Source organism: Capricornis sumatraensis, chromosome 8 (assembly GCF_032405125.1).
Source record: "Capricornis sumatraensis isolate serow.1 chromosome 8, serow.2, whole genome shotgun sequence".
NCBI classification, from domain to species: domain Eukaryota; kingdom Metazoa; phylum Chordata; class Mammalia; order Artiodactyla; family Bovidae; genus Capricornis; species Capricornis sumatraensis.
The window spans coordinates 102,085,592-102,227,655 of NC_091076.1; the positions used below are offsets into that span (position 1 = coordinate 102,085,592).

At 51.4% G+C, this 142,064-nt stretch overlaps 2 protein-coding genes and 1 non-coding gene across 4 annotated transcripts in view; 2 read left to right on the forward strand and 1 right to left on the reverse strand.

Annotated features, from left to right (window-relative positions):
• Positions 1-261: 261 nt before the first annotated feature.
• On the forward strand, positions 262-63,618 carry TBC1D16 (TBC1 domain family member 16). 2 transcript variants are annotated; one of them, XM_068976387.1, is made up of 11 exons: positions 262-445; positions 3,219-3,816; positions 52,826-52,972; positions 54,041-54,188; positions 55,100-55,267; positions 55,803-55,951; positions 56,573-56,707; positions 57,472-57,658; positions 59,687-59,866; positions 62,383-62,529; positions 63,366-63,618. In XM_068976387.1, the coding sequence occupies exons 1-11, from the start codon at positions 262-264 to the stop codon at positions 63,612-63,614; spliced, it is 2,292 nt and encodes a 763-aa protein (XP_068832488.1). In that variant the 3' UTR covers positions 63,615-63,618. The 2 variants fall into 2 exon arrangements, with proteins under 2 accessions (XP_068832488.1, XP_068832489.1); XM_068976388.1 differs by having other exon boundaries at positions 55,103-55,267.
• Positions 63,619-106,095: 42,477 nt separating this feature from the next.
• Positions 106,096-106,167, reverse strand: TRNAC-GCA (transfer RNA cysteine (anticodon GCA)). Its single transcript has one exon. It is a non-coding gene; the product is annotated as a tRNA-Cys (tRNA).
• A 31,825-nt stretch (positions 106,168-137,992) lies between these two features.
• Positions 137,993-142,064, forward strand: part of CBX4 (chromobox 4) — a 6,078-nt gene continuing 2,006 nt past the window's right edge. Inside the window, exons 1-5 of the mRNA XM_068976516.1 lie at positions 137,993-138,104; positions 138,253-138,296; positions 139,443-139,508; positions 141,601-141,667; positions 141,913-142,064. The exon at positions 141,913-142,064 is cut by the window's right edge and continues 2,006 nt beyond it. Of these exons, the coding sequence (XP_068832617.1) occupies positions 138,036-138,104; positions 138,253-138,296; positions 139,443-139,508; positions 141,601-141,667; positions 141,913-142,064 (398 nt within the window). The 5' untranslated portion in view covers positions 137,993-138,035. The remainder of the gene's footprint in view (positions 138,105-138,252; positions 138,297-139,442; positions 139,509-141,600; positions 141,668-141,912) is intronic.

Genomic DNA, 142,064 nt, shown 5'->3' on the forward strand with positions numbered 1-142,064 from the left:
GAATGACCCAGCCCCGAGTGTCCGTCACACTACAGTTGAGAATTCATTTCCTCTGTATGGCCTTGTGCTAGCACGGCCCCTTCTGTGGTTGCACAACTTCCGTTTACGCTTACTGGTGTGGGACATGATGCTGCCCCAGGAATGCCCCGTCCATGTTGATGACCTTGGGCCATGCCTGTCCTCTCTCTTCCTCCCCCAGGCAGGTCTGGAAGAGCCCCATCTGGGCCCAAGTGTGCGGAGGATGGAAACACTGCCCCAGCAATGTCTCTGGGCCGCCTCCTTCGCCGGGCCTCCTCCAAAGCCTCGGACCTCCTGACCCTCACCCCGGGTGGTGGCGGCGGCAGCGGGCCCCCCTCCGTCCTGGATGGGGAGATCATCTACTCCAAGAACAATGTCTGTGTGCACCCCCCAGAGGGGCTGCAGGGGCTGGGGGAACACCACCCAGGTGAGCCTGGTGCGGGGAACCTGGGGTCACGGGCTGGGAGAAGAAGGCTTGGGGTCACATGACCGGGGAGAGCTGGCTGATCTCTCTGAAGTTAGCAAGCTCCTGCATCACTTCCCCATTTGCCCTAATTTCCCCATCTGGGAAGCACACCAGTGACCTTTGACTCACGGAGGGGAGGCAGGACGGTCGAAGGGGAATTAGCTGTGTTTGCAATGGAAGAGGGCATTCGTGTATACAGGGCTGCTGCGAGAGGGCTGCTGGGAGGCAGGAGTCCCCCAACTGCAGGGAGGGAAGTGGGGCATCATCTTCTTCAGGAAGCTGCCCCGGGGAGGTGGGGGGAGATTCCCCCAGGCCCCCTTGAGTGTGTGCAGGAGCACAGCCCTCAGGTCAGGCTTGGTGGTTTCATCCCTTCCTGCCTCCCAGAGTGTGGGATGAGGACCGAGCAGGTTGTGAAGCGGGCTTGGGATGCTGGGGACATGGAAATCATTGATCCTGCTCACGCTTTGTGCTTAAATCCACTGTTCTGAGATGGGGGAAGGAAGCTCTCAGCCTCTGCACAGATGGAGATGGAGAGTCCTTTCCTGGCCCTCCACACCAGAGCCTGGAGTGACCCTGGGCTGTTCGAGGGACACTCCAGCCTGTGGCTCTCCCGAGTCCCCAGGAGTGGGCAACTTTTCCTGTGGTGACAGTGACTTTGCAATCTTTTGCCAAGCCTCAGAGAAAGAGACTGCATTTTTTTTTCAGGGCTCCAGTTGTATTCTGAGCCCCCAAACAGCAAGCTCTCTTGTGCACTAAGGGAGTGGGCACAGATTCTCTTGGCAGGAGTGTCACTGATTGAGACTGTTCTTGGGTAGGGAACCTGGGAATGTTATACCTGGTTATGGCAGCGCACCACCCACACCTGAGTCCCTCAGCCCTGCTGCCTCCAGGAAGCATCCAAAAGATGGATTAGTGACACTAAAAGCCTGTGTGGTCCTTTGATATTTGTGCAAGTGTACAAGATAAATGTGTTGCTTCATTTAATTTGCACAACGATCTCCTGAGAATGCCAGAGTCTGGGTGGGCCTCTTAGAGAAGGAGGCTGGTGTTCAGAGGAGCTCCCCAATACCAGCCAGAGTAGAGGCAGAGAGAGGGCAGGCCCTGGGCTCTTCCTGAGGCCTCTCTAGGCTGCTGAAGGGTGCTGCTGGGTCCCCAGTCCCCGTGCAACCTGCAGCCTGGCTGCAGCCCACCCGCGTCCAGACAGAAAGTCTCACATCAGACGTCAGTACATTTAAAAATTAAGAATTATCAATCCGATCTGGGCACTTTACTGCATACAAATTAGGTGTTGACAAAGTATTGAATAAATAAATTTATTTTAAAAAAGACAAAAAGTTTAACTTATGCTAATGAACTCTTTGGAAAGTATTCTGTCCTTCTGTCTTGATAAGCATATCTTTACAGTGGACAGTTAGGTACAGATTTAGAGTCATCAGACCCTCCAGGTTCCAAAGCAGGAGAGCTGACTTCCAGCCCCAGCTCCTTCCTGGATTATAAGGACCCCGAGTCTTCTCCAGGGGACATCACAGGTCAGGTGGAAAGTCCCCAACAGGTCCTAGAAGCAGATTCTGAACTGAGAGGGTGGGGGATTCCAGGGTCCTGGTCCCTGAATTGTGCTCTAGAAGGCTGAGTGGCATGTTGCCTTGCCCCTGTGGATGCCTGACAAGGGCCCAAATTCTGAGGACTCGGGGGGCGGGGAGCAGAGGTCCTAGGCCTGAGTCTGAGGGTGTTGCATGTTCTGGGCATAAAGCAAAAAGAGCTGCAGCCTTTGAAGGGCTTCTGGTATCATCCTTGCCTGATGGGAGGCAAGGGAGAGGGTGCCAGAGGTCTCAGGGTCCCTTCCCAACCAAAACCATGTGGAGACACTTGACCTCACCTGAATATTACTCTTCTGAACAACTGGTTGACCACCCCCGAGTTCCCCGCTGTTTTGGAAGTGGAAGCTGGGCTAAGGATTCTAGGTTGAGTCAGAGCCCGGCAGCATGACAGGGGCCCCAGCTCCTGCCCCAGGAGCTTCTCAGAGACCCAGAGGCCTGGGAACCTGGGTGCCATAGGCCTAAGAGTCAGGACATCCCGAAGTGGCAGGTGTCTCGGGAGGAAAGACCACCTTCCTCCCGGACGGAGCATTCAGGGGCCCTAAGGGCCCACCCATGTGCTGCTGGCCTCGGAGAACTGCTCTTCCCTTCTTTGTCAGCAATCCAGGACGTGACATTGAAGATGGCCCTCCTTCTGAAAAGCAGTGTGAAAGAAGAGATGCTGAGAAGCCTCAGCCAACAGGGAAAGGCCCAAATGCTACTCATCTTGGATATTTATCTTTTGTGTGACATAGCAATAAAGTCTGCAGCCCGGGTCCCTCCTAAGATTGCGATGAAGCCGGTGGCACTTCTGGGTCCCTGGGCGCCTCCCCAGCCACCTGGGCTCATCCGGAGGCCATGAGGCAGGGGAGCCCAGGGCCGTGGACAGGGTGGGGCTCTGAACAAGAGGAGGAGGGAAGGCACAGGATAGACTGCTGCTTGAGGGCTCACCCCCTGGATCTGCTCAGTGTGTGTGCTTAGAAAACGCCCACAGCTCTCATTCATCCTGAGTTCAACTGTATCCCTCAGGTGTGTTTTCTTAGGGCCGGGCTGCACAGCCGCACAGTTTTACTCACCCGGGTGTGGTTCCGGGAAGGAACCAGCTAGAGGCACTTGGAGCACAGCCCTCCCTAACCGTCTCTGCTCCTGACCCCTCACAGGCTACCTGTGTTTGTACATGGAGAAGGATGAACTGCTGGGGGCCACTCTCATCCTCGCATGGGTCCCCAACTCCCGGATCCAGAAGCAGGACGAGGAGGCGCTGCGCTATATCACCCCCGAGAGTTCCCCCGTGCGCAAGGCACCCCACCCTCGGGGCCGGCGTGCCCAGAGCTCAGGGGCCCCCCACCAGCCGTCCCCCACGGAGCCCAGGTCCACCCTGATCCCCAGAGATGAGGACATCCTGGTGGTGGCCCAGAGCATTCGAGACACTGAGTACGTCAGCCCTTCGCCCGAGGATGGGGAGAAGCTGGCCCCGGGCTTGGGGACAGACGGCCCCCTCCCAGTCTTGCCACCGGCCCACAGCGACTCAGGAATTTTGTCGGCGGTCAGTTCACAAGACGGGACAGAAGAGGGCCGGGAGCCCCGGCCGGAGGTGGGCGAGGAGGAGGGTTCCTTGGAGCTGTCGGCTGAGGGTGTGAGCAGGGCCAGTTCCTTCGACTCGGACTCAGAGGCCTTCTCTTCGCCCTTCTGCCTCTCGCCCATCAGCGCCGCCCTCGCGGAGAGCACCAGCTCCGTGTTCCTGGAGAGCGAGAGCGGGTGAGTTCCCCACTGCCCCCTGTGTCTCTGGGGCCGAGAGCAAGGGCCTGTGTCCCCGCTCTGCTCACTGAGTGTGGAGGACACCTGCATGCCATCCCGCGGGCCCCAGAGTGCCTTCACTTCATGCCACCCCAGGGGGTTATGAAGGACACGCAGCCTGGGCTGGGGGGCTGGGAGTTCCCTCTTCCTTCTCTCCCCTTCCCTAGGACTAAACCTTCCCAGCCAAGTCTGACTAGCCCCATACCCCAGTCCAGACCCCCTGGGACCAGGCCTCAGCATCCTGGTGTCTTCTATGCTCATCACTGGAGGGACTGAGATGGTTCGTCAGGCAAACCCAGGGAGGCCAGGGTGGCGGCAGAAGGCTTGTGGGGGAGGCCTGGTCCCCAGCCAGGCATGGAGCCTGGCCCACCAGAAGGGCCCTTAGCCTTTCTACTTCTCACACCCTCAAGCTGTAAGAGGCTGGAACGCAGCCCCAGGGGGAAGTTGGCAGCATTTACTGTACAGCCGAGAGCCCAGGGGAACCAGATGCCTGGGCACATTAGCGGGCTCACTTTACTTGCCACACACACAGGGGCTGGGAGGAGCAGTGAGATGTTGCCTGAAGGGGGAGGGTTATCATAATGTCACATGGTGTCGTTGTTAGGGGGCCTCGGGGCCTCCCAGAGGTGGGCGCGCACAAGGCTCATGAACCACAGGCTTGGGTTAACTCAGAGCAGCCGGGGCAGGCGTGGGATGGGCAAGCATGGGACTTCTACAGTCCCGTCTCATGCTTGGCTGTGGTCCTTGTTCTCATTAATTTCCAGGCTAATGATGGTGATGACAGTGAGTGCTGACGTTAGTCAGTCAGCATGTAATTCTTGAGCTCATGATGTGAGCTGGGCATGTGATCAGTGTGGATGTCTGAGTTTTGCCTGGGTGCAGGGCATGTGGGCCATGGATTAATTCTTTTTAGGCTCACAAGAACCCCAAACCCTGTGACGTAGGTGCTCACATCACCCTCTGTGTATTGAAGGGAGAAGTAAGGCTCAGAGAGGTTAAGGAACTTGCTGGAGGTCACCCAGCCAGTTCAGGAGCTGAGCCAGATTTGAACCCTGCTGGGTTTACAACGGACCTAGAGCAATAAGGTCACAGGAACTGATGTGAGAAAAGGAACAGGGTGGAGGAATGGGGAGCGCTTTGCTGGTTTCAGAGGGAAGGAATTTGAGACGAATTCTTTCCTGTTTTCTTCCCCAGTAAAGCCCAAGCGTGAACTGATAACATTCTTCTCGCATACTGAAGCGTGCATGTAAGGGAGAGGTCGGTCAGCTGCAGCCAAGGACTCCAGTGCCCCATGAGGTTCCCTGAGCCATGTGCCCGTTTCCCACTTGGGAAACTTGAAGCCCTGCCTGAGTCCCGCTGCCAGCGGGGCTCTGTCAGAGCGCCCCCTGGTGGTGCCACGCTGCCAGTTACTCCCCATCAGCCCTTCTCAGCCACTTTCTGCCTCTATGGATTGCCTGTTCTGGACATTTCACGGCAATGGGATCATGCAACTTGTGTCCTTTCGTGTCTGCCTCCTTTCACTGAGCATAATGTTCTCAAGGTGCATCCAAGCATGTCAGGACTCCATTCATTTTTATGACTGGCTAATACTCCCAGCAATTTTCACCTCCTGTTGGATTTGGGAACATTACTCTGTACTGCGTGCAGACGCCTAACCTGAAGCTGGGTGCCATCTGTCAGGTGTGGGAGTTTGGCTGTCCTGTCATGAGTCCTTTCTGTGCTCATGCTTTGGAAACCCAAGTTACATCTTCCAGACCCCTGTTCCACCCAATTTAGCTTAAGGTTCATGTTTCCACTTAGAGCTGCAGGGCATGCTCGGAAGGAAGACTGCAGTGTCGTGAGGGAGATCCCTCCCTCACCGTGGAGCCTCAGCAATTCCATATTGCTTGCTTTTCTGGCTCAGTCTGTCCAGTTCCGCCAAGGCTTTGGGCTGGGGCAGGATGGCCATGAATGAGGTCCCCCTCCCTGCCTGCCAGGAGCGTGTGCTTCAGTCAGGGGCTGATGCAAAAACAGACTGTTTTTGAGATGCAATGTGAGAGGTATTACATGGAGGCACCCTAGTTCCTGACCCAGCCATGCTTGACAGGTTGCTGGAAGTTTAAAAAAAAAGAAAAAAGCAACTATGGATTTCAAGAGGGACTGGGTGGGCCCTGAACTCTGCATTTTCTGCCAGGCTGCTCCTGCTTCTTTGCTCCTGGAATTGAGTTGCGATTTTGTCTCCCCACCGCATTCGAGACCTGAAAGCAAAGCTGGCGTGTCTCCACTCCCTCCTGCCCCCTGCCCCCCTACAGCTCCCGCCCAGTGATGGGCCTGGAAATCTGGACTAAATGGTCAGTAGCACTGGGTGCTATAGAGCAAGGCTTCCCAGCCCAGCGAAAAATGAGAATGCCCCAGCAGCTTTGAAGGCCCCTGATTCCCAGGCCTACCCAGACTGATTGAACCAGAATGACTGGGGTGGTGCCTGGGCATGGGCAGGGATTGACCTCTCCAAGGGTCTCCAAAGTGCCACCGGGCTTGAGAACCACTGCTGTGATAAGGGGAGCTTCACTCATAGCTCAAGTGGTAAAGAATCTACCTGCAATGCAGGAGACCTCAGTTCAATTCCTGGGTTGGGAAGGTCCGCTGGAGAAGGGACAGGCTACCCACTCCAGTATCCTTGGGCTTCCCTTGGTAAAGAATGCGCCTGCATTACAGGAGACCTGGGTTCGATCCCTGGGTTGGGAAAACCCCTGGAGAAGGGAAAGGCTACCCACTCCAGCATTCTGGCCTGGAGAATTCCATGGACAAAGGAACCTGGCAGGCTACAGTTCAAGGAGCACAGAGAGGCATGGGCCTTGTAGAGAGGGCATCTGGAGTGAGGTCCTGGAGGACCAGCTTCTGCTGGACCAGACTCCCTACAGGGAGCTTGTCTTTGAGGATTTGAACGTGTGACTCCACAGGCAGAGGCTCTTCATTTAACTGGGAATTGGGTCCCCTCGGGGGAGCAGACAGGCTGGCTCATGGGATCCCTCTAGTGGCAGAACTAAAGAACTACATGTGGAGACTGAGCGTGTGGTTGGGCAAGGGTGGGAGGAGCAGCCCCCTATCTGAGAGTCCCTTAAACATTTTGTGACGTGGCAAGTAGTTTACGGAAGGGTCGAGTGGTTAGAATGACAGTGTCCACTTGTGTGCTACCTGTGGGGTTTAGCCAGGCACAGCCTCATCCTTAGATGAGGCCACCTGCCATAGCCACCCCAGCATGTGATGGCTGGAAATTCTTGACCCTGTGTGTCCAAAGACTGTTGGGAAGTGGGTGGACAAGGAAGGCTATGTGGCTGACATGCCATCATGGACCCTCCTCCCACTGAGGACTGAGTTCTAGAAGCAGGGGTTAGGGTCTGTCGCTGTCTCAGTCCCTTACCTTCCATAGTGTCAGAAATCAAGGCTTTGGGTTGGGATGAAGGTGAGAATAACCACCAGACAAGGTCAGTGGCCAGCCTGTCATTCGTTTATGTCCTGAGAGGTACCTGGTCCAGTCTCTAGGGCTAGTTGGATGAGGATGTTGTATAACAGGACCCCCATGTGGACCCCTATGTGGCATCTCAACTGCCCCCCCCCGGGGAAGTATGTGGTGACATTTATGAGCTGAAAACACAGCTCCCACTCCCTAAATCAAAAGGTATCTTCTGGAACTCATCCCAAGAACCAATCTAAACTACAGAAATAAAGCATATTTGCATGAAGATGTCCATCTTGCTCTTCTTTATAATGGAGGGGGAAAGGGATGAATCTACAGAAAGAGATGCATCCATTACTGTTCGTCTTCCAGGTTAAGAGGTTTTATTGGGGGCCTGTGAGCCCCCTGAGGTCCTTCACCACTTCCTGTACGTGTGCTCATGGGTGTCCATTTACCTGAGGAGGGGCCACTTCTGGCCCCAAAGGTGCAGAACTTTAGTACTGCCAGACAGAAGATTGTGCAGTATTAGTAAAGGTTATACATCAGTGTGGAAATTTATGGTGTATCAGTAACAAAGCAGGTAGCAAATAATGTACACATTTTGACTGAAATCCATGGGAAGGCCTGATGCATGAATGAAGCTATCCAAGCAGTGCTGCCTACTAGAACTTTCCTGATCTGTGCCATTGTGATAACACCACTGCCTTGCTTACCTGGGGAATACGTGAAAGATGGCTAGTGTGACTGACAAGCTGAATTTTTAAGTTTACGTGATATTGATTGAGATAAATTTAAGTGGCACATGTGAGCACCCTGTTGGACAGCACCAGCTGAGGGAAAGCTGTGCCAATGTTAGGATAATGTGGTTGTGAGTCATTTTTTTTCTCCTGTTTCAAAAATGTTACATTGTGACTATATTAATCATATGATGAAAACAAGTTTTAAAACTAGATAGCCAGGGACTTCCCTGGTGGTCCAGTGGTTAAGAATCCGCCTTCCAATGTAGGGGATGTGGGTTGGATCCCTGGTTGAGTGCTGCAGCTAGGAGTTTGCATGCCGCAACTAAAATATCCCGCATGCCTCAACTAAAGAACCTACGCACCGAAGATCAGAGATCCCATGTGCTGCAACTAAGACCTGCTGCAGTCAGATAAATCAGTATTTTAAAAAATAGATCACATAGCTCACAGCCACTGCATAGCTCAGACTAGCTTACCCCCATCTGCTGTCTTGCATGCTTGTTAATGAGAAGGCCCCCTAGGACCCCGTGAGGTCCTCCCCATGAAGCTGATGCTCGCCCCCACTCCCAGGGTAAATGTGTGCCGAGTGAAGGGTGGTGTTCAGGTTACAGAATGAGCTGGGTGGCCTTGCTACTTCAAGGCTCTCACCTTGGCATCATTGGGGTGGTGGTCCAGCCAGCACAGACACGGGTCCAGGGAGAGTCAGGTGCAGCCATGCGGGGATGAAAGCTGCCTGTCCCCGGGGTCCTACTTGGATGTTCACCTTCCTGCCGACCTCTCCTCTCCTCTTTTCCCATGCTTGCTGGGGTTCGGCCAGCCGTCCCCCACAGCCTCACCCTTCTGCAGCCTCCCTCCAGCTGGAATGTGCTCCCCTCCCCTGGAGAAACCCCAGCCAGACTGTGGTCTCCTGCATGACCCCAGCTCTTTCCCCAGAGTTCCTGGCTTTCCCCAGGCATGTTTCTGTGGCATTTAACATATGCTGCCTCTTGCTGCTGCTTTTCCTTGCGCTTTACCGTTTTTCTGGACCAGCGCCGTCCTATAGGACTTTCCATGGTGATGAACGCTGTCCAGTGCAGTAGCCACTGGCCATGTGTGGCTGTGGACTCCTGGAAATGTGGCTCTGGAAACCAAGCAACTGGATTTTTTCACCTTTAATAAATTTCAAGTCCAGTAGCCACAGGTGGTGAGGGCTTCCATGTTGGACAGTGCAGTCCCAGAAGAAACTGTGCTTCTGGGGGGTGGGAGGGGAGGCTGGTAGTCACCCTGCTTGCAAAGAGGAGCCCCTCAGAGTGCTCTGTCAAGAGAGAGAAAGGGGAAAAGGCCAGAAAAGTGAACAGGTGTCCCCGCCCCCCACGCAGAGGCTGGTTTCCTAGGGGGTGGATGGTAGGAGAGGTCACAAGCAGAAGCCAGTGAGGAGGGAGGGTAACGATGGAGCCAGCCCCGAGGGCAGTGACTGCGACAGCATGACGGCGCCCACCCCACAGAGGGAGCCAGGCTGAAATAAATGGCATCTTAAGTGCTTTTTGCCTTTAGGAGGAAAAGGCTCTGTGACACCAGAGTATCAGCCGTAAAGGCTGAATTATTCATACTGTCTCGATGTCACTGGTGTAACTGGCCCTGCTTCTTCTACCCTGCTCTGGGGAGAATCCAGCCTCAGAAGGACTGAAGCCTATGAGCTGGGTGGGGCAGGGCCAGGTGCTGTCACTATTGTGGGGCTGCCAGGAGGGACCCAGAGGGGGTCACGCTGGTCACCCAAAGCCTGGTGAGGGGGCAGGCTGTGCGATGCCATGTGATTCTTAGTTGCTTTGGGCGGTTTTCATAAATAGCCTTGTTGTTCCTTTTCTGTCCAACCATCTCGGGGCAGGGGGGCAAGCCTGCAGGAGTAGAAACTGCAGGGCGTGGGGGGTGATATAAACAAGGAAGACACTTTTTACCCCTTCCCACCCAGAGCAGCTAAAGCAAATAAGAACCCTCTCCCAGAGGTGGGAGATGAAGGAAGAAGAGGAGGGGCCAGAAGGATGGGACCCTAAAGAGATGAAGAGGGGGAGCAACAGAGAAGGGCCAATGGCTGGGCCAGTGGATGTTCTCAGAGGCCATTCCAGCAGCAGTGGCACTGGGGTGGGGTGAGGGAAGGTCCTGGGGCTGTGCCACCCAGGAGAGGAGGGTAATGGCTGGAGAGCATGAATGTGGGTCCTGGAGAGATTTAAGAGGTGGAATGGCCAAGAGTTGGTGAGAAGAGGGATGGCCAGGTGCTGGGGGGCACACCCCCCAAATTTCTGGAAAATATCTCTGGGCTAGCTCAGTACTGGGCCAGCCCAGGTGCCCCGGATGCCCTGAGGATGTTCCTGGAACACCCACCCTCACCCCCTGGGGGCCCCCAGCAGCAGCCTGGCAGCCGAGAAGCTGGCAGCTTCCAAAGATCTGTTGTTTGGGTTTGTTTGTGCTTCTGTAACCGGGAGCTGAGATTTATTTCTTTAAAACATCCCATCTCCCGACACCCTGCAATCTGTTCTGTGCGTCGTTAAGACTAATCTTGTCTTATGTTTCTGTAGCACTCGGCAGGCTCTGTGCAGCATTTCTCCCTCCACACCACCCCCCTGCACCCACATCCCTGCTCCATGTGCGGCCCCCCAGCCAAGGTGGCAGTCACTTACCACTGCCCTGCTTCATGCCTAGGGCTGGCCGATAGCAGGGGTCCACAGGAAACCCTATTCGAGAAGGGCAGCTGGTGGGACTGAGCCCTTGGACCAGCCTGGGAGCCTCACTGCCAGGCAGGGAAGGCAGGTGCTGCCTGGGGTGGAGGATGGCCCTTCAGCGTCTACCCTGCAGCTCTGGAAGCGCACTGGCAGCCGGCTGCCGCTGGCTCCAGGAGCTCGGAGGGGCTGCCAGGGAATTCAGGCTGGGTCTCCACAGTGCCCAGTCATTTGATGTGAGACCCACGGTGGCTGTTTGGCTCAGACATGCTGTCTGGGGAGGGAAGGGGCAGGCCATCTGGGCTGGGCCAGGTCTTTCGTCAAATGTAAACCAAGCCCTATGTGATCCCCAGGGCAGGAGCTTGTCAAGGTGTTTTAATCTCTCTGTCTCAGTTTCCTCATCTGTGCGGTGGGGCCACTGTGAACACAAAGGTGATGAGTAAAAGGAGTTCCAAAAGGCTCAGCACAGAGTAGGCAAATGGCAGTCATTTACCAGGACGCTAAAAATAAAAGTGGCATTTTTATGGCACCTATCAGAGTGCCAGCCCAATCCTGAGAGCTTTGTGTTAGTTTTTTGGGGCTGCTGTAAGGAAGGACCGTAAACTGGTTGATTTAGAAAATCAGAGAGAGATTCTCATGGTTTTGGAGGCTGGAAGTCTGAAATCAAGGTGTTTGAAGGTCCAAGGAGGTCCTTCCTGCCCCTGCCAGCTCCTGGGGCTCCAGCTGTCCCTCGTGGCCACGCCCCTCCAATCTCTGCCTCCTTCATCACGTGGTTTCTCTTCTTGGGAGGACATCAGTCCTTGGATTTAGGGCCCACTCTCAATCCAGGATGAGCTCATCTTGGGATCTTTAACTAATTACATCTGTAATTTGTTTCCAAATAGAGTCACATTGGGAGATGAATTTTGGGAGACTCTATTCAATCCATCTTAGGCTTTGTGGGCACTGAGTGTTTAACCCTTGAAACAATGCCCAAGGTTGGGGTGTTCTTCTCCCATGGTAGAGAAGGTTGAGGCACGGGGTCACAGAGCGAGGCTCCTAGCTGAGGTACCAGCTATGATGTTAAAAACAGAAAAGCAAAACAAAATCCAGCCGTGTTTCCGTCATCACTTGGCACATGAGTTGCCCCTTCCGGCCTAGTCCTGTTGGCCCCCTGGGTCTGTTTGGAACCCCGACCCCACCCAGAGGCTTGTGGGGCTGGAGCAAAGATGCTGTGGAAATCTACTTGTGACATAAGTAATATATGTCCATTTTAGAAATTTGGGAGGAAAGGCATAAAGAAAATATTTATGGTCATCAGTCCTTCCAGCATTGCTATTATCATTTTGGTTTACTTCTCTCTGGCCTTTTGAAGATGGGGATTGTAATTGTCCATCTGAAGAGTTGACAGATCTCTATAATGGGCCATGTAGTGACTATTTTTGATTTTTTGAATGGCACAGCCTCTGTGTAGCTTCTTAACTCTGTCCATAGAAAACAGCCACTAGCAATATGGAAGTGATTGGGTGTGGCTGGGTTCCAGTAAAATTTGATTTATGGATTCCTTGTATTTCATATAATTTTCATGTGTCATGAAATAGTTCCCTCCTTTTGTCTTTTTCAACACTGAAAAATGGTCAAACCCATTCTTCGCACAAAAACCTACACATGGATGTTTGTAGCAGTTTCCTTCATCAATGCCAAAACTTGGAAGCAACCGAGATGTTCATTCTTCCATAGGTTAAGGGAGAGAGAAACTGGTCTATCTAGACAACGGAATTCTATTCAGCACTAAAAAAAATGAGCTATCAAGACAGGAAAAGACGTGGAGGAAACTTACATGCATGTTGCTAAGTGAGAGAAGCCAATCTGAAAAGGCTACAGACGGTGTGATTCCAACTATATGACTTTCTGGAAGAGTCAAAGCTATGGATACACTGAAAAAAGATCAGCAGTTGCCAGGCATTAGGGTTGAATAGAGCACAGAGGATTTTTAGGGAAGTGAAACTATTCTGGATGATGCTGTGATGCTGATACATGTCCTTATGCATTTGTTAAACTCTAAAGAAAGTACAGGGCTTCCCTGGTGGCTCAGCAGTAACGAATCCACCTGCAATGCAGGAGACCCGGGTTTGATCCCTGGGATGGGAACATCCCCTGGAGAAGGAAATGGCAACCCACTCCAGAATTCTTGCCTGAGAAATCCCATGGGCAAAGAAGCCTGGAAAGCTACAATTCATGGGGTCACAAAAGAGTCGGACACAACTTAGCGACTAAACAACAATAACAGTGCAGAATGTACAGGATCAAGAATGAACCATAATGTAAACTATGGGCTTTAGTTAATAATAATGTAGTGATATTATTCATCAATCATAACAAATGTATCACACTAATGCAAGACGTTAGGGGAACATCTGTGTGAGCGGAAAGGCATCTAGGAACTCTTTGTTCCTTCTGTTCAGTTTTTCTGTAAACCTAAAACTGCTCTTAATAATAGGCTATTAAAATATTCTTAGGTCATGGATTGTACAGATAGCACGCCGTTACGTGCTGACTCCTGGTCTAAGCCAGCACTGCTCAGTAGAAATGTAGTAAGCCACATATGTGATTTAAAATTTTCTAGTAGTCTTGCTTTTAAAAAATTCCATCTGGAAATAACTATAGAGTCACAGGAAGTTGCAGAATATGTACAGGGAAGTCCCATGCATCCTTCACTTAATACACATTCCAGACCGGGAAATGAAGTTGGGTACAATGCACAGATCTTGCTGGTCTTTCAAACTCCATTTGTGTGTACCTGCATATGGAATCCTGTGCAATTGTGTCCCACGTGTAGCTTTGTGTAACCACCACCACAGTCAAGGTACAGAACAGTTCCATCACTGCACGGCTGCCGTATGCTCCCCCTCATAGTTGCAGCCACTGCTATATTCTCTGTCTCTAGAAGACTTCCATATAAGTGATATCACATGCTCTGTCACCTTGAGATGGGCCCTTTTCACTCAGCATAACTCCCTTGAGCCTCATCCAAGACACTGTATGTACCTGTAGTGCTTTCCTTTTTATTGCTAAGTAGTATTCCAAGGTGTGCATGAACCAGTTTGTTTAAGTGTCCATCTTTTGAAGGAAGGATATTAATGGGTTGTTTCCAGTTTGGGGCATTTACGAATAAACCTGTTGTGAACATTTCTATATGGGTTTTTGTCTGAATGTAGCGTTCATTTTTCTGGGAGAAATTCCCAAGAGTGTAATTGCTAGGTCATATGTATGATGGTTGCATGTTTTTTCTTAAAGAAATTGCCCCAATTTTTTTCCAGAGTAGCTGTGCCATCTTATATTTTCACCAGCAGTATAGGTGAGTGGTATAGTTTCTCTGCATCCTTGCCAGCATTTGGTGCGCTCAAAGCAAGGAGATCCAACCAGTTCATGCTAAAGGAAATCAGTCTTGAATATTCATTGGAAGGACTGATGCTGAAGCTGAAACTCCAATACTTTGGCCACCTGATGCAAAGAACTGACTCATTTGAAAAGACCCTGATGCTGGGAAAAATTGAAGGCGGGAGGGAGGAGGAGGGGACAACACGACAGAGGATGAGATGGTTGGATGGAATCACCGACTCAATGGACATGAGTTTGAGTAAACTCCGGGAGTTGGTGATGGACAGGGAGGCCTGGCGTGCTGCAGTCCGTGAGGTTGCAAAGAGTCGGGCACGACTGAGTGACTGCACTGACTGACTGACTGTTTTATATTTTGCCCATTTTGGTATGTGTGTGGTGTCCCACTGTGGTTTAATTTGCATTTCCCTAATGATTAGTGATGTTGAGCATTTTTACATGTGTTTCTCTGCCATCTTATTCTCTTTGGTGAAATGTCTCTTCATGTCTTTTGCCTATATTCTGATCTTCCTGGTGGGCTATCCTGGTGGCTCAGATGGTAAAGAATCTGCCTGCAGTGCAGGAGACCTGGGTTCAATTCCTGGGTTGGGAAGATCCCCTGGAGGGAGGGCATGGTAATCCACTTCAGTATTCTTGCCTGGAGAATCCCCATGGACAGAGGAGCCTGACAGGCTACAGTCCATGAGGTTGCAAAAAGTAGGATATGACTGAGTGACTAAGCACACAGGACACACAATCTTTCTTTTTAACTGTTATGTGTTCGAGAGCTCTTATTTTCTACATACTAGTCTTTCGTCAGAAAGGTCATGTACAAGTATATCTCTGAAGTTACCTTTTCATCCTCCTGGCAATGGCACCCCACTCCTGTACTCTGGCCTGGAGAATCCCATGGATGGAGGAGCCTGGTGGGCCGCAGTCCATGGGGTCGCTGGGAGTCGGACACGACTGACTGACTTCACTTTCACTTTTCGCTTTCATGCACTGGAGAAGGAAATGGCAACCCACCCCAGTGTTCTTGCCTGGAGAATCCCAGGGACGGGGAGACTGGTGGGCTGTCGTCTATGGGGTCCCACAGAGTCGGACACGACTGAAGTGACTTAGTAGTAGTAGTAGTAGTAGCAGAATCTTTCACAAGGTAAAATATTTTAATTCTGATGACACCCAATTTATCAATTGTTCCTCTTGTGACTCTTGCTTTTGTTGTCAAGTCTAAGAACTCTTGGCCTTGTCCTGAATCCTAAAAATAATCTCCTATTATTTTCTAAAACTTTTGTCATTTTCATTCTACATTTAAGTCCATGACCCATGTGGAGTTAATTTCAGTATAAGGAATGAAATTTAGGGCAAGGTTTATCTTTCAGCCTGGGAATGTTTTGTTGCCCCAGAATCATTGAAACGGGCTACCTTCCTCCATGGAATTGCTTTTGCACTTTTGCCAAAAATCAGTTGATCATAAATGTGTGTATCTAATAGCTGCATTTTAATGAGTAAAAAAAGAGATATGTAAAATCAATTTGAATAATTACCCAGTATACCCCAAATATTACCATTTCAACGTGTGATCAGTATTAAAAGTTAATGGAAGATGTTCAGTATTCTATCTTTGTACCTAGTCTTAGGGAATCTCTTGTGAACTCTAACCCTAGAGCACATCTCGGTTTTGTTTTGCTTTTTTAAAATTTACTTTTAGCTGTGCTGGGTCTGCGTTGCTACCCGGGCTTTTCTCTGGATGCAGAGAGCAGGGGCTACTCTAGCTGCAGCGTGCGGGCTTCTCTTGTGGAGTGTGGGATCTGGGTGCACGGACTTCCGTCACTGCGGCATGTGGGCTCAGTAGTTGCGGCTTCCAGGCTCTAGAGAACAGGCTCAGTAGCTGTGGCACGTGGGCTCAGCTGCTCCTCAGCATATGTGATCTTCCTGGATCAAGGATCAAACCTGTGTCTCCTGCATTGGCAGGCGGATTCTTTACCACTGAGCCACCACATCTCAGTTTTAATTCGCCACATTTCAAGTGCTTGATGCCACGTGTGGCACAGGACCATGGAGTTGGCCAGCTCTAACCTCTACTGGTTTGTGTCCAGATATGGTTTTATTGTTGTTGTTTTTTTTTTTCCTAGTGTTCTCTGGCTAGCCCTCTTCCTTTGTCCTTGATGGCTGGGCAGCTTCTAGGGGGAGGTCTGATGAATATTCTGTTGCCCCTGCTTGGGGAAAGTTCTGTAGCCCTGACTTGGAGCAGAGATTCTGGAAGTCACCAGTGTTACCCAAGGAAGCAAGATTCCAAAAAGACAGGTACCTGGTGGAGCCCTTGCGTGGGTCGATCTTGAAATCATATTGTTGACTGTCCTCTCAAGGACTGTCAGCTCTCTAGAAAGCCAGCCTCTTTCTATTAAAGCTGTCAGGACAGGGTGGAAATAAGTGCATCAACCCTCCCAAAGTGAAAAGAAAGAAGTTCAGCCTCCAGGGGAGGCCACACTCCCGAGGGAATTGACAGTCCCACTGCAGGATGACTGTCGAAGGACAAGGAAATGAAACAGTTGTCAGCCTTTGCCCCTCAGCTCACAAACCACCACAGCCCCTCTGGGGGTCCTTGATGCAACCCTCACTGATTTGTTGCAGGGGGTAGTGGGGATGCTCTCCAGGGGGCTGTTTTGCTCTGACTGCACAGAGCCCCGCATGGGAGCAGGAAGTCAGAGGCCCTGGGGCCCCCGGATCTTGCATCAGCAGCCCTGGCAGGGCCTCTGCAGGGCCCACACGAGCTTCTGAGAGCTTTGAGCATAAGGTCACAGAATAATGACATGGCAGTGTCTCCCGGGTGAGCCATCCTCTGTCTTTGGGGAACCCCCCCAACTTGGCTGTTGCAATGTAACCCAATACCTGATGAAATCCTCCCCCAAAGCAAGAGGGAGGTGACCAAAGACCTTTGTCATTTGATGGGAACGTTCCTGTATCCTCTGCTGTTTGCCTTAATGTTCATTCCCAGCAAAGTAAACAAAGCATTTTTACTTGGATTTTCTGTTCAATTCAACCAGTGTTCCCTAAATGCCTGTGGTGTGCTGGGGAGAAAGGGCTCCTGGTGGCCCCTCCACCATATCCAGAATGTGCTTCCTTGCTTCGGAAATCTGTTTTGGGAACCTGAGAGTGTAGTTTCCCTGACAATCTAACAGCCGAAGCCAAGCCACACTGGTCATCGCAGAAACGCTTGCCCTTTGAAAGTCATGGGCGAGTGGAAGCAGGCCTGAACTCTGGTGCCAGCAGGTGGCCTCGAGTAAATTCCTGCCCTTCCTGGGCGGCAGGCAGTGACACAGATGGTCCCTAAGTGTGGCCACCCTGGAGCTGAGCCCCGGGCTCCCTCCCAGCTCTGCCCAGCTCTGTGCCCTCACATGTCTCCATCCTCATTGCCCCACCTTTTACCCCAAACAGTGACCGTCCTTGCCCACCAGACCATCACAGGCGAGTGGCTCCTAAGTGCCCTAGAGGTCCCCAGGAGGAGATGTCGAGACGAGCCTTCAGGTTTAGATGGCCACATGCTTCTTCTGTTACATTTTATTTGATGGTTTCCAAGATGGGGCGCAAATCCTCTAAAGTTGGGAAGGGGCTTTCCTGAGAGGCTTTGGGGACAACAAAGGTGCTTGCCAGGGTCGGGGTAACAAGGGGCTAAGAAGCCAGAAGTGGAAATGTTCTGAAAGGAGGGAGGGTGGCTGTCTCATGGGTCACAGAAAGGGAGACCCGCACACGTCTGGAAAGGAGAGGGAGGGAAGGAGACCTGGGACCCAGCAAAGGGGCATAGATGTGGTCTCTCCCTGGAGCCCCAGGGCTGGCAGTTAGGGCCGGACCCTGTAGATGGTAAGACATCAGGATCTGTCTTGCTTCTGTAAATATTTAAACACTGGGAGGATTATTTTTGGTAGCTACAGTCTCTCTCCGAGCCTGGCGGGCTGCCGGGCTGCTGGGAAGGGTGTCGAGTGACAGCGGGCTCTCTGCACGCTCCCCTGCGCTCCGCGTGCTCATGGGCACAACGGCCAAAACTTAAACTGGGTCACGGTTCTCCTTTCTGGGAGAGCCTGACCAGGCACGGGCTCACAGGCTTTCATGTTCGGGGTAAGACCAATGTGACCAACACGGATGTCAAGTCTCCGAAGTTTCCCTGATGATAATTGAAAGTGACAGTGCCTTGAGCTTCCAAACCGCGAGCAGTGAAGTAGTAGGGCCAGCCGCCCTGCCAGGCACCCCCTGGGGAGGTGGCCACGCTCCACCAGACCCACCTGGGGTGAAAGGACTCATTGTGTGCCCCCACAGAGCACGAGGGGCTGTAGAGAGCCGTCTTTGTCGCGTCCACGGGGCTGACGTGCAGAGGAGCCTGCTCCTGTGGCGGGCGTGGACGTGGGGTGCCGAAGTCCACCGGGGCCCAGCTCTCTGGGAGCGGTGGCCAGTTTCCCCCGGCCCCAGCATCAAATCTGTCTGGGCATCATGGCCCTGCTTCTTCCCTATGGAACACGAGGCTGGCATACACCCTCCCTTGAAACTCCATTTTCCTGGAGGTGGCACTTCAGCTGAGGAGGGCTCTGTGTGTGCCCAGCAGATGGCAGGCTTCCCCCAGATCAGCCAGGGGTGTGCCCTGCCCGCTGAGCCCGCCCCGCCTCCCACCCAGAGAGGAAGTTCCATCTGCCCTTTGTTGCTCACCTGTTCCCCCTCCCATCTCACTCCCTGTTCCCGAGGGGCTGCCTGGATATGTGCTGCTGAGGAGGGGGACACAAGCTCAGGCCCAAGCCAGACTCCCTTGGCTGTGGGGCCGCCAGACACGCCTTTCCTGGGTCCCATCTCTATTTTCAGCCAGCCTCCATCTCCCCGCCGACTTTCCACCTCCTCTCTTGGGGGTCTGATAGGTGGAGAGTTGCCAGCATGGTGCCCCACACCATGTGCCATCAGGTGGCCTTGTGCCATCCACTGCCCTCCCAGAGACCAGATGGTTAGACAGACTTGGCCTCTGGCCCCAGATCAGAGACACACGGCCAACATTAGACCTGGGATGCCAGGCAGCGGTCATCCCAGGATGCAGACTGCTTACTGTCCTTCTCACTGCCCCTGTGGACATGCTGACCCCTGCCACAGCCCAGCTGAGTTTCAAGGGTGGCCTTGTTTGGGATTTACTTTGTTGAACACTCTCTCTTTAAAAAAAAAAGTTAATGGTTTTTATATAAACAATATATAGTTAATACAGATGTGTTAGATATAAAGGAGTGGTACCCCAAGGAATTGAAAGCAGGGACTCAAAGAGTTATTTACACACATCTTCCATGACTTTTAAGAACCGACTTTTTCAGATTAGCCATCAGGCTGTGTCGATTGTTCCTCACCCCAACATTGGTCTGGAACTCCAGTCACGCTGCTGTGGCCCGGGACTGCTGGCTGCAGGCACCTCTGCACCAGCTCTGGTGCAGCAACCGTGCACCTCTGTCTGGTTTGGAAGGAAAGGCCGGCAAAGCTAGCCGTGGCACCAAGGCCGGGGCCTGACCATGGCCTGGGCTGCCACCGCCTGGTCTCCTCCTGGTGAACAGGGCCTGAGACTGATCACCACACACACTTCCCTGTAACAGGGACCTACGCCTGCTCTCAACACGGCTTGTTCAACCCAGATCTAAGGCGGTTGAAAATCAAATCCAGTTTTAGGCCCTGAAAGCAGGTTCTTCAGAGACTCTGGTGGGCGGGGAAAATTGGAGGAAGCTCTGGGAGGCTTGTCAGATCAGGAGATACTGCTGCCCCAGCCTTTTCCAGAACTTAGAAAACTAGACTCTCCCTGTTGTCTTCTGGGAACTGGGAAAATGAACACACCCTTCTGAGTGCCTGGCACCGAAGGGAGGGTACCTAAACAGGACCCTGAGTCCCTGGCCCACACCCCCCACCCCAGAGGATGGGAATTGACACTGGGAATCCAGGAGGAGGCCTCAGGGAGGAACTAACTGGGCATGCCAGCCATGAGGGTCCCTCTGCCTGCCCCCAGGAATCTCTACCAGTAACCTGTGGTGAGATTGGCCAGGGCCAGTGTTTATTCCCCTCCTCTTGGGCTTCCCTGGTAGCTCAGACAGTAAAGAATCTGCCTGCAATTCAGGAGACTTGTGTTCAATCCCTGGATTGGGAAGATTCCCTGGAGAAGGGAATGGCTATCCACTCCAGTATTCTTGCCTGGAAAATTCCATGGACAGAGGAGCCTGGCAGGCTACCATCCATGTGGTCAAAAAGAATCGGACACGACTGAGCAACTAATATTACTTTCTTATAACAAAAGCATTGGTTTTTCTATTAATGAGTCCTCCCAGTCTGCAGCAAAGCAAAAGGCAGCTCAGGTCACAGGCAAAATGAGCGAGGGTCACTGGGGAGGTGGGCCTGGCTTGTGGGAACTGGGCTGGTAAAGCTGGCCTGCTTTCCTCTCCCTGCCTCCCTTTAGCCTGCTGGGCCCTGAGGGCCAGCTACTATAGAAGCCCATAGCCCACTCTTTCTTGCCCTGGGGCAAAGTAGCAGGAGGTGGCATACCTGTGGGGACAGGTCCCCAGGCCAGTGCCAACTGGACTGCTGCAGAAGGCATGCCTGCCTTCTCAGAGGAACCATACACAAAGTCCAGACCTCCAGAAACAGCTAATACATGGAGTGACCTTTGAGTTTGGCAAGTGCTCAGCCAAAGCACAGCATGAACTTGGCCCAAATGGCCAGCGTCCCTAATGGCACAGGTCAGGACCTCCAGGCTGCCCTGGGGCCCATGCCTGGGGTCATCACTCACAGGATGGCCTAGGCAGAGTCTGAGCCCTGATGACTCAGCACCCTTCACCTCTGCCGGGACAGGGCCACATGCAGACGGTGCCTGTGCAGACTTGCCGGTCTGCCCAGGATGAGAACGGCCCCGCCTACCTGGGGATAAGCCTTTAAAACAATCCTGAACTCTGCACAGGCCCTAAGGCCTGGCGAGGAGAGGAGAGAGGTGAAGAAGCTGAACTTATTCAGACTTACTCTGCAACAGGCAAAAAACCATGTCTTTTCATCCTTGAAAACACCCAGCACCAGATTTATTTTGGAAGCGCCTCTGTCATTCAAACAAAGCTCAAAGCCGAAGGGTCACCTGCGCTAGGCCACACCAATGGAGATGATGGGGCCCTGGTTAAAAGGCTTTGCACGTTTAACTGCATCCAGAGCAGTAGCCCCCCGCTCTGAGGACTGACTCTACTTCAATTGTTTAAAGGGCAAAATTCACTCCTTGCTCACAGCGCCTCTTCATCAGGGGAAAGCAGTGCTGCTTGTGAGGGGTCTTAATGGTCCCCCACATTTGGGGCGCCCTTGGGGCCACCTTAAGTCCCACTTGTGAGTGGGATTGCAGTTCACCACTCCCTGGCTGCTCACACTGCTTTCACCCAGAGCTGGCGTTCGTGTAATGGACTGAACACAGCTCCGCTTATCCCTATGCCTTTTCCCTCATTTTTAAAGAAATGTCCTTTGGGGAAACCTTTTTCTCTCTTATTGACTGAAAGACTTTTCCTTGGTGGAACTGAGGGTACCAGGTCCCCAGAAAGAGCCTGGCCTGGGGGCAGGTGTGGGCTAGGATGTGGTGACACCGCCAAGCCTGGCAGGAGGGGGAGGCACGGCTGTGACCGGGCTTTTCCACGGGGCTGGCCCGGGCACACTTCATGGTGCTCGGCTGAACTGAGCTTTGATACCGAGAGGTTTTAACTGACAAAACAAGCAGGGACCACTAAGTTTTGCTTCGTGGCTGATTAATGATTAAAGGACCAACAGTCCATGCATAAAACCTTCCAGAAAAGCTCTTTTCATCCATAAAGTCAGTGGTTTGGGGCCTGTCCTCTTTGCAGTGAAATGGATGTGTTGAGTCGCTGGCATGCGCTGACGGAACTCTTGGTTCGGAACACAGGGGAGCAGCCCCAGCTGGTGGAGCTGGGAGCAGGTGAGCTGTGCATGTCTGACTTTCCACCACCATCTAATGATTGAGCAGATCCGGGGAGCCCCATCGGGTGGTGCACACGGCACCTCTTGGTAGCTGACGGTATACGGTTTGGATTTAACACACAGCTCTCTGTAGTTGACAAAGAAAAGCTATTTCCAGTTTGCACAAACTGGCCACAGCCGTTGCTGAAGCTGGGAGAGGGGCCGGCCGACTGGTGTGACTTCTCGGGTGGTAGTGTTTTGTTTTGTGACTTCGGGAAGAACATGAAAGACTAGGCAGACATCCACTTGCCAAGGAGCCCAGGGCTGGTGGCCAGGCCAGCACCTCCCTGGTAGGTGTCAGGGAGAACGTTCAAAGTAAATAAAGACTGTGATTTCTGGGCCTGCATAGTACCTTTCCCCTCTCTTTCCTAATCCCAACACCTGGGGCTGGAACCCCACAGGAGAAGCTCTTGTCCTTTCATAACTGAAGGTTGAGCTCGGCCTGGATGGTAACAGGGATCCTGACTTAAAACACACATTCACACACACATAGTCACAGGTATACAAACATACCATGTATATACGAACACACATACGTACACCACACACGCCACACACATACTCACACAGTTTCAGGGAGAAGAACTTAAGAGTATTTTGCTGGAGTCAGAAGGAAATATTCAATGACTTCTCATTCTCCTCTGTATGTTTAGTTTTCTCTTTTTTGAAAAAACCACTTTCAGAATTGCCAGGCTGGTTTTTCCAAATTTGAGATAGAGTCAGCCCTTTATATCCACCAGTTCAGCATCTGCTGATCAACCAACCTCAGACTGAAAAAGCTTGAGAAAAAAATTTTCAGAAAGTCCCCAAAAGCAGACCTTGAATTTGCCACATGTGAGCAATTAGTTGGGCTTCCCAGGTGGCCCAGTGGTAAAGAATTAGTCTACCGATGCAGGAGACACAGATTGGATTCCTGGATCAGAAAAATCCCCTGGAGGAGGAAATGGCAACCCAATTCTTGCCTGAAAAACCCCATGGTCAGAGGAACCTGGCAGGCCACTGTCCACGGGGTTGCAAAGAGTTGGACCGGACGACTGATTGACTGAGCACACACAGCAATTATTTACATGGCATTGACATTGTAGCCTTGCCATTAAATTAGATATTATAAGTCATTTAGATATTATAAGTCATGATTTAAAGTTTATGGGAGGATACATACACCCTAGTGTTCATGGCAGCAATATTTACAATAGCCAAGAATGGGAACAACCCAAGTGTCCATAAAGAAGATGTGGTATATATACAAAGGAGTATTACTCAGCCATAAAAAGAATAAAATAAGGCCACTTGCAGCAACATGGATGGACCTAGAGATTATCATACTAAGTGAAGTAATTCATATAAAGAAAGGCAAATATCATGTGATATCACATATATGTGGAATCTTAAAAATGATACAAATGAATTTATTTACAAAACTGAAACAGACTCACAGATGTAGAAAAAAAACTTATAGTTACCAAAGGTGAAAAGAAGGGAGGAGTAAATTAAAAGATTGAGATTAACAGATATACACTACTGTATATAAAAGAAGCAACAAGGACATACTGTATAGCTCAGGGACCTGTGCTATATTCAGTCTCTTGCAATAACCTATAATGGGAAAAGGATCTATATATACGTATGCATGCATGCATATATATATATATATATATTTAAGTATATAGGGCTTCCCAGGTGGCCCTAGTGGTAAAGAACCCACGTGCTAATTCTGGAGGTGTAAGAGACAGGTTCGATCCCTGAATTGGGAAGACCCCCTGGAGAAGGGAATGGCAACCCCCTCCAGTATTCTTGCCTGGAGAATCCCATGGACAGAGGAACCTGATGGGCTGTGATCCATAGGGTCACAAATAGTTGGACACAACTGAAGCAACTTAGCACAGATACACACATATATATCTAACTGAACCATTTTCCTATACATATGAAAATAACACAACATTGTTAATCAACTATACTTCAATATAAAGAAAGAAATAAGGTATCTGGGAGGATGTGCGTAGGTTATATGCAAATACTTGCCATTTTATACAAGGGACTTGAGCATCCTTGTATTTTGGTATCCTCAGGGGCCCTGGAGCCCACTCCCACAGGTACTGAGGAAGGACTGGATACCTCCTAGATCTCATACAGACATAATATCCAAGACCCTCGGAGAGCTCCAGACAAGTGGACCTCCAAACACGTGTGTTTGCTCCATACTGAAAGCTCCCTAAAGGAAAATCCCTCACCCGCCTGTAAGCCAGCCGCTGTTGAAAGACCCCCAAACCCCTCTGAACCCAACTCTCCTATTCCTACTTTACATCCTTTCTCCTGTGAACTGGCTTGCAGCAGTGCCCAAAGCTCTCCCTGTGGAGTGAGGCCACAACCACAAAACTGGGGGAAAGAACTTCCCAGGGGCACTCCCGACCCCAGCCTCCACCTTCGGAGAGAGTGATGGCTCCTGGTTACCGGGCACATGCTTGCACCTGTTTGTTCTGTTTTTAAAATAACCATCCTTAAAGAAATGCTTGTTCGTCACCACACCCAGACCAAGATGTTCTGGACAATTCCCTCCTGGTTGGGTGGGGCCTGTGATCCTGCTCCTGGCTGGAGACCTCAAATCCAGCTCCTCCCAGTGGTCATGACAAAGGCAGCCCAGGTTCTGCCTGGACATCCCCCGACCCAATCCTGCCCAGCCTGGACACTGGGCTGGCTACAGGCTTCTCACTCAACCAAACCTTCCCATTGGTCTAACAGGGGTGATGTGTCCCACTGAGGATGCAGGACGCAGGGCTCAGTCACAGCCTCTTGCAGGGTCAGATTTGCTGAGCCATTCCTTGTGAATGGGAAACTCGCCTGGGATGATGAGGTTAAACCCACTGACCTGCTGGAGGGGACCCGCCCTTTTGTAAGATACAAATAATGGGGGATGGGGGACATCCTCATTCTTCGAAACAGGAGTTGCCACCCAGAGCCTTGCTTTCTCAAGTGGCAGGGACAGCCTTTGTCCTCCGACACAGACCTCGGAGTGAGGATGTCCTGCTGGCAGAGGCTCCGGAAAATGTCCTGGGGGCTGTGAAGCCACAGAGTGGTGTTGAGGACTTGGAGCCGAGGGGCCTGCTCTTTAGCTCTGATTCAAAACTCTGTGTATTTGTGACGATCAAAAACATCTGCTTGGGCTGGATGTCCATCTGGGAGGATGATCCGAGATCTCACATTCAAGACACGAACGTACCCTTGCAATGTGGAGTGCATGCGCGACCTGTCCTCGAAGTACAAGGTCTGAGACCCATGTACAAAGCTAGTGATGACTTTGGACCTGAAGTGGGTGGGGGCGAACCCAACGGCATCATTGCTGCCTCCCCCCACCGCCGCCCCCTGCATTGGGACCGTGCAGTAATTGGCACTGCAGTGATTTATGCAAGTGCTAATCAAAAGCTTTTATTTTCTGATTATCTCTCCGTTTGATGGATGGCAGATGCCAATGCAGTCAAAATATAAACACATTCCAGTCGGAACATTTCAAAGAAGAAACTAGCCATTCCAGAGAGCAGAGGAGGCCACCCCTTCTGCTGCCTGGCAAAGAGTTTCATTGGGGAAAATTATTTTTCATCACCTTTTTGCTTTCTATTTAAATTAAGCTTCACCAAGCAAGTTTGGCAGCAGCGGAGGGCTCCTAATTTGGTCCCCCTTGACCTCTGCCGCCTTGATTGGCAGTTTGTTGCCGGGCGGGAAGTTGTGCCCGCGAGGTAGGAACAGCAGAACAAATGCCCTAGGACAGCTCTGTGTCCCCCGAGGACCCCAGCAGAGCGGCGAGAGCGCGCAATTAGAGAGGTCTTCACACAGAAAGTTAATTAGCTACTAAATAGCATTTAGCACAGTTTACGATGGGAAATGCATGTCTGAGAAGCAAATGGAGACCAGTGAATAATGGTGGCCGCAAGACGGGGGGTCCTGGCCGCTGACGCTTTACTCCTCGGGCCTGACTCAAAGCCAGGGTCTCAGAGCACGGGGCCTCTGTTTCCTTGAGGGTGGAGGGAGAGAAGGAACCTGAGATGTCCTGGTCCACGTGCCCGGGAGCTGCGCCCCCAAGAATGAGGGCCAGGCACCCCAGGAACAGGCAGGGCAGGAGGCATGCCAAGAATCCGCCTGGCCTTGGAGTGGCTATCCTGCCTCCTATGTACTGTCCAGCTTCTCAGTTGCAGAAATGAGTTCAATATGCCTTCAGTTACTGGGAACTGTGTGTGTGCTGGGTTACAGGGTGTCCCCCAAATTCATGGTTCCCCAGAAGCTCAGAGTAGACCCTTATTGGGAAGGGTCTTTGCAGGTAAAATTAAGGCAAGGGTCAAGATGAGATCATACTGGATTAGGGTGGGCCCTACATCCCAATATGTGTCCTTATAAAAGATAGAAAAGAACACTCAGACAGGGGGCAGAGGCCGTGTGACATGGAGTCAGAGATGGCAGTGATGCAACTGTAAATCAAAGAATGGGAAGAGTGTTTGGAGCCACCAGAAGCTGAGAGAGGTGAGCAGGATTCTATCCTGGAGCCTTCAGAGGGACCAGGGCCCTGTGGACACCTTGATTTTGGAATTCTGGCCTCCAGGACTGTGAGAGAAGAGATTCTGATGTTTTAAGGCTTCCATTTCTCGGTGGTTTGTTACAGCAGCCCTGGGAAACCAATAGTGTAGGGGTCACATGACAGCCCCTATTTTAGTCCCTGGGAGGCCCAGCGTGGGTGCTGGTATCTGAAGCCAGAGATGGGTTGGTGGCCAGGAGAAATCCAGGGACCCCCAGAGGGCTGGCAGGGAGTGGGGGTGGGTCAGGGCCTTTGTGTTCTGTTACTGTTCCAGTACTGACTCTGGTGTGCTTATTTGACCCACTTGATTCATTTGCCTGTTGAAACCTTGGGTTGATTGCTTGGGGCAATTTTTATTTTTGCCTTTTGTTTGTTTATTTGGGTTTTTTTTTTTTTTTTACCTTTGATGCTTTTTTAATGATTTGGAGGGTGTTTTCTTTTTTAATTATAAACATAATACCTGCTTACTAAAGAAATTTTGGAAAATAAGAAAAAGATAAAACAAGGGAGTGAAATCCTACCTACAGCCAACACAGCCACTGTCAGCATTTTAGTGTATTTCCTCTAGCTTTGCGATTATTTTTTTGTTTGTTTCTGATGCTTAAGTTAATTTACAGAGTTGCAGACACACTGTAAAATTTGGTTTCTTGGTTTTTAAAATAATAATTTAACAAGTTTTATATATATTTTAACTTTTAATTTTGTATCAGAGTATAGCCAATTAATGGGCTTCTCCAGTGGCTCAGCAGTAAATAATCCACCTGCAATGCAGGAGACCTGGGTTTGATCCTTGGGTTAGGAAGATCCCCCGGAGGAAGGCATGGCAACCCACTCCAGTATTCTTGGCTGGAGAATCCCATGGACAAAAGAGCCTTTCGGGCTACAGTCCATAGGGCTGCAAAGAGTCAGACAGGACTGAAGTGACTGAACATGCACACACATAGCTGATGCCATAGTTTCAGGTGGACAGCAAAGGAACTCAGCCAAACATAAACATGCACCCATTCTCCCCCAAACCCTCCTCCCATCCAGGCTGCCACATAACGCTGAGCAGAGTTCCTTCTGCTATACGGTAGGACCTTGCTGGTCATCCATTTTAAATATAGCAGTGTGTACATGTCGATCCCAAACTCCCTAACTATTCCTTCCCCTCATAAATTCTGTTTTATTTGATACATGCAAAAAACATATATAACATATAATCGATGCAGCATAATAATAAAATGCACCCACGTTACCCATCACACAGCTGTAGGACTGAATTGATTCAGCTACTGGGCTTCCTCCCTCCCCTGGAATCCAGGCTCCAGAAGGGACTCACTTTCTGGAATGCTGTGGGCATCATTTCCCCCCTCTTTTAAGGCAGGCGGTCCACATTTGTACTCCTTTCCCAACAGTACGTGTTGGGCTCAGTCTGATGTTGAGAAGTATTAAAACCTTCTGTGACCCAGGTCAGTGTCTAAGATCACACGGTTCATTTCTGTGGTGAGGTACTCCAAGCTGCGACTACTCCGCAGTTTGTCTATCCATGTTCCTGGCAATCGCCACTTGGTGTGTTTTCAGGGATTTTCTCTATGACAATCCTCGTGCCCATCTTTGGTACATGGAGCGAACCCCCTCTAGGATATGTATGCTCAACTCCACAAGATGCAAGTGTTGTTTCACACCAACGATGGGCTAGCTTAGGTTACACTCACCACTGCCAGGATTGTGTGAGTTCTGTCTTGCTATTTTCAATTCACGCTTTGAATGAATGTCTTCTTTTTCAAAAAATTGTATTTATTTATGGCTGTGCTGGGTCTCTGTTGCATGGGCTTTCTCTAACTGTGGCAAACTCTACTCTCTAGTTGTGATGGTTTCTCTTGTCGCAGAGCATGGGCTCTAGGGCCTGTGGGCTCAGTAGCTGTGGCACACGGACTTCGTTGCCCTGTGGCATGTGGGATCTTAGTTCCCGAACCAGAGATTCAACCGGTGTCCCCAGCATTGGCAGGCAGATTCTTAACCACTGGACCACCAAGGAAATCCCTTCCCATGTCTTCTTAATAGTAACCATTTTTAATGCCTACTAAATATCCTATTGGGTAGATATACAACTTTTCACTGGTCCGTCTACCTTTCATGGATATTGAGTTGTTTCCAATTTTCTGCTTGTCCTAAGAGAAACCTCACTGGGCTTCTACTGTGCTGGTGTGCAAATAGGATTATTCCTCCAATGGGCTCCCAGAAACAGAATCAAAGAGGGGAATCTTTTCAATTCTTGAGACACATCGCCAGTTGTTGCTTTAAAGATTTGAGTCTTGAAAAAAAAAAAAAAAAAGATTTGAGTCTTGGTTGTAGAGAAATTGACAGATATGCACAAATGTATAAATATTTGTGTACATACACACAGAGGTCCTACATATACGTGTGTACAAAGGTCCAATGTGTAATTTTGTGCATGTGCAAAGGTTTAATGCACACACTTGCTCTGAAGTTTGGTGTGATATTATTTTCCAAAATAATAAAAACAGGAACCATCCCAAGTTTTCACCTATAGGAAATGTTTAAATAAATACACAGAACCTGAAGCAACACTTACAAAAAAGTGTGATTGACCCAAGGTACTAAAAAGGCCATGAGTAGTGTGACTGAGAAAGATCCAGCTGTAACAGTATTGACAGCATGCTCCTATTTCTGCTTTACAAATGTGCATATATGTGCATATATGTGTGTGCACACACAGGACACCCCCACGTTACCCAGAGTTACATGGAGGAGCAGGATTGAGTCTGGGCTGAAGCCGGTGAAGGAACAAGAGACTTTGCAGTTTTGCTTTACATGCCTCTGAGTGTCTAAATTTGTATCAAGGGCATTCCTCTTCCCATGACAGAAGGGCTCATGGGGAGGGTAGAGATTTGACTGCTCACCCCGCCTGGGGCAGGAGGAGGAGCTGACTTCATGGTACATCTCTCAACATTGGCTTCCACCCCTTTGGAAATAAATTATTGCTGATCCATGTGCTAAAAACCATGCTCCTTTGCATTTTTTATGATTGAGGATTTTGCATATATTTCTGTATGTTAATTCACGTTGTTTCTTCTTTTGTGAAGTATGTGTAATTGGCCCATGTATCTCCTGGGGTCTTTGACTTTATGGAAAAGCGCATCAAAGAGAGAAGGCCCTCATGTGAGGGTCCCCAAAGCCTCCTGCCAGTACCACCATGTGGGGATTACATGGAGACCAAGGGGCAGGAGATATAGCACCTCTCTTGGATCTGCCCCTCATGATGTCCAGTGTCCCTTGTACACTGTAAACCAGCTTCAGGGAGGGATAGTTGCTTGGCAGTCAAGGCTGACAACAAGCTTTGGGGTTGGGCTGAGCCAGACTGCTGGAAGATGGCTGTTTCACCCCAAGAAGCAGAGTTTCATAAGCCCGTCCTCCCCTGTTGGTAAATAGCCATTTTGCTCTAAGAAAATTCTGTCCGCCAGCATCCCAACCCTGGTTTGCCTTAAATGCCCTGAGCCAAGCAAACAATGGCTTGGTGCCAAAGGATGCTCTGGGTCAACCTGGAACCAAGCCCAGGGGACAAAGAAACAAGAATGATGTGTGAGGGGCATCGTAGGAAGGGAGGAAAAGGATCCAAACAGTTCTGTTTTGATAGCACTCATGGGATGTGGTGCTCTGAACAGAATTCAGGTTTGTGGGGTCCGCCGTGTGGATGGAGTTTCAGTGAATGTAAATAGTAGCCAACACTCCACCCAAGAGTGCAAGGGATTTTTAATTAATTGTCATTATGATTTGCGGTCTTGGGTCAGGAGTGGTAGAGAGTGGCAACCAACATTTCCTCTGAGGCCCCTCGGCACCCAGGGCCCAGTCATCGGCCCCTACCCTTGATACCAGCACCTGGTGTGGAGTCCTGAGTCACCCACGGCTCCCCTTCCAGCCTGCAGAGACTGAGGGTGCTGGGCCAGACACAGGAGGGCACAGCAGGGCTACCCCTGGGCCATCGTTAGTCTGAGTGTCCCAGATGGCATGTTGGGCAGAGTCTGTCAGGACTGGCTGTCTCTGCCTCTGGGGCTCCTGGATGGTTCATGGGACTGGCTGAAAAATAAGAAGGAGCCACATGGAAGGTGCAAAGCCCAGAGCTCAGAATCCAGAAGGTTCTGGCTCCCAGCTCCTCACTCCCTCCCACCAGCTGTGCTTCTCAGCTGGCCCCTCAGTGTCTTCGTTAGGAAAATGAACCCACTGGCTTCCTGATTTCTGAGGTGCTTCTGTGACCTCAAGCTCTTTCTCTGAAGAAACCTTACTTACCCTGACTCATGCCGCAGCGCTCCAACACCCCATTGCCCTTCCCCTAGAGGCTTCTTTCTGGAAGGACAGTCCAGCCCAGCAGGTATAGTCCACTGATTCATGTGATGGCCAAGCAGTCCTTGCCTGAAGCTGAGAGAGAAGGCGGGCTTGGGCTGAAAGCCTGAGAAAGAGTTCATGAAATTTAATCAGATGCCTAAGGGGAACACCTAAATTTAGTCAAATTATTATTAGTATTCATTCCATTTTTAAATTGCCTAGGGGAACGTCACCGAAAAAGTTGGGAACCACCAGCCTGAGTGGTGATGGTTTTGTTCTGCAGACCTGGGGGACCTGCCAAGGGACTGCAGAGGTCCTGACCTACCACACAGCTGCTGCCCCCAGCACCCACACTGTGAGCCACTTTTGGGGGTGCAGGGATACATGACCCAGAGGGTCCAGGTAGAGCGGGTGCCCAAGGTGGGGTCAGGCAAAGCTTATGTATTTAGCCATGATAGATGCATACAGATTCATAGGGACCTAGGCTTCATCAGCCCTAGGCTCTGGTCAGCAGAGCCCCCCTGCCCACCCATAGCAAGGTCCCTGGTCAGCGAACCCCTAGCCCCCAAGAGTCCGCTTCTTGTTACTGAGTCTCTGCCCTCCACCTCTACTGGTTCTGCAGGCTGGGCTGGGTTTTTGGAGGAGGACCATAGAGTCCCTTCCCTGTGTGACTCAGGCCCAATAGATGGTAGGTGACTTTTAGAGGGTGATGGCCAGTTTCAGTTTTTACAGGAAAACCATACAAGATTAATGTGATGCCTTTTTAAAATTTAAAAAAAAAGTTAATTGAAGTATAATTGATTTATTATATTGTATTAGTTTCATGTATACAGCATAGTAGTTCAGTATTTTACAGATTATACTCCTTTATAGGTTATTACCTATAATAGGGCTTCCCTGGTGTCTCAGAGGTTAAAGCATCTGCCTGCAATGCAGGAGACCTGGGTTTGATCCCTGGATTGGGAAGATCCCCTGGAGAAGGAAATGGCAATCCATTCCAGTATTCTTGCCTGGAGAATCCCATGGACGGAGAAGCCTGGTAGGCTACATATAGTCCATGGGGTCGCAAAGAGTTGGACACAACTGAGCGACTTCATTTACTTTATAGGTTATTACAAGACAATGGGTATGATTCCCTGTGCTGTACAGTATATCCCTGTTGCTTATGTATTTTATAAATAATAGCTTGCATCTGTTAATTCCATACCCCTATGTGTCCCTTCCCCCTTCCCTTTCCTCTTTGGTAAACACAAGTTTGTTTTCTATACCTGTGAGTCTATTTCTGTTTTGCATATGCACTCCTTTGTATTATTTTTTAGATTCTACATATAAGTAATAACTTGCAGTACTTGTCTTTCTCTGATTTATTTTACATAACATAATACTCTCTGAATCCATCCACGTTGCTGCAAATGGCAGAATTTCATTTTTTATAGCTGACTAATATTCCATTGTGTGTGTGTGTGTGTGTGTGTGTGTGCGTATGTATGTATCTTGCATCTTTTTAATCCAGTTGTCTGTTGATGGGCAGTTGGATTGCTTCGTGTCTTGGCTATTGTAAACAGTGTTGTTATGAATGTTGAGATGAATGTATATTTTTGAATTAATGTTCTTGTTTTTGTTTCCGGGTATATACCCAGGAGGAGAATTGCTGGATCATATGACACGTTTATTTTTAGGCTTTTTTAAATTTACTTTTTTGAGGGTTTTTTTTTAATTGAAGGATAATTGCTTTACAGAATTTTGTTTTCTGTCAAATATCAATGGAAGCTCTGTACTGTTTTCCATAATGACTGCACCAATTTACAAGGTGGCTTTTTTTTTCAAGGTGCCTTTTTATGACAGTAAATTACCTGACCTGCAAGGTTCTTTCTACTCCCAGCCAACACTTGGATTACAACTGAATGTTGGTCCCATAGAAACGACACAGGAACATGTCTCACACCCAGGTGTTTGTGACAACCTCTGTTTCCTCTCTTGTCCTGCCCGCTCCCCCGTCTTCCTCTAACAGCACTTAGTTGGCTTGGGCTGGAGTCGTAGTTTCATTTTGAAAGGGTCACGTGACTGGCCGTGAGGCCTGGTGTGCTGACAGTGAGGATGCCCCGGCCTGCGAACGTGTGTGCTCTGCCTGTCTCTGCAGCTCAGGGTGTTGTCTGGGTGGCCGCTGTGGGCCTTGCCGTGAACAGGGTCTAGGTCTCACCGGAACTTGTGTCGCTCGTGGTTTTCTCGGTCCTACAAAACTTCCCAAGTGCAACCATCAATGGGCTGAGTGTATGTGGCTAACAAGAGCACTTAGTTTAGAAATATCTTATTTTCTTACCCATGTGAAGTTCCTGTAAAATCTGGGGGAGATGTGTGGCTCTGTTTTGTCCTTTTTGTGTTTAGAAAGCTGTCTCTGCTATTGTCTTCTCAATGAAGTCTGTCTCCAGGATGAAGTCAGTTGGGAATGAAACAGAACAATTCGTTCTCAGAAGCCTGGTTCGGGAGCAGCTAAGAATGGTCTCTAGGCTGCTTGGGCTATTAATTATTTTGCTTTATTTATTAGAGGTACCCAGCATCCCTTAGCCTCCAAGCATATTTGCAAAATGCCTTAAGGGAAAAAGAAAAACAAATGATTTCTGCCATCAGAGTCTCCAGCCCATAATGAATGATACTGTATAATAATGTTAAGTGGGAAAAGCCCCACACAGGATCCCGTGTACACCCTGAGTCTACCTGTGTGACCACCATAGATGCATATGATACATGGATGCTCAGAAACTCATGAAAGCAGTCGGCTTGGCTGAGTGAAATTTTTCTTAGTTTTACTTAGAAATCTGATGATGTCATGCTATTTGACTCAAAAAAAAAAAAAAGAAAATTAGAAGAAAAACAGCACCCAGAGGGCTAGTGGGTTCTCTCCTCCTACCTGCCAGCACCACTCCCCCTGGCTGGCCAATGGAGAAGACAGGCCTAGCCTGGTTATCTTTTCCTAAATTGTGTTGGTAATAAACCTGAATAACGTGCCTGCTCTCCTCCTCCCCGTGATTTACACCTTTCATAATTAGCCCTGCGCGTCATCAGAGCTGCCCAGCAGTTAATGGCCTGAGCTCAGCCACTGTCCTCCTGGCTCCCAGGAGAGCTGAGCTCTCTGCACCAAGAACTGTGATTGAAGTCGGGCCGGCCCGTCCTTCCTGTGGCTCTTGAGCCCCTTGAGAGGGACGGGAAAGCTATGTTGATCTCAAGTGTGGCTGATGACACCCCAAGCTCAGCCAGGGCAGGTTCTGGGGGCTGAAATATCAGGATCCAGGGCTTCTATTCTGATAAGTTCCCATTTCCACTTATGTCAGAGATGACCCCTTGAGCCCAACAGAACTAAGTTCCCGTGGTGATCGTCAGCACCAGGGTCTCCTAAAAGACTGGGAAGGGAAGTTGCCGCAATTGCTAACGTTTAGTGCTCTGGCCAGCCATTCTGGAAGCGACATTGATTGACTGTCTCTGGGTGCATGGCGGGTGGCGGGGGGGATCTGCCAGCAAACCCCAGAGCAGGGCCCCACAGTGTCCAAGGTCAGTAGAAACCAGGCAGAGTCCATCCCAGAGGGTAGATTCAGCTGCCACTATGTGTGTATGCTTGTGTGTTTGTGTGCACGTGTGTGTGATGTTAATTACAGCAGACGTGCCTACAGCTTTGCTTGCAACAGTCAGCTTAGAAATGGCCAGAATTTGAGAGCCTAATAGGGTCTCAGAGATCAGAATCCAGCCACTGTCACCTCCATTTTACTGAGCGAGGGATTAAGGTGCAGAAAGTGAGACTTCCTTTGTCATCCATCTGCAGCCTCCTCCGTGCCAGGCCCTTATGGGGTGAGGGTTACAAAGACAGTTAAGACAGCATCCCTGCTGGAGGGCATGACATGTCAGGAGTGGCTCAGAGGCTGGGAAAGGGCTCAGGGCCAGGGAGATGAGGGGTCAGGGAAGGTGGGCTCCCTGTCAATGGTGGAGGGCAGCTGCCCCACACCCAGCCTTGCTGCCCCATCCCTCCTCCTGGTTAACAGAGTCCTAGTGAGGCTCCCAGAGTCAGGGTACAGGGAACACAGATAAGACAATCTCTCCCTGAAGTCGTCACTCATAGAGGGCTCTGCCAGACCCCAAAGAATGAGGAGCAGAGAGGTGCAGGGGAGGAGGGCGTGTGTGTGTGTGTGTGTGTGTGTGTGTGTGTGTGTGTGTGTGTGCTCTCTCAGTCGTGTCTGACTCTTTGCGACCCCATGCAGTGTAGCCCACCAGGTTGCTCTGTCCATGAGATTTTCCAGGCAAGAAGACTGGAGTGGGTTTCCATCTCCTACTCCAGGGGATCTTCCTGACCCAGGGATCGAACCCATGTCTCCTGCTTGGCAGGCAGATTCTTTACCACAAGCACCACCTGGGAAGCCTGCAGGGGAGGGGAAATGAGTGCAAAAACTCAGGTATGGGACTGGAGTTGGGAACAGCAAGCACTCTGGAGCCTGAATTTGCAAGGAGGTGACTGGGCTGGCTGCGGCGTTGGAAGGCAAAGGACATCCCACCCAGTACTGACCTCCCAACAGCCACAGGCTGCTGGCAGAACAGCAGGCTGCACCTAACAAGCAGACAGATTAGCAATGTCCACTCAGTGTGTCTCGGGCCCTCAGCCCTGTCCCAGTGCTTTCCTCTCCCATCTCCCCATTTTATGGCTGAGAAGGCCAGGGCCCAGTAGAGGAGATAACTGGCCCAAGACCACATAGGCTGGCTGAGGAACCAAGCCAGGACTGGTCCCAGGCCTTCCAGGCTCTACGCTGAGCGAAGGGAGGATTTCCCATCCAGTTTGTCTTTGGCAGAAAGGATGTAGCCATACCCCAAACATGCCTGATGTGGCTGTTCATGTCTCAGTACTTAAACACACATGTGTGTGCGTGCTGCCATGATGTGTCCTCCAGTATCCTCATTCCCTTTAGAACTCTCCTTCCTGTATTTTTAGTTGGCTGCTTGTCAGTCAAGCAACATTTGGAAGCCCTATGTGAGTAAATGCCGTGTGATTAGTATGTGATAGAGGATAGAAAGAGATGCTTTCTGGGGACATCCCTGGTGGTCCAGTGGCTAAGCCTCTGTGCTCCCAACGTAGGGGGCCCAGGTTTGATCCCTGGACAGGGAATTAGATCTCACATGTCACAACTAAGACCCGCACAGTCAAATAAGTAAATAAAAATAAATATTTTTTTTAAAAGAGAGAGGTGCTTTCTACTGCTGCACAAGAGATAATTTAGTACAGTGGTCAGGGCACAGCGTGGCCTTGCACAATGACTGGGCCTCTCTGGGTGTCAGCTGTCACATCTGAAAAGTGGGCATGCTAGCAGCGATGTAGTGGGGATGCTGTACGGATCTTTAGGACCTAAGCTGCTCTGTACGTGCTGATTCTTACTTTATCCTGTCCTCTAGGCTTTGTCTGGGCAAGGTACAGTTAGTAAGGTCAAGGTCACAGGATGACCTGTATGTAGACTAGTTAGCTTTTTGGAAACAAAGCAGAACTCAGAAATGCCCAGTGTAGTGAAGCTGGCATCATGGACCAGCCTGCATGATGTCCCCTATGCCCTGGCTGGCCGCCTGGCCTAGGAATGGGTGGGGACTGTGGGGGCACAGGACATCAGTCCTCGTGACCAAGAGAGGCCTGTTGTCCTGAGACCTAGAGGCTTAGCCAGGTCACTGCAGAGCCCCATCCAATCCAAAGGAGCTTTGAAACAGTCCCTCGCTCGCCATGGTCCAGAGTGGTACTCATCTCCCCATATGTGGGCAGAGGCAGGCTTCGTCAGAAAGTGCATCTGTGCTCAGGGCTCTAGGGACAAAACTTCTCAGCTGTCAGTGGCAGGTTTGGGTGGTTGAGGGCCTGAAGCTGGTGACACGCAGACGGAGTTGGTGGCAGACTAGAGTAAAAGATCTTCGTCTTTCCCAGTCACAGTGGACCTGTTGTGGCCACGGCTCTCTGAATGCCCCCTCCTACGTTACTCATCCTTTAAAATCAGGAGCCTGGGGCTCCCAGAACATCCGGGTTGCCCAGGTTTCCTACTTTTAAGCAATCTTTTTGTCTGACAATTGGGTCTTCAGAAGGGCCCTGGCAGCCCTTTAAGCAGGCGCCGCAGGACGCGAGAGTTCTGAGGAAACTTCGCTGCTAGTGGGGCCAAGTGTGTGACTGTGCGGGGCGAGTGCCACAGCTATGCCAGCTGGCCGACTCTCCCCACCGGGTGGATTACACAAGATCGCCTTGTTTGTTCTTCCTCGAACCCCTCAGGCGGATTTTGGACTTCGACATTACCAAGTAGGAAGACAAAAAGACTAAACAAAAACTTGCTTCCCCGAAACCCGAAGCCCTGTCGGTGGGGAGGGAACACTGCCCAGACGAAGGGGCCTTTCTGGGCCTTTTTGTTTTTTTAAAAACAATATTGGTTTCTTTCTAAAATATTTATCTATTTTTGCTACTCTGCTCAGCTTGAGGGATCTCAGTATCCTGATCAGGGATTGAACCAGGTCCACGGCAGTGAAAACCTGGAATCCTAACCACTAGGGCATCGGGGAACTCCCGTTGGGTCTCTGTGGGCTTTGCCTTCTCTCAGGGTCCCTGAGGGCAGAGCACAACACGTCGTGAAGCAGCGGAACAGCCCAGCTTCTCCCAGGGGTCACTTTAAAGAAGAGGCAGTAGATAGGGGGAGGGAGGTTGCCCCAGGCACAGTACAGAGGTTTCCCCCCCCCGCCCCCGCCAACCGGTTCAGAGATGGAAATAGGACAGGAGTTCCACAGGGAGATGTCACGCACAGTCACTTTGGAAGCAAAGCAGCCAGCCTTCTACCCACTCTACTGATGTTCTTAAACTTATCCCACAAACTCTTCATTATCCGCAATAACGCGCCTCCGTGGCAGGGTTTCCTTCCTTCCCACCTGTTGCTCTGCATGGCCTTTGCATGGGTCAGGGGCTGGCCAGTCCTACAGCTGATCCAGCATGGGCATCCACCCCAGGAAGATGAAGGAAAGATAAGAAAATATTATTTGGAGAGGGGGGAACTAAGAATTCTAAATCAGAAAACTATTGGTTTTTTTTTTAAAAAAATATTATTACTGGGATAAAACACAATTTACTATTGCAATCATTTTTGGAGTTTAAAAATTTTTTTAATTGGAGGAATACTGCCTTACAATATTTCACTGGTTTCTACCACATAACAATGTGAATCAGTCATAATTTATATATATATATATATATATATATATATATATATATATATATATATATGCCCTCTTGCGGAGAAGGCAATGGCACCCCGCTCCAGTAGTCTTGCCTGGAAATCCCATGGATAGAGGAGCCTGGTAGGCTGCAGTCCCTGGGGTCGCGAAGAGTAGGACACGACTGAGCGAATTCACCTTCACTTTTCACTTTCATGCACTGGAGAAGGAAATGGCAACCCACTCCAGTGTTCTTGCCTGGAGAATCCCAGGGACGGGGGACCCTGGTGGGCTACCGCCTGTGGGGTCACACAGAGTCGGACACGACTGAAGCGACTCAGCAGCAGCCCTCTTGAGCCTCCCTCACCTGCCCCATCCCACTCCTCTAGGTCATCACAGAGGGTCAGGCTGGGCTTCCCATGTTATAGAGCAACTCCCCCCCATCTCAACCATTTTTAAGTGTACAGTTTGTAATATGAAGTACATTCACACTTTTGTGCCATCATCCACCTTTAGAACTCTTTCATCTTGAAAAACTGAAGCTCTATTCATTAAACTCTTAACTCCACATTCTCTCTCTCCTCTAGCCTCCAGTAACCTTAATCTGCTCTCTGTCGCAATGAATTTGGCTCTTCCAGGCACTTCATTTAAGTGAAATCCTCCTTTTGTGGCTGGCTTACCTCACTGAGCATAAAGTCTTCATGGTTCATTCATACTGTAGCCTGTGTCAGGACTTTGTTCCTTTTTAAGATGGACTAATATTCCATTGTATGTGGTGACCGCGTTTTGTGTATCCATTCATCTGTTGATGGACACTTTTTTTTTCATATATTTTAGAGACATGGGTATTATGAATAAGGCTGCTATGAACATTGGTTTACAAATATCTGTTTGGGTCTCTGCTTTCGATTCTTTGGGACGACCTGATTAAAATATCAATGAAAAAAAGAGAAGTGTTGGTTGTTCAGTCATGTCCTACTCTTTGCAGCCCCCATGAACTGTAGCCCACCAAGCTCCTCTGTCCACGGATTTCCAAAATATCAGTGCCAGGGCCCTTCTTAGAGTAACTCCAGCCAGCCCTTCTGGCTTCCTTATTATTCCTTCTGCTTGTGCCCAGGCTCTTCCTTCTACCCAGAGACACGCAGGACCAACCCCTGTGCCACTGTGCTGGGACTGAGCCTTTCCAGGGGCCACACCCGCTGCTCTGGGTGCTGCCTTCCTCTGACGCCTCCAGTTCTTTGTGACTCTCTGACAGCAGTACCTGGTCCGTGTGGTGTTATCATCCACGTGCTCATGGTCCTCAGCTTAGCTTTCCTATGAGATTCCCATCCTCTGGTGGGCAGGGGATCGGCTTCTTCACGTCCTCCTTGAATGAAGTCAAGTGTTATAGAGAAGAGTGACTGATTGACTGTAATGAAAGGGAAAGAAAGTGAAGTCGCTCAGTCGTGTCCGACTCTTTGTGACCCCATGGACTCTAGCCTACCAGACTCCTCCGTCCATTGGATTTTCCAGGCGAGAGTATGGGAGTTGGAGAAGGCGATGGCACCCCAGTTCCTAGGGAAGTCATTAATGAGTCCAGGTGAATAAACGATTACACTGTTCTTTTGTAATTGTGCCTGGGCCATTCTAAAACGGTGTCTGCAAGCTACTTTTTAAATACATGAACCCATGAAGCAAGGTAAGAATCCCCAAGCTGCCAACAAAGATGGCTTCTTGGAGGGCACACTGGACAGGATAGGGAGGTGCTGGGAGGGGCTTTTCCACTGCTGATTTTGCACACTTTAGTATTTTTTAAATTTTTAACCACAAAAATGAATTTATTACTTACAATATTAAGTAATAAAAAAGCAAGGACTCTATTTTTAATGTAAAATTATTTATAATATGAGATCATTTCCATTCCTTCACTAGTAGAAAAGTTAAACTCAACAATGTAGGAGCAAAATGAATTTCTCTTCCCAGGGTAATGCCATTTTCCCCATAGTGATGGGTGCCTTTTTCCAGCGTGCGTTGCTTACTCGACCTATTAATGCTCTCTGCACTCTCTGCTTTACTGGCTTTCTTCCCCGCCTCAGGCCTCACCCAGGTTCCCCAAGACCACCCTCAGGAGTGTCTGCCCTCAGCCCCTCGCCTCCCGCCTCTGTGTCCACGTCCCCATGACACAGTCACTCCCTGACATGCCTGCCCCTCGTTCTCCACCAGAATGAAAGTCTAAACGTCTGGCAACATTCAGCTGTCCCCAGAACAGGGAGGCACTGAGAACTTTGCGTTGAATAAACAAATATTGGCTGAGGTCACTCTTTGTGCCTTTGCCAGGAGATGTTCAGGCTGAATCAGACAAGGGAGAGGGGGGACACAGGGACTTCTTTTTATTGAGATATCTTTCACGTAAAGTAAAACTCACCCTTTATTTCTTTTTTTAAAATATTTTATTGTAGTACATTTTGCAAGAATTGAGACACAGATCTTGTTTACTTTTCGGCCATTCCACTCAGCATGAGGGATCTTAGTTTCCTGATCAGGGATCGAACCCGCACCCCCTGCAGTGGAAGCGCAGTCTTTATCAGTGGGCCACCGGGGCAAAGTTCCAAAAGTCACCCTTTAAAACTATACAAAGCAATGGCGTTTAGTTCATTCACAAAGTTGTACGACCAGCCCCACAATCAATTTCCAGAATATTTTCATCATTCCAAAACAGTAACTCCGAAACCATCACAGTTAAAACTCACTCCTCCCTTCCCTTGGCTTGTACCAGCCACTAATCTGCCTTCTTTCAATGGGTTTTTCTGCTCTGGATATTTCATATGAAAAGTGAAAGTGAAAGTCATGTCCGACTCTTCGCAACTATACAGTCCATGGAATTCTCCAGGCCAGAATACTGGAATGGGTAGCCTTTCCCTACTCCAAGGGATCTTCCCAACCCAAGAATCAAACCCAGGTCTCCCGCATTACAGGCAGATTCCTTACCAGCTGAGCTATCAGAGAAGCCTAGGTGTGTGGCCTTGTGTAACTTGTTTCTCTCACTTAGTATGTTTTCAAGATTCCTCTATGTTGTAGCACGTATCAGTATTTCACTAATTTTATGCCTAACTAATATTTCATTGTATGGATGTACTGCATTATGTTTATCCATTTTTCAGTTGATGGACATTTGTGTCATATCCCCTTTGGGGCTGTTATGAATAATGCTGCTATGCACATTAATTCGTATACAAGTTTTTGTGTGGATATATATTTTTAATTTTTTAGGAGTGGAACTGCTGGATCCTATATAGTAAATCCATATTTAACTTTTGAGAAACTTCCAAAGTATTTTCCACAGTAGTTGCACTAATTTTTATTCCCATCAGCAATGTACAAGGGTTCTAATTTCTCCACATCCTCACTGACACTTATATTTTCCATCTTTGGTTTTTATTATAACCATCCTAGTATGTGAAATGGTACAATATTTCACTGTAGTTTTGACTTGCATTTCCCTCATGGCTAATGATGTTAGGCATCTTTTTATGTGCTTAATGGTCATTTGAATATTTTCATTGGAGAGACATCTATTCAGGTAGATCCGTTGTTTAGTTGGGTCAGTTGTCTTTTTGGTGTTGTGTTCTAAATTTTTCTTTTTAAAAATATAGTCCTTTATCACATATGTGATTTCAAATGTTTTCTCCCATTCTACGGGTTGTCTTTTTTACTTTCTTGATAATTTTCTTTGAAGCTCAAAAGATTTTAATTTTGACAAAGTCCAATTTATCTCTTTTTTTCTTGGATTGCTTGTCGCTTTTGATGTCATTGAATAAACCATGGCCTAATCCAAGGTCATGAAGATTTATGCCTATGCTTTTTCTAAGAGTTTTATAGTTTTAGCTCTTCCATTTAGATCTTTGATCCATTCTGAGTTAATTTTTTGTAATGGTATGAGATAAGGGTCCAAATTCAATCTTTTGCACATAGATATCTAGTTGTCCCAGCACCAGTTGTTGAAGACTATTCTTTCTCCCACTGAGTTGTTTTGGCAACCTGTTGAACACCAACTGGTCATCAATGTATGAATTTATTTCTGGACTGTCAGTTCTATTCCAGCGGTCAATATGTCTTGTCATTATGGCAGTACCTCTTTATAGGGAGTTTTGAAACTGGGAAGTGTGAGTCCTCCAACTTCATTCGTCATTTATAATATTGTTTTGGCTATTCTGGTTCCTCTTGCATTTCCATATTATGTTTAGACCAGCTTGTCAATAACTCCAAAAAAGGCAAGTAGGATTTTGTTGGGGATTGTATTGAATGTATGAATTAATTTGGGGAGTACTGCCATCTTAACAATATGAAGTCTTCCAATTCGTAAGCATGGGATGACTTTCCATTTGTTTCAGTTCAGTTCAGTCGCTCAGTCATGTCTGACTCTTTGTGACCTCATGAACCACAGCACGTCAGGACTCCCTGTCCCTCACCAACTCCTGGAGCTTACTCAAACTCATGTCCATCGAGTTAGTGATGCCATCCAACCATCTCATCCTCTGTCATCTCCTTCTCCTTCTGCCTTCATTCTTTCTCACCATCAGGGTCTTTTCCAATGAGTCAGTTCTTTGCATGAGGTGGCCAAAGTATTGGAGCTTCAGCTTCAACATCAGTCCTTCCAATGGATATTTAGGACTGATTTCCTTTAGGATGGACTGGTTGGATCTCTTTGCAGTCCAAGGGACTCTCAAGAGTCTTCTCCAACACCATAGTTCAAAAGCATCAATTCTTCAGCACTCAGATTTCTTTGTAGTCCAACTCTTATATCCACACATGACTACTGGAAAAACCATAGCTTTGACTAGATGAACCTTTGTTGGCAAAGTAATGCGTTTGCTTTTTAATATCCTGTCTAGGTTAATCATAGATTTTCTTCCAAGGAGCAAGTGTCTTTTAATTTCATGGCTGCAGTCACCATCCACAGTGATTTTGGAGCCCAAGAAAATAAAGTCTGTCACTGTTTCCATTGTTTCCCCATCTATTTGCCATGAAGTGATGGGACCAGATGCCATGATCTTAGTTTTCTGAATGTTGAGTTTTAAGCCAACTTTTTCACTCTCCTCTTTCACTTTCATCAAGAGGCTCTTTAGTTCTTCTTCACTTTCTGCCATAAGGGTGGTGTCCATTTGTTTAGGTCTTTTTAAATTGGGCTCAACAGTGCTTTTGTAGTTGCTATGTAAGTCTTTTACTTTGTGTGTGTGTGTTGTAAATGGAATTGCTTTCTTAATTTAGTTTTTGGGTTGTTCATTGCTAGTGTATAGAAATGCAATTAATTTTTGTATATTGATCCTGTATCCTTCAACTTTGCTGACTTCATGTATCAGTTCTAACAGGTTTTTTTTGTGTGTGGATATGAATTCCTAAGGATATTCTATATGCAAAATCCATCATCTGCAGATAGAGATAATTTTTACTTCTTTCCTTCAGTCTGGATGCCTTTTTGCTTCTTTGCTTTTCCTTGTCTAATTGCCCTGAGCAGAACCTTCAGTAGAAGAGAAGGGGTGAGAGCAGACATCCTTGTCTTGTTCCTGATCTAAGGGGGAAAGTTTTCAGTCTACCGTAGAGTATGATGTCAGCTGTGGGTTTTTATAGATGCCCTTATTAAGATTGAGGAAGTTCCTTTCTATTTTTAGTTTGGTAAGTGTTTTCATCATGAAAAGGAGTTGGATTTTTGTCAAATGTTTTTTTCTGCTGCTATTGAGATGGTTGTGTGGTTTTTGTTCTTTATTAATCTGGTGTATTACATGACTTGATCTTCATATGTTAAACCACCTTTGCATTCCTGGCATAAATCGCACTTGGTCATGGTGTATAATCCTTTTTAGATGCTGTTGACTTTGATTTGCTAGTATTTTGTTGAGAATTTTGTGTCTCTGTCATGAGGGATATTCATTAGGGCCTAGAATGCTATGTTCTTGTGATGTCTGTCTGGTTTGGGCATTAGGAACTGACTTAATGCAAAGTCCAAAGCAAAACACACCAAAGAGAATGATAAATTTCTAAGGATTTTGCAAGAAATAAGGGAAAATCAGCATATTTGGGGTACCTGTGACACATCAGATACTCTCCTTAGCAGCTTCCCTAACGTCAAGGGAAGACAGAGAAACTGGGTCTTGGAGAGTGAAAGAACAGGAATAGAGGCTAGAGGGCAGGTAACCCAGGGGGAGGAACCCAAGGAGGCAACTGCATGGAGAGAGGGCCTTATAAGGTAGAAAGGATGTGAGTTGTCCAGTTGTCCTGAGATATGGTGGGACTATATAAAGGGGTATAACTTGATTGAATAATATTCTCCTAAATCCATATCCACCTGGAACCTCAAAACTCGGCTTTATTTATAAAGAACATCTTTGCAAATGTAATTAGTTATGATGAGATCATTCTGGATTAGAGTGAGCCCTAATCCAATGACTGGTGCCCTTACAAGAAAATAGGACAGAGACACAGAGAGCCACACCCAGAGGGAAGAAGGCTCTGTGAAGAGGTAGAGACTGGAGTGATGTGTCACGTGCCAGTGAAAGCCGAAGACTCCACCGAAAGCTGGAAGAGGCAGGGAAGGATCATCCCCAAGGCCTTCCCAGGGAGCTTGGCCCTGCTGACACCTTGCTTTCAGACTTCTGGTCTCCAGAACTGCGAGAGGGAAATTTCTGTTGCTTGAAGCCATACAGTGTGATGCAGTGATACAAGGAGGTGTGGGCAAAAATGAGCTGATATTACCCTGCACCAGGCTGAGGACTGGGGCTTCACTGGTGGAAAAAACCTGATTGCTGACGGTTTCAGATCCAGGAGCATGGGGCAATGGGGAGCAGTAGGTATGTTTTCAGGGGCATTCTTTAAGAGATAGTTTTTAAAATAGAGTTTTATTTTCCTCTGTATCTTCCTTTATTTTCTTTTCAAGTCATTGCCTTTGTCTCTGGAAGTCACACACATCATAGGTGTCAGGAATTTGAGCTTTGGATGAGCCTTTGCCATTTACCACCTGTGAAATTTGAGGATGATGTTCCTGGTCTCAGTCTTCTTAGCTATAAAATGGGGTTAATAATATCTCCTTCATAGTGTTAGCATGAGAAAATCTTTAAAGATTTCCTATGTGCCAGAGCTCCTGGCACATAGGAAACCTCAAATAAATGGTAACCAAGATAATGATTGGTTATTGATACCTGACTTTTTCCTTTTTTTCTTTTCAAAATTATCCTTATTGGTTTTATAATATAAAGGCTAATATGGACTTGTTTAAAAAAAGATGGAAGATCAACTTATTATTTCTGAGTATTGAAATGATACATTATTCTTTTTAGAAAATATGTAAGATAAAGAACAAGATGAAAACAAACTATAATGCCACCTAGAGATGATTTTTATTGTCATTTTGGTGTGGTTTTCTATTTATTTATGTAGATATAAAATATTTATAAATATACATTATATACAAAACTATGTTGTATCCTATTTCATATAATTTTCACCCTACTTTCTTGATTCAACATAATGGCATTTTCCTTCATCATTGAATACTTTAATAAAATGTTTCACACTAGCTTAATGGCGTTGTATCATATGCATGTGCTACAATATATTAAAATATCCCTGGGACTTCCCTGGTGGTCCAGTGGCTGACTCCACACTCCCAGTGCAGGGGGCCAGTTAGGGAACTAGATCCCAGATGCCGCACCTGAGAGTTCACATGCTGCAAATAAAAACACCCATAAATAAATAAATAAACTATTTTTAAAAGCTTAAAAAAATAAAATATTCCTTACTGTTAGAAATCTGGTAATCATATTGAGTACTGGTAATTTTTTTTACAACTTTCTTGAAGTATAATTGAGTTACAATAGCTGCATATATTTAAAGTGCACAGTTTGCTGAGTTTTGACATATGTGTACACATTGTGGTTTCCGTTTCCATTTCTCTTGTGATCAATAATGTCTTATGCTTATTTGCTACCTTATTTGGCGAAGTGTCTTTTCAAACCTTTTGGCAATTTTAAACTTGTGTTGTTTGTTTTCTTTTTACTGGGCTTTGAAGGATCTTTATATATTCTGAATATAAATCCTTCATCAGTTATATATCTTCAGTTCAATTCAGTTCAGTCGCTCAGTCGTGTCCGACTCTTTGCGACCCCATGAATTGCAGCACGCCAGGCCTCCCTGTCCATCACCAACTCCCACAGTTCACTCAGACTCATGTCCATCAAGTCAGTGATGCCATCCAGCCATCTCATCCTCTGTCGTCCTCTTCTCTTCCTGCCTCCAATTACAAATATCTTTTCCCAGTCTCTGGCCTGACTTTATTTTTTTAACAATACCTTTCAAAGAGCAGTTTTTCATTTTAATGAAGTCCGATTTTCACATTTTTCTTTTATAGATCATGCTTTTGGTATCACATCTAAAGAAATTTATCTAGCAACACTATTGAATTTTAAGAGTTCCTCATACATATTCTGAATACAAGTCTTTTATTGGATATGTGTGTCATGAATATTTTCTCCCAGGCTGTGGGATGCATTTTTATTTTCTTTAATGATGTAATTTGAAGAAAAGACTTCTCAGTTATCTAATCTATTATTTATTTTATGTTTTGTGCTTCTTTTTTTTTAAGAAAACTTAGCCTATTCTAAGGTCACAAAAGTACTCTTTTATGGATTCTTCTAGAAGCTCTACAGTCTTAAGTATTATATCTAGGCCTGTGATCTATTTTGAGTTAATTTTTGTTTATAACATGAAGAAAGTGTTGATGTTAATTTTTTCATATATTCAGATATCCAGTTGATTTAACAACATTGGTTGAAAAACTGTTCTTTTCTCCACTGAATTGTTTTTGCATTTTTATCTAATTTTTTTTTGTCGATTATATTTGCCTATTTCTGGGCTCTCTATTTTTTTCCATTAATTAAGAAATTTGCTCTTTAACCAACACCAAACTACACTGATTACTGTAGTTTTTAATAAGTCCTCCAACTTTCTCCTCTTTTTAGAGTTGTTTTGCTCATTCTAGGACTTTTGTATTTCCATATGAATTTTAGAGTCAGCTTGCCAATTTCTACCCAGAAAATTCTTCTGGAATTTTGATTGGAATTGTGTTGAATCTGTAGATCTATTTGGCAAGATTACCATCTTAACAATGTGACCATTTCAATCTATGGACATAGTATATCTCTTCATTTATTTAGTTTTCCTTTAATTTCTCTCAGCAAGGTTTTGTGTTTTTCAGTGTAAAAGTCTTAATGTCATTTGTTGCACTTATTCTAAATATTTTATATGGGCTTTTTGCTACTGTAAGTAGAATTTTTTATTTATTACATTTTCCAATTAAGTGTTACTAGTCTTTAATAATGCAATTAATTTTTGTATAATAACCTTTTTTTTTTAACTCTGGTAAATTCACTGATTAGTTCTGAGTTGCTTTGTAAATTCCATGGGAATTTTTTCATGTAAACAATTATATCATCTGCAAATGGGGAGTTTTACTTCTTCTTTTCCAATATTTATGAGATTCAGTTTCTTTTCTGTCTTTTACAGAGCATAGAGCCTCCCAATCATAGGGGGAAAAAATTCAGTCTCCTACCATTGAGTGTGATGTGAATTGTAGAATGTCTGCAGGTGCCCTCTATCAGTTTGAGATGTCCTTCAATTCCTAGTTTGCTGACAGTTCTTCTTCTGAATGAGCATTGGACTTTCCTCAGAGGCTTTTTTGTGTCTATTCGCCTTAAGTGTTTTTTGTAGGTAACTATGGCTGTTTTCTTAGGTTCAATACTTGGAAATGAAAGTAAAGGGTCAAAATAAATAAACATTTGTAAGGCTTTGGCATTAGATTTCCAAATTGCCATTGAGAGAAATTTGGCTGGCATACAGTGCCCCCAGCCATGCAAGAGTACTTCCCCAAATCCTTACCTACACTGTATTTTATAAACTTTTAATTATCGCCAACTTCATAGACCTCCCCCTAAATTGTATCTTGCTTCCATTTGCATTTATTTCATTACTCTGAATATGAAAACATTATTGGTTATTTGTGTTTATTCTCTAGTGATTGTTTTTTCATGTCCTTTTGCCATTTTTTTTTCCTGTTGGGCACTCATTTTTAAAATTTTTACATACCTTTTTTCATACTAAGGATATTAACCCTTATCATATATATGTCTCAGTTTGTTCTTTGGCTTTTCATTTTTTTAAACAGATTTTATTTTTTAGAGCAGTTTTAGATTCATAACAAAATTATGAGGAAAGTACAAAGATTTCCCATATGCCCCCTGCCCCAACAACATGCAAAGCCTCCCCATCACCAACATCCCCACCAGAGTGGTATGTCTGTTACACTTACAACAGTGACACATCATTATCCCCCCTAGTTTACATTAGGATTCATTTGGTGTTGTATATTGCATGGGTTTTAACAAATGTATAGCGACATGTATCCACCACTATAATATCACACAGAGTAGTTTCACTGCCCTAAAATTTTTCTGTGCTCCACCTATTCACTCCTTCACAGTCCCAATCTCTGACAACCATGGATTCTTTTACTACTATCTACATAGTTGTGCCTTTTCCAGAATGTCATAGAGTTGGAATCATATAGTATGTACCCTTTTCAGATTGACTTCTTTCACTTTCCTCCATACCTTTTTCATGGCTTGATAGCTCATTTCTTTTTCTTGCTGAATAATATTCCATCATCTGGATGTACTGGTTTGTTTATCCATTTATCTGCCAAAGGACATCTTGGTTGCTTCCAAGTTCTGGCAATTATGAGGGGCCACCGAAGGGCGGCATTAATTTCAACCACCCTCCCCCACCTCTACTCCACAGGCACACAGCACGATTTCCAAAATCTCATGTCCTTCCCAAGGCGCCATGTCCTGTGCACCCCATGGGACAGGCTAAGGTTTACGGAAACCAGATCCAGGATGGACACTCACTCTGGCAGAGTCCAGGGTGAAGGCTTCTGCTCCCCTGCTATGGTGGAAGGACTGGGGCCCAGAGGGGAAGAACCCTGGAAAGAGGGCCCCCCACACACCTTCTGGCAACAACTTGCCTCTAGGCAAAAGTCTGCTTAAACCCTTTTACAACTCCTGTGGGGGAAATTATTTGCATTAATTAATTGACTAATTAATTCCAGGCACTATACTTGGAACCTACAGCTGGGGTTCCATTGACATACTGTTCAACTGACCCAAAAGGCTTAGGAGGAACAAAAGCAAGAGCCAGCTTAGAAGTTTGGATATTTAAAAATGTTAGTCTGGCCGCAATGTCTCTTTGACCTTGAGAACCACAATTCAATAATTTTGGAGGAAGGGAATTCCCAGGCAGTGGTTAGGACTATGCTTCCACTGCAGGGGGCCTGGGTTGAATCCCTGATTGGGGAACTAAGATCCCACATGCCTCGAGGTACAGCCAAAAAAAACCCCCAAAATAACAATTTTGGAGGTTTCTTCCCTCCTGCTTGAGCTTTTTCTGAAAAGAGACACTTCCCGTATGTATCAGTTATCTATAGCCCTATAATGGAGGACTCCAAAACTTAGCAACTTAAAACCACTGCATTTAATTTGTTCACAGTTCTTCCGGCTGGACTGGGCCAAGTCTAACCATTCTACTGGGTGCTCTGGGGCTTTCTCAGGCAGCTGTCACTAACTAGGGGGTCAGCCAGGTACAGGGTCTGTCATGGGCTCTGTGCATGAGGTTTGGAGACTGCGGTGCTGTGAGCTGGGTCTCTCTCTCCTTGTGGTCACTCATTTGTACCTGCGCTTCCTTACATGGTGGTAGGAATGTGCCAAGAGGGAGAATGCAGAAGCCTCTTGAGGCCAGGCTCTGGAGCTCATAGGATGTCACTCACACCATATCCTATGGATTAAAGCCACTGAAAAGACCAGCTCAGACTCAGAGATGGAGGAATGGACACCACCCTAGGAATCTGAGGCCATATTTAATCTCCTAACTCTGTGCCTGACATTGCTGTGATTAGCAGGTAGACAACACATCTACTATGTTTTGCGATGACAGAGTTGACCTTTCTTATTCATTTCTGTTTTTGCATGTTGGTGATCCTCAGAAAGAAAATGCTGTATTTCTTAGAGTTTAGCATCTTCTAGTTGTACCTATAAAACAGTTTTAACTTCTAGCATATTGAGAGTTATTGCCCTAAATAAACCTTCCTTATAATTTTAATGTACCACACATAATAATTTTATGAACAAGCCAGGTTATATGCAGCACATATGAATATTCCTAAAACCAAAGGGCTTTGCATGTATAAAAAGATTAAAAAAAATTATACATATTTCAAATTTCCCAAGATTTTATTTCCATTTTTTTTTATGACTTTAAAATTCCCAGACATTTAAAATTTCACCCCAGGCATGGGTATTAAATCTCTGTGTCCTGTGCCAGGCCTGTACTGGGAGCTGGAGATGCAGAAGAGCAAACGAGATACAGCCCTTAACCCCATGGCAATGGATCTTGAGGCAGAAGCAGATGTGGCCCTTGGTGACCTAGATGACTGTACAGACATCTGCTGCAACAGGCCCGAAATAACAAGAACCAAGGCTTCCATCAACTTTGCTCCAGTTTGAATGGTGGAACCCCAGCTGTAGGTCCCAACACAAGGTCTTGAATTAATCAATCAATCAATTAATGCAAATAATTTCCCCCGCAGGAGTTGTAAAAGGGTTCAGGCAGACTTCTGCCTGGGGGCAAGTTGCTACAGGAAGGTGTTGTGGGGGGTGCCCTCTCTCTGGGGCTCCTTCCCCTCAGGGCCTCAGTCCTTCCACCGCGGCAGGGGAGCAGTAGCTTCAGCCAGGACTCTGCCAGAGCCAGTGTCCATCCTGGATCTGGTTTCTGCAAACCATGGCCTGCCCTGTGGGGTGAGCAGCACATAGCATGTTGGGAAGAGCATGCAGATTTTAGAGGATCGTGCTGTGTGTGTGCGTGTGGAGTGGTGGTGGGGAGGGCTGAGGTAGGGGGGACTGGAAATAATGCCACCCTTTAGTGGCCCCTCTCTGGCTGGGCTTGGAGGTGAGCCCGGATGGGCCGGCCCAGTCGGGAAGCATGCCAAGCACATGCTCTCTGGCCACTGCGGCCTCATTGTTCAATAAGCAGATTATGAAATGCTGCGAGAAGCGGCTTGGTGGGGGGCTGTCTTCAGCCCTGCGGCCTGCCTTGTTTTGCAAACAATCATTGCATAGTGCAGCCCGGTCAGGGTCCCCTCAGGAGGACAGGGAATCCCTCAGCCTTTTTGGGTCTGGGTTTGTCGTATGGCCGCGTGCTTTAGCTTGTCTGCCTTCCTCCCCATCCGGCTGTCTGTCTTCACCTGAGTCTGTTTCCTGGGAGACCCCAGGTGCCCCTCAGAAATGGGGGGACTTGGCTCCACCCACCTCCTTAGGCAGGTAGGGAAGAACAGCACACCAGGCCCAGTGCTGTTCTAGAAGCAGCAAAGGTTCTAAGGCCAGTCTTCGTCCTCTTTGAGGAAATTCCGAATTAGACAGATGGTGCGTGAACAATCCTGAGTAGCTTCCTTTGGAGACCTGGTGCCCATCTGAGGAAGAGGTGCCTTCAGATTAATTGCCTCCGACACTTTTTATGTTCTTGGCTTAAACAGGAAAAGCGGGATAAAGCGACTGCACTCGTAGCTCTGCAGGATGTTGGGGTTGGACCGATGTTTGCCTTTACTCTATTTTAGCAGTCATCTGCTAGAGTTTACTATGAAATCTCAAGAGACGTCATTTTACCTGCCGTGTAGCTGATTCCATGAAATAAAATATTTTGCAACCGAGGGTCCAAATAAAACAATGAATTTTTTTAAAGAGGCAGAATAAAAGAATGGGGTGGTATTGCTGAACTTTGAACTGAGAGGCCATCAAATACCCTGGTGAAGTATGCCACAAAGCTTGGGTTCAAATCCCAGCTCTGCCACCTGCTAACTGTGTGACCTTGGACAAGTTACTTAACCTTTCTGAGCCTTAGTTCCTGTTCTGTACAATGGGGATAATAACCGCTCATTTCCTAGGATTATTGTGAAGATTATACGTGATAAAAAGCACAGGGCAAGTGGTTAACACAGAGCCAGGCTCAACTAAGTGTTTACTGGTAGTATTAATAGCATTGCAGCCGAAATGTTTCCTTATGGAATCAATATTTTTTCAGGAAAATACTGAGCCAGTGTGAACCCACATGGAAGCCCCATGCTGTCTAAAATGGTCACAAAACAGGCTTCTTTTAGCAAGCCTTGAAAACCAGGGTGCTCAGCACCAAGCGCTGTTCATTCTACTAGAAGGCCTGTTATTATCTTCACTTTGCAAAGGAGGAAACAAAGGTTCTTCCCCCAGGGTCACACAGCAAGGGCTCAAACCCAGTCAGTAGGACCTCAGCTGTCATTATGACAGCCTAGTGCCTTTACAGAGGTAGGACAGAATTTGGTCACAAAAGTGCTTTCCCATCCACATTAAAGTAGTTGGGCAAGACCTGTGATGGGATTCATTCGTTCATTCATGGATGTTCATGGAGAACCTCTCTGCACAATGTGCTCCGGTATGTCTCTGAGCAACACACATGTTTAAATGGTTTCCCCAAGCCCTCCCTGCCCTTCCCCCCATGACTGCACGACAGACACGTGTGGCCCTCATATGACTTGCTCCACCAGCTCCCCCTCCAGCGTGGATGCCCACCTGCAGTTCCCGGACGGTCCCCAGCGTTGGGACGAGCCGCAGAGGGCCGGCGCCCTGGAGCAGATCTGTGGTGTGTTCCGAGTGGATTTGGGCCAGATGCGCTCCCTGCGCCTCTTCTTCAGGTGAGGCCCTCTTGGCCATGTTCTGGAAGCTGCCTGTGTGCCTGCCGTGTCCCCAGGGGGCCGTGCTTGGGTCTAGGACCCTAACGTTCCCAACCGTTGCTTCCCAGCATCACTAGTGCCCTGGAGGCAGTGCCCCACAATGGCTGCCCCCCAGGAGCCGGGTCTGGGTAGCTCCCAAACTCTTTCCTCTGCCTTCAGGGTGATGATAGCAGCTGTTGCTTGTGCTCTGGTTTGGGGCAAGATGATAAACCAGGGCTACACAGAGAGCAGTAGCTGCAGGGAGCTCCCAGTCACCCAGTCAGAGGCCCAGCTGCTCAGTGCATGCTTAGGATAGGCTATGGCTTTCTAGATAGAGGCACTATTTTCTTCATGATGGGGGGCCATCCCTCTCAGTTCCCCACCTAACAGCTACCTCATGTCTCTCTTCCTGAAAGCTGCAGGACAGCACCAGCCAAAGACCAGTGCTTCAAAGAAGCAATTGTGCCTCTGGGGGGGTTCCCACACACAAAGCCCTATCCTGCGTTTCAGGAAAGGGCAGTCAAGGTTGGGCGATGGCCCTGAGGCACATATAGTGAATTTCCCTGGAGGATTTTCCCAGAGTGACTTCTATGCTAAATGGAAAGCCCACTGGAGGGGAGTCCCTTAGTGCCCACCCATCTGGGTTCCAAATCTGATTCCATGTCAGGGCATCCACCCCTAGGAGACAGATGATATGATATCATGATATCTCCATGATATCTCCATGGTATCCAGGACAGAAGGGAGGATGTGACCTGGCTGGCAGGGGTGGGGACTGAAGGCTGCTCTGGCAGATCTCCTGGGGGCGAGGACAGTCCCACCTGGGGCCTCCCCAGGAGGGAGCTGCTTTGCCTTCTTCAGCAAAGAGGGTGATGGCTTCTGTGAGGGCATAATTCTGTCTGCTTCCCGCCAGCAGCCAAACTCCTGGGGGACTTTCTGTTTCCTGCCTCTGAGGTCGAGTGATAGCGGCCTCTGATTATACTTGGAAATAAAAACCCGTGTTTACATATTCATGGGTCTGTTCTCTTCCCCCCTCCAATGGCCGCTTAGCGATGAGGCCTGCACCAGTGGCCAGCTGGTCGTCGCCAGTCGGGAAAGCCAGTACAAGGTGTTCCACTTCCACCACGGTGGCCTGGACAAGCTGCCTGACGTGCTTCAGCAGTGGAAATACTGCACGGAGACGCACCTCAAAGACCAGGTAGCTAGGGAGGGGGGAATGGGTGCTGCCCCCCCTTCCCCTCCCTTCCGCTCCCCTCCCTTCCTGCCTCCCTTCCAACCCATACCAGAACACCCACTCTCTCCCTTGGAGTCCCAGGCCTCAAGGGTGTGACCTGTGGTCGCTGGGGGCAAACAGAGCAGCAACTTTGGGTTTAAAACATGTGCCCAGGCTTCTGGTAAAGGCAGTACTCCGCACTTGAAAAATCATGTTTTGACAAGGCTTCCTGCCATATTTTCCTCAATCTACATACAAATGTAATAAGAGCTCTTTAATTATCTGTTTAAGATAGTGTATGTGCTTATTAGAAACGGGCTGACTTTAAAATTCCTTTCCTTCCCACAGAGCCTCCTGCTGGCTTCCCTTATTACAGTAGCATGGCTTTTTTTTCCCCCTACATTGAACAACCTTTGATTTTTGAATTAAATGTCAGCTGCAGTTTTGCCCTGGATCCGTGACTGCCCGTGGAGACAACCTGACAGGCGGGCTCCCCGCTCGCAGAACAGCCATCCCTTTGTATGTGGCCAATCACATGTAATTTATTGCAGGCCCTCCCGGCAGAGGGAAGTTGGCCGTCCCAGGCATTAATTCCGTCTTTGCGGCGGGGCCGGAGGGAGAGTGGAGGGGAGAGGCGGTCGGTGGGAGTGGGCCGGGAGCCGGGAGCGCGAGGGGGGACCATGGTAAGCGGACGGTATTTTCATTTTAATTGCGTCTAATTACACTTGCCATTTAGGGGTTTGTATGCGGGGGAGAGGCGTCCCCCTCCTTTCAGAAGAGGGGAGGGGGGGAGGCGTTTACATCCCGCGAAGAGCGCGGGCTGGCTTCGAAAGCCAAGCGTCTGAGCCACTGTTACACACCCCCCGTCCCCCCGCCCCGACGGTCCTCACGTCCAGCAGGTCGCCGACGAAAAGACATGTATGCAGTTCTCCATCCGGCGTCCCAAGCTGCCGTCTTCCGAGACGCACCCCGAGGAGAGCATGTACCGACGGCTGGATGTGGCGGCCTGGCTCCGCCACCTGAATGCGCTGGGGCAAGTGGAAGAGGAGTACAAGCTTCGCAAGGTGAGGCCCGGCGCGTCCGCGGGCCCGGCGGCTTCGAGGCCAGGGGTCGGGGCCGCGCCCACGGGCCGCTGCCTCCGGCCGGGTTTCGGGGACGAGGGGGGCGGGCGGCGGTCGGTCCGCTGACGCCAGCGGCTGTGTGAACGCGCCCGATAGAGCGATCAAAGCCGCTGCGATGAAAAAGCAACCTCCGGAGCGGGTTCGGGGTACCCCGCGACAGCGTGTATAGAAGAGCTCGCAGCCCGCGCCCGCGATTCCAAAACCGGGATTAAGGCCCTGACGTGAGAACGACAGGTTAATCTGAGCGCCGCACCAGGGGGGGGCATTGACATTGAAATGAGCCTGGTTTGTGTCCTGTATGGGAATGGGGGGCCGGCACTTTCCCCTTCTAAACATGTGCAAATTGCAGCGATCTGAATCAAGGCATCAGTTGTCAAGAAGGCGCAGCAAAGCCACCAAAACACAGATCTCCGGGGATTTGGGGGTGCTTTGAGCGGTCCTGCTTTGGCCCCTCCCCAACTTTTGCCGCTTCCTCCAGGCCATTTTCTTCGGCGGCATTGATGTGTCAATCCGAGGGGAGGTCTGGCCCTTCCTGCTGCGTTATTACAGCCACGAGTCGACGTCGGAGGAAAGGGAGGCGCTGCGGGTGCAGAAGAGAAAGGAATACGCCGAGATCCAGCAGAAAAGGTGACCGCGGCGCCCGACCGGGGCCCCCCTCGAACCGCGGAGGGGAAACCCTCGCCGCCCCCCCTCGGAGCCGCGGAGGGAAATGCCATTTGGAAAGGCAATTTGAGGTGCAATTCAGCATTGATAATATGTTCCCTGACCCATAGTTTCCTTGGAAAATGGGTCTCCCAGGACCGTGAGCGATGGGTCTGGATAAGTGCAGTCATTACCCCCGCGCCCGGCCCCGGGACTGGCTCTCTTTAGCTCGCATGTCAAGGTTTTAGAATTCTTTTTCAACATACTTAACGAGGCGCTGACATCCCGCTACTGAACGCCGGGGTGGCAGCGGGGCTGGGGTCGAGGGGAGGGCAGCTGGGAACTGGGGTTGCTGAGGTCTGTTGGGCCTCCCTGACCCTGTAGTTTCGGTGAGCTCTCCCCCAGACGCTGGGACCAGTGAGACCGAGTTAATTTGGGAAAGCCTTGTGCACAACGCCCCTACCCTGCCCGGAGTCAGTGGCAGCTGGAGGGTTGGCCAACGACCCCAGTTCCCATCTTCGAGCAGGGCGGGAAGGGGCGCCCCTGGTGGCCTGGAGCGGGTGGGACGCTTGCTGACCTCCCAGCGGGCTCTCTGCTCCGTGCCAGGCTCTCCATGACCCCTGAAGAGCACAGAGCTTTCTGGCGGAACGTTCAGTTCACCGTGGACAAGGATGTGGTTCGGACAGATCGGAGCAACCAGTTCTTCCGAGGCGAAGGCAATCCCAATGTGGAGAGCATGAGGTACCGCCTCCCCAGCCAGCAGGGTTCCTTCCCAACTGGGTTTCACTCCCATCTGCCGCTGCGGAGCCTCACCTCACCCCTCAGGTCTCAGCTGACCCTCTGGGAAGTGGACCAGCCGCAGAAGCTTCTGCAGGGGTCAAGGATCTTTCTTCTAGGTTCAGTGCCCCAGAATCAGAGAGTCCTTAGCTATTTTAGGCAATGTCAATGGGCCCCTTATTGTCCTAGTGACCCAGGGAAGGCCTGGAAGCCCCTCCCAAAGGTACCAGCAAAGGCCCTGCCCCCTGGCCATCCACCAAGCCAGTTGCTTGGCCCACACCAGCTGTGAACCCGCCTCCCCCGAGTGTCTCCCTCTCCCATTGGGTGGTCCTCTGGGAGATCAAGCCACATAGGGGCTGAGGCTGGCATCTCTGACATTCTGTTGCCTCCTGGCAAATAACTGCACAAAATTAGCAGCCCATTAAAAACGTCCCTGCCAGCCCACCCTTTGTCACAGGCAGTCGACCATTAAGAAAATCAGATCCACATTCCTCCTTGCTCTGCTCTCGAGGACTGGGGCTGGTGAGTGCCTAAGTGCAGGCCCTTACCTTTCCCCAAGCTCTGGAGATGATCCCAGGAGCTGCTCTCCTTCCTCTAAGATCAAGGTGAAGCATGGGGGCCTGGAGAGCCCAGAGTCTCCAGCCTGGGGTTCTACTGGCCTGGAGAACACATTGCTACGTTATGGCCACCCTCCACTGACCTCCCTGCTCTCTGCACTGCATCTCCAGGAGGATCCTGCTGAATTATGCGGTGTACAACCCAGCCATTGGCTACTCCCAGGGCATGTCGGACCTGGTGGCACCCATCCTGGCTGAGGTCCTGGACGAGTCAGACACCTTCTGGTGCTTTGTGGGTCTGATGCAGAACACAATCTTTGTCAGCTCTCCTAGGGACGAGGACATGGAGAAACAGCTGGTGAGGCTCTCAGATGTGTGTGGCTTGGCTGCTGTGGGTCACCAAGCAGTGGGAAAGCCAAGGTGGGCCTTGCTGATAGACTGTGGGAGTGCTTAGCCCTGGGCCCGTGGACTAGGGACAGCTCCCCCAAGAGGGATACATGCTGTTCCCAGGTCCCAGGACACATGCTGCCATCCCCACCTCACACTCCTGCAGTCCAGAGGCTCCTCATGTGGCCTCCCTCCTCCCTGCATGTGGCATCCTAACCCAGGTTCCCTGGGGGGAAGGGGTCACTATCACACCTGGCCCTGTGCTTTATAAAACGTGTTCTTAGGTGTATCTGGGTCCCCCACAGGGGACATAGCCAGGGTCCTAGGGATGGGAATGGGAGGGGCTCTTGAAGCTGCCCTGAGGCCCACTGGATAGTCATCATAACCCCACCTCGAGGGCAGCAGGCCTGTTGTGCCCAGACAGCTCTCCTCCCACCATGACCCCTGCTAACCTACACAGACCAGGCAGCAATGAAGATTGGGAGTGAGGAGGCAAAACTGGGTAAGGTGGGGCCGGGAGTGCCCACTCTTTGTGCACTCCAATCACCTGTCGGGTGCTGCTGGCGCTAGGACGTGGTCTCGGGTCCCCAGTCTGAGAGATTCTCAGCCTGGAAGCTGATAGTGCATGGGCAGGATGCTGAGTGTGCTAGGGAGTGATACAGAAAGAGCTCTGGTGATAGAGAGGGAACCAAGAGGAGTCCCAATGTCTCCTTGGGCCAGGCTGACTCCACGGCACACGGGATCTGGCCATGAACATTGCCAGGCCTGCCAAGACTTGGCTGAGCAGGGATTTTTGGGCAGTGACACTGGGTGGCCCAGTCAGGTTGGTGGCTCACATGCAGTGAGGGTCGAGCTGAATGGAGGGCCTCGAATGCCAGACCAAGGAGCACTCCTGTCGACCAGCTATTAGGAAGCTGATGAAGACTGTGGATAGGAAAGCAGGACACAGCAGGGGGACTGGAGGAGAGGGAGCCAGGAGCAGGGAGGTGGGGACGTAAGGGGAAGGGAAGGGGCACCAGAGCAGGGGCGGGGGGCATCCATGAGGGAGGGAGGAAGGGGGTCAGCTGCCTGCCTGGACTTGTTGACCCTGCTCTGGGCCACTAGGTGAAGAAACTGGCCAGTCTGGAAGGATCCTCAGAATCAGTTTCCATGCCACCCCAGTGGCTGTCTCAAGTAGGAACAATGGGCTGTTTGTGTGGGAAGGGGCCTGTGAGTCACCAAGACCCCCCCGTAGGATCCCCTGGCTGCGATCTCAGCCGAGCCTGCCCACTCCGCGCTCTCTGTGTCGGCCCTGTGATGTCAGGTTTCCACGGTACCTGGGGAGGCAATTACGGGCTCTGACGTGATTCGCCGCTGACGGCTCCACAGCACATGGCCCCGTGACTCGTTAGCTGCTGGAGATCGATTTTACAACGGTGCTGGTGAAGTCAGCAGCCCAAGCCGGACGCTGCCAGAAATAGCCTTAATCTGGTCCCACGTCACTGGGTGGTGACCTGAAGCACAGGAATCAAGCCTCTCGGGGTTCAGAAATGCCCCCTCTCTGCTCTGAATCAGCTATGGGAGATGATGAATCTAGGTGATCGGAGTGGAAGGTTGTTGAGTGGGTGCGGGGGAGGGGGCGTTGTCAAAAGGAAGCTTTGCTCGACATCTCAGAAAGGAGGGGGTGTCAGAAACAGCCCATGTGGTGCCTGAGAGCCAGGGGTCTTCCTAGCCTCAGACCGGCCACCCGCAGGTTGCTCTTGCTGTCCCTTGCCACAGCCTCTGGAACAGTCCAAAATCTGGGCTAAACTGACCAAGACAGATGTGAGTCAGACTTCCAGTGACAGAACAGAATAAGTGGGTGGAGACCCCTGAAGCAGATAGAGACCTCACGTGTGGCACACCTGCTCTGAGCGGGGGGAGCCTGATGAGGAAGGGCCTCGGTGGGAGGGGGCTTCTGGGGCCAGGCAGGCAGGCCTGCTTGGGCCTGGGGGGCTCATTCCTCTGGCCTCGCCCCCAGCTGTACCTGCGGGAGCTGCTGCGGCTGACCCACGCACGCTTCTACCAGCACCTGGTCTCGCTGGGCGAGGACGGCTTGCAAATGCTCTTCTGCCACCGCTGGCTCCTGCTGTGCTTCAAGCGGGAGTTTCCCGAGGCCGAGGCACTGCGCATCTGGGAGGCCTGCTGGGCCCATTACCAGGTGAGCCAGGCGGGCGCACCTGGCGTATGAGGAGGGCAGGGTGCCCGCGTAACCGGGCACCTCCTCTGGGGTCCCCTTGCTCCACCATCCCTGGCCCCCCACAGGCCACATTCAGCCCCTCACACGGCGACTGCCTTCTAGTCCCACGTGGCCAGCCTCCGACCTGCAACTCGCCTCCCAAGTAACTGAAATCGATGCAAATTGCCCACTGACTGCACTCATTACCATGTTCTGGGGCTGAGCACGCTCCTGTCACAACCAATCAGCGTGAAAGACGTTGCGGGACCAAGCAGGACGCTGGTGCCCACATGCCGGACCCAGCGCCCACCTGCCTGTCCCCCTAGGGATGGCTCAGGGAAAGGGTCCTGAGATCCTGCTTCCCTGCCAGCCCCTCTGAGAGCCCGGGCCCCGCCCACTGTCGCCTCGCAGGGACGTGATTTCCCCTTGCCGTCCTTCATTATCAGCATCTCCTCAACAAATTCCCCTGAGAGCTTCTCGCTGGCCCTGTCACAAGGCTTTAACGCCCAAATTAGCAACAAGCAGGCCATGTTAAAGGATAGGCAAGTCTCTCTGAATCCATTAGCCTTAAAAAAAAACAAATAGTATTGACGCATCCGAGAGGTGGCCAGGACCATTTCTGCAAGAGCGGCCTCCATCCTTCCTATGGCAGCTGGCGCAGCTTGGATTAGACAAACCTTGCTGATAGATGCGCATGCCCACCAGCCCTCAGAAATGTGCATCAGCGTCTGCCCTCCTTACTAGTGTTGAAGAAGGATTATGTCTGATAGAAGTGAGTCTGAAGAAGCCCGCTGCTGGTACCACGGGCTGTTTCGTATTCATCCATCCTCGCCCACCTCCTCCTGCTCCCTCCTGGCCCAAGTCTGGGCTGCATTTCCTGTGTGGATTAGCCTGCTCTGTGTGTACTGCAGGGTGGAATCTAGGAAGCGCTGGCAAGGATGGTCCAAAACACTGGATCACGTTTAAAAGAAAAAAAAAAATTGTGTCTGCTTTGCACAAAGCCTCATTGCATCTTTTCTAGCAGCAAATTTGCCACCTTCGGGACATCACATTTAAGCTAATGTTACATGTGAACCCAGAGCATCACCCAACAGATGGGGCCATTTCTCAGGCTAAATTTAGCCTCATTTGGCCCCACCCCTTGATCAAATTAGTGGCAGGAGGTTGAGGCGGGGGATAGTAGGATGGTGGTAGTGGGGGTAGGCTAATTCATTAGAGTGAGCTCTGGCGGGAGGTGGGGGGCGGTCACTACCAGCTGGTTTAACTTTAAAGTGTCCCCAGAGTGTGAAGGGCTCTGTTTTATTCATTTATTATACTTCCAGTTTGCCCTCGGGGGATGGGCCCTGGGCCTGGTCCAGTGAACTGGGGTTAGTCCGGTACTGCCCTCCAGCCGCTTTTAGAATGTGCCCCACCTTATCTTCCCCATAATCCTCTCCCAAAGGAGCTGGACATGAACCTTCCTGAAACTTCTCCGCTGTCCTGTCCCCACCCTACCCCACCAGCCCCAGCCGCAATTCAAATAGCTGCAGAAGGATTGTTCTGAGCCGCAGCAAGACTATTCCGGATTAATTCAGAGGAAGGGGCTGGGCAGTCTGGGAATGGCCTCTCCAGAGTGGGTGGGATGTGGGGTGTTTGCTGCCCGTAACCTCTGCCTGCGCATCCAAGGCTCTGCCTGGCCCTGTTTGGGAAGGAACAGGGTTCTGTCTGGCTGGGTGGCCGACGTCAGGAGACTAAACACAGGCTTCCTGGTGGTCCTTGTCCTTCCTCTGCCCCCGGGAGCTAGTGTGACTCAAAGGCAGTGTGCCCTCAGAGCATCCGGGCCGGAGAGGACACAGGATGTACCCCGTGAGGACCAAGCGCCAGTATCCTGCTGCAGGCCTGGCCTTGCTGGGTAGCAAAATGTGAGGCAGCCTGCAGGGAAGGCAGCGGAGTCCTCAGTGGGGCCTGAAATCTGGTTAAAGAGGCTGGGCTCATTGTAGGGAACTACGCGGAGCTGCTGTGCTTGGCTCTGAGGCTCTCCTCCCCAGTTTTCTTACCAACAAACCTAAGAGTCATCTCAGCACAGTGACCAGTGGGTGGCTGCCGGAAAGTTCATCTTCCTTGATAGCATGTTCCACCACCCACTGGAGCAGGGTTCTGACTCACCATCTCTCAAGACCCCAGAATGGGTAGTAGCCAGGCTTCAGAGGAGCATGTTCTTTGCCCACATGCTGGAGAGGCTCCTAGAGGGCTCCCCAAAGGGGACCAGCTGCCTGTCGGTGACCAACCCCAGCATCTCCCTTTCACGCATCACAGCAGCCTTTGGATGTAGGTGCTGACACTGGTCCATTTGCAGGTGGGGAAACTGAGGAGGCTGCTGGGCTTGCCGAGGGCTGCACAAACCCAGACGGCCTCACCTGGGAGCCCTTGACCCCATAGCTCTGCTTGTGGCCTCTACCGGCAGTCAGGACCCGGGGCTGGGTCAGGGGCCTTATCTGAACCCACTCTCTACCCCCCAGACAGATTACTTCCACCTTTTCATCTGCGTGGCCATCGTGGCCATCTATGGGGATGATGTCATTGAGCAGCAGCTGGCCACCGACCAGATGCTTCTGCACTTTGGGAACCTGGCCATGCACATGAATGGGGAGCTTGTTCTCAGGAAGGTGAGTGTGGCCCCTCAACGTGCAGCCCTGCCCTCCTTACACAGAGCCCCACCTCTACTTCCAGGGCTCCACCCCTACAGGGGCCCCTATAAGCTCCACCCCCCACATTTATAAATTCCTGCCCACATGCAGAGCCCCGCCCCCACCCTCCATCCTGGGAGCTCCCCACCAAGGTCAGAATGTCTGGCAGCTGCTCAGGACGCCCATCAGGCTGACAAAAGAGGCCTCTCTCCTCATGGAAGGAACAGATTACCCATTTTGACAGACAGGTCCTCCACCGTGAGGCACCTCACTCATAGCCCAGAGCTGGGAAAACTAAGCAGAAGGCTTAAGAAGGGGAGGTGGCCAACCTTTCATCCAAGGTTAGTGGGATAAATGGGGCCTTTGCCACCTCCCTACTTCCCAGGCTCCTGCTGGAGACACCACTTCTTAACACTTTCTGGTGTTTTCCAGGGGCAGCGAGGAGGGCCTAGGGTCTGGGGTGGAGTGGGCAGGAAGAGGGCTTGAAGAAGTCCTGCAGGGCAGAGAGGTAGAGCCATGGGGCCAGGCTGAGCCAGGGAGGGACAGGGTGGGCCCTGTTCCACTTTTGGCAGCCCTGTTCACCTTCCATATGAAGGCTGTTGGGGGAGCTGTCTTTGGGTCGAGCCGCATGGGAGCGCGGCTTGTGAAACTTTATAGCCCCTGCCTTCAGCCGGATCAGGGTGTTGAAAGGGATGAGGCAGGCAGAGCCCTCACCCTGGCCTGGCACAAGGAGCAGCCTCGGGTGCTGACTGTTGCTGCTCTTGGATCACTAGCTGCCTGCTGTCCCTCATCACCACTGTCCTCTCTCTTTGCAGGCGAGGAGTTTGCTGTACCAGTTTCGCCTCTTGCCGCGGATCCCCTGTAGCCTGCACGACTTGTGCAAACTGTGTGGGACTGGCATGTGGGACAGCGGTTACATGCCTGCCGTGGAGTGCACGGGCCAGCACCCAGGGTCGGAAAGCTGCCCGTACGGGGGCACCGTGGAGATGCCTTCCCCCAAGCCCCCCAGAGAAGGCAGGAAGGGCCCAAAGGTGCCCCGAGAAGGCTTCAGTTTCCGCAGATAGGTTGGGCTCCCTGCGCTGGACGAGGGGTGAGGGGACCTCTGCCGGGTCCCAAGCATGGGGGAGGGGGTGGGGATGGGCGTGGAGGGGACAGGATGGTAGAAACGGAAGGAAAATGCCCTTGAGCAACATGAAGGGAAACTTTTCGTATTAAGGACAAAATTGGAGTCCGGACGTGCCAGAAATAAAACCCACCAGCTGCCCAGAGAAAAGTCGGCTCCCCAAACAGCAGGACCAGGATGCACGGCCACCCTACCTGGAGACGCAGGCTTGCTGGGTTCTCGTGTTGCCCACCTCTGATGGATCTCAACACAACCCAGGAGTTCCTCCAGCTTCATCAGCCACCAAAGGGTATTATTGACAGGCACTGGGAAAGGCAGAGACAGAGACAGAAGGAGAGAGACAGCACCTGGGAGCCCAGAACAAGGGGGTCCCATCCAGGCCCAGAGACATCTTTGCAAGCTGGGCACACCCCCTCATCAGGTTTCATTCTTTGAGTAAATCAAACAGACTCCACAGCTTCTCCAGCCACAGCTGCAAAGCTGATGTGAAGACATCTGCCAAAAAAAAAAAAGAAGGCCCCACTGATTTCAGGGTAGAGAGGTGTAAAAGCAGGAGGCTGGGGGCTTTCACACTGTCCGTTTCAACATCCGACCCTCTTAGTATGTGAAGGAATCTGCTGCCTGTGAGCCTGAGCACGGGCTGTTGAAGTGTTGGATTCTTCTCCCTTAGTTGAAGAATTGTCTACATTTAGCAGTGTTGAAGGCCATTTTCACCAAATACTGCGACCAACTTGGGGTTCGATGGGTCAAGGTATGTATGTGTGTGTGTGCACGCAAAATTCTCTGAAGGGAATCTGTAATGTTTGAGGGAAAGGGCACAATGTGAACTGACCAACAAGACAAAAGCAGCTGAAAGTGCCAGAAACACTCCCACTTCCCTGCAGGGTCTGCATTCTGCCATGACCGCCAGTCTTCTGTAAGTCAGCGTCTCCGGTGGTCAGATGCGTGAGCAACCACAGTACGATAGCCGTCACTCAGGGCAACCCTGCTTTCTGTGTGGGAACCAGGTCTTCTCAGCATGCTCTCCCTGCTCCCAGAGCCTCCCCAGTTACTCCTTCTGGGGTTTAAGAGGAGGACAGACAAGGATACGGGAAGGCTCCCAGCCAGCATAGAAGACTGGAGCTATTCGCACGGGAACTGACAGGAACAAGGAGCTGGAATCGTTCCTTGAATCCTCCTGAACATCCTTCTGGGGAGAAAAATCCTTGAAGTGCTGAGAGTCATCACAGAGACACAGCCCAACCAAGGCTTCTTCCTGCCCCCAGCTTTACTCACTTAGAGTGGACGCTGCTGGATGGCGCCACTTTAAAAAGTTGTTTATCAACAGGAAAGAGGAAGTTATCAGCCTCTTCCCTTCTCAGCTTCTCTATGAGTCCATGTCCTCCAGTGGGCAGAAGACTGACACTGGGACTTCCAGGTTGCTGACACCTCAGTCCAGGAGCCTTTTGGGGAGACTATCCTGGAGCCCCATCAGTGCCCAGATCTTGGGGTACCAACCATTATAGTCCAGCAGCAGGGTCCAGGCTGGATAGACTTCTCATCTGCTCAGCTTCTGGGAAAAGAAGATTGCCTTTCCATCCAGAGGATGGCTCCTGATCCGTTATGGAAGTGGCTTGAGTTACCAGGCACTATGTTGACCCTCCTCTAGAGACCACATCTCCATGAACAGGTGTATCAGTTATCCATTGCCACAGTAATGCTGCATAACAAATAGCCCCCAAACATGGTGGCCTCAAATAGCATGCACTTAGCTAGCCCGTGAGTCTGTGGGGCAGCAGCTCTGGCTGGGCGGTTCTGGTCTGGGTTGGACTATTAAGTTCCAACAGGGTGCTCACACATGTAGAGGTGTGTAGAGGTCAGATGCGGCTCTGCTCCATGCCTCTTACATCCTTCCCACAAGCCAGTCCCGGCCAAGGCAAAGGTGCAGAATCAGAAGTGTGTAGGCACCTTCCCAAGCCTTGACAGATGCTACCCCTGCTCACCATCCCGTTGGCCAAACCCAGTCACCTGGCCAGACTCAGCATCTAAGGGTGGGGAAATGGAACTTCCTCTGCAGTAAGAGAAGTCACATGCCTAGGGGCTAGGGACTCAGGGAGGGGTGAGGAACCAGACGGCTGGTAGGCAGCTGGAATTGGGAGTCTACCATTACCGCCACAAAATCCTGGTCTAGATAACACTGTTTTGGAACTCGCCTTTTACCAGGGGCATGACTTTCTACTGAAGGGACTGGAGATGCCTAAACGGGGAAAGAGTGCGCCCCTCCCTTCCTCTGTAGCCAGAGTGCGTCTGCACGTTTTCTGATACCTTGTGCCTTTGGGCTGCTGTGTGGGGTGGAGGGAGAGGGGTCCTGGGTTCCCTCACTTTGAGGGTCCTGGGTAGAAAGCACTCATTCTGAACCTCCTGGCTCCCACAGCCCCTAACCCTCACAACTCCCCAAGACCTTGTACCAAGTGCCACCCCTGCCTTCACTGCTCCGACCTCGTACTCTGTGTGCTGGGCTGGGCCCCAGTGTGGTCTGGGCTTCGTGGAGCAGCCAGGACCTCAAAAAGCCGAAGACTTGGGTGTATGGGCTCTGTGAGGTCCCACTGCTCCGGAGGGATGGAGAAAGCCCGCCCTTATACGGCTCCCTTAATCTGGATGCAATTAGAGGAAACCAGCCAAAAACCCTGCGGCAGCTGTTGCCCCAGGATTATTCCCAGCCAGCAAAAGGCATTAGGGTGATAATTCAGTCATTAGACTTCTAGCCTTCCCACCACCAGAACGTGCAAATACGGGATAATCAGCCCGGCACGGCCATCTTCCCCGATGCTGCTTATTTAACCCATTTTTTAAAAATGACACTTAATGTTATTGGCTGGTGTGCGTGTGCACGCATACTTACAAGTTTCCCCACTGCTAATGTCTGTGCTGACGTTACCTGATGTCGTCGGGGCCTCTGGGAAGAGAGGGCACCTTTGATGCACACGTGCTGGTGAGGAAAGGGCAGAGGGGCACAGACTCACCAGCCCAGTGTGGGGTTCACCCTCCCAAGGAAGGGGAGACAATGGCAGGATGAAGCTGGGCCCAGGGAAGGTGGGAGATGCACAAGCTGGGGAAACAGTGGGATTGGGGTCTGATTAAGTGCAGAAGGGAACAGTGTGCTATTCCAGAAGGTTCTGACTTAAGTCCCAGCAGGGAAGACTTGGAACTCACAAATCAAGGGAATCGGCGTTCTTGAGCCAATTAGGGAGGGATGGGCAGGCTGGGGAGGACCCGCCTCCAGCCCAGTCCACCTCTGCAGAGGAGGAGGGTCTGCAGTCCAGAAGGGCAGTTCCATTGGCAGACGTGGGCTGGACGCTATTAGCAAGCAGCGCTGTGTTGTCTTGATCGGACAGGACAGTGTCAGGCACGACGGAGGTTTTTGAATCCAGGACCTTTGCGTTTTCTGTCAAACCCTGCTGGGGGCAGACAGCTAGACAGGATGAAGATGCTGGTCCTGAAATGAGGGCAGAAGTGGCTGGCAGAGGTCCCCCAGCTCTGACCTTTGATTGGGAAACAGGGCAAAATCTGTAGTGGGGGGGGGGCCTCTGTGGCCCCGGTGTTTTGTGAGGTCCCTCTGAGCTCTCTCGTCTGAGTCTTGTTTGGCAGAAATAGCTGGGAAGCAGCAGCAGCAAGGTGGGGTGGGAATCTGCTCAAGGCTGTGCCCTGGCCCTGCGGAAGCCTCCATCTCCTGTTTAACCTCTCCTCCCCCATGGAGGGAGAGCGGGTGGTGGCAGGAGGACCTGGGTTCACCCTGCTGAGGGAAGGAAGCCTCTTCCAGTTTGTCTGCCCAGCAGAGGCCCCTAGAGGCTGCCCTGCCTCAGAGGAAGGAGGCGGAGTGTCCCCGGGAAATCCCACACACACGTGCAGGGGTGTGGCCGGCCTGGGAGCTGTGCCATGAACCCACAGCAAGGGGAGGGAGCCTGTGGGTCTGGCCTGAGCCTGGGCGCTTCCCCTGGAGATCCTGGGGAACCAGATGGCCCAGGATCTGATTAGCCTTGGATTTCTAAGCCGGGCTGCAAGGCCTTCCCTCCAAGTGAAAGCATTCTGTCCCTGGCTATCCCTGGCTCAGAAGAGGGACCTGCCCCCACAGTTGTGAAGCCTAAGGACAGGGCTCCCCTACAGAGGGTGAGCAGTGCTGTGTAGAAGGAAGACACTTACCTAGGGGTCAGGAACCTGTTTCCCGTCCTGCCTCTAACCCTTTCCAGGTGCATGACCTCCCCACCCTGAGCCTCGGGTCCCTCATCTGTAGAATGTGAACACTGCCTCTGGCTTAGTCCACCTCACAGGACTAGTCCGGGGACTCTCCAGGTGACGGTGTCATGAAGATGGTTTCCCAGTCCCGGGGACCTCACCTGCCACTCAGGGAAGAGACCTGGCCTTGCAGCCTTGGCCGAGAGGCGGTGTGCTCCCAATCCGAGAGCTCACCCTGCTCCAGGAGTCAGCAAACCCCCACCCTTCCACACATCCGCCTGACTGCGCGTCCCCAGCTGGGGGTACTCCTCTGTGCGTCTTCTGTGAAATTCACCCCAGGCCACCTCTCTCCTGCCACAGGGAAGACTCACCGTGAGCCATGACCTTGGTGACCCCGAGAGACGTGTCTGTGTGCAGCGTGCCTGGCTCTGCATCAGGACGTGGTCCAGGCCTCAGGGTCCTCCCCTGGCGCTGTGAAACCCACTCGAGCCTGGGAGCAGGGAGGGGGCTGTGGCCCCCTGTGTCAGGCGTAGAGACTGGAGAGGGATGTCCCTGGGCCTCTGGGGGGCAGGGCGGGTGTGCAGACAGGCTGCAGGCATCTGGCCATTAAACACATTGCACTCAATTTCTAGGTAGGAAAGTATGTTTCCGGTTGAGAGATCAAGTCACTTGGTCTCTCCAGCACCTTGGGTTAATCAGAGGGCAGGGTTTCTGTTGTCTTAGGGAAAGTTTAAAGAAATTTCCACCATTACCAAGAGATCACTGATGTCCATGGCAAGCAATTCTTTCTCTGTATTTTATTTTGTTTTTTAAATACGATCGCCTGCTGCCCCAGGCTTGGGACTGGCCACTCTGACCGCTGGGGCCCCAGCCCCCGCAATGCTTCCGGCTCTCATGGATCCCACTGCAAAGTAAATAAAATCATACTGACAACAAACATATGCTCTGCGGCACCTCTAAGAGGTCTGACAAGGTTTGTCAGGTCCAAATGTGGCAGGTTCCGGTGCTGGGTGAAGAAGGCCCCCATGGAAGAGTAAGGAGGGCCAGAGGGCTGGCCAGTGGCAGGCCCTGCTCTGGGGAACCTGGCCAGGCGCCCCAGGGGTCCATCAAGCATCTGAAGGGGACAGGCACTTAGCCTGCTAGAGGGGAGGAGCTGCTTGCCTCCCTGATGGAAAGTTAGTGGGCAAGTGCCCACGAACCCCGGTAACTGGGAGCCCTGAGACCGGCCCCAACACCTGGAAACACACAGCATTTTATTGAGATTTAGCTGCTAGGCCTCCAGTTTCAGGAAAAGCCAGAGTCTTATAAACTTTTTGCAAAGGCAAAGAAGATGAATTTGACCTTGTTAAGGGTGGGATTCAGGCATGGTGCTTTTCTCACCTCCATGCCCTGGAGCCCTACTGCAGGGAACATGCCCCAAGGATTACAAGGAGGTGAGCAAGGGGGCGGGAGCCCATCTGGTTCTGGAGCATGCTGGTGGGCCCCAACGTAGTGCCTAAGGGCTTGCAAATGGTTTTTTGTTTTTTGGTTTTCTATGTGCCTTTCCGTCCTTTGCCTGAGAGGGGAGGAGGGCTTATGTGCCCCCATCTGAGCGTTGGCACCAAGGGTCTCGTGTCTTCAAGGTCTGTCTCACTCTCCACCTACCTGGTCTTGGCTGAGACCACAGAGAGCTTCATCACCCCTTCTCTGCAGGCATACCCCTGCCTGAGGCTGGCTGACCACACAGCCAGGAGGGGCAGCAGGCCCAGGTGATGCTTCAGCTGCCGTGCATGGCTGGTGGCTCCACTTAGAGAAACCTTTACGTGTCCTTTGGGGGATGAGAGGTGCCACTTCTCCCACAGGTCCTATTCTAACCTGGGAGCTGAAGTCACAGCTGATGGCCAAGTGCAGACAGAGAGGCCGCTTGGAGTTCAGGGGCACTGACAGTCCAACCATCACCACCCTCCAGGGCATGGCTGTAGGTCGGTTTGTCCTCAGAAAGGGATGGTCCCAAACCCACAGAGCAGCCATCCAAGAGGCCCATTATGGTCCCCACCCCCACCCCCGCCTTGGGCCGTGGCCTTTCAAATCTGTCTGGCCACTGATACCCTGGGTCTGCTCCAACCAGGAGCTCCATCAGGTGTTTGTTCTGCTCTAATTCTCCCTGAAATAACAGCCATGTAGTCATGGCCACAGAGATGTGCCACCCAAGAGCCAGACTCTTCAGGGCAGCCTCTGGAATGGCCCAGCCTCTGTTGTCCTGTGGTCCTGAGGATTGCCCATGTGCCTGGGAGCAACTTGTCTGTTGCAGCACGGATGGGCAATCTGCATGACTGGCAGTCTTTACATCGCTGCTAGTGGCAGAAACTCTCCTGAGGTCCATTCACTTCAGAGACACCATCCAGTGCACCCTCCAATCCCATCATCCCTCCATGCGTCTGTTCAGCAAGTGTTCCATGAACCCCACCAGGGAGACTGGTACCATTGTCTCAGGACCTGCTCCAGGGACCCGAGGTCGAGCACACTGGGTCACAGGTTTCTGGGGCAGCGGTATGTACACTTCAAACCCTCCAGGAGCATAACTGCCTTGCCAGCCCTGGGAGAAGCCACTCAATGTCCGCACCTTTGGGGCCCCCAGGGTAAACCCTGAACTCCCCAGGTCGGAGTGGCCTTTGGCTTCAGAGACTCAGAAACATCACTGACATGATTTTCTTTCAGTCAAGTTGAATCCCATTATGAGCCCTATCAATCCAGTTCAGTCTCAGTTATTATTGATGTCTCTCCTTGCCCCCAGCACCCACCTGAGGACATGTCATGGCAAGGGTGGGAGCAATCCCACACAAAACATGCAAGGGGCTGTCTGCTCTTGGCCTAACATTGCCATTAAGACACCCTCTGTCCAAACCCAGAGAGTGCGTGAGGTCTGGCTCTTCCCTTTAGTTGGGGCCCTGATGCTCAGGCACACTGCATCTCTATCTGCATTCTGTCCCTGTGCTGGGAAGCCACCACCACCATACACACACATACACAAATGCACACACAGCCAGGAGGTCTCAGCCAGCCCTCCTCCTCCCCGGTTCGGTTAAAGCACTGGCTTTTAACACCAAAACATTTTGAATAGGGGTATAGCCAATTAACAATGTTGTGATGGTTTCAGGTGAACAGTGAAGGGACTCAGCTCTACATATGTATGTGTCCATTCTCTCCTAAACTCCCCTCCCATCCAGGCTGGCACATGACATTGAGCAGAGTTCCATGTGAAGGAGCACTGGCTTTTAGAACAGAACCCACAGGAGGCTGGCTGCAGGCTCCTTCCCACCACTCAGCAAAAACTTGGAGCACCAGGGCTTGACAAGCCTGGGAGACCCTTGGAAGAAAAATTACAGTGAGATCAGGGTCCCAGTCATCTCTGTGAGTTATCAGGGAGCACAAGTGATCTCACCATTGAAGTGAATGTGTCTCCATTACCACCCCCCACCTCCCACCCAGCCACTGTCACACCCTCTGCAGACTGGAGGACACCTGCCAGTGGCCTCATGGACCACATTCAGATGCTGGCCATAAGACACCCCTAAAGTCATCCCTCATCCTCAGTCTATCCCCTCCCTCACAGGTGAGGCTCTCCTCTCTCTGCATCTCATGAGAGCAACCAGATCTCTGGGCTCCTGGGGCATGTCCATGTGATTTAGACAAAAGTGGTTTGAAAATATGCCATTATTCTCCGAATATGATAATATATCTGCCGAGATAGGTCAAATGCCACAAGCTCTTTCATCAGCAATTTGACACTGAACAAAAGAAAGCACTTTATATTTTGAGTTATTAGAGAGAATGGCTTAATGGTTTTCTAAATGGACCTTTGGATGCTGAAATTAAGATGGTGCAACAATGGGATAGTGCCATAGGCTGGGTATAGCAGCCCCCAGGAGGAAGAAGCAGGTTCAAACTCCTCTCAACCAACAGGAGACATGTGCAGCTCAGCAAAGTGGGGAACCTTCACCAGGGACCAGATACAAAGTTCACTGAGGTCACTGATTCCTGGCCATGAGTAAGCACAATAGAAGACACTGAGGGTTCTAGTGGCCACAAGTTTACGGTGAGTGAGCACAACAGTCTGGGGATTTTAAAGCCTAAGAGTAGAATACAGCAATGGACAAGGGCCAGGAAGCCTTCTGGAATAAGATGTCAGAGCTTCAGATCAGTTCACTGGAGAACTATGGCCGGTGCCTGACTGGACGCCAGCTACAGGGGGATGGGTAGAAGATTCTGAAAGGCACAACAAAAGACTAAACAGACCTCAAAGGGTAGAGGATGGGACCCTGTCTGAAATAAAGACGGAAGGATAGAAAATGTTATCAAGAGTTTATGACTTAGTGACAAGAATGCCAACTAGCTACTCTCCACTTTTCTGGTGAGAAGAGCTGGGCAGAGCCACCTGTGGTCACAGGAGGCAGTGCTGAAGGGCTAGGCATCGGGAAAGTTGCTCAGTTATGTCCGACTCTTTGCGACCCTGTGGACTAAACAGTCTGTGGAATTCTCCAGACCAGAATACTGGAGAAGGTAGCTTTTCCCTTCTCCAGGGGATCTTCCCAACCGAGGGATCGAACCCAGGTCTTCCGCATTGCAGGCGGATTCTTTAGCTGCTGAGCCACAAGGGAAACCAGGAGCTGACCCTCAAATCACCAACCTCTTGATGTCCCATCCCCTCTGCCCTCCAGGACTCTTGGTGCGGACTCGCCCTTCATGGGAGAAGCCCCTTGCTCGCAGGGTTCCTCACTCTGTCCAAGGCACATTAAGTACAAGGACTGTGAATGAGTGGAGCGTTCTGGCTTTTCATATAAGCTCAGCCAGGAGCCTGCTTTCTGCGGGGTCTTAGTGTCCTTCTGTAAAGGAAATCCAAGTGTACTTAAGGCAACCAGCTGGGACAAAGAACCAACGAAGCATATACACAGTGGGGGGAGGGGGTTGAGAGGTGGGCGGCATTACTCTGTGATGACAGTCCTCCCAGAGCTCTGTCAGGTATCCAGGCCCTGCCCTCTGTTATGCCCACCTCGTGTCCCTGTTGGAAAACTGTAGAAATTTTAGAAAAAGAACGTCCCTGGGACCCTCAGACCTCTGGGCAGATGTCCTCTGGGGGAATCCCACCCATCTACCCAAATGGCAGGGTCCGTTCTATTTCCAGGAACATTCTGCCTTTCTCCAAAGCCCAAGCCATCCTTTGGGCTTTCTGATAAATCCCCAGGTTCTGTCAAATGATGAATTTAGATGGGAGTTCCCCACCCCCATTCTTGGTCTTACTCCTCCATGGGGCCACATGACTGCCTGAGCTGTGCTGATAAATAGCAGTAAACTTTCAGGGCTCAGAGTCAGCAGCCTGAAGCACAGTGGCAAGGAGGGGGTGGGAGGTGTCCGGTGCTCAGGGACGTGGGGGTGAGGGCATTTCCAGGGGAGGTGAACTGCTGGCTTCGAAGTGGGGTGAGATAAAGAGCTCAGCTCTTCCCCATGTTTCTTGGAATGCACACTTCAGGGCTGTTGGCGGTGGGGAGTGGGGGAATAGTTCAGGAGGGTGAGATCCAGGAACTTGACTCAGGCTAGTTTAGGTAGGAAGAGGCACTGCCCTCACAGGTGTTTCTTCAAGAGCTGGCAGGTGGGACAGCACAGCAAGGCTGGGATTTGATCCCCTACTCGCTGACTTCCAGCCTGCAGCTTCTCTTAACCCCTCCGCAGCCCTCGCATCTGCACCGTCCCCCATGCAGTGGTTGAAGGATGCTGGAGGTAAGGGGTCTTACCAAAAAGGCCACTGCCCCTCAACCCACTGGACCAGAGTGCAAGTCACCAGGCCAGCCCCAAAGAGCTTACCAGGTACCCAAAATAGGGTGAGACCCCCAGGGTCTGAAATGGTTCACCAAACCAGCCTGGTCTTCTGGATCCTTGCACAGACCTCGACTCCCATCACAAGCCTGAAACTGACCCAGAACACCATGGTCTGCTTGTAGAGTGAGGTGCTGAGCCCACAGAATGTGGCTTCTATTAGAGGGGACACCCCACCAGAAAATGTCCCACCAATTGATGGGTGCAACTCCTGTGGCTCCTGCCCCAGCTAAGGTTGGACACCTAAGAGACTGCCAAAGCGTGCTTGGAACTGAGCTCCCTAGCGGGTTTTCCTTTCCAGAAAGCAGGTTCCAAAATTTGGGTGGAGGCCTGCTGGGCATACCCTGCCCCCTGGGCCCAGGGGCACCAGGTAGGTTGCACGAGGCTGGAGGTGGGCTGCATGGGCCCCCCACTCCTGTTCTCAGCTGTCCTGCTGGATCTCAGACACAGACCTGGCTGAGGGATTCAGCAACACAGTGGCGTCTCTGCAAACCCAAGGCTTCTCACTGGGAACTGGTCTTCCAGGAGGGAGGGAGGCTGGCAGATGCTCCCATCCCCGCCCTGCCCACAAAAGGCCTGGGGAGCGAGGATCCCCGCTCCTGGGGCCCCACTGGGGTCTGGTCAGAAGGTGGCAAGTGTGGGCACGGTGGGGCCCCCCGAATCCTCGAAAATAATCCTCAGTGCTAATTCCCATTTCCCCAGGAAGAGGGCCAGCATCGCTCAGATCCATCCCATTTTCTGCAAAAAGGCTTTTGATTTCACACCCAGTGGACCTTTTCTCCGAGTGGGAGTCCCGCCCTACACACCTCAGGGGCCACCGTGTGGATGGGTTCCTGCCCATGCTGGGGATGGGAGAGGCACCAAGGGAGAGGGGCATGCAGGACCGGACAATAGCTGGGGCTTCAAGAAGGAGGGGACTCAGGGCGTGGAGGGGGCACTGGGGCAGGGGGCTGGGGTAGAATGAGGGAGAGAGAAGTGCAGGAGGGAAGCGAGAAGGGGGGCAGCCCCCTCCAGCCCTCCTGGGCCCACTGATCTAATCATATCAGGTGTGCTCCAGATAAATATTAATAACCCGGTGACAGAGGGAATTTGGGGAAATCTAATTAAAAGGGCACCATGCAAGCTGGCAGCTTTACTAAGGAATCACTCCTGGTGAAATACATGCGCCAGAAGAGGATGCATAGTGAGCTCCCGAGGGCCCTAAGAAGGAGATGAAACCCCTCCGCCCCACAGCCGCCCACCCAGGGCAGCGTGGGCAGGACATGACCTTTGGCAGGGCGGGCGCCTGGCTCCAGTGTCCTCCGAGTGCCCCCACCCACGTGGCCCCAGGCCGTCACTCCCAGGCACCAGCCCCGAGGGCCATCTTGAGGCTAGGGCACCTGGCCGCCCCCTCATTCCAGCGCTTTCACCCTCAGCTCCTCAGCTCCCCCTGTCTCTGCATCCAGCTGATGGTCTCGACAAAACCTGAACAAGTAACCCATATCCCCTACCCTCCTCCAAAGGCCAAGAAAAGGCAACCTCGGGCCTCAGAGGGCTCCCTGGGTACCTGGGTTTCCCTGGTGGGGGCACCCGGACCTCTCAGTAACGCAGACCTGACCTCCCCAGCAGGGTCCTAACCCACCACTGAGAGCTGCCTATTCTTACCTCAGACAAAGCCCTCACCCCAGGGCCAGAGGGGCTCCGTGCCATGACCCCAGAGCCCGGTCTGCCTGGCAATATCTATCTGCCTGGTGGGTCCCTTGTCATGGGATTCACAAGCTCCCAGGACCCATTTTCTCTGGAAATCAAGATTTATTAGGGCCCCCCGTGTGAGTTAATGGCTCGCTTCGGCCTTCATCAACTTGGGAGCTGAGATCCCTCCTGGGCTCTGCCATCCGGCAGCCCAGCCCCCACCCTCCCCTGGCCCCTGGCCCTGTCCCTGACAGACAGATGGATGGCCTGTCCCGGCAGGTTGCACAGCTCTTGGACCTGAACAGCAGCATCGCTGGCTCTTTATTCTGTATTTAGGGTAAACAGATCTCTCTTTCCAGGCCCCTCTTTCCCTCTAAGACTGTCTGCAGGAGAAGCCCCTGGGAGGGGTGGGTCACTGCTGACTGTCCGCCTGGCTGGGAGGAGGCCACAGCAGGGAGGTCCAGGAAGAGGAGTTAGTTCATCCAGTACCACTCCAGACAGAGGCTCCATCCTCCCAGCCATGTCCTGTCATCTGGAATACCCCCCATGGTGGAGAACTCACTACCTGTCAGAAGAAGCTACTCTTTGGCCAGGAGCCATGGGACCTCTCTGCGGACTAGGCAGGCCTGAGCGGGAGGCCAGTGAATACCAGGGAGGTGGGTGTTTGGGACACAGACCCTGCAGCCCTTTCCATCCACTATAGCACTCAATACTCACCGCACCCAGATGGGGGCAGTGCTGGGTTTACCCTATTGCCTAGAGGAGAAAACAGAGAGGTTAAGTAATTGGCCCAAGGTCACCCAGCCAGTAGACGGCAGAGCCAGGACTGGTGCCCAGGCTTTTCTGATTCTCTTTTCCCTGTGCTTGGACAGTCTCTGGCCAAGGGCTTGGGACCATCCTTCTCCAAGGGAGGGGACATCTGAGCACTCAAGTGGGCACCTTTGAACTGAGCTACTCCTTTTGCCACTGGTTTTTCCCTCACGCCCACCCAGGGAATGACGGATAGGACGTGTGAGCTGGCATTGCTGCATGACCCCGAGCATGACCTTTTCTGGCCCTCTGTCTGGGGGCAGGATGTTGGTGTGTGATACCCGGCCAGAGGAGGCAAGTCTTCAACCCCCTCTAGGGGCTTACCGGCCTCACCGTGCCTCACCCTTTCCCCTGGGGCCCCAGCGCCCAGCAGGGAGGAGTCAAGGTCACCCAGACCCAGGCTGCCAGGAGATGCACCCCGGAGCCAGCTCCCGGAGCTCCACCCCCCCTACAGGCTGGTGAGAAACGTAGATTGTCCTGCCTGCCCAGCTAGGGGCCCACAGAGTAGAATGACCTGAGTCAGATGCACTCTTGGGCTTGGTTCTAAGGTAGCGGGGGAGGTGAGGGCCGAATGGGGCAGCTCTGGGATGGAAGGAGGAGCTGCCAGTGTCTGAGTGTCCCTTGAGGCAGGGAAGGCTGTCCCTTAGAAAAAGGGGAAGCGAGGCCAGGTGGGAGCTTCTCTTCAGGGGGCAGAAATGGAGAAGGGCGGGGCTACAGGGAGTTGATTCTGAAGTAACAGAGGCCCTGCCTCTCCCCCACTGCAGGGTCCAGCCCAGGCCTTCGCTCAAGCGGTGCAGTGGGGAGTGGAGAAGAGTGAGCTTCAGGCTCTGTCCTAGTTTCCCCAGGTTAACAACTCAGCTGCAAAATGGGGCTCTTTATCTGCCTTCCAATGCAGGGGATGTGGGTTTGACCCCTGGTTGAGGAACTAAGATCCCACATGCCATGGAGCAAGTGAGCCCATGCCCTGTAACTTGTTAACTCATGAGCCGCAACTAGAGGAGCCTGTGCACCAAAACGAAGACCCAGCACAGCCAAAAAACGGAGCTCTTAGTGCCCCTCCTGGGGACAAGAGCAAGGACCATGCGTTGAGCATCCGCTGTATACCAGAACCCCGGTCCAGGTAGACGATGGGTTTTCAGGGAGAAACAGGCTGAGGGAGGGGAGCTGCTTGCCTGAACCCACAGGGAAGAGCCACGGGCAGATTCAGAACCAGTGGGGTGGGCCCTTCACAGCACCCTGCACCCCTTTCCTCCTCCTGCCTGCTTGTTCCCCACTCATAGGGCTGCTTCAGGGGGCCACTGGCCCCTGCCCTCGTAGGACACTGCCAGGTCCGCTGCATCCATAGCGTGGGGCCAGGAAGAAAGAGAAAGAAAGAAAGAAAATCACATAGAGACTGTTCAGGGAGCGTGACAAGCTCCACTGATGGCACAAGGGCCCAGAGAAAGTGATGAGTCTGAGACGGGGTGCTGGAGGGTTGTGATGGAGGGTGCAGCTTCTGAGCTCTGGAAGATGCCTGCATCCCTCCCACAAAGTGGCTCAGCTGCCCGAAGTCACCTCTTCCAGCCATCCGGGAACCGAGGCATGCACACCTGCCTTTAAAGGATCCTGCATCCCGGGTACCAGGAAGTATTAATACCAGGGTTTCAGGATCAGAACACAGGAAAGGTGATTGTGTCCCCTGGTCATGTCATTCTGCAGGGTCCTCACCCTGACCAGACATGAAAATCACATGGGGACTTAAAACCAAGGGGGCCTGGACCCCTCCCAGCTGTGCAGAGAGATGGGGGAAGCCCTATCTGTTTGAGGGGCTTCCGTGGTGGCTCAGGGGGTAAAGTCTCCCTGCAGTATGGGAGAACCGCACTTCCCCTCCACGCCCTGAGTCTCCCCCCTCTTGAAGATCCCCTAGAGAAGGAAATGGAAACCCACTCTAGTATTTTTGCCTAGAGAATTCCGTGGTAGGAGGAGTGTGGTGGGCTACAGTCCATGGGATCACAAAGAGTCAGACACGACTGAGTGACTAACACTATCTGTTTGAAGGTCCCTTGGCACCTCAGAGTGGATGCCCCCCGTGCCCTTTAAGGGGGCTGCTCCCCACTAAAGCCTGGTGCTCCCTCACTGCCCCTCCCTCCTCCTCCCACCCACGCTGACCTTTGAGGCTGCATGGAAGTACCCACCCTTCTCCCTAGGGAGGTACTGGGAGGGAGTATCCGGCACCCAGGACTCCCTGGGGCTCTTTTCTTCTCACCCCACCCCTGCTTTTCTATCCTGGAAACCACAGAAGTAGAACCTGTCTACATCTGCAAGCTTAGGTCTTAAATCCACAGACTTGCTGACTTTCCAAAGTGCTAAGCTGGTGTGACCACATGATGCTGCACCCTTATTAGACAAGAACCAGACCCTAGTGAGTCCTTGGCGGCCCCTAGGCCAGGCCTGCCAAATCTGTCCTGCCCACCCTTGCTCCCCCTTCTCTGGGGCCACTGATGCAGGGCTTCTGAATCAGAGCATTCCTGGGAAGCCAAAGTTGGACCAGGCAATGCAAGGGGGCATTGAAGTGCTCTCACCTCCTCCCAGCCTGGGCATCAGGGCTCAGCCCAACTGTCCCCCATGCCCCCAACAGCAGGGGCCACTTCTCTCAACCTCTGTGACTCCACAGCATCCCAGATCTTCAGGCCCTGGTCCCCCTGAAAAAGAGAGCAAAGAGAGACTGGGTTTGGCTCTAAGGCCGTCTTTTGGGGGGGGCTCCCAGACCCAACCCATTTCTAGGCAATGTGTGTCTCCCCTAATTTGGACTTTGAGTAAAAGAGTGGGTAGGATCCGCATTCTTGCATCCAGCTGTAGGAATGTGAGCACATCACACGAACTCTCTGAACTTGAGTGCCAGCAACCAGGACATTGGTTCTACTTCCCAGAGCTGGCTCCTTCACCTCCACCCTCCAGCCCTTGGACTTCCTACTGGGACCTCGCCCTCAGCAGTGGGTCACTGGCATGGCCCTGAGGCCCCCACATTCAGCATGGAGCCTGGCCAACAGCAGCCTCGTGGTCTTTGAAGATAATAAATTAATAAACAAGTGCCCCTCCCTGACGCTCAGCAAATATTGCCAGAATGAAGGCACGTCACTACCAATATGGATACATGTCAGAGTACACAGACCATAAAAGAGGCCGTGACAAGTGCTGATGGAATGATAAGATTAGATCCCAGATGTAGAGGCCGGCCCAGCAGATCGCTGAGGGGTGCACAGGGTGGAGTTTGAGAACATTCTCGCTGCTGTCTGGAATCCTCTGTGCACCGAGAGAACTTTGGTTCCAATCAAGTATCTCTCGCTGTGTGACTTTAGGCAAATTGCTCAGCTTCTCTGAGCCTCATTCTGCTCACCTATAGAATGTGGACAGTAACAATACCCAACTCTCACACTTGTTTCAAACTAAATGAAAAGCATGAAGTCATATAGATCATGTCACAGTGCCTGGCCCGTTAGAGGCCCTCAGACTGCGGCCATGTCATTAGGGTCTGCCTCACCTCATGTGGAGAGCACAGCTGCAGGAGAGACTGAGTAGTTTGTTCCTGTGTCCTCAGTTCTGCTGCCCTGTGCAAGCCCCCTGTTACCTGTGACACCACTTCTGGGCTTCCCCCACCAAGGTTTCAAAGCTCTCAATGCCTGCCCCACGGCAAGGTCCAGGGCACTGCCTGTGGGCCCAGCTCTCTGTCTACTGTTTGTCCAGCCTTCATGGCATCCTGCAGACAGACAGGTCCTGGACCATTTCACAGATGAGTAGACAGAGGCCCAGAGAGTTGTGGAACATGCTCAAGTCACTTGGCCTGACTGGGGCCAGCCCAGAGGGAATGGGGTGGGGGTGGGGAGTGTGAACACAGAGGGGCAAAGGGGATGGCTGTCCCCAAGATGGGAAGACCACCTGGACCTGACCACAGTTGGGGGTTTCTGCAGACTTGTGTTCAGCCCCATTGGTTGGGGCGGGCCACTGGGATGTTCGGGTCTCCTACTCCAAGGCAGCACTGGTGCCTGGGCGCCTGTGGGCCCTGCTCTGGGTGAGGGAGTGAGGGTCCCAGGAAGCAGAGACCATCTACAGCACAGATCAGCCTCTGCTGGCTGCAACCCAGGGCCGGGCAACTAGCACAGGCTTCCCAGAGTCTCACAGGATTTGTATCTTTCACAGGCTTTGATTTCACCTGAGGGACAGGGCTGTCAGCATTTTGACGGTGGTGGTTTGGCCTTACCAGGCTAGGGGAGGCGGTGGCAGGGGAACGGGGGTTCCTGGAGCTCCACGGAAGGATGAGGAGATTGTCAGAGAGGAGCGCCTCCTCAGGAAGATCTCATATCCCTGGGGGAGGGCCAGAGAAGCTGGGTCAAGGCCTCCAACCTGGGGGACGGACTCAGTGACACGGGGTGGGGTGACAGGGTTGCTGGTCAGGAGCTACCATGCTGGGGGAGGGGTGCTGGGGTCCTAAATTTAGGAGGCTAGTATCAACTTAAAACAATAAAATAGCCAGGAATTTTAGCAGCAAAATGGGTTTCTTTGGGAACAGCAAAGAATTGCAATTTGGGACATGTTACCCATGGCAAACCACAGGCAAGTCAGGAGAACAAAGCAGGGTCACTTTCTTTTATAGAGGAGAAGAGGGATTGGGAGGGGCTGTTATAACCAAAAGAGCTCATTGGAGGAAACTAGGAGTTGGAAGTGTTGTGGCTTTTCATTGGCTGAGTTGTGGCAATCTCTCAATGGCTGGGTTGTTGCCAGGCCAAGAGAAATTCTTCCTTTTCTTGCTGGATGGAAAAGTAGTAACCTTCTTGATGGAGATGTGGTGTTCTCTTCCTGTTGGGTCTGCAACTGATGCTGAACGGTAGACTATGAGAGCTCCCCCTCTGGTGTCCCAATTCCATTTTATTGTTTTTTTTTTTCAAATTATTTTTTGGCCGCGCCTTGTGGCTTGCAGGATCTTAGTTCCCTGACCAGAGATTGAACCTGTGCTCTTGACAGTGAAAGGCTGAGTCCTAACCCCTGGACTGCCAGGGAATTCCCCCAAATTCATTTTAAATGGAGCTTCTGTTTATTACATTTCACACTGTAGAGCTGAGGTATGATGTCACAAGGCTTGATTGGAAGTGCTTTCTCTGCCCCTCTTCAACCTCTTTATGCGCAGTGGAGGCCTCCCACGCTGTGGCAGTCATCCGGGGACCCCAGCTGCTTCTCACTTCCAGAGGGAGGTTTGTGCATGCCAGGGGAGAGCCAAGAGCCTGGCACGATGTGATGGCAAGAGCGCAAGATTCAGAATAAGGAAGGCCCTGAATTTCTGGGCCACAGTTAGTCTACACGGTGACAGGCTTCGGCTGAAGTGAATGCTTTGGCAGCCCCCACCCAGATGGAACAAGGATCAGCCAGGCACCTTCTGTTATTCCTCCTAGTGGCCAAACAGGGTAGGGCTATTATTTTCCACATTTCTTCAGTTAGGAAACGGAGGCACAGGGAGGTTCAGCGACCTGCCTGAGGTCACACAGCTGCTTAGTGACCAGAGCTGGATCACTGCAATTCCTCTGGCCCTCACCTTCTGCCCTCGAGGTTGCTAATGCCAATGGGAGGATGCCAACTCAAGGACAGGTGTCCCAGGGAAAGACTGGCCAAAATCAGCTCCCGGAATGGAGGAGGGGTGGCTCTCACCAGAGAGTAATGCGCAGGAAGGTAGAATGGCCCCCCTCTAACCTGGCCTGAGCCCTATGGATACCATTAGACAAAGTCCCAAGGGAGAGAATGCACAGATTGGAAATGACCTAGGACACTCAAGGAAGAGTTGGTCCTCCCCACAAATCTGAAGGAACAGGCTTATGGGATAAACGAGAAGGCAGTGTAGTGGGGCTCAGATCCCAACCTGTGTGCCTCAGCTGCCTGCCCATCCAAGTAGGAGAGAGCTGCCACCTTCCACACAGCATGGGTGGGAGGGATGAGATGTGCCAAGTCCTGTCTGACTCTGTGTGACCCCATGGACTGTGGGCCTGCCAGGCTCCTCTGTCCATGGGATTCTTCAGTCAAGAATACTGGAACGGGTTGCCATTTCCTCCTCCAGGAGATCTTCCCGACCCAGCGATCGAACCCGCAACTCTTAGGTCTCCTGCATTGGCAGGTGGGTTCTTTACCACTAGTGCCACCTGAGAAGCCCTGAGAAATGAGACAATTGAGGTAAATACAACAGTTGCCTGGCACCAGGCAGGCCCTCGATGGTCCAAAGCTGCTTCAGATAATTTTGACAAAACCCAAGCAAGTTTTCTGATGTCCTGGTCGGGGGGGGGGGGGGGGGGGGGGGGCGGGGGCGGAGGGGAGTGGGGGGGCGGGAGACGGAAAGGGGTGATTGAACTAGGCCCCCCTTCCTGTTGTCAAGGGGCTGGTCAGCCTGAGGCCTGTCTGAGGCCTGGGGGCCTCCTGAAGGGGCTGCTCCCTGTTCTCAGCTATCTCTCAGCCTTGAACTTTCTATTCTCTTTTGCAATCCACTCAGAAAGCGGCATTTCTAAACTCCCTTCTTATCACCGGGAAACTTCTGACACAATAATAGCTGATTGTACTGCTCTCCTGGGTGCGGCTAAATTCCTGGACCCCACCATCCTCATCGAGCCACCCACCCCGCACAACACGCACACCTTTTTTTTTTTTTTTTGGTAGCTTTGGAACTATAATGATGCCATTGTGATTGGTGTGTTCAGGTGACAGTGTGACCCTTGAGTTTAGAAGCATGAACGAGTGGTGGGGGCTGGGAAGAAAGGAGCAGAGGAAGAGGGACCTGGAGGCAACCAGTGAGACAATCAAGGGAAATCTTCTGAGAGCCACGAAAGGACATTATCTTGCATCAGTCACCTGGAGATAGCAGCGCCTGGACTGGCTAGATTCGAAAATATGTACTTACTTGTCAAAATACCAATTTTTTTCTGTTATTATAATTTTCTCCTTCTCCTGGAGCCCAGCCAGTAGGACTCAGCTGCATAGAGTTGATACAGATTCATCTGAACGGAAACTAATAACAGGCCATCAGATAACAACTCTTGGTTGGCCACATGCTGCCATGGGGAGTGAGTCAGTCCCAGCCCCTGGCCAGCGTAGCTCTGTGGCCCTGGGAACGCCGCTTTCCAGAGCTCAAGGTCTGTAAATAGAGCAGGTGTGAAGCCCTTGGTTCAGGGGTAGGTGCCGGCCACTGTGAGGCCCCAGGACTGGGCCTCACATTCCTGCTTCCAGTTCACTAGCCTGCGCCCCCAGGAGATGGCCCCCACCCAGAGCTCGGGTGCCACCTGCTACCACTGTCCCCTCGGCCCAGGGGACTTCCTGCCTCACCTGGGCTCCCAAGAAAACCCCAGGAGGCATTTAATAGAATGTTCGGCAGTTGCTGCCCATTCAGAAGGACTTGGCAGGGGCCCAGTAGGCGGAACAGAGTAGATTGAATCTGAGACCTGGCAGCCAGGTGCACTGGCGGGGAGACTGACAGGGCCAGTATGCTGCCCACATGGACACTAGGGCCTGTTGCTTTGTGGGGAGCTCAGGAACCCTAACTTCCTGCGATGCCACCCCTAGGGCCTCTACCTGCGAAGTGGCACCTCCAAGACTAACCCTTCCTTGGCTGGTTGGTCCAGGGAAGCAGGGTAACAGGAAAACGGTGAGTTGGCATTCAACACCATGAGTAGGCTCACAGAAGGGAGTCATTCTCTTTGTTAAAGAAACAAATATGCTTAAAGACATTGGTATTTGCTGTCTTCTGAGTGTTTCACTAGCTTTGTCCCACTCAGCCTTCCCCACAAGATCTGACTGGGAAAGGGGCACTTGTCCACGGCAAGGCCCTGGTCAGTCGCCTGGCCAGTTTCATGGCAGGGGCTGCATAGGCATCTGGCTGACTCCAGGGACACACCACCAGGGCTCAGGCATCCCAGGCTTTATTTCTGCCCTGAGACCCTTCTCATCCTGGCTAAAGCCCCTCAAGGCCTGTGGGACAAAACTTGGACATCAGAAGAGAGACCTAGCTCACTGTCATCTTCTCAAGTGGCTGGACTGCCCTGCCCAGCAGAGGGCCTTCAAGGGTTTGGGCTCCAGATGGATGTGGCATTGGAGAGCAGAGAAGAAAGAATAGCCAGGCTGGGAGGGGCTCACAATTGGGAGGAGCCCACGTTAGGGACATTCAGAGACCACTGCAGTGGGGGCTGGGACCAACCTTCACAGGTGTGCCTGTCTCTCCTGGAGAGAGGAGACATGGTTTGATCTTCCCGGGGCATGGTGGGCAATTTAACCCCAGGAAGGACTTTCAGATGTCCTGTGAAGGGGGTCATGAACTCTCTGTCATTGTGCCATGCAAGCTAGCCTGGAGAGGGCACTGGATAGCAGGCTTGTGGGTCAACCAGATGACCTCTGAAGTTCTGAGAAAAGGCCAAAGGTTCTGAGAGCTTAGCTCAGACCTGGAGCTGAGGGACAAGGGAATGGGCTCAAGTCAAGGAAGGACCAGGGGTTAAGGGAGCCTCCAGGAACCCAAGGGATTTGGAAGTGTTTGTGCATGGGTCCTATCTGACAGAGAGCCAGGCACACACACACTCTGTGTGCTATAAACAGAGCCATGAGCCACAGGGCAGAGCCACAGGGTAGGACCACATGAGAGAGGGACACAGGCCATGGCAGTTGGGAGGAGCCGTCTGAGCAGGTGAGGTCAGCCAGGAGGGCTTCCTGGGAGAGGTGACTCTCCTGCTAGGCAGGAAGGACATCTCTGAGTCTCTCCTGCTGTCATACTTCCCCCAGGAGGGCAGAGGCAGGCCACCAGCCTCTTGCCGAATAAGTGGCAGAAAAACCTGAGCCTTTAAAGAAAACCAAATTACTGAAGCTTACATGACCCAAAACTAAGCATTTTAAAGTGGCATCTAGCACATCCATTATGTTGGGCAGCCACCCCTTCTACCTAGCTCCTCAGCATTTTCATCACCCCAGGAAACCCATGCCCATTGACCAGTTCCTCCTCATGCCTCTTCTCACAGCACCTGGCAACCATCAATCTGCCTTCCACACTCACAGATTTGCCATTCTGGATATTTCATATCCTAAGCCATTTTTAAAAGAGCAAAAAAACCAGATAGTTGGGATCTGGTCCCTCTGCATGTTTCCAGCTGTGAGATCTTAAGCATAAAATTTTGTCTTCCTCTGCCTCAGTTTCCTCATCTGAAAAATGGGCATAAGAGTGTCTCATAAAAAGGTTGTTGCGGGCAAAAAGGGGTCATCTGGGCAGTCTGTTGAGTTCAGGTCTGCCCCTGGAAGCCTGGGTGCATTTTAGCTGCTGTTGCCACGGGCATCAGATGTTAGCATGGGGAGGGACAGGACAGTGGGGGAGTGGAAGGGCAAAGCTGGGAACAGGAGATGTGTTTTCCACCAGGCAAGGCTTGTGTGTGTCCCCTGGGCAGTCCCAGACCTGTTTCCAGTCTGTATCGACTTCTGTGATATTGGGCCTTAGTTTTCCCATCTGGAATGGCAGGGTCTCACAGTGGGTGGAGCCTGGCATGATGCTGAGGGTTGGGAGATACTCAGGAAGGAGTATTCTGTCCCCAGGCAGGGTTGCAGTGGGGATCATGGTGGTCTCAAGAGGAAAGACCTGGACTGGGTGACAGCAGGCAGGTGCCCAAGGCGACAGTGATGGAGGTTGAGAATAGGCAGCCAGGGCCCTGGCTCCTCTGGCGTGTCCTCTGGAGCCGAGCTTTTGAACAAGTGGCTGGATGCTTCCTGTCCTGGCTCCCCTTACAGGCGATCCATCAGCTCAGCTGTTACTGTCTGGGCCAGCGAGTGGCCATAAATGCACCCGCCACCTCCCATCGGCCCCCACTACCCGCCCCCCCCCAGCAAGTGGGCCAGGTTTTATGTTGTAAGAACACTGTGGGGCGTCTCAAACACACCGCTAATGACAGGCATCATGAAGCAATAAAAGTGATGGGGCTGAGAGGGGGCTGGCGGGAAGGGTGGGGGGCCGCCAGTCCCCGGCTCCCTTGGCGGTGGTGGCAGGAGCTCTAGGAGAATTGATTAGTCTTGGACGTGCTGACCTTTTTGTTCTTGAAAAATTGCTTTTGAGCAGCTGAGGCAATAAAAGTAAATTGATTCAGAGAGTACGAGGATGAAATTTGCGTTAGGCAGGGAGGGGCAGATAAACGCCTCTTGACGTCAGCACTCCTCCCCGCCCCCCCGCCAGCCCCAACCCCTGGGCAATACAGGGGCAGGACCTGAGAAGCCTGGCAATGTGGTGCTGGGGGCCGCAGGGCCTGGCACACACTCAGCAGAGCTTCACCAAATGTCTGGACAGAGAAACGAAACTGATAATGAAGAAGGGAGGGCTGGAGACGAAAAGAAGTCAGACTGTGGGGAGGGGAAGAAGGCAAAGAAGAGAAAAACACCAAGGGGAAACAGCTAGGGGAATTCAGGCTAGACAAGAAGAAGGCAATGAGGACCCAGAAGGGAGCCAGGGAAAGGAGAGAGGAGATGAGACTAGCCCAGGCTCTCCTGAACACTGCCTGTGCCTGACCATCTCACTGAATCCCCACAAAGCCTTATATTTGTCCCCACTTTATAGAATGAGGAAACTGAGGCCCAGAGAGGTCATGTCACCTGTACAAGGTCACTCAGCAGACAATGGTAAAGCCCAGCTAAACTCCTCTGTGGCCAGGCAGGGGGATCCCAAGGGTGGACCCATTACTAAGTCATTGTCAACACCAAGGAGGCCCCCACTGCAGGGTGGTGGGCTGGGCGTCAGTCATCCTGTGTGCCCCTCACCGCCTGGAGCCCATTTCTTCACTGGGGGCCTTGGGGAAATGGCATAAGTCCGTGTTCATGAAATCCAGAGCTGGTTGCCCAAGATGCGCTGGGGAACTGACTCCAGTTGCTGGCCCAGGAGACATATTTGATCTCTGCAGTAGCCCAAACCACCACCCACCAGGGTATCTCCACTTTCATGAGCCACGATCCTGGATTTGGGTTTGGGGGTTTGAGATGTGGGATCCTGTGACTCCGGGGTTGGAGTATGCAGCTTCAAATGGTGACTAAACACCAAATCAGGCCCGTGCAGTAAGTGGTTGATGTCTCTCTAAAATGCAGGCACCCCACGGGGTGAAAAAACCTAAACACATCCAGACTCTGAGTGGTGTTGTCATCAGGCTGCCCTCTGCCCCCAGCCGGCCCCAGAGGGACCCAACTAAACGTCATCTCAGACGTTCTGGATTCCACACCCTGACATGACTCTCCCACCCGCGGGCACCGCACCCTACTAGTCTCTTCTCTGCCTCTGTCTCACCACGCGCTCACACCTGCGACCTTCTCCCTCCTCTCCCAGCCTCGGGAGAGGGCCAGGAGGCTTTGCTGCCTCGATATCCCCGGAGGGAAGGGGCTTGCCAGAGCCTCTGCGAGGTCTGGCTTTCCAGCCTCCCTGGATGCCAGCACGGGGCCGTCCAAGTGCCCCAGCCCCCACGCGCAGCTCCAGCGAGAGGCAGCCGGGGTCTGGAGTTGGCCGTGTGGGTTCGCGCTGCGAGTCCTTGAAGGGAGGGACTGCGAGGAACCGCGGGGCGCCCCTCCCCCTCCCCCTCTGGGCTCCCGGGGGGCGGCGGGCCTGGGGCGCACGGGTTGCCGGGCGACCGCCGTTGCCAGTGGAGACGCACACGCACACTTCTCCCTGGGCAGCAGAACGAACGCAGGCTGCGGCGGGGCGGTGGGTGGCTGCGCTGCGGGGCGCAGAGGAGCCTGCAAAGAGGAATCGCGCGGGGGATCCTCCAGCCTTCATGATTCGGGAATGGAGGGCAACCTCTGGCCCCCATTACCTAGTCGGAGGCGGGAGGACCGCAGGACACCCACCCCAGCGTCTCCTGGCCTGGGTGCCAAGCTCCCCATGCCCACCGGCCCTGAGTGAGTGCAGGAGAAAAGGCGGCAGTGACTCCACTCATGCTTCCCAACCCGACTGCCATATGCCTGGCAGTTTGCCTGCAAAGGTCCCAGGAGGATGGAAAGGGAGATTTGTCACGGGAGATGGGTTACTTCCCTACAGGGAAACTCTGAGTGATGCGAAGCTTACCTGAGGTTTTAACGGCTAGCGATCCGACCGGCTGTGCTAGGATTCGAACCCAGACTCCTCATGCTGCCAACTTTGTTCCTAAGCTTGTGGGTGACCGTGGGCGGCGCGCTCGCCCTCTCTGGTTGCCCTCTTCCTGCTGTAAAAAGAGGTGGTTCCTGGATATGGGAGTGCAGCCTGGGGTGCAAGCTGGGGCCTGGCGCTGGGCCTGGAAGCCACTGCGGGGCCCCGCCTCCCTCCCGAGCGGTCCTAACACTGCCAGCGCATGAATAAGGCCTGGCAAAGCGCCGGGGAGGGTGTGCAGAGGTCAGCCGAGAGGGCTGTGCAGGCAGCCTGCTTGGGACTTCATGCCAGGTGCAGCCAGGCGATTCTGCCTGGGCACAGCCTGTTTCACTTCCTCTGGAGCAGGGGGGCAGCCGGGAGCGAGTGGTGGGGGCTGGAAACAGGGGACCCAGCCAGCCACGTGCTGGAGCTGAGAGCCGGGAACTTACTGAGGTCAGGTTTTCACCCCTAGTTCCCTCCCCATGAAGACCAGTCTAGGGGAGCTGGCAGAAGTTGCCATGGGAGGTCCCCTCCCGTGTCTGGACTGGTGGTCCACCCCGTGGCATCCAGGGCTAGGCTCCACAGCAAGATCCTTGCATGGCTAAGTTCTAAAAGACTCCAGGAATCTGTGCCCACAAATATGGCTAAAGGCCTACCAAGTGTCTGCTGCTGCTACTGCTGCTGCTAAGTCACTTCAGTCGTGTCCGACTCTTCACGATCCCATGGACTGTAGCCCACCAGGCTCCTCCGTCCATGGGATTTTCCAGGCAAGAGTACTGGAGTGGGGTGCCATTGCCTTCTCCACCAAGTGTCTAGTCTATGATTATAAATTCATCAAGATTCACTCAGCATTATTCAGTCATTTCAGTACTATTGTGATACAATGTAAATTCCTCTGAAAGTGTTCTGGACTTCAGAGTAGCTGTGTTTGATATTCAGTGGGCCATCCCAAGCAGGTCAGTGACTATAACACTGAAAGGGCCCCTTTCTGGGGAAAGGGCATCACTGCTCACTTGGATAATGTACCCACCACCACCCAAATTTTGTCTTTCTCCCCAGAACCTGAGGCTGGTGGAAAAGAAAAGCCTGCTCTGCAGGGCTGTCCCCGTGGTGGCCCGTGAGCCGTCCACTCCTCCGAGTGTCCTGGGTGTGATGGAGAGTGGTCAGGAACGCTAACTGCACAGGCCAACTTGCTCTGCAAGGACGGGAAAGGCACTTGATGTGTGTGTAGCAAGGTAGGTGGCAGCATAAACAGTTAGGGGAAGTGTGCCTTCTCAGAGGAGCCACCGCACACCTGTGGATAATGATGAGGGGTGGGAGTGTGTCTATGTGTTCACCATCTGCAGGCACATAGGGTGCAGTGTGCACATACAAGGCAACACCTGGGTGAATGCCTTTCCTGGTGAGTTGGTGACACACTTAGAACATTGGAGGGAAATGACTTTCCAGGGACTCCAAGCAGTGTCCATGCAGGAAGCAGGTAGTCCGTGCCCAGTGGCCAGAATTGTTGTCTTTGTTGTCATTCAGTCGCTAAGTCGTGTCCGACTCTTCTCGACCCTGTGGACTGCAATAGGCCAGACCAGAACTGACCCTCCCCTCCCTGTGGCTAATCTGCAGGAGAGAAGTTGTCATGGAACCCCAACAATCCCAACTTCAAGTTCCCCAGAAGCCAACACTTTGGGGAGATCTGCTGAGGCTTTAGTGGTCTGCCCTAGCTGAGAATATCTGGGTAACTGCCTTTTAGAATCAGTGGACAAGACACGTGAAAACTCCACTGCCGTTACTTTGGAGCCTCCTTCAGGCTTTGTCTTGGTTTGGTTTGTGACTGTCCAGCAAATTCCAGCACGTTGGACTGCTCACTTTTCCCACCAGATCTGGGTATCTCCTAACAGTCCTCTCCATCATCACTGAATGGAGATTTCATGCCCGAAAAGCCATCCATCCTGGTAGTGTTTGTTGGGTTTTGAAGGGGAGCCCACACCTGTTCCTGAGCATGGGCAGCACATGATGCCACTCAAGCAAAGCCAGACTTACTGGAGAGGCGACAGCCCTGGTCTGTGTGTGGTCAGCCACCATCCATTGTGTCCCTCTATGGGCGGGTCCTGGCAGCACTGGGGGTAGCTGTGTGAGCCTGGAGGGGGTCCCTGTTCTCTGGAGAAAGCTGAGTGACCACGTGCTCCTCTCACAAGGTAACGTGCTGTGTACAAAGACGGGAGAGCAGCTCATTCCAGCTCAGCCTTTATAATCCCACCTTTAGATCCTCCAGTGGGGGCAATAGGTGGTCTTTTTCAGTGCAGAGGAGTGTTTGAGACAACTGAACTTCCCCACAAGGACACGTGGTGTATCCCAGATCAGAAAGTGCAGCACCTATTTAATTCGGGGCTTCCAAGAAATAGACCTTCGTGTAATTCTGTTTGCATGGAATGTCCAGAATAAGCGCCTCCACAGAGATAGAGGATTAGTGGTTGTTGACTGGAGGGAGGGAGCAGAATGGGGAGTGATAGCCAATGGGCACAGAGTTCTTTGGGGTCTAGGAAAATATTCTGAAATTAGATGATGGTGGTGGTTGCACAGCTCTACATGACTGAAACCATTGAATTTTACTCCTTTCAATGAGAGAATTTATGATATGTTGATTGTGTCTCAGTAAACCTGTTAAATATTTTAAATAAGTCTCATGGGGAAATGTTCCTGATGGTAGTAACCAGTATGTACATAATTTCATCTTTATTTTTAAAATATATGCACAGGTGTATGTGGTGGGAAAACGGACAGGAAATACACTAAAACACCAGCAGTGACTTTGGCTGGGTAAAGGGATCAGAGGAGGTTTTATTTTTCCTGCACAAACAGCCAGGGGGCAGGATCCATCTAGACTTGGGGGTGACGCTAAAGCCCCAGAGCCGAGACCCTGGACCAGCCCATCCCTGCCCACGGCGGACCCCGTGACTCACCAGCAGAGGCATCATGCATCAGGCAGCCGGAGGTCAGCTCCTCCCTGGGGAGGGAATGCTGCAGGGCCAGCCGGTGAGATGGGCGGGGTGGGCGTGGTGGAGGACTTGACCTGTGAGCCCCACTCTGGCTGTGAGCTTCAACTGGTTCCCCTCCAGGCAAACAGGCAGGAGAGGTCAGGCAGGAGACCAGCAATAATTACCCGCCGGGCAGGCAGGCTTGGCACCCCTCCTTCATTCCCAGGCAGAAAGGTCACCCCTGGCGCCCGGGCCTGCCCTGATGCCATGGCCCAGCAGCAGAGCCGACAGATGCGCTCATGACCCTCCAGGACGGTTCAGGCAGTTCCCCAGGAGGGAATCCAGCAGGGGGCCCATATCAGGCCCAGTCAGGCCCTGGGCCTGACTCTCATTCTAGACTCCCAGCAAAATCCTTAGCCCCTCGAGTCTCCATCTGGAGCAACCATAGCCCTGTGTTTTGCAAAGGAACTGGCTCCATAAATAGTGGTAGATGAATGGATGGATGAAGTGGGACAGTACCCTGCTTGTCACCTCCAGGTGGCCGGAGGCGCACACGACCTTGTAGGGGAAAGCGCCCAGGGAGCAGGGTCAGCACCACGGGCACCGCCTGAGTCACTTGGTTATTCCTGGATGCGGAGGAGGCGGGAGTGGGGCTGAGAAAGGAGGCCACCTGGCTGCCTGGGGGCTTGGCGAAGCTGCTGTCAGGGAGTGCAGCCCTGGGGTAAGTCGAGCAGGGGTGTCTGTGGCCGGGGTAGGAGGTTTTCAGAAGGCTGCTGGACTGGGCTGGAAGTCATGTCCAAATTAGGGCCTGAGTACATGGATGCACAAGCTGGCAGCTTGGTGTGCTCAGCGCTATGCAGCTGGTCAGGGAGTGCTTCCTCAGGCCCTGGCCTGCTCAGGGGACTGGGCTGTGACCATGAATAAGGAGCTACAATTAGCCCTCCCTTTCACTGTCCTGATGCTGGTCTGGCTGGTGCTCAAGGATGAAGGGCTGCCTCACAGTGCTTGTTGCCTCCAGAGCCCAGGGGAGTCCAGAAGATCACAGGTTCAGCCAGCTGTGGGTGCTGGCCCAAGGGAGACCGAGCCGATGGAAAGCTCATGGCATGGATGGACCAGGGGCTCCCCGCAGCACAGAGAGGCCACGGGAGTTAGTGCCAGATGCCAGAAACCCAGGTTCAAGGCCCAGCTCTGCCTCGTTCTGTGTGGCCTCAGGCAAGTTACCTCACCTCTCTGAGCCCTGGTCTCCTTCACTGTAAGATGAAGTTAAAAATAGTGCGTCCCAGAATCCATGCAAGGGCTCGGTGCAATAAACACTATATGCAAAGTGCTTGGCATGTAGTCTGTACTTAAAAAGTGGCAGCTGTTGCCATCCTATAATTTTTCTATTATTAATAGAACTAATATTAATATCATTACTATTACTGTCCAGTCTTAATATCTTTAATCCCAAGACGAGATCAGTCCCCAGGGCTATCCCTCCGTTGTTCAGCCTTCTTCCCTTTCCACACACCTAGCTCTGGTGACTTAGGGTATGTTAAGCTATTTCTCATGAATATGAAAGGTTTTGCCCCAAAAGCTCTTCTGACTTGGCAAAAGATCCAAGTGCCCATCCTCAAACTTGTCCACTTGCTTTGTGACCATGGGTGTCCCTTCCCTCGCTTTAGTGGCCTCTTGCGTGGCCTCCACTAGTGCCTGGTGCCTGGTTCCCTCCCCAGTCAGCAGGGACCCAGAGCAGAGCTGGTGTGAGGAGGGGTACTCCAGGCTCTGTCTGGGGGCCTCTTACACCCTGGCAAGGCCCAGCCAGGCAGGAGGAGGCAGCAGGAGGGGTTTAAGGAAAGGCCAAGGAAAGAGGAATCTCGGCCCTTGAGGTCATCCTGTCTATTTTTACATCCCATCCCTAAAGGGGCCAGGACGGCAGGCCCGTGGCCGTCACTCAGCATGAATGTAATCCCCAGGGAATCGGGTGTCTTTGGGAAATTGGACCCAGGCTGGGGATGCTCAGAGGCCCTCAGTTCCCCTAGGGGGCCTGAAACGAGGGAGATCCTGGCCTCTGGAATCAGATGGCCTGGCCTAAGCTGAGAGTGGGGCAGGTGCTCCACCTCTCCAGACCCCAGCGTCCCCTCTGTGAGATGGGCCTCACCCTCCAGGCCTGTTGAGAGCTGAGGGGGTGGAGCTGCAGGAGGGCTTCTGGGTGGGGTCTGCTGGGAAGCAGGCTGAGTAGACCAATGGCCACAGGCCTTCTGGAGAGGACTTGCCCTGGGGGAAGGCCCTGCTCCCCTGAGGAGGGCCCTCTGAGGGCATGGGTCAGGGGCCAGCACGACAGTTTGCTCAAACAGCAAAGACCTCACAGCCTGACTAGTGGAAGTCAGGGAACTTCAGGGAGTTGGGGGGAGACTACCCGGATCTGCCTTCAGGAATAAGAGGCTGATTTCCGGCAGATAGCCTGGAGCTCTTGGGCCACCGTGGAAGGTTCTGTCACTCAGTGGAAGAGCAGGCCTCAGCCAAGGGCATATCCTTCCCAGGGCAGTGGGCATCCCACAACCAGAGAGGCCCTGCCAGCCCCACCTAGCTGAGACAGCCCTGAGCCCAGGTGTGGACTCTTCCTCGGGGCTCCCTGAAGCTCCGCCCCTTCCTGCTCTCTCTCCCTCCTCAGGTGAGACCCCCAGCTGCTACGCCTCCTTCTGACCGCAAACAAGCCACTCAGGTCCACACAGCGGGCTGGGCAGGTGTTAGGTCCTGAGAAGACCCCGCACGGATGCCTGCCTCCAGTTCCCCAACCACAAATCCACCTCCAGGACTTCTGGAATGGGTTGAATTGTGTCCCTACAAAATTCCTGTCTATTCAGAACCTCAGAAGAGGAGAACACAGGGTTCATGCAGGTGTCATTAAGTTGAGGATCTTGTGATGAAAGCCTCCTGGATTTGGGGTGAGCCCTAAATCTATGAGTTCCACGAAGAGTAGAGACACAGAGAGACACGCAGAGGAGGCTGAGGGAGACGGAGGCAGAGACTGGGGTGATGCAGCGAAGGAACACCAAGGGTGGCCTGCATCCCTTGGGAGACAGGGTGCCCCCTCAGGGCCTCCACGAGGAACTGGCACTGCCGACTGTGAGCGCATACATTTTTGCTGCTATAAGCCACTCGGTATGTGGTGATCTGTTACAACTATCATGGGAAATGAATTCAGTTTAAAGACAAAATGGTCTAAAGGCACAGGGATCGCGGTCCGTCCCTTGCAAGCTGCCTTCCTCACAGGTGCTCTGGTGCTGTGCGGTACTTTTATTCTGAAGTCACTTTGGCATCTCAGCTGAAGAGAAATGAGATGAGACTTCAGTTAAAGGAACAGGCTTGTAGCTGTGAGGGAATATTTGTTGGGGGGGAGCTGGTGTGGAAGAAGGGACACAATCTCAGGGTGACCCAGCACCCTGTTTTAGCACTGAAAGTCCCACACCCCAAGAAACCTCAGTGCTGGGTGAGAAGCACCCAGCCAGCCTTGTGGCCCGGAGGCCTTTGCAGTCCAGTCGGGTGAGACAAGGAGACCGGAAAAGGAGGGAGCTGGTCTGGGGATGTTTGGGGAGAATCGGTGGGTCTGAGAGGTGTGAGGACAGGAGATGCCAAGGCTGAGGGGGGCTGGTTTTCAAGAAGACATGTTTCCCTTGGGATGTGTAGGTTGACGTCTAAGTGGGCTGTATGGCCTGGGAGCTGCTGTGCAGCCCTCCCAGACCAGCCAGGAGGCTAGTGTTAGAAGCAGAAGTGAGAGACCAGGACGCCAGGGGACCTCACTCCAACCATGTGGAGAAACAAATGCCCCAGAGCCCTGAGGGTGGGGGGTGATGCCAGCCAGGTGGTGAGAACCCTGAGACCGCACGACCCAAATGCTGGACACAGTGGGCAAGGCCAGCAGGTGCAGAGAGGAAACTACAGCTCGTTCACCCTGTTAAGAGGCACAGCAGGTGACAGAGAGACCCAAAAGCAACAGAGCAATATGAAGAGGGGAAAGAGAGTCAGGCCACACAGAGAAACCTGATAAACACGACTTCAGCCCGGTGGTCAAGGTCGACATCGGCAATGATGGTCAGATGCCCTTGACATGACAAGTTGAGCGAGGCCCTTTATCTCTGCAGTCTTCCTCCCCTAAACTCACCACCCAGTCCAGTCCAGAGAACAACATCAGACTTGTCCCAGTGGCTGCGTTCTGCAAGGCATCTGAGCAGTGTTCCTGCAAAGCACCAAGGTCATCCGAACAAGGAGAGTCTGAGAAACTTGCAGCTGAGTGGTGCCTGAGGAGACGTGACCAACAATGTAACGTGCTTCCTGGATGGTGTCCTGGAACAGAAAAAGGACATTAAGAAAACTACGGAAATCTGAAGGAAACACAGGCTTTAGCTGGTAATAATACGTCAATATTAGTTTGTTGATTGTGAGAAATGTGCCATCCTTATGTATTAATACTAGCAGAAACCCGGGGTAGGGTGTATGGGAGCTATGCACTGGCTTGGAAGCTTTTCTATAAGCTCCCATTCTAACATTAAACGCCTATTTCGAGGACTTCCCTGGTGATCCAGTGGCTAAGACTCCATGCTCCCCAATGCAGGAGGCCCAGGTTCAATCCCTGGTCAAAGAACCAAATCCCACTTCTCCAACTAAGAGCCTGAATATCATAACGAAGATGGAAGAATCCGAGTGTCGCAACTAAGAGCTGGTGCAGCCAAGTAAACATATAAACAAAATAAATATTCTTTAAAATGTTCAGTTTTTTAAAAAAGGAAAGGAGCAGCATTCAAAGAGTACAGATAATCAGATTTAAAGGAAGAGATACAAATGGATGAATAAATATGAGGAAATCCTTGATCTTTCTGATCACTAAATAAAAGTAAACAACAATGAGATATTTTTGCCTTATCCTATGGGCAAAGATGAAGACTCTGATGGTACCAAATGTTGGTGGAGGAGTACTGAAACAGGCACATGTTGAGAGCAAAGAAATTGGTCATTTGTCCCAACGTCATAAACTCAAGGGGCAAAAAGGTAATTTGTTGATGTCTGTTATAATATTCACATCTTTGTATACTGTGAACCAGCAGTTCCAATTCTAGAAACCTAGCCTCCAGAAACTGTGGTGAAAAAACATTTGCTTAAGGGCACAAAGATATTTGAAGCAGTATTGTTGGTAAGGGCAAAATTGAGGGAAAAAGTATGTGAATGTGAATAGAATATTGATTAAATACATTTTGATACATTTAATGGAATTTTATGGATCCACTTTAAAGAACTGCATACATTTTTATAGAATATATGAAGTTTATAGAGAAAGTTTTCCAAGATAGATGATTGAATCACAATGCAAAGGATTTCCCTGGTGGTCCACTAACTAAGACTCAATGCTCCCTATGCAGGGGCTCCAGGTTCAGTCCCTGGTAAAGAACTAGATCCCACATGTCACAACTAAGAGCTCACATGGGGCAACTAAGACCTGAAACAGCCAAAGAAATAAATACTTTAAAACATGATAACTGAAGTGAAGTGTAAGTCGCTCAGTCATGTCCAACTCTTCAGGACCCCATGGACTACACAGCCCATGGAATTCTCCAGGCCAGAATACTGGAGTGGGTAGCCATTCCCTTCTCCAGGGGGATTCCCCCAACCCAGGGATCAAACCCAGATCTCCCCCATTGAAAGCAGATTCTTTACCAGCAGAGCAACAAGGGAAGCCCAAGAATACTAGAGTGGTTAGCCTATCCCTTCTCCAGGGGACCTTCCCAACCCAAGGAATTGAACCGGGGTCTCCTGCATCACAGGCAGTTTCTTTACCAAGTGAGCTATCAGGGAAGCCTTTAAAACATGATAAGGCAGGTTGTAAAACATTTACATGACTGCACATGCACACACACACAGGTGTACATAGATGCAAACAGGGCTGGTTTCATGGAGAACTACTTCTGAAGCCACACAGGGCCGCATGCTCAGAAGAACCTCTGCTTGGATTAAGGGTCTGAATAATTTTATTTTTGGACATGTGTTTTGTAAGTGAAGTCTATGGTATGTTAGAGTGTGTGCATGAGCAGATATTTGGATATACGTCCCCTTGCATATGGCGTCGGCAATGTCCCATGAGCATGGAGTTCTGTGGACCTGAAGGAGTTCAGTGAGATTGAGTGTGAGAAAGAGGCTCGTGCATTATGCCTACAACCAATGAGAGGGAACATTGATGACTTCCAAAGGCCACACCTTCTGTTCAAGCCAGAACTTACTTTGAATGCAGAAAGAATGCAAGGTAGTTTTAAGAAACTGAATAATCAGGAAAACCTATCATCTACTTTCTGACCTGTGTTCCTTCCTTGTATTGGTCAACTACTCATGCTGAAACAATGACATGAAAGGTAAAGGGAAAATAGGGCACCCTATCACTCCTTTTCCTCCCAGCTCTTCTCTACTTATTGACCTCCCAGAGCCCCGTTTTCTCACCCATCACAAGGGACAGGACTGGCCAGTTGTAAAGCAGTCAGGTCGAGGGTGCACAGGGCCCTTGATGAATCCAGCTGTTCTGTTGGATTTTCCATCAGTCTCGGTCAGATGCAATAGTGCTGGGTCCAGGGCTGGGTTCTGTGTCCCAGCTACCCTGGGTAGGACATCACTTTCTTGCAGAAAGTGGTGAGGGGAGGAGCAGCTTGGGCAGGCTGTGATGGGGCTGGCACCCATGCAAGGTCTCAGAGGACATCCCTTGCACAGACCCTCCTTAGGAAGTGACTTGGATAGGCTTAGCCCAACAAAGGAGTGCCAGCAAGTAATGGGGCTTCTTCCAGCAGTTACACAGGGAATCACCCATGACCCAGTTAGTCCCCTCGCAGGTGTGTACCCAAAAGAACTGAATGCAGGGACTGGAGAAATACTCCTACACATATGCTCATAGCAGCTTCACTCACCAACATCAGAAGGTAGAAACAACTCAGGCGTCCATCAGCAGATGAATAGAGACACAAAATGTGGTCCACCCGTCCAGTGGAAGAGTATCCAGGCTTAAAAAGGAAGTTCTGAGCACGATCCAACCCAGATGGAACACTGAAAACACAACGCTGAATGAAGGAAGCCAGACGCAGAAACCATGTAGAGTAAAATTCTATTTCTATGAAACGTCCAGAATAGGCAGAGTCCCTGGAGGGAGAAAGTAGAGCAGTGGTTTCCAGGAGCAGGGAGAACAGATAAACAGGGAGGAACGACTTAATGAGGTCAGAGTTTCTTTCTGGGGTGAAGAAAAGTTCTGGAACTAAATAAAGGGGATGGTTGCCCAACATTGTAAATGTACTAAATACCACTGAATTGTAGACTTTAAAATGATTCATTGAGACTTCCCTGATGGTCCAGTAGTTAAGATTCTGTGCTCCCAGTGCAGGGGGCATGGGTTCAATCCCTGGTCATGGAAGTAGGATCCCATATTCTGCACAGGGCAGCTAAAAATAATAATAATAATAAAAAATGAAATTAAATCTCAGGCATCAACTTATAAAAAATAAGTAAATAAAGCAATTCATTTTATGCTATGTGAATTTCACCTCAATTTAGAAAAAGCAGAAATAGTAGTGCTAATTAGCAGTAGGGCTGGTGGCAGTGCCAGTAGTACTGTAATACTAGTAGTACTAGTTGGAGAAGGCAATGGCACCCCACTCCAGTACTCTTGCCTGGAAAATCCCATGGACGGAGGAGCCTTGTGGGCTGCAGTCCATGGGGTCGCTAAGAGTTGGACACGACTGAGCGACTTCTTTCACTTTTCACTTTCATGCATTGGAGAAGGAAATGAAAACCCACTCCAGTGTTCTTGCCTGGATAATCCCAGGGATGACAGAGCCTGGTGGGCTGCCATCTCTGGGGTCGCACAGAGTCGGACACGACTGAAGCGACTTCGCATCAGTAGTACTAGTACTATTAGCAGTAGTAGCAGTACTAGTAGAACTGGTAGTGCTAGTAGTATTGGTAGTACTAGTTAGTGGTAGGAATAGCTGGGCCTGGACTTCTCAATTCTACCCTAGGTGAGGCACGAAGGGAGGCCATCCCCAAGATGCCAGCTGAGCAGTGGCACCCATCAGCAACTCTCCAGGCTAAAGCAAGAGCAAGAACTCCAGAGGGTCTTCTCCCTAACAGAGGCATTCCAGCGACTTTATCTGTTATTGATGAGTTGGAAGAACTCCAGCATGAGATAGAGGCAGGCAATGCCAGCAAAAGGGAAGACAGAGGCCCAAGGAAAACACCAAAGTCGTAATCATTATACGCCACTCAGCTGTGCACTGAATTTTTATATACAGTCATAATAATATAACATTATTGATCTTCTACTTTTAGTACCAACCTATAAAGAAAGCATCGGCCATGAGTGGTTTCAGAGTAGATGACCGATGGCAGCAGCCTTGGCAGTGCCCAAGAAGCAGAGCTGTGGGGTGGGGTGTGTGGGAAGGGGAGCCCCAAAGGGCAGGGCAGGAATTCTAATATCCTTCACCTTCCAAGAGGGAAGCTGAGACATGCTGGGACAGTCTTTTGTGGCTCTAGAAATGGAGTGGGACAAAGTGACATGGATGAGGAACAAGGGAGCTAAAAGCAGTGTAGAACTGAAGGACCAGAGGCAACAGGAGACAGAGGGTTTCATCACGCCTGACACGGATGCAACGCACACCTGCATCTTTGAAAGTCTGCCACTTGGAGGTTTGTGTGTAGGGGACTTCCCATAAAACCAATCGTACACAAGCTTTTTCAGAAGACTGAAGCAAGAGAGCATTTGCCAGTTCATTCTATGAGGCTTGTACTACCCTGATACAAAAATCAGACAAAGATGTTACAGGAAAAAAAAAAAAAACAACGAACTTGGGAATTCCCTGGCAACCCAGTGGTGAAACTTGGCACTTTCGCTGCCATGGTCTTGGGTTCAATCCCTGGTCAAGGAACTAAGATCCCAGAGGCTTTCCAGCACGGCCAAACAAACAAACAAACAAAGATCAATATCTTTCACAAACAAGGTACAAAATCACTAAGCAAAATTTTAGAATTTTAATGCTATATTAAATTTATTAAAAATTTAATTACATATAAAAAGAAAAATGCAGCATTACAAGGGGGAAACCCAGGAACAAAGACTGGTCCAATATTTGAAAATCAATCAATGCAGCCCACCATTTTAACAAACTAAAAAGAAAAGCTATATGATTATCTCAAAATAGAGGAAGAAAAAAGCACTTGACAAATCCAACATCCATTGGTGACCCTCCGGCAAAAAGAAAATTCTTAGCAAACTAGGAAAAAGAAGGGAACTTCCTTAGTCTTATACAGGACATCTATAAACCCCATAGCTGACACCAAAATAAATGATGAAAAACTAACATTTTCACTCTAAGATCAGAAACAAGACAAGGATGTTCACTTCCTCCACTTCTAGTCAACATCATATTGGAGGTTCTAACTGGTGAAGTAAGCCAAAGGAAAAAAAAAGCATTCAGAATGGGGAGGAAAAAACCTAAACTGTCATTATTTTCGGGCCATAGTAACCATCTAAGTAAAAAATCTAATGGAATCTACAAAAATGTTTGCTAGAACTTATAAGTGAGTCTAATAAGGTTACTGGAGAAATATCAATACATTAAAAAAAACAACTGTATTCTATATAATAGTAATGACCAGAAATTTTAAAAGTTTAAATATCATAAATAGCATCAAAAATACAAAACACTTAGGGATAAATCTGACAAAAAGATGTCTAAGAATTGTACACTAAAAACCACAAATCATTGCTGAGAGAAATTTAAAAGATCTAAGTCAATGAAGAGAGATACTTTGTTCATAGCTTAGAAGACTCAATATCGTTAAAACTATCTCTTCCCCCCAAATTATATATAAATCCAAGGCAATCCCAATCAAAATCTCAGCAGGCTCTTTTTGGTAGAAATTGAGAAAGTGATTCTAAAATTCACATGAAAATATAAAAGAACCTAGAATAGCTGAAACAAATTTGAAAAAAAAGCATGAAGTTGGAGGGCTAACGTTACCCAAAATCAAGACTTAAATAAAGCTACGGTAATTGAGGCCACATGGTATTAGTGTGAAGGGGAACAAATAGATTGATGGAATGGAAATAGATTTGAACATCCCTGTACAACTGATTTTTTACAAAGGTGCAAAAGCAGTTCCGTGAGGAGAGTAGTCTTTTCAACAAAGGAAACATTTGGACATCCATATGCAAAAAGAACACTCCAATTCATACCACCCACCACTACAGAAAGCAACTCAAAATGGATCATTGACCTAAATGGAAACCAAAAACTACAAACTTCCAGAAAAAGAGAGAGAGAGAGAGAGAAAATTTTGTGACCTTGAGTTAGGCCAAGATATCTTAAATACAGAAATAGATAAAAAGAAAAAAAATCAATCGGAGTCATCAAAGTTCATAACTTTTATTAGGAGTTGCCTAGGGCTTAGGGTGGGGTGATTGCTAATGGCGATGAGGTGATGAAAATGTTTTATATGTTCTATGACTGTGGTGATATTTGCACATACCGTGAATTTCTAAATATCTTCGAGTTGTACACTTATGTGGTATTGTATGATGTGTGTGTGTGTGTGCTCAGTCGCTCAGTCATGTCCTGTTCTTTGTGACCCCATGGACTGTAGCCCACCAGGCTCCTCTGTCCATGGGATTCTCCAGGCAAGAATACTGGAGTGGATTGCTGTTTCCTTCTCCAGGGGACCTTCCAGACCCAGGGACTGAACCTGTGTTCTCTTGCTTTTCCTGCATTAGCAGATTCTTTACCACTGTGCCACCTGGGAAGCAGTATGGAATGTGAAGTATATCTCAATAAAGCTATTATAATTTTTAAAAGAAAAAAATGAATACTTTTGCTATTTGAAAGACTGTTAAGGGAATGGAAAGATGCAAACAAGGAAAAATATTTGTAAATCACATATCTAATGAAGGTTGCATATGAAGACTATAAAAGAAACCTTCAATGCTATGGAACCTAGCAAAACAAACAACCCCCTTCCCCTGACCACCCAAAAAATCCTCATATATGACTTGAACAGACACTTCATCAAAAAAGATATGTATGAAAAATAAGTACATGAAAAGATATTGAGCATCATTAGTTATTCGAGAAATGCAAATTAAAACCAGAGTCAGATACCACTACACACCTATCAAAATGACTAAAATTAAAAATCTGATGACATAGAGTGATGATGATGTAGAGAATCTAGACTTCCCAACACTGATGGTGAAAATACAAAATGGCACAATTGCTTTGGGAAAGTGTGACAGTCCTTAGAAAGTTCAAGTATATCACATGACCTACCCATCCCATTCCTGGGTAATAAAAGCATGAATACAAATGTTCTTAGCAGCTTCATGTGTAATAATAAAAAACTGAAGACAACCCAACAACAGGTGAATGGATAAAGAAGCTGTTATTTCCAGGTACTGGGACACTGTTTAGCAATAAAAAGAAATGAGCTATTCATACACACAATGGCGTGAACCAATCTCAAAACTAGGCTGAGTGAAGGAAGAAGAACAAAAAAAGAGTATGTACAGTATGATTCCATTTATATAAAACTCTCCAAAATGCAAACAAATCTTTGGTGACAGAGAGCAGCAGATCAGGGTTTGCCTAGGGAAGGTCTGGGTGTGAGGAGGCAGGGAGTAGGGAGGAAGCATAGACTGGGGGAGTGTTCACGGATGTGTTCACTATCTTGAATACCTATGTCAAAGTTTATCAAATTCTGCCTTTTAAATATTCGCGTGAGTTTTTACATGCCAATTATACATCACTAAAGCCATTTTTTAAACAGTAATATATCTTCATTTTAGCAAGTGAAACAATGCAAAGATAAATAAAGAAGACATAATCACTGTCCCCTCCTTCCCTCCATCTCGTTTCTCTAAGGTTTCCAGTGGGCTTCCCTGATAGATCGAGCTTCCATCATAGCTCAATTGGTAAAAAATCTGCCTGCAATGCAGGAGACCCCGGTTCAATTTCTGGGTTGTGAAGATCCACTGGAGAAGGGACAGGCTACCCACTCCAGTATTCTTGGGCTTCCTTTGCGGCTCAGCTGGTAAAGAATCCACCTGCAATGCGGAAAACCTGGGTTCAATCCCTGAGTTGGAAAGATCCCCTGAAGAAGGGAAGGCTACCCACTGCAGTATTCTGGCCTGGAGAATTCTGTGGACTATAGCCCATGAGGTCACAAAGAGTTGGACACAGCTCAGCGACTTTCACTTGTCACGTGTCACTTCCCTGATAGCTCAATTGGTAAGGAATCCGCCTGCAATGCAGGAGACCCCAGTTCGATTTCTGGGTTGGAAGGGACAGGCTACCCACTCCGGTATTCTTGGGCTTTCCTTGTGGCTCAGCTGGTAAAGAATTCACCTGCAATGAGGGAGGCCTGGGTTTGACCCCTGGGTTGGGAAGATCCCCTGGAGAAGAGAAAGGCTACCCACTCCAGTATTCTGGCTTAGAGAATTCCATGGAATTTATAGCCCATGTGGTGCAAAGAGTTGGACTGAGCGACTTTCACTTTTTCGGGGCTGCTCTGTAAGCCATGGTGTGAATTTACTGCAGTTTACATAGTCATCCCTCTAAAAGCTGCCCATTTCAGTTGTTTCCAGTTTTTTGTTTGTTTGCTTTGCTTTGGTTTTGCCCACCGCCACCAATGCTGAAAAGCGTTCTTTTATGTCAATTTTCATAGACTATTATTTTTATTTCTGTAGAAGAGGCTCCCACAGTGGGATACTGGGTCAGAAGCTATGTGAATTATTTTCTTCTCAGTAGATATTGGCAGATTATTTCTGCCAGGCATGTATGAGATGTCAATGTCCTGCATGGTTTTGCCTCAGTGGATCTTAGTGATTGTATAAAGAGTGAGCAATATATCATTTTGAATTTTCCTATCAGTGAGGTGAAATATTATTTAATTTTGCCCACTAGACATAGTGTGGTCGTTGTATCCATATTCTTTAATACAGTTTTCTTTTGTCGGGGTTGACATGTGCTTTAAATTCAATTGACCATTTAAATCTTATTTTCTAAGAATTACATTTTTCTATTGTCTTTTTTTCTGTTGGGTTGTTTAGCTGTTTTTTTATCAAATCATATTAGCTTGTTGCATATTGAAATTGAGCATATGATACACATCTACATATGCATACATTATATACATGCAAGCCCAAAATGCATATCATGCATGTGCGCAACCATTGTATATACACACTGTATCACAGAGCTACATGTAGGCATGCCTACATATATGCACATGCATTATACACCAATATATACATACACATAAGTCCATGCACACATATATACACATGCGCATATATACATATGCATGCACCAGCATCCTATTTACATATACACATTCACATGCTCATACAAGACATATATACAAATACATGCCTGCAGGAGTTCCCTGGTGGCCTAGAGGTTAAGATTCCAGGCTATCATTACCCTGACTAGGGTTGAGTCCCGTGTTGGGTAACTGAGATCTTGCAAGCTGTACGACTTGGCTAAGAAAAAAATTTCTGCATACACATATATACATACACACGCATAATAAACACACACACACACACACACACACACATGCATCACATGCACACCATGGAGAGAAGCGTGGGTCCCAGGGCCATTCCAGCAGGAGGATTCAGAGCCTGGACAGGGTGAGGGGTGAAGCCACAGACAAGCAGGGGGCAGGCAGATGGACTGTGGCCCTTGGAAAGGGTTATGAGAACCACTTGGCTCTCTGTGACAGCCTCTGCCACCTCTTGGCACCCATACGGTGAGGCTCTGGGGTTCCTGCAGTCCACACCCCCAGCACGTCCAGCCAGTCACACCTCGATTCCACCCTCCTCACCTCCTACCAAGAAGCTTGCTACAACACTGGGTGAGCAAGTAGGGCTAGGTCCTCTGAGGAGCTTCGATGTGGACGTCTTCCCTGCCTGATGTCTCCTTGGGGTGTTTTGGGTGAGCAGTTTTTGACATGTTAAATGAGAGATTGCTTTTTTCCCCCTCCCACTCATAAGACTCCACTCTTAAGACCTTAATTGCAGAGGCTGTGGGCTGACAAGTGCTTGTCTCAGCCTGGCAGGTGCAGGTGATGTAAACTTGCAGCGTCTGGCAGAGCTAAGCCAGGGGGCCTCGGTGAGGATGCCAGCTTTTCCTGACACCGCGTGGCAGCTCCAGGGGCAATGTGGGGCAAGGAGGGTCCCTCAGGTGTGGGCACTGTTATGTGCCAGATTCATACCGTCATCTAATTCCTTCTTGGGTTCTCAGACCTCCCAGCCCATCTAGAAAAAAATTTTAAGGAGAAAAGTAAAGGCATCTAAGCAGGAGGGAGGTGTCCATGCTTCACTGAAAGTGTTAAAATGTTTTTTTTTTTTCCTGTTAATTTTTAAAATAACTATTTATTTATTTGGCTGTGCTGAGTCTTAGTTGTGGCAGACAGGATTGCTGAGGTATGCAGGATCTAGTTCCCTGACCAGGGATGGAACCCAGGCCCTCTGCCTTGGGAGCACAGCATTTTAGCCACTGGATCACCAGGAAAGTCCCTAACATGTTGACACTTTTAGATAAATTGAGTGTGTGTTGTAATACCCAGAGCAACCACTAGGAAAACCATACACGTAGACTCACCCAAAGTGAAATCGCTCGGTCATGTCCAATTCTTTGCAACTCTGACTCCATGGACTGTAGCCCACGAGGCTTCTCCATCCATGGGGTTTTCCAGGCAAGAATACTGGAGTGGGTTGCCATTTCCTTCTCCAGGGGAAATTCCCCACCCAGGGATCGAACCTGGGTCTCCTGCATTGCAGGCAGATGCTTTACCCTCTGAGCCACCAGGGAAGCCCAGACTCATCCAAAATCATTATAAACAAATCAAGATGGACTCCTAATGTTCACGTAATCCACAGAAAGGCAAGAGAAGAGGAGCAGAGAAAGCAAACAGAAAATCAACAATAAAACAGCAGACTTAAGTTCTAACATGTTAATAATTTGCCTTAATGTAAATTATTTAAATACACCAATTAAAAGGAAGAGATTGGCAGAGTCTATTTTTTTAAGTGATCCAACAATATGCTGTTTACAGGAAACTCACTTCTAATTCAACTATGACATTTCCCTGAAAAAGATCCACAAATGGCGAATGAACATAGGAAAATACCTTCAACACTGAAAGCCATGAGGCAAATGCAAATACAGATCACAGTGAAATGTTGCTACACATCTATCAGCATGGTTCAAATAAAAAAAATAGCGACCACACCACACGCTGGCAATGATGCAGACACACCGGGTCACTCATGCATTGCAAACAGGAGTGCAAAATGAGACAGCCCCTCTGGAAAACAGATTGGCAGTTTCTCACAAAACTAAACATGCATTTGCCATATGACTCAGCAATTGCACTCTTTAGCACTTAGCCTAGAGAAATGGAGGCTTATGTTCACACACACACACACACACACAAACCTGTCCATGAATGTACATGGCAGACTACTCCCAATAGCCTGAAATTGGACCTTCCACAGGCAAATGGTTGAACAGTATATCCACACCATGGAATACTACTCAGCAATAAAAAGCACTGTTGATTTACTCTTGGATTAATCGCCAGGGAATTATTTTCAGTGAAAAAAATGCCAATTCCAAAAGGTTATGTAGTATATGATTCCATTTATCTAACATACTTGAAATGACAAAATTATAGAAAATGGAGTGCAGATGAGTGGATCCTAGGGGTGGGGTGGGAGGTGCATTGGAGAGGGGAGGAGCGAGGTAGTAGTGGTTATAAAAAAGGGCGATACCAGAGATCCTTGAGGTCATGGAACTGTTCAGTATCTGGGCTGTGGTGATGGATATATGAACCCACACAGGCGATAGAGTTATTGAAACTAAACACACACACAGATGAGTACAAGCAAAACCAAGGAAACAGTAAGATGGGGCATTTATATCAACAGTGATATCTTGGTTGTGACATTGTGCCATAGTTTCACGAGATGTTACCACTGGGTGACCCTGGGTAGTTGTGCTACACGGGATCTCTCTAGGTTGCTTCCTCCAACAGCATGAGAATCTATGATGATCTCAGCATAAAAAGGTCAACTTAAAAAAATAAATGAACAAAAATAAACAAAAACCAAACCAAATTCCCTCCGGATTGCCCTGACCTTCGGTCCTGTCTTATGACTCCCGCACTCCCCTCCCCCTCCCCACCCCCCCCCCCCCCCACCCCCCGCCATCGACGCTCCTCCAGCCTCCAATGACCACAGTACGTCACTAAATTCAAGGTTATGGCTTATCCTCGATTCTCCCAAACAAAACGCCTGTCATGGGGTTGGCTCGATTTGCAGGTGTTTTCTTTAGAAAAGTGATCCAGGGGGCAGGAGTGAAGAAGAGAGAGCATGAAGCAGGGAAAGCTGTGACCCAGGGAGACGCTGCTTTATGGAGTTGCCATCGCAACGGCCCCTGACCCTGGGGGCGCAATGGAGCACAAAGCGGAGAAGCATTTGTTTGCCGTAGACACCTTGTCTGTCAAGGATGACTCTAAGAAACGTACTCGTGGGGTGCACGTGTGTGGGTGCCAGAAGGGTTCCTTTCGATTCCCCCACCTTGGACAGATGAGAAGCAGTAGGATTGAAAGTCCACCTCTGGCCTCTGACCTATCCGCCTCTCATGGTGTCCCTTGGAACCTTATCACATCGCATATCTGGCAAGCTCCTCCCACAAGCCTTCTACCTAAGGTCAAGCTCAAAGCCCATGATCTCTCTCCCCATAGTCCATGGCTCCAGCGTCTGGGGGCACTCCAGGGATGGAAAGATGTGGGGCCCAGCTGAAATCGCTGTGTGTCTGCCTCCCCCCTCCCACCCTGGCCAGCACATGCCCAGCTGCTCTGGCCACCCAGCTCAGATAAAAGTTCACAGAGAGATTAAAAGTCACCGTGCACCTAGCTGGCAGAGTGGAGGTGCACACAGACTGCCTTTTAGAAAAAACCAGAAGGCCTGCAGGGGCCTGGCAGAAGGAAGTCACTGAATTGATGCCTGTTGAAGGGCTGTGTTCCCAAAGCACATGAGCCAAGGACCGTGCTCTGGCCGCAGCCCCGAGACCAGAGCTTCCCCCAGGTCATGGGTCATAGCCCCGTCGGGGAGGCAGTTGTGGCAGGTGTCCGGCACCACCGAGCAGGATGTGGGGTTTCTGTTACTGATCTGTCTCTACACCCCATGTCTTTCAGATTCAGTGTCCTTCACAGCATAGCAGCCAGGACCAGGAGTCCTTGGTGAAGGCTACCCTAATCCAGGATGCATGTGTCCCGAGAAAAAGGAGGGGCCTCCGCTTCACCCCAGGCCCTAAATCACTCCAGGGTTTCCCAGGCATCTTTCTGCAAATCCAAGAAGAAAGGGTGTATGGCGATCACAGGCCACTAGGTAACTGTGGAGTCCTGGCCTGAGGTCACCTGGGGTCATCTAGACTGCCCCTACCCCTTTCTTCACAGCAGGATGGGGAATTTGTTCCTCTGAATCACAGTTCACTGCCCTGGCTGTCATGAGAACCACCTGGGCAATTCTGTACAAACACACACACAAAAATCCACCCAGATTCTGAAGCAGTGGGTCTGGTCAGGGCCCCAGGGTGGTATTATTTTAAAGCTCCTTCATGATTCTACTGTGCAGCCTAGGTGCACAGTCCACTCCAATCTCCAGGGCCATCACAGTGAGGGCTACTGGTACCATGTTACTGATGTCTCAAGGCCTGCTCATCTGTAAAATGGGAACATGATGCCTACCTCATAGGTATGTCATGAGGAGTAAATGGGAAAACCCTGGCAGGTGTCTGGGTCCCGGCAGGGACCCCATAATGAGTGTCCCTCTCTCAAAAGCCCTCTTCCTGTGTTGCCCAAGTCCCAGCCTCCACTATGCAGTAGTGGAACTGGAATTGTCAGCCCTGAGTTCAAATCCTGTGATGCTGCTTCCCAGCTGTGTGACCCTGGGCAAAGACCAGAGAAGGCCCCAGATCTAGAGAGCTCCTAAAATTATGAAGGTCACATCACATCACAGACCTATTCAGTAAGGACTCTCTGGGACCAGGATGCTAGCATTTTTATTTTAACCAGAACACTAGGCACCGGAGACAGCCAACCAGACGCCCATGCTTAGGGTCCACAACCTTAGAGCTCCAAGCCTTTGTTTTCCCCTCTGGGAAATGGAGTAATAACAATGATCTCATTTTTCACAGCACTAAATGAGACCAAAGGAGTGAAGGGGCCTCGAGAGTGAAAACACAGAAACAGGTGGGGATGAGCGGGGTTCTGCTTCCTCCCCTTCCCAGCTTCATGATCCCTCTGAGGCTACACCTGTCTCTTCCAGGTGGCTTCAGGCACGGTTAGTGTCAGCGGCTGCTTAGGCCCCACCGTCCACTAGATGGTCTTCCCTGCGGTAACTCTCCTGGCCTCTGGCCTGCCTTCCCCTCGTGCAGGTGGTCTGGCTGGTGAGTTCGATGGAAAGAGAGAAACACGTGACTCAGCCTCCCACTTCCTTCCTTGGGTCCCACCAGCTGCGCCGGCCACACAGGAGCCTCTGCTCTCCAGGCCAAGAAAACAGGCAGGGCCCCCAGGGAAGGACCAGCTGCTGGATTTGAGGGACCCAGAGCAAATGAAACGTTGGGGCTCTTGTTCAAAAATTATGGAAAATTCTAAGACAGCAGTTGTTGTTTAGTCATAGTTGTAAGTCGTGTTTGACTCTTTTGCGACCCCAGGGACTGTAGCGCGCCAGACTCCTCTGTCCATGGGATTTCCCAGGCAGGAGTACTGGAGAAGACAGGGAGGGCAGAGCACTAAACCAAGGTGGTGAGGTTGGGAGTGCTTGTCCCACTGGGCAGGTTGCCTATGGTGAAGCCACCCTGCCCCAGGGGAGTGGCAGGGGTCCAGCTCAGCTAATGACACAGTGGGAAGCGAGCAGCGAGCAGACCAAGCCACCTTCTTTCACCCAGCGTGCCTCCCTTGGCCTTTCAGAGCCTTGCCTCTCACTCTCCGTTCGTGATATTTAAGTGGAGCTAAAAGGAGCTATTCATTCACCCATTCAGGACACTGACAGTCTGCAAGGAAACTTGACAAGGGAAAAAGCCACACTCAGAACCTGTCTTCTAGATACACATGGTCCAGGAGGCAAGGCCTTTGCTTGATCCCACTCAAATCCCTCTTGCTGCAATGTCAACCTTCTCCTCTGGCCCAAGAGGTAGGCGGGGCTTTCTCAGAGGGCCAGTAACACCGCTTAGTCCGGAGCCTGGATCTGAGAACTCAGCGCCTCCCCGGCACAGAACTGCCTCACCTTCCGCCCAAGGTACACACCCAGAGCAAGGGAGCTGACACCCCGATTCCTCCCTACCTTCTCATCAGCAAACCCTGCAGAAGAACCCATTCCCTGGACTTCTGTCCACCCCCTGCCCTGGTTCCAGTCACAAGATTCCTAGGTTGAGCTGTTGCGATATTAGCCTAACTACGTCCCTTGCATATCCCTCTAGAATATTTTCCAGTAGAGCTCAGGCCCCAAGCAGTTTGGCACACCGTGTAGGGACAGACCCCAATTTCAGGGCCCTGGATTAAAAGCCCCTGGTTGCTGCAGCTCCTCAGAGATTTGTGGCCCCAGACCAAAGGGACCAGTCCCCCACACCCCTACCCCATGCTGACCCTCAGTCAGAGCTGGGCTATTTGGCTACTTGGTTTCCGAACCACTGATGGTCCCTCTTGCCCTGTATCTCCAAACTGAGGCTGGCAGGGGGCCAGGGTCATGCGTGTTACTGAGGGGCAGGGGTTGGTGGAATTAAACCCCCTTGATCTCCCTCTCTTTAATGGTTGCTGAGAAAAGAGGAAGAGAGCCATCAGGTCAGAGTTTCCTTGGGAGGTACCCACCCTGCCAGTCTGTTCCCCCAGAGACCTCCAATCCTCAAAATCAGGTGGGCATCTCCCTAAAGGAGGGAAGGAGGAGGAGGATGGGCTAGTGGGTGGAGGTAGAAGGTAAGCTCCCCTGCCACCCCCCAGAGCTGGTCTACCAGGCAAGGTCTCAGGGACAAATGCTTAAAGAAGAGGCTTTTCTTCCCCACACTGTACCTGCCTCTCTGCAAGTGACCACAGATACACCCATGTTTAAGAACCTTGGTGAGGCCCAGAGAGAAAAGGGTACCAGGAGTCTGCCTGATGGGGAAAGCAACGTGAGGGGCTGCAGAGGGCAGGGGAGAGTTGGGAGACAGAAAGACCAATTCCAGAGCCTTCCAAAGGCTTGCCCATCCCCCAAGCCAGCACTTAATCCTCCACCTCTGCTACTTAACCTCTCCCACCAGGGGCCAGGCACTTTAACTCTATTTAAATAAGCCCTTGAGGGCCCAGAAGAAATTGTTGCCAGCAATTCAAAAGCCCTGAACCCTGAGAGCAATCAGTGAGGGAACAGACTGGCAGGGTGGGTACCTCCCAAGGAAACTCTGACCTGGTGGCTCTCTTCCTCTTTTCTCAGCAACCACTAAAGAGAGGGAGGTTAAGGGGGTTTAATTCCACCAACCCCTGCCCCTCAGTAACACGCATGACCCTGGCCCCCTGCCAGCCTCAGTCTGGAGGTACAGGGCAAGAGGGACCATCAGTGGGTTGGAAACCAAGTAGCCAAATAGCCCAGCTCTGACTGCCCTGTCCAACTGCCCTGGGTTCCAGGCTGTCGCCAGAAGCTTTCCCATGTCTCAGAGGTCCAAGCCTACTATTCAGGGGAGGAGGATCCCACAGGAGGGTGGTGTCAGTACCCCAAAGCCTGGTATAGGCCTCACTGGCCCCACTCTCTGTCCTCCTGGCTTCAGTTCAGTTCAGTTCAGTCGCTCAGTTGTGTCCGACTCTTTGTGACCCCATGAATTGCAGCATGCCAGGCCTCCTTGTCCATCACCAACTTCCGGAGTTCACTCAAACTCAATCCATCGAGTCGGTGATGCCATCCAGCCATCTCATCCTCTGTCATCCCTGTCTCCTCCTGCCCCCAATCCCTCCCAGCATCAGAGTCTTTTCCAATGAGTTAACTCTTCACATGAGGTGGCCAGAGTACTGGAGTTTCAGCTTTAGCATCATTCCTTCCAAAGAACAACCAGGACTGATCTTTAGAATGGACAGGTTGGATCTCCTTGCAGTCCAAGGGACTCTCAAGAGTCTTCTCCAATGCCACAGTTCAAAAGCATCAATTCTTCAGTGCTCAGCTTTCTTCACAGTCCAACTCTCACATCCATACATGACTACTGGAAAAACCATAGCCTTGCCTAGACAGACCTTTGTTGGCAAAGTAATGTCTCTGCTTTTTAATATGCCATCTAGGTTGGTCATAACTTTCCTTCCAAGGAGTGTCTTTTAATTTCATGGCTGCAATCAGCATCTGCAGTGATTTTGGAGCCCAGAAAAATAAAGTCAGTCACTGTTTCCACTGTTTCCCCATCTATTGGCCATGAAGTGATGGGACCAGATGTCATGATCTTAGTTTTCTGAATGTTGAGCTTTAAGCCAACTTTTTCACTGTCCTCTTTCACTTTCATCAAGAGGCTTTTTAGTTCCTCTTGACTTTCTGCCAAAAGGGTGGTGTCATCTGCATATCTGTGGTTATTGATATTTCTCCTGGCAATCTTGATTCCAGCTTGTCTTTCTTCCAGACCAGCGTTTCTCATGATGTACTCTGCATATAAGTTAAATAAGCAGGGTGACAATATACACCTGGCTTAGATTCCTCTAATTCTCTTCAACCCAATTTAAGGAACCCCTAGTCAGGCATACCTGATGCAAATACCCTTCCTGGTTGAAGAAACCTGGGCAATTACTTCCTTTTCTGCAAAACGGGCTTCAGAGCTCTTGTGAGGGTTCAATGAATGATACACGGGCTGGTATCTGAAAGATAGGAAGTTCAGTTCAGTTCAGTCGCTCAGTCGTGTCTGGCTCTTTGTGACCCCATGAACCACAGCACGCCAGGCTTCCCTGTCCATCACCAATTCCCGGAGTCTACACAAACCCATGTCCATTGAGTCAGTGATGTCATCCAACCATCACATCCTCTGTCATCCCCTTCTCCTCTTGCCCTCAATCTTTCCCAGCATCAGAGTCTTTTCAAACAAGTCAGCTCTTTGCATCAGGTTGCCAAAGTATTGGAGTTTCAGCTTCAACATCAGTCCTTCCAATGAACACTCAGGACTGATCTCCTTTAGGATGGACTGGTTGGATCTCCTTGCAGTCCAAGGGACTCTCAAAAGTCTTCTCCAACACCATAGTTCGAAAGCATCAGTGCTTCGGCACTCAGCTTTCCTTATAGTCCAAATATCACATGCATACATGACCACTGGAAAAACCATAGCCTTGCCTAGACAGACCTTTGTTGGCAAAGTAATGTCTCTGCTTTTGAATATGCTATCTAGGTTGGTCATAACTTTCCTTCCAAGGAGTGTCTTTCAATTTCATGGCTGCAGTCAGCATCTGCAGTGATTTTGGAGCCCAGAAAAATAAAGTCAGTCACTGTTTCCACTATTTCCCCATCTATTGGCCATGAAGTGATGGGACTGGATGCCATGATCTTAGTTTTCTGAATGTTGAGCTTTAAGCCAACTTTTCACTCTCCTCTTTCACTTTCATCAAGAGGCTCTTTAGTTCTTCTTCACTTTCTGCCATAAGGGTGGTGTCATCTGCATATCTGAGGTTCTTGATGTTTCTCCTGGCAATCTTGATTCCAGCTTGTCCTTCCTCCAGACCAGCGTTTCTCATGATGTACTCTGCATATAAGTTAAATAAGCAGGGTGATAAGAGGGCATCAGAGGGAAGTCAGAGGAAGGTAGGAAGGTACAAGGCCAAAGCAAAGAGTCACCTGGAATTCGGTGTGAGCAGAATCAGTCCCTCTAGGTCTGAGCAGACTCAGTCTTCCAGGTGTGGGCCAACTTTCAGTCTAAAATGATTGAACCCCAGTGTCTGAAGCCACCCAGCACTTAGAAGTTAGGCTACCAGACAAGACATAGAACACAGCTAAATTTGAATATCAGATACACAATAAATCATTATTTTAATATAACTATGTCCTGGACTTGCATAGGACAGTCATTGTTTATCCAAAATTAAAATGTTCTTCAGTGTTCCATGCTCCCCCACGAGGGTGACATCAGTACCTCAAAGCCTGGTATAGACCTTGGAGGCCCTACTCTCTGTCCACCTGGCTTATCTTCCTCTAATATTTTCATTTGCAAAATCCTCTGTATTTTCATTTGCAAAATCTGTCAGTTGTAACTGAAGTCTATCCTGTAACAGGGGTGTTTGGTTTCAGTTTATTGAATCCCCTGTTGGGAGGAGGCAAGATAAGAAAGTTAAGTGAAAAGTTGGATACAGATCGATAAGCACACTGTCATCATTCCTTGTTTTTAAATTTTAATGTATATTCGCCTAGAGAGGGACCCATACATAGACGCTGTCCAAGCCCAAGACAGAAACAGAGGAGATGGACAGACATGGAAGAAAGGCTGGGAGGAAAGTTCCAACAGGTTAACGGTGGCTATGTCTGGACTGCAGGTTCCTCGCTTTCCCTTTTAAATTTTTCCAACATTGTTCAGTAAACGTATTACTTGTTAAAAAATACATTTTAAGCTCATCGCTTCGGTGGAGAATCTTTTAAAATTGCTCGTGCACTGTCGGCTTCCCCAGTGGCTCAGTGGTAAGGAGTCCGCCTGCAACGCAAGAGACTCAGGAGGCCTGGGTTCTATCCCTGGGTCAGGAAGATCCCATGGAGAAGGAAATGGCAACCCACTCCAGTATTCTTGCTTGGAGAATCCCAAGGACAGAGAAGCCTGGCACGCTACAGTCCATAGGGTCACAAAGAGTTGGACAAAACTGAGTACATTGTTAATGGCCAAGTGAATAAAAGATAAGAAAATATTCACACACCATCCTTTCCCCATCTGCCCCCTCCCCACCTCTGCCCCTCCACACACATCTTAAACAGCCTTATAAAATGCACGGTGTTTCCCCAGCCAAAGGCACCAACATTCTTTATCCTGCTCTTGATGGGTCTTTGTGGTGGGCACCAATAGCACGTCAGGCCTGGGCCCTGGTGCTGATGACCTTGGGGCCCACATAGCAGGGGCTGACGGGGTAGGGGGTGGCTCGCCCTGTGCTCACAGCCCTAGTCCCTCCTCCCCACTCCTGCCTATGCTTTTTGAGCCTTGCACTTTCCTTTGTTTTTATAGTTTTCAGTTTCCTTGATCACTGTCAACTGTCATTACTCACTGCCATCTGCATGCCTGCCCCCAACAGCCATTCTCACTTCTGTGTTTTCCTTCCAACCCTCTGTGAACGCCGTGGTTGAGATTGTGTGAACAATTTGGGCAGGCAGGCTCAGAGTGGAAGTATAATTGCTCTCATAAAAAAAAGAAAGTGGGGAGACTTGAGGGCACGACTTCATGAATCCTTCTCGGTTTCCATAGTCACACAGCAGAGGTAACAGTCCACAACTCTGAGCTCTCAATGGTGTTGGGTTATTGCGTTTTTCCAGAAGCATTTGCCTTATAAGTGTACATATTGAAAAGATTTTTTTCCAGGTCCCATCTCAGAGTCTACACTCTTTATATGTATCACCAAATCCCAGTCCGGTGGGATGGGGAAATGAAAGCACATGGACATACCCCATGGAGCTAGGGGTTCCGAACCTGAATGAGGGTCACAGGGCATGGAATTTGAGGTGACCATGGTGAGAAAGTGTGTCAGTCAGGGTTCAGATGAAGACAACAGAAGCCACTCTGGCAATGTCTGGCAGAAAATGAAACTAGGTGCTTATAAAAATCCTTGGAAGGACTGGAGAAGCAGGCTATTCTTTGCTTCCAAAATGGGCCCTAAGACACCACCAAACTGGCCCATCAAGAAAGCTACCCCTCCCTCCCCATCAATAAGGTGGGAGACCAAGACGACAGCTTTGGGACCACTGGCTTCAGAATGCCTGGAGCAATCAGAGCACCCACTGGACCAACACTGACCAAAAACTAGGCCTCAACCAGCCTCTCAACACCCCCAGGGCTGGGGGCCAGCCCACAGAATGCTGCCTCACATGCCCACCACCAAACATGCCAAGAAAAAAAGCAGAAGCGTGGCCTTTCCATTGCTTCCTGCTTCCAAATTCCCAAGAAGGCATCTAACTGACCAAAGTGAGTGGCAAAGAAGTCTTGGGATAGCTGGGTTTTGCCTTCCTCTCTGAGACAGAGGAAGGTGGCAGAATGGCTGCTGAGTGCCAGCCTGCACATCCTGCACAGAAGGTTCAGAGAAAGACGCGTGGGCGAGGACCGGACTGTGAGATAGACTCGACCACCTGCCAGTCTAGGAAACGTCCTTCAGGAGGTGGGGGTGGTGGCCCTGAGCTACTGCTCAAAACACCTAGGCCTGGGGCTGCTTCTATAATCCGTTTGCTACGTGATCTTGGCTGGTTCCCATCCATCACTGAACCAGGATCCGGAGGGTTGCAAGTCAGCTCAGGGTAAAGACAGGCCACCTGGAGATCCCACCCCAGAGGTTAAATTTTCAGGAATTTGCTGGCTGGTAAACTTCATGCTGGGAGCTTGAAATTGGCCATGTGGCAATATTTACACCACAGAAATTGGCAAATTATATAAATTGAGGGTTTTGTCCTCATCACTCAGAACTAGTTATTAAACACTTACTGGCATGTCATTGATTCAGGCAATAAGGATGAGTGAAATGTCTAGGAGGCTGTGAGCTTGGTAGGTCTGCACCCTGACTGCAGGTGAGGATCACCTGAGGAGTCTTTGTCAAATCTCAGACCCCAGGCCCCACCCTAGACAACTTGAACCAGAAGCTGGAGGAAGCAGAGGAACAAGGCAGTTGGCCGGCGAGAGTCATGGGATGACAGGAGGAGACTCCCAGGGTGGATTAGCTGGTGAACAGAAATCCTCCTACTGGGACTTTCCTGGTGGTCCACTGGCTAAGTCCCTGTACTCCCAAAGCAGGGGACCTGGGTTTGATCCCTGATCAGGGAACTAGATCCCACACGCTGTAACTAAGAGTTTGCATGGGGCAACTAAAGATCCTGCATGCCACAACTAAGACCTGGCACAGCCAAATGAATAAACAAGTATTTTCTTAAAAAAAAAATCCTTCTGCTGGGAGGAGCTGCTGATGCAGACAAGAGAGCAGGCAAAGGGCAAAGTCCTCAAAGGATTGAGAAGGAAAGAGCAGAGCCAGGCAGGCTAGAGGGTGTGCGGAGAGGGAAACGGGATGGACGGGTGTGCAGGCAGTGCAGCATTCCTGCCCGGGACACCTATTTCTCAAGGAGGGGATATTTTCATCTAGGAAGAGCTGGGGGGAGAGTGTTGTTTTCAGGGTGATGTTGACTGCCCCCTCCTCCGAGTTCACTTGCCCACAAGGACCCGCGAGGCTCCAGAGTCCCTCAAAGGAACAGAATGTGTAATAATCAGCAGAGGCAGGAAGGTTCACCTCCCAGCTCAATCCAAATGCTGGGACCTTAAGAGGAGGTCTTAAATTGTTTTATTGTTTGTTTGGCAGCGGGGGGAAGCAACAACAGTGCATGGTGGTTGTAAACTAAATTCAAAAGTGCAAGAGAGGAAATTTCCTGTCACTCCAGCGGTTCACACTCTGCACTTTCACTGCCAAGGGCCCAGGTTTGATCCCTGTTTGGGAAACTAGGATCCCACAAGCTGTGGGGTGCGACACAAAAAGAAAAAGAAGAAGCCACTTTAAAAAAGTGCAAAAGAGAAAAATAAAAATAAAAATCACTAGATGGCACCGCCCAGAGGTGATGGCAAAGGGTGAACATCCCTCCAGGTACGTACCTCTTTGTGTGAACACACGTGTAGACAATGCTACCCGCACTCCCCTCAGAGCTGAGCCTGATTGCTCTGCTGGCAGCCTGAGTCCCAAACAGGCAAGGAGAGGAGAGGAGAGAGGGAGCAGGGCCCCTTCCAGCCCATCGCAGTGACACCCAGGCTCCTGGCCCCTTGCACTCCAGCCTGACCCGACCATTGTTCCGTCCTGCCTCATCCACTTGGTCTGGAGGTTGCTGGTCTTTATAGGGGGTAGTGTACTGTGTATAGATTCCACCTCAGCCCAGCTCCCCTGCTGATCAGGGAGTCTTCCCCTAACCTCCTGGTGACCCTGACTGCAGCCCCATCTCCCCCAAACCACCCCGCAGACAATCTTATCTCCAGTTTTTCTCCCCACCCCATCCCAACACCCTCCTCTCCCCAACACCTTCCCCCCCAGGAGCTCCAGAACGTCAGCCCTCACCCTTTCCCTTTTTAAATAAATATTTTAAAAAATATTTATTTACTCATTTGGTTGTGCCAGGTCTTAGTTGCGGCATGCAGGATCTTTAGTTGCCCCCTGCAAACTCTTAGTTATAGCATGTGGGATCTAGTTCCCTGACCAGGGATCAAACATCGGTCCCCTGCTTTGGAGTACAGGGTCTTAGCTAGTGGACCACCAGGAGAGGTGGTCCTCATGCCCTCTCCCCTCTCCCCACCAGTCTCTGCACTGGCCACCCTTTTCCTCTCCCAGGTGGACCCCCATCCGTGCTCCCAGCACCATTTCCCCTGATCTTCGATGCCTCCTTCACTCGACCCCCACCCTCTCTCCTGCCATGAGACAGACACACCTTTTTGGCCCCTACTGGCCGCTCCAGCCTCAGCCCTTCTTTCACATTCTCTTTACGGACACTTCCCTGATGTGGTCAGTGGTTGAGCTTGCAGCCTGTGTACATGTGTGTGTGCTCGAGCGTGCAGTCTGTCCCATCCTGCTCGACCTACGTCCATCTCAATGGAGACTGCCCATCCTCCAGCATCCCCCCAAAGAGAAGCCTCTCTTTCCATGCTTTTTTTTAAAAAACCTTTTATTTATTGATTTAGTGTTGTTAGGGTCTTAGTTGCGGTACTTGGGATCTTTGGCTGCGGTGCGCCGACTCTTTCCAGAGCACCTGGGCTCAGTACTGCAGCCAGTGGGCTTAGTTGCTCCCCAACAAGCGGGATGTTGGTTGCCCTGAGGCATATCTGATCTTAGTTGCCTGACCAGAGATAGAACTAGCTAGCGTCCCCTACATGGCAAGGTGGATTCTTGACCACGCGGGAAGTCCCATCTTCTTTCCTTGCTTTTTGAAGAGTGACCCAGTCTAGAGCTTCAGCCTGTTCAGGAATTCTGACAACAGCACAGTCCCTAAGGGCTGATCATCCTCCCATTTCTCACTCTCCCAGATTCCTGGGAAGTGGGCCCCCTCCCATCCATTTCACAGAAAAAGAGCCTGGGGTCAGGGAACCCCACCTGTGGTCAGGGCAGAGACAAGACTCTGGCCCACATAGTTCCTAACCATTCTGCCACACAGCCTTCCTCGCTGGCTACTGCTGACTGCCTGGTCACTTCACCTCCCACCTGCACGAGATCACGTGCTCTCTCGGTGACCTCTCTGCTCTGCCGGTACTGCCCTATCCTGCTGATATTGTTCCCGAGGCCTGTTACCTCTACCCACACTGTCACCCAGTTCAGCAGGGATGGCTTTAGTCTGTACTGTTGCAATAATCTGCTCTTGTTTGCCTATTCTTGTCCACCCCACCCTCTGCTCCCAATTAATCTCCTGAAACACTGTCAAGGCATTGATTGCATCACTTGTCAAGTGTGGGGTTGCAGCTTGGCTGTGGTCAGAGTCTGGTGAGCTCAAAGAAATCCTTTGGAATTCTGAAGCCATTATCCCCAAAACTGTGTGTGAAGCTTGAGGCTTCTGCAGACAGAGCTGAATGTGAGGGACAGCCTGCTGAGGACTGGAGCCTCAGCAAACCCAGAGCAGGGTCGGCCGGAGGGATCCTCCTATTGTTCTGGGGTCCAGCCCAGCGAACAGGCTGGGTGAGTGTCCTAGGACTGGTGTAACAAAGGGCCACTCACTGGAGGGCCTGAACAACAGGAACTGCTCCTCTCACAGCTCTGGGGGCCAGAAGTCCGAAATCAAGGTGTCAGCAGCGAAGGGCTCTCTCTAAAGATTCCTGCCCCTTTCAATTTCTGGTGGCCTCCAGCAAAGCCTTGGCATCCTTGACTTCTAAATGTATCACCCCAAAGTCTATCCCCATCTTTATGTGGCTTTCGCCCCAGCATCTCTGTGTCTGTGTCCAAATCTCCCTCTTCTTATAACGAATCCAGTCATAGGGGGTTAGGACCCACTCGAACAATCTTGTTTCAAGTACATCGCATTTGCAAAGATCCTCTTTCCCAGCAAGTTCCCATTCTGAGGTTCTGGATAGAAATGAAATGGGTGGGGTGGACTATTAAACTCAGTGCTGTGACTGCCCCAGCAATACAGCAGGAGGATCCAAACGAGGCACACAGGCACAACCAGAAAAGTGCCGGGAAAGGGAGAGGCTGGGAAAGAACTCGAGGAGAGTGGAGCTTCTGAGTGGAAGGCCGAGAGAGGAGGAGAGAGGATAGAGAACCGTGGAAAGCGGCCAGAGGAACGAGGGCAGACAGAAGCTGCCAGGGACAGACATCCCGGGGGCAGAGTCTGTGCCTGGAGGCTGGAGGTCAGCACCCACCAGGACTGCCTACTGATGTCACCATCCCTGAGAGGAGGAAATGTCTCCAATTCCAACAGATTAGGCATTTTTATCCCAGGCATCTGGATGCAGTGAATGGAGGCCCTGCCCAGAGTCCCAGAGATTCACAGCTCGCTGAGCAGCTGACGGCCACCAGTCCCGCAGGAGACACATGCGCAGAACCATCCTCAAGGACGAAGCCCCATAATTACCTTCAGCTGCCAGCAAACAGCATCCACTTAAATGATAAGCAGATGCTCACAGCCCCTCCTGGGTCTGCTCCAGGCAGCATCCCACAGACACCTTGGAGGTGCACCCTGTCCTGCCGATATCAGCGGCTTCCTGCCTGTAACAGAAGCCCAGACCAAGCACCCAGGAAGAAGACACCCTTCTCCAAAGAAACTCCAGCTCCAGCTGTCCTCTGCCAGCCAGCCAGTCTCCTAGGCTGTCCCAGGAAGGCACCTTTAAAGTGAGCTGAGTGTACAGGGGACATGTTATTGATGTGAATGTCCTGTCCCACAGATGTCTGTGAAGGCCACCACCCACCCTGGCTCTGATCTCACTTTTTAAATCAACCTGGATGGGCCTACAGGGGGAGGTGGGCTGGAGGCAGCATTCTTGGTGGGCACTTGCTTTGGCCCAGAGGAAGCCCCCTCACCAAGCCTGATACCAAGCCTGACCACGCTAAGCACACAAATGACCACATGACCCCGGACACTGGGTCCAGCCACTGGCCTGCCTCAGGTCTGTAGGGCTGTGAGGGACATAAACCAGGGACAAATCATAAAGCTCTCACGGGTCAGATGCCCAGAGGGCTTTGCTCAACTGGGATTTGGGAGTTATCACATCCAACCCCGAGCCTGCTGTGTAATATGGGGCTACAAAGCCTCATGTGGCCTTTGAGAACATGAAATTCACCAAGTGCCAGAGGAGAGGCACCCAAAGCGCAAAATCCACACCCACTTTCCCAGACTAACAACAACAGACATAAGGTCAAATACTTCATTAATAAATTTTTATTGGCCACAGGTTGAAGTATTTTGGATATGCTGGGCTAATACACTAAATAAATTTTACCTGTCTCCTTTTACTTTTTTCACATGGCTACCAGAAAACAAAATTACAGACATGTCTCCCATGACATTTCTTTTGAACCGAACTGCCCTAGACCCTCACGATAAACAGAAAAGTCCAGTGGCCCACCTGACCCTCACAGAGCAGCCTGCCTGGCCACCTGCTGAGTGACGCTGAGTGTGGGCTCCTCCGGTCCTGCGAAAAACGAGGAGTTTCGTAAGATCCTCAGTGCCCAGTACCGCGACAAACCCTGTAAAGGCATTTGGGCCTGAAATTCAGTCCTAGAGGTCAACGGCACTGTTTACTTCACATGGTGTGCATTCCTTCAAAATGAATCGCCACATGCTTGCCCGAGTGCCTGCTAGGGACACGGGAGATGGTGAGGAAATGCAGACTTGTCCCACCAGCTCCAAATTTATAGTTGAGCGGGAAGATAAGACCTGCTTGTGCACAGACACGAAGCGTTACGTCACCGTCCCACACCATGTGTTGAAGTGTCAACACAGAGCTACAGATGTGAGGGCCGACAGACGGAGCACAGGGTCTGCGTGGCCCCCTCAGAGGGGAGGGGCAGTTTGCAGAGCAGACAGTACTGTGCGAGACTGCCTGGCGTGCGATAGGCAGCCATCAGAAGCACAGACCTTGGGTAAGTGTTTGCAATCCCAACGCTGGCACGTAGCAGCTGCGTGAAGCTGTTTAGTCAGCATCTGAGCCTCAGTTTTCTCATCTGTGAAATGGGGATAAGGTTGCCCGTCAGGGCTCTCAGGAGGAGCCAGCATGCAAGCGAAGGGTCTCATGCCAATCCTGTGATGAAGGGAGTACAGGAGTGCTTGGTAAATCTTTGTCCCCTCTCTGCTTGCCCTAGAAGAGAAGGAGCAAGGCCTGAACAGGCCAGGGCCGGAAAGAAGTGAGGGAAGACTGCCCATCTGTGACAGGGATCCCCAAAGAGAGCAGAGTGACAGATGGGGGAGAGGAGAAAGGGTTAGACAGCAGGTGGGTGTCAGGGAAAACCTCTGGTGCTCCAGTGAGAGGAGTGGGGTGATTCGGATGAGAATGAGCAATGAAAGAGAATCTGAGGGACTTACCTGGTGGTCTAGTGGCTAAGACTCCATGCTCCCAATGAAGGGGCCCAGGTTCAATCCCTGGTCAAGAAACTAGATCCTACATGCTGTGAATGAGACCCATTGCGGCCAGATAAATACATTTTTTTAAAAAAAAGGAGGAAAGAAATGGGAATTTGAGAATTTGAGGCACATTGGGAGGGAAGACAAGAAGCAGAGAGGCCAGAGCCACAGTGCTTGCCATAAATCCAGACATTTGGAGATGAGGGTGGGACCCAGGGCTGGAGCCGTAGGAAGGGAAAGACTGGTAACAACCCCAAGAGGTATATCTTTCCAGGCCTTTCTCTGGGCACATGTGTTTAGGGGGAAACTAGAGTGTTGTAACAGCATCATGCTGTCTACTTTAGTGACACTCATCATATCTTGCCCTCGTAGGGACATTTGGTGGAAGCAAAGGACAGCTCTTGGGGTCAGAGTCCTTCTTCTGTGAGTCTGGCCCTGAAAAGGGGGGCCGCTCATGTATAAAATGGATTATAATGGAGCTGACAGGCTGGGCATGTCAACTGTGTGAGAAGACATACCCCAGCACTCAGCCCGCAGCAGGAGCACAGAGAGACTAGCGGTCCTTCTCTTTCTACCAACAAGGAAAGGACATGGGACTCTCACGCGGGGATCCCCCTTGGGCAGCAGAGTAATGGAGAAATGAGGCTTTGTGGCAGATACACCAGACTCAAATCCTGGCTCCACACCAAACTGAAGGGCTTGAAGGAGCAGTTTATTCTCTCACAGCTTTAGATCCCAGAAGTCAAAAATCAAGAGGTGGGCAGGGCCGTGCCCCACCCTCCTAAGGTCCAGGGGAGGACCACCCCTTACCTCCTCCAGCTTCCGGAGGCCCCAGGCGTACCTTGGCCTGTGGCTCCATCATCACGTGGCATCCTCCCCAGATGTAAGGAGAACGTCTTTGTATATCTTCTCCTCTTCAGTCTCTTTTAAGGGCACTCATCCTTGTATTTCATGCTAATCCAGAATGATCTCACCTCAGGATCCTTGCCTTAATTACACAAACACTCTTATTCCAAAGAAGACCATGTTCTGAGTTGTCAGGTGGACATATCTGGTGCCAGTGGGGGGCTACTACTCAACCCATTACCGTCTGCTTTTTGCCCCCGCTCCAAGTTCACATCCATCCCATATGCAAAGCACACTACCCCTCTTGTATATCATTACCTTCTCTTTGCCTCGGTTTCCCCACAGAGCTGAGGATAATGTGACCACTTTATGTGGATAAGGTAAGAGTATGTTCACCAATGTATGGCAAAAACCACTACACGATTGTAAAGTAATTAGCATCCAATTAAAATAAATAAATAAATTTTTTTTTCAAAAAAGAGTGTGTTCACCAGGGCCCTGGCCCAGAGCTTGGTGGGTCCAAGTCACTGGAGCCACCTCTGTCTAGTCCTCAGCCCTTACTACCTCTCCTGGCTCCACCTTCTCAAACGATAAACTCCCTGATAACGGGAACCTGTGTCCGTTTAATTCGCTCCAGTCCTCACTACAAACCCCAGACTCTCCTGAGGCTGGTCACCAGGTGTACTAGGTGTGACAACCCAGGGCCTGGTCATGACTAGGGAATGGAAACAGCCTGCGGAGCACAACTTCCAGCTGGAAGTGTGGAGATGAGTGGGGCCACCGTGGGCAGGGTCCCAGCCCTGCTGCCACTGCATAGCCAGTTAGAACCTTTCTTGTCTGTAAGTGAGGGACATGGCGTCACCTCTCAAAATGAGCTGCCTGACAGTCCTGACATGCTTCCATCATAGGCATGTAACCCAGGGGGTCCCTGGTCCTACACACAAGCCAGCGATTGGCCCCCCTGGAGCTGGGTAGCACCCTAGTCCCCTTTTCATGGCCTCCTAGCCCCCTCCTTTGCTCTTCCAACCAGGGCTGGGTATGCATTAGCCCAGCCCCTCCCAGATGAGTCACCCACGCCACCCCCAAGTGCCCAAGGCAGGCACTCACTGGGCTTGGTGTTCAGAGACCCTCTTCACACGCAGTGACCCAAAGACCCAAGACTGACAACACAGATGCTGGGACCCTGACGCCAATTCTCAGAGAATGCCAATTCCCCTCCACACCTCTGACCGAGACCCAGCTCAGCTCTGCCCCTGCCCCCTGGGCCAAGACAGCTCATTTCCCTGCACAGAGGACTTCCCAGGGCCACATAGACCTAGTAAAGCATTCAATTCAAGTGGAAAATAAAGGCCTGCTCCCTGTAATCCACGGTTGTCCATTGAAGCCACCAGGAACAGAGGAGCCATATGTCTTGAGGACCCAGGAGTTCCAGGGGCTCCATGGGCCCTGAATGTGAGGCTTCTGGAGCTCATAACACCTGCTTCCACACCTCACCTGTAGTGAAGTGTGTAGCTTCAAGCTCACCTACCCACCAGTCAGCGTAACCAGCTTCCATGACCCCAGGCATCCTTGTCCTGAGCTGGGATTCTGACCTGGGCTTGGTTGCCTGGGTGCCTCTCTGTCTTGACAGCAATCATGAAAACAATAAAAATAACAATAATAGCTAACATGTGTTGTGCCTTCTGCCTGGCAGGCGCTGTGCAAAGCTTTGCCTATTGATCCAGTTAACCTCCAACACTACCAACTGTTTTATCATTAGCCTCCTTTTCAGGATGAGGAAACAGGTGCAGGATGATTAATCAGTTGCTCAAGGTCACAGAGGGGAGGGGGTAAATGCCCCACCTCCACGCAGACCTATGCAGCCTGGTTCCTGGAGTCTGTGCCTTTAGCCCTACCCTCTATTTTTAGTGTTTAAGTCTTCAAATCCATGCTGCTAACAGGGGGAGAGATGGTACTTCTATGATGCTGCTTAAAAGATGACCTGGTAGAGAACAGGTCATCCAGGAAAGCTAAGCACGCGACCCCTTCTCAAGGCTTGGGAACTTGCTCCGTGTCTAGGCCTGACCTGGTTCCCCTCACTTCCCTGCTTAAAACTGCCAAAGGACTTCTACCCGATTAGAATCAAGTCCAAACTCCTCATCACAGCCACTAGGGCAAACAGCCTTCATCCTTCTCTCATGTGCTCTTGAAGCCCAATCCCCCAGCTCACACTGTCTCTGTGTCCTGCCTTCCTTCTGGTCCTAAAACACTCCTGGTCTGTGCTTGTCTCAGGGCCTTTGCACATGCTGCCCCATCTCTCTGGAGCAACATGCACCGCCCACCCCATCTTTACCTAGTTGTCTCCTTCTCAACATATAGGTCTTAATTCACCTGTGACTTGCTCAGTGAGGCCTTCTCTGACCACCCACCCCCTGCAATCTGAAGCATACTTTATGCAAACACACTTATAGAACAAAACAAAATAAAAGGATAATTCTTTCCCACCAGCAAGAGGAGAGCCAGGGTTGGAGTTGGACCAGCCCTTCCTTGGGTTTAGCAGATACGGAGGCCAGGAATGTGGACACAATCAGTCTAGGACACAAGGATCCCTAACAGGGTTGGAGGACAGAGAGAGCAGCATGGGGCAATCCTGAGGATAATGGGGCCTTTGTATGGGGGCCTGGGCCCATCTACCTTTAGGACAATGACTTAGGGGGGTCTGGGATCCTGTGCCACCTATGAAAGGGAGCATCTTGTTCGGGGAGGAGAAGCTACAAGGATGCTGTACTGAAAGGACTTGGTTCACCATCTACAGGTCTTATAGGTCTTATGATAGGATCTCCGTTAAGATCCTATCAATATGGGACTTGCCAGGGGTCCAGTGATTAAGAATCTGCCTTGCAGTGCAGGGACACTGGTTCGATCCCTGGTCGGGAAACTAAGATCCCACATGCTGTGGAGCAACTAAGCCTGTGCACATCACAATTACTGAGCCTGTGAGCTCTGGAGCCCAAGTGCCACGACTACAGAGCCAGTGCACCACAATGAAAGATCCCTTGTGACGTCATCCCACATGCCAAAACTAAGACCCAACACTGCTAAATAAATAAACAACACATTACAAAAGTGTATTCCAGGAAAAAAATAATCCTATCAATATGGAGGGGTCCCTGTGTCCCTCACCCCCTCCGGGTCCTGCCATGGTGTCCTAGGATCCCAGTTCTTACTGTCACCTGTCCCAGGCCTGGGGCTCTCCTCCAATGTCCTGGCCTTCTTTAGGGCTACAAACAGTTGAATCAGTGTCCTCAACCCCATTTCACTAAACAAATTTCACTTACTTACATTAATCTAAGTGCCTCCTCTGGGCTGGCCCCTGTGTGAGTTGCTGATAAATGTTTAGGACTATCACCTAGAGGGGTGGGGGTCAGGGTGGAATACATATGATCTTACTCATATAAGGAATGTGTATCATAGAATTTACAAATATTCTTTACTGTAAACTCTATAACCAATTGATTCACAGAATGCTTTCATTGACTTTTTTCCCCAAACTCTTGGATCAGTGGCCAACATATGCTTGCCACTGATGAATCAGTGTAGTTCTGACAAGAATGTTAGTTGATATTGAAGCCAACCAGTAAAGTGAAAGGGAAACAACAAAGAAGTCAAACCTCACTGGTTCATAATGATGTGAGTGGCTTCTTCACTGAATCAGATAAGAGTTTTTTAATATCAAAAGAATATTCCTTCAATTTTTTGTGGCATTCACAATGTAATGCCTGCGGACAGGACATGCTTTTAAATTTAACCTGTATCATTAACATTTTTTTCCATCATTTACTTAAGTCTAGACAACCAGTGAAACAGTAATGCAAGATGTGATTTGCAGTGTTTGCCAATTTCTGTGGTGTAAATACTCCCACCACAGCTAGTTTCAAGCTGCTGGCAGGAAGTCCCTGAACAGGGAACTGGGACAAGAGGCACAAGAGCCACCATTGTCCAACATTTCCACCATCAGATACAATAGAAGTGAATCACCCCCAAGAACATGGTAAGCATCAAATGGAGTGAAATCATTAGGAAGAAATGAGTTTTAAGCATGTATTACCTTTGTAGTATAATCTATGTCATTATAAATTTAGTTAAATTTTTTAAAGTTTGGCTGTGCCAGGTTTTAGTTGCCGCCTGTGGGCTCTTAGTTGCTAGGTCTTAATTGAGGCATGTGGGATCTTTTTTCCTTTGCAGCATGCAGATCTTTAGTTGTGGCATGTGGGATCTAGTTTCCTGACCAGGGATTGAACCCAGTCCCCCTGCATTGGAAGCACTGTGTCTTAGCCACTGGACCACCAGGGAAGCCCCTGTTGATAATTTTTAAATGAAGGGCCCTGAATTTTTGTTTTGAAAACTGGACAAGCAACCCACTGGACGTGCCTGGTGAAGGACAGCCAGTCTAGTGCACTGACTTGCTCTGTGCCATTCCAGGTCACCCATGTGAGAGAAGAGAAACCCAGTTTCCTGACTAATGTGTCCCCAGGAGAGGGACATGCTGGTGGGCCTTCTGTCTCAGGAGACTCCTGTCCAGCTGGGATCCTGTCTGCAGTGCTCCGGGCCATGCGAGGAGGGCCAGAGGCTGGCTGTTTTGACAGAAAAAATTCTGTCCACTGGATAAGCCTGTTCAATACTCTATTGACAGATTCACCTTGGCAACCTGAAGCCTGCTCTTCCAGAAGCACCTCTCCCTCACTGCCAGTCTTTGGTCTTAAAGGCACACCTCCCTCTCCTCCCAGCTGGTGCGGGACCCAGGGGGAAGGGGCCAGGCCGAGCACTGGGTTATGACATGAGCAGATGTTGGGGGCACTCCTTGCGTCCAGCCAGAAGCCCCAGTTCCACTCTGCATGGGGACCTCCTCCTTTACATCTTCTACTCCATCCCGGGAGATTGACAAAGAAGCCTTGGCTCCCTGGGGTTGGGGTGATAGAGGCAAACACTCCACGTTAACCCTTCTCTCCTCTAGAAGGTGGACTTAGGAACCCTGAAGTGGCAGGAACGGGCACTCCTCTGTGGGGTTGGAGGGTCTGAGTTTAGGGGGAAATCACTGGTGTGCAGCGCGAAAAACCAGGCCTCTAATGAGCGCTGTGAAAACAATATAATCAATGCGTTTGAGAAACAGCAAGTGCCAGCTCTGCAGACTTTGCAGACACTGGCCTGGCCCTTCTGAAAGCCAGAGTTGCTCCAGCGCTGGGACCTATCCTCCAGGATACACACAGGTCCGACGGAGGAGCACAGGGCTTCTTTGTCATTCCTGAACGATGTGCAAAAGCCAGTCAGAAAGGCATCAGGCTGAGAAGCAAGTGGGAAATGACCAGGGGACAAATTACCCTTGGTTCAATAGCTTCAACACCCACAGCATTGCATTTGGGTCCATCTGTCTGTCTGTCAGTCAGGGCCTACTGGAGAAAGAAGGCAGAAGGCAGGCTCAGTGTAAACAGGAAAGTATCACTGACAGTGGTGGGTAACTGAGAGGGAGATGAAGCAGTTGTATCAGCAGAATGTGTGGGAGAAAGCAATCCCCAGCTACTCCATGCACAGAATGGCTGTAGTTGGTTTTCAAAATTCTGAGAAAGACCTCTCTCCCACCGAGGTTTCTGCAGCGGCGTTTCTCTGGTCCTGTGCAGTATTTCTTGGCTCCCATGGCATTTGTTTTGGTCTCCAGGCCAAAAAAGAAACCTATAATCCCTAATAAGTTTAAAAAGAAAAGGACCCTTTCTCTATATGGATCTTCTTTCATGAGACTCTGCTGTTTCTTTGGAATCAAAGAAAACATCAGTGTCAAGCAAGGAGGTGGGGGTGGGAGGCACAGGTCCATTTCTGAACCTTTCGATCTGAATCCGTCAAAGAATACAAAATCACCCCATTATAATCATTACTGTCAAATCGCAGGCAATCAACTCGCTGACACAGGCCAGATGGACATCCGGGAGGAATCCATAGAGCCAGAGCTGGTTCTGGCTGCAGAACCAGCCCTGCAGAACTGAACCCTTTAAATCAAAGAAGGAAAAAAAGGCAGCCCTTGTGTTTTTATTTCCTGGTGTTCCCTGTTACATTTACATGTTTGTTTGATTGATTTTTTTCAGGAGCGTCAGACAGAAACCTGCACTTCAAACCGAGGAGAAGTGGCCCAAGGATGCCTATAGATAGATGGCCACACGTGCAGATCAATGTTCTGAACTCCCCAGTGCCATCAACCCAAAGCCAACAACTGAGGCAACTGAACCCATCCACAGAGACAGCTGGTAGTTCCCATTCACCAGCTCTCCCCAGAGACGCCATTCTTGACAGTTCTCCCAGAAGCAGGACCACATTCTAGGAGCCCTGGGCGCTTTTGCCTTTTGGGACTCCTTTCTCCATTAAAAAAAAAAGTGTTAAAAATTATAGTTTATAACTGCATTGGTATAAAGATGAACACATTAATATTCTACATTAAAACATGAACTTAAGCTTTTTTCTTTCTGATTTTAAAAGAAATTAGATATACATACAGTGGAATATAATTCAGCCTTAAAAAGGGAGGAAATTCTGACACATACTAACAACATAGATGAATCTCAAAGACATTATGTTAAATGAAGTAAGCCAGACACAAAAGGACAAACACTGGATGATTCCACTTACATAAAGAACAAAGCAGTCAAACTCACAGAGACAGAAAGTAGAATAGTGGTTGTCAGAGACTGGGGGGAACAGAGGAGGAGTTGTTGGTTAATGGTTTGAGTTCCAGTTTGTGAAGATGAACAATTCTGGAGATGGATGGGGGTGATGGCTGCACAACGATGTGAATACACTTAATGCCACAAAACACTTAAAATGGTTAAAATGTTACATTTTATGTTTTTACACATATACATAAATATATGTAGTATATTTTACCACAATTTTAGGGCTTCCCTAATGGCTCAGATGCCAAAGAATCTGTCTCCAGTGCAGGAGACCCGGATTCGATCCCTCGGTCTGGAAGATCCCTTGCAGAAGAGAATGGCTACTCATTCCAGTATTCTGGCCTGGAGAATCCCATGGACAGAGGAACCTGGCAGACTATAGTCCATGGGGTCGCAAAGTATAGGACATGACTGACTGACTAACACTAACTAACTACAATTTTAAAACAACAAAAAGAAATTAGAATACTTTTGTGGACCCCTAAAAGTATTGTGGGCCCTGGCACTGAGCCTTCCCAGCCTTATAGAGAAGAGACCCTACCCAGAAGCACACAGCTGGCTGGCTTGTGTGGGCCCACTCATGCCCTTCATCAATCCCATATTCATATAGCCACCCTCCCCGTGTTCCTTCTTCCATCAGCCTAAGCCCAGAAAAAATGAAACACAGAACTTTATTTGGGACTTCAGTGGATAGAGATAATCGACACATTTCAATTCAGCTCCTGCCTTTCTCAGGGCTATTGTCTCCATCAGAGGAGAGGACCTGAGGTCCCTTCCTCCTTCCCAGGACATCTCTTGGGGTTTTATTCTCTTTCCCAGTCAGCAGCCAAGGGGAGTAGCCCTTACAGGGAAGTGTCAGGGCACTTTTAAGAGGGGGCATTTGTCAGCCAAGACAGCATTTTTTTAATTTTTACTGAACCTCAGTTTAAGGAAGAGAGTTCCTGGTGGGGTTTCTACTCTATCCCTTCACCACCCCCACCCCAGGTCCTACATGAAGCCAGCTGGCTCTCTGGGGAAATCTGCACTGTAATATCAGTTTACTTCTTATTGGCCCTTTGATAGCAGATCAGGGGCTTTGTGATGCTCTTGACCTGTGACTCCTTTAAAAACCTCAAATCGAAAAAAAAAAGGATATATTCTCCTCCTGTCGACTTCTCTGTGAGTGAAAGGGCACTGAGCAAGGGGTCGGTTTGGGAAACAATGGCCTTGACTACTGAGTAGTGTTTAGTCCTGAGTGTGCAGGGGGTGTTCCTAAAGCTTAAAGTCGTTCTGGGGCCGGTTGTTTCTGGTTGGGCAGGCAGCAGCCTCGCAGCCCAGCCGGAGTGAGGGGAAGGGGTGGGGCTGTGCCAGAAGCAGGGGGCGCGGGGCTCCTCTGCTCACCCCCTACATGAGACCCGCACTTCGCCCCACGTGTACATCTCCATCCCATTCCGGGGGAGGTGGGGCAATGCGGGCGGGGGGAACGGGGCGGAGGGCTGCCAGCTCCAGCAGGCCCCGGCTGCCAGCCAGCCCAAGGGGAGCCCGCCCCCTAGGGGAGGGCGTAGCAAGTGCAGGCTCCTCGGTGCCCCTGCCCCGGCCCCGCCCTGGCACCTGGAGCAGGCAGGTGAGGCCGCTGCTGGGGTCCCCCGGAACCGAAGGGGACTCCTTGGGGGTCCTCGGGGACAATCACAGAAAACGATCCTCCGGAAGAAGCTGGACAGGAGGACTTCTTGGACAAACCCGGGGGTTCTTTCTGGAGGTGGGGTCGCGGAGACACCCACCGTTTTCTACCAGGATTCAGGAGGGCGGGGCGAGGAGGAAGTGGACTAGGTGACCACGTCCGACGACCTTGCCGTCGGGAGTGGGGGTGGGGTGGGAACAGGGACGTGGAGAGACCAAGTTTCAGGACAGCCAGATTCAGCTCCGGAAGTGGCCAAAGCCGGCCCCGATACAGACAATACAGGATTTGGGGGGGGGGTGCCCGAGGCGTTACCACCCGCCCCCAGTCTTTGGCCCCCGCAGCACAGGCAGAACCGTGCTCTGGCTGGGCCCTCCCGGCCGCCATCCCACGGTCACCAGATCCCTGAGCACCCCCTCCGTTCTCTCTTTGATCCTGCAGGGACACCCCCGCCCCAGGTGTCCAGCGGAGCTTGCAGCGCTCCGGCCCCTAGGGATCGATCGGCGAGCTGGCGACGCGCCGCCGCGGCTCCGGAGCCACCGCTCCCTCCCCCGCCCCGGCTACGCAGGACGCGGCCTCGGAGCAGCGTCCTGGCGGTTGCGGGCCGCGGCCGGACCCGGCTCCAGGCCAGCCGCGAAGGCGGAGACCGACCGGCTCCTTCCGATCGCTCCGGCCTCGCCACTACAGGGTTGGCTGGGACGAAGAGGGGGAGGAGAGCGAGCCCAGCTTCCCCGGCCGCGGCGCTCGGCACCCCACCCCCGCTCCTCCTCCGTCGCCAACTACCCACTCCTGCGCGCGCTTAACCCTCAGCGCGCCGCGAGGCCGGGACGGGGGCGCGCACTGGGCTGGGGGGAGGGTGGGGTAGCAGTTACGCTTCGGCTGATTACTACTTCGGGGTGCGCCTGGAGATTTTAATTTTATTCCGAGGTTTGCTGCAGCAGCTCTTGGTTGGAAAAAGGAAAGAAAGAAATCTGCCGTGTGTGTGGGCCCCGCAGGGTTTGGGGGGCGCAACGAAAGCACCCGGGAGCAAAACGCAGGGGCGAGTGCGAGTGGGGAGAACCTTGTAGGCACAGGAGACCTGAGGGGAGTCCTTGGGCAAACGAACCCCAAATGAAGAACACACAGCGCACAGAGGCCGTTTTGTGTGCTCGGCGGCGGCGGCAGGCGGTGGAAGCTACACCAAAGATCATATTTGAAATATGGATCCTGGGGGCGCCTATCTCCAGGCGGGCGGGAGCCCTGCGACCGAGCTTGGGATCGGGGCTGAGTGGGCTTCTCCTAGCGAACCTGGGAAGCTGCCTTGACGTTGGGAGGGGGTGGACCAGCCGACGTCGTAGAAAACGACGCGTCCCGCTTTGGCGCCGGCGACCCCCGCGTACCGCAATGCGGAGACGCGGCCCTGCGGCGGTCAATGTGGCCCCAAGGCTTGCCCCAAGGGGCCACGACCTTGCAGCGTGCCAGATCCGTTCCCCGACCGTTCACCCTGCCTGGCCCTCCCACCTGGAACCCCAGCTCCAGCTGTGGCCGAGCGGCTCTCTGCAGACGGACGCGGGGGCGTCAGGGGCTTCACCACCGAAATGAAAGCCGACCCTTGGCGGGCCATGCGACAAAGAGCAGAAACATGGGTGTGGGGCCTCAGAGGGCGGAGGGGCGCCCTTAGAGACGAAGTCATCCCTCGGAGAAGGTGCACGGGGCAGCCTTCCGGCTCCCACACAGCCTCCCTGCTCTCCTCACCGCCATCAATAACAACACCCCCACACACATACACAGCCCCACCAGGCCAGCTCCCCCAAAGCCAACGCTAAAATGCAAAATTACATATGCCAGAGCTGAAGTCAAAGACAAGTTCCCCAATTAAGAACAGAAGAGAGAAATGAACTCTAGTCAATACCTGGGCAGATTTTGTAGACGTTGCTAGTAAATTCTCCCTCAGCTACTCAAAATCCACCTCGGGGGTTCTAAAAAGTCACACTAACTAGAGGGCTTTCTTAGTGGGGGACTAGCTGGGGAAGTCACAGGCGGCCCCTTCCGGGCAGAGCCCAGACCTGGGCTCCGTGGGCGGGTAGTGGCATCTCCTGGCAGAGAGCGTCCATTCAGAGAGTTTCTTTAAGAAGTCGTTTGTTTCCCTCAGTTGACATGGGTCAGGCCCCTTGGGGATCCGAATTGTCAATGACCACCCTCGGGTCCAGGGCCGTTAAATTTTTCCAGGCTGCTCCAGGGTCTGCTCTTCCAGCCCTCTGCCCTCGGGGTGGGAGCCTGAGCTCCTCAAGAAAGCACCGCTCCTCTCTTGGGGCCCTTGAGGGCCCCTAGGGGCCCCAGCCCGAGGTGGCACCCAGAGGACTTCTGCCCTTCAGGGGAACCAAGGTGGGCGATCTGCCTCCGGCTGGAAGGGGGCAGCATCAAAAGCGCAGGCCGACGACCCTTCTCCGGGGTTCCCCGTGGGCTCGGGATATCCCGGGTCGGAGGCAGGGGCCCCAGCTGAAGGCTCTGGGAATCCCGTATTTAGAGCTCCATTTGTCTGCTACTCCCTTGAAGGGGCCAAGACGGGGCGGGATGGTAGGGGAGACCCCACGGGAGATTTTCCAGGAGGGGCTTGCAGTGCACACCGGGGGAGCTTCGAGGGCTCACGGTTCCCCACCCCTCAGTTTCTGTCCCTTCCTTCTCCCTGCAGCCCATTCACAGCCCGGAGGACCTGAGCTTCGCCCCACAACCCGCCGGCAGATGAGCGGTGGTCTAGGGCCGGTCTGCGAGACAAGGCTCCGGCTCAGGGAGTCGGCCTCTCTCCACGTTGGCCCACCCACCGCCAGGACGAAAGAAACAACCACGCGAGTTCCCGGGTTCGGCTTGCGTATTTCGGTCACTTTTCAAGCCGGGAGCGGGGGCGGCCGGGGACTCCCGGGGCTTCCGAGGAGCTTCTGGGCGTCCCCTCCCGAAGTGTTGGGGAGACTGCGGCTGCTCGCACGGTCACACCGGCAGTTCCAGAAAAGACCCGCCGTGTTGGCCGGTGGGAGCCACCCATCCTCCCCAACTCGGCAGCAGAGCCAGCTCGGCTGCTGCGCAAAATCGCCGTCGGGGCACCGGGTGCCATCGCGTGGCCCCCGAGATCCCGAGCGGGGGCCCCGGAGGGGCGCGGGCAGGGCGAGCTGAGCCGTTGCCCGCGAAGTCCGACGCCCTGCCGGCGCGGAGGCTGTAGCGGCCGCTCGCCCTCCCTCGGCGCCCCCCTGCCCGGGACGCCTCGGAAACACCCATTGGAAAAAATTTTCGGGGGGTTTTCTAGCGAGGGGGAGGACGGAGTGTCGGGAAGCTCGGACCCTCCCTGGACGAAGGGACTGTCCTGGACGAGGTCGCTCCAGATCTCCCGACAGACTGACATTGCTGGCGGCGTGGCAGTTTGGTAGGCTGAGTTCTGAAGAGGGACTGTCGCGCTGACAGCGTTTCCTCCGCCAACTTCAGGGACCCTGCCCCTTCTACGGTCAAGTTGTCCCACACGAGTGCTCCTCGCCTTGGACACGAGGGTTAGGAAAAAGCTCAAAACCCAACAGGAGGAGGAAAACCTTTCCCTGCGTCCCTCTGCCAGCTTCTATAAACCCAGAGAGCCCCCTTTCCCCAGTACTACAGGAAGGCTTCGCCCCCACCCAGGCAGGCGCGCCCCCCAACACCTTCTGGGGAAATCTTGTGTTTGTGCCTCAAGCTTGTCAGAGGGCAGTCTCTGCAGACCGAGCCCCTCTCTGGGGCAGCCAGAAAGGGATCCCCGCGCCGCCCCCCAACCCCTCCAGGCTTTGGCAGCGGCCGCCAAGACAGCAGAAGCCGCCCAGACACGGGAGCTGAGAGGTGGTGGTGAAATGGTGGAGTCCATGTGTGCGTCCTGAAACACCAGACCATTTCCAGGCTTCTCCTGGATTCCTGGGAGAAAAGGAGCCCAAAGCGGGCTTTGGGGGGTTCGCTTCCGCACCCCGCCCCTCCCCCCGCCCGCTCGAGCTCCGGCGCAGTCCCCACCCAGCATTCCGGGACTTGTGTCAGGGCGGGAGCGGAGACCCGGATGGCTCTTTGCCCGCCCCCCTCGCTCGTTCCACTCTCGCTCGGCTTTTGCTCCTTTCCTTTCTTCCACGGACGCTCAGCCAAGAGATTGCGCAAGCTTCCTGCTGCCGGTCCTTCAAGGGCCCGGAGCCGGGGGCCCGGGCACACCCCCGGGTAGGCGCACCCCCGCCCCTGTCACTCGGGTCGCCCTGCCCCCTCCCCAGCACCCCCCCTTCGCACTCCGACCCCACAGAGCTCGCGGCCCCGTGGGCGGCGCCCTCGGGAGGCCGCGTGGGGCGCAGCAGCTCCCCCACCCGGACGCCGGAGCTGCACGCCGGAACGCGCCGTCTCGCCGCCGGAGGTGCTAAACTTCACACTCGGCGGCTTCTCCGGCCAGGTCGGGAGGGCCTCGGCTCGGCCGCGGCTGCCGGCCGGGGACCAGGGAGCGCGAATTCGTAACCAGCGCTTGGCTCCTCGGCCATTCTATTCACCTCCCTTTCGTGCGGCCCCGCTGTGCCCTGTTCAGTTTCAACCCTTTCTTGGCCTTCCCTGCCTTCTCTTTTCGAAGCCCTTCCCGGGACCCCACCAAGTCCTCTCGGGCCCCCAAGTAGACCTGGACATCCTCTTCGTCCTCCTTTGTCCTCCCTGCCTCACGCCGTGTTGGCCGCGGGGTGGGGGTGGAGGGTTGCTGCTGGAAACCCGACCTCCCGCCCGCGCCCCGCCAAAGCCAGTGCTGAGGGTAAAGTAGGAGCCCAGCAGGATTCGGGGAGGGATCGAGAACACTTTGGTAGGGTTCTTGAGCTCTAGGGCCCCAGGCTGGCTGCTCCTCTATCCTTTCTCCTCTCGGCGCTCTTCTCCCTGGCGATCCTTTGCACCCAGTCCTCTCTCTCCTCCCTATCTCTCTTCCATTCCTCGCCTTCCTAAATGCCCTCAGCCTCGTGGGGCGGGGCGGCGGGACCCGGGGGCGGGCGGAGGGGGGGGGTCCGCGAGCTGCCCCGGCTGCGATTCCGCCCCCTGCCGGCGACCCCCTGGGAGTCTGCACATGACGCAATTCGGTGCAAATGGAAACTGCAGTGGATGCTCCCGTGGCCCCCGGCAGGGGTCCCCGGCCAGTGCACGCTGAGAATGAGAGGCGAAGGGGGCAGGCCAAAGCGCTAGGCCGTAGGCGAGGGGTCGCAGCCAGACCCTCGCGGCCCCGCCAGGCTCTTTACCCCCGCCTCGGCCCCCTGCCGACACACCTCTCTCCGGCCCGGTCCCGTTCCCTCCCTCCAACGTCCCTCTCCCAGGCTCTACGATCCCTCCCCCTGCACCTCCCCGACGCCCTCCTCCTCCTGGCCCCCTCCCGCGCCCTTCCTCCACCACCCCCCCGCCCCGCCCGCCGCCCAGGCCCCGGGCCTCCGGTAGGCCGGGCTGCGCCAATCCCGGCCGCGGCCCGCCCCCTGACGCCGAGCAGGGCCCGGCGAGGCCCCGCCCGCTGACGTCCGGATTTGCATGAGTTCTTGTGCAGCCGCGGCCCGGGCTCAGTTGTCTCAGCGAGCGCGAGCCGGGAGCCGGGGTGGGCGCGGGCAGCGGCGGGCGGCCGGGCTGTGCAGGACGAGCGGCGGCGGCGGCGGCGGCGCGGGCGGCAGGGGCTCCTCGGCCGGGCCGGCAGCGGGGCGCCGGCGGGAGCCAGCAGCGTCTGCAGCCGCGCCGGCCGCCCGCGCCCCGGCGCGCTCCGGTTCGGCCATGGAGCTGCCAGCTGTTGGCGAGCACGTCTTCGCGGTGGAGAGCATCGAGAAGAAGCGGATCCGCAAGGTAGGGCGGCGCGGGGGCGGCGGCGAGGCGGCGGGGGAGCGGCAGCCGGAGCAGCCCGCGGGGAGGCGGGGAGGGGGGTGGGGAGGCTGCGGGCCGGAGCCGGGGATCCCGCGGAAGCTGATGGAGTGCTGTCTCTTCCCCCCCTCAGGGCAGAGTGGAGTATCTGGTGAAATGGAGAGGCTGGTCCCCCAAGTAAGTAGCGGCCGAGGGGCGGGAGAGCCTGGTGCCGAGGCGCGGGGCTCCCGGGCTCCGGACCAGCCGGGCTGGTGGGGTGGTGGGGGGAGCGGACGGGAGGCGGGGTGGAGGTGGGGTGGAGGGAGGAGGGGGTGGGGAAGTCGGTGGCAGGCACTGGGGAAGCCGAGCCGCCGAGCCCGAGCCCGGCGCCCTGTGTTGTACTCCGCTCTCCGGGAAATGCCATCACTAATTTATGCACTAAAAGGAGCCGGAGGAGCTGGAGAGACGCGGGGCCGAGCCGGGGAGGCCGGCGGAGGGAGGGAGGGCGCAGGCACTGACTGATGTGCAGCAGAAAATGGCTCCTTTCCCCTTTCCCTCCACCGAACGGCTCCATATTGCAAAACCAAAAAAAAAAAAAAATTAAAAAGCGACGAAAATGCAATTGTGTGCCTCTTCCCTCCTAGTGGTGCAGGGAGAGGAAGAAAAAAGGCAGAAAATGTTGGGAACTGTCACTGCGGCGCTTTTGGTGGGGATTTTTTTTTTTTTAATTTGAAATGCGAAGGCACCGGATGGAGACAGACGCGCAGGCACACGCACACACACTCACACACTCACACACACACACAGAGGCATATTTTTGTGTTGCTGAGTATTTGGGGGTTGCTTGCCCGTGACAGCGGGCTCCAGAGCCGTGAGGGGGTGTGGGGGGGCCGCGTGGCTGACGGTGATCGGATTAGGGGTCAAATAGAGAATGGCTGAAGCCCTCGCGGAGACTCGGGGCTGGGGAGAGGAGGAGGGGACTGCGACTTTGCATTTTGGCTGCTTTGCACGCAGGATTCCTGGTGAGCAAAGTGGCTTTGGAACATGTCGCAGTAACATGCTTAAAATTCTTGACAACTGCAAAATAAACTGCTAGTTTCATTTTCCTTACCCCTCCCCTTTCTTCCTGCCCTTGTGTGTTTATTTTGACTTGGGGAGGGTGTATTAGGGACCGTGTCAGGCCTGCAGAAATTTACTCTCCACCCCCCACATCCACAGCTAAATAGCTTTCAGTTCATGAAGACAGAGTAGGGCCTTATGTCATTCCCCACCTGGAGGCCACAAAGCTGGCTCGGTTTTTTTTTTTTTTTTTACGCCGTGTCCCCCTCCCTTTTCCCTTGCAAGATATAACACGTGGGAACCCGAGGAGAACATCCTGGATCCCCGGCTGCTGATCGCCTTCCAGAACAGGTGAGCGTCCCCCAAGCACCCGCCGCCGGCAGCCGTGACCGTATATGGGAATGGGAGAGTGGGCCAACGCTTCAACAGGACAGGGGGAAAGGGCCGGGACGGGGGCTGGCAGGAGTCCCCTCCCCCGGGTCTGAACAGGCACGACTGGGGCCTCGGCTCCTCTAACCAACGTCCTTGGCGGTTGCTGCAGCTTGGGGTGGGGGCGGGGCAGGCCCGGAGAAGGAGAGGCTTGTGTTTGGGGGAACTGCGGGAAGGGCGCTTGCGGGTGGCCCTACAGCTGCGCGGAGAACTTGGGGCTGCGCCTCGGTTCTCTGCCGGCCCCCCCCTCCCGTGGCTACTTTGGAGCCCCACCCCCGGAGCCTAGGTGTTGCTTTCCTGCTGCCACTGGCCGCTTGGCACGGGCACCTCTCGGGGCAGCTCCAAGGGAGCTGGCATTGTGAAACCTCCGGACGTCACAGAACTGAACTTAACCTGTTGGGGACTGGAGAAAAGTTTACAAGACCTTAAGCCGCCACCCTCACCCCCCAGGGAGCTTGGGGTCGACAGGGGGCAGATTCTGTCTGGCGCTGCGTGCCCTTCACACCTCCCAGTAGGCTACTTGGTGGGTCTGGCCCACATTCTCAGGGCAGGGGGAGTTTGGCCCACCGGTTGTGGGGTGGGCACTGCCTGGTGGTGGAGGGGTGGCTTCTGACGAGGGGTTCGTCGCGCGCACAGATGCTTGTCACGCTGCAGCTGCTGCAGCTGGATTCACCACCGGTGGCTGTGGTTCTCTGTTTCGGGAGGACAGAAGGGGGAAGGGCGATCGAGGAGGGGCGGAGCAGCAGGAGCCCGCGGAGCTGGGCCCCACCGCGGCCTTCCATCCCCCCTCCCCTTTTTATTTTGCATTATTTCCTGTGGCGCGTTTGCCTCTAAAACTGTAAACTCTGGCCCCTTGGAAGGAGAGACCATTAGGGAAGTTGCTCTCCTGACGCAGGAGGGCGCCGAGAAGGGATCCTGCCCGGGTTCCACCTGGGAGTTCACCAGCCTGTAACCATGTCAGCGGCTGATGCCATGTTGCATAATGGATCCCCGAAGATTTAAAACGCAGGCTGTTGCAATGCCATGCAATTTTGGAATCAGGCCCCAGCCGGGGCCCCCAGGCATGACAGAACTCCTCTGGGTTAGCCCAAGGGTAGAGGGGTGCCTAAGGTCTGGAATGGGCTGGAACTTTGGCCTACGCTGGAGAGGCACTCGCTTCTGCCATGGAGGGTTGGGCAGTACTAGGACCACCCTCCCAACCTCGGATCATCCTCCACCAGGCTGCCAGCGAAAGCCTGACAGCTGTATTGACCAGCACCACCGCCCACGGGCTTTTATTAATAATTTGGAAATCAAGGGAAGCTGGGAACCCGGGCTCGTCGAGTAGGCGGTGCTTCTGTGCGTCTCCCCGCCCAGCAGCTCCGCCCCAGCCGTACCAGAGCTGGTTCACCTGGTGGCTGCGAACCTGGCCAGGCCCTGGCCTCGGTGTCCTGCCCCCGCCCCCAGCCCCTAATTGGCTCATTTGCCGCTGTGTAAACAAGGGTGCAGCCCCTCCCCCTGTTTAGTGCCTGGCCTTTAAGAAAACGAGTCCTCCCTTCTGCCGGCGGCACTCGTTATCTGAATCTTAATGAGGTCATTAGCATCCCGTGCCTCTGACGGGGAGGCACCCGGTTGACGCTCACCTCATTTGGACTTGTTTTCATCCCTTGGACCCCCGAGCTCACTGCGTTTTGTGCAGGGCCACGGGCCCAAGGCTGTGGGCACCAGTGCCAAGCTGCCCAGTGTCAAGCTGCGGGCAAAGATTCAAGGCTGTGGGGGGCCCCATTTCAGGTATGGACATCTGAGGTGGGGGAGCCCTTCGGAGAGGGCCCCTTGGGCAGATAAGGGTTGGTACTGGGGTAAAGTGGCACTCTGGAACTGGACCGAGGCGTCCAACTGACGGTAGAGGCAAACTTCTGCCCTGAGCCCTTGTTCCCTCTGGTTCTTGCTGGCCTCACGGCTCACCACAGTGGGGGCAGAGCAGGAGGGGAAGTGACTGAGGCTAACAGCACTGCCCTCTGTTCCCTCTCCGCAGGGAACGGCAGGAGCAGCTGATGGGATACCGGAAGAGAGGGCCGAAGCCCAAACCACTGGTGGTACAGGTGAATACACTCCCGGGCCCCAGGGCCAACCACGACTTATTCCCTTGACGTTGCCACCTGAGGTGCCTCCAGGCTTGGAAGTCGGGGGGAGTTCCTCTGAAGCACCCAATTCCACTTCATCTTGACTTCCCACACCCTTCCCCGACCTGGTATGGGCTGGAACACTCCTGATGCTGGAGGCTTGCTCTGGGGCTGGTCTGAGCCCTCCTCTTACCTCCCCCTCCATTCCCACTCCGTCCCCCCAGGTACCTACCTTTGCCCGTCGTTCCAATGTGCTGACCGGACTCCAGGACTCCTCGGCTGACAACCGCGCCAAACTGGAGCTGGGCGGTCAGGGCAAGGGCCAGGGGCACCAATACGAGCTCAACAGCAAGAAGCACCACCAGTACCAGCCGCA

Bases quoted from the DNA above. Each gene is read 5' to 3' on its own strand.
- TBC1D16 (XM_068976387.1), top strand. From the start codon at position 262: ATGTCTCTGGGCCGCCTCCTTCGCCGGGCCTCCTCCAAAGCCTCGGAC. The intron at 56,708-57,471 runs GTACCGCCTCCC...CTGCATCTCCAG, and splicing joins CCCAATGTGGAGAGCATGAG to GAGGATCCTGCTGAATTATG. The intron at 62,530-63,365 runs GTGAGTGTGGCC...CTCTCTTTGCAG, and splicing joins GGGAGCTTGTTCTCAGGAAG to GCGAGGAGTTTGCTGTACCA.